The sequence below is a fragment of the Dama dama genome, chromosome 3, assembly GCF_033118175.1.
Source record: "Dama dama isolate Ldn47 chromosome 3, ASM3311817v1, whole genome shotgun sequence".
Lineage (NCBI taxonomy): Eukaryota > Metazoa > Chordata > Mammalia > Artiodactyla > Cervidae > Dama > Dama dama.
The window spans coordinates 47,028,467-47,165,003 of NC_083683.1; the positions used below are offsets into that span (position 1 = coordinate 47,028,467).

A 136,537-nucleotide genomic window follows, 5' to 3' on the forward strand; every position below is an offset into this window, starting at 1 on the left:
GTCCTGATCTTTCCTATGACTGGCCAGTAGGCATTTAGCTCTGCACTGTCCAATATAAAAGCTACAAGTCATATATTGCTATTTAGCTTTTAAAATTTATAAAATTAAAAGTTCCTCAGTTGCACCACTTACTTTTCAAAGTATCCAATAGCTACATGTGACTAAGCAACATGAGTGTATAGGGCATTTCTATCATTGCAGAAAGTTCTATTGGACAGCACTGTAAACCCCTTCCTACAAAACCAGCCCTGCAACTGGTTTGCCTGTGTCTTTCTCCACATATTAAAATAAAAATAAAAAATTTAAAAATATATACACATACACACATCCTAGGACAAACATGGCCATTGGCTTGCATAACGGCAAGGCTCAGCTTCTCACTAGATGTGGTTTGTTGAACAAGTTTATGTATTTTAGTGTCACTCTCTTCATCTGTAATATAGACATAATTCCACATTAATTCATAGCGAGGTGAGGAATAACTAAGAATATATTAGGTATCCAGCGCATTTGTTAATTTGTCTCCTCCTGTCTATCCCGTGGGTAGAGTTAATGCAGAGAAGTCATTCCAATCCTTTCTCATCCAGACTAATTGGTGAGGGGGGGGGGCGGGGGTCCCTGCAAGATGTTTTGGGATCTTGCGTAGAATAACAGTACTCTGGCCAGGTAGCAAGGCTACAAGTTACATGCCCTCTGTTTACTGAAAACGGCGGGGGGGGGGGGGGGTGGCGGGGAGGGTGCTGGGGAGCACAGGCCCTGAGGATTCGGAAAGAAGGGCTGGGGCTGGGAGCACCCGGGAAAGGAGGGGAAACTCTGCATTTCTGTTTTGACAGGGGAGGTGATTGTGGAGGCACTAACAGTCCGCTTTCCTCTCGAGGGGGGTTGAGAGCCAGAAGGAACGACTAGGGACTCGTTCCGCTTTCCTTTAGGCCCCCGAACGTGGCAGGAACCCACCCTTTGCAGCGCCAGGCGCCGTGCCTCACTTTCTCCATTTGCGGACTCCAGTTCCCAGGATGCAGAGCAGCGGCCAATCTCCAGGCTCTTCTTCCATCCCCCTCCCGGGAAAGATTGCTCCTGGCCAAGGCAAGGGGCAGTTAAGAGTTTCAGGGACCGATAACTCCAGCGAAACGGAATTAGAAAGTGCCCAGAGTCCTAGTTTCACTAGCCTGGTGGTAAAGGAGGCAGTTCCAGGGCCGGGGCGAAGAGGAGGGGGGCTTCATTCCCACGTGTCTGCACAGCGGCCGGCCCGGCGCAGTCGGGGTTAACCTTTGGCGGAGGGATCCCGCTGCGTGTGCGTAGAACTGCAGAGTCACAGCCTTTCCTCCGAGAGGACCGGATCCCTCCGCCGCTCCGCTCCAACACAAAATAGGGCCGCGTCTTCTCCTTTCTCCCCTTCTGGAGTGGGGTTCCCCGGGCAAAAGGGCCACCCGGATCTTGCGCCGGAGGCTTCCTGAATCTCCACGACCGCTGCCGAGATCTCGGGCCAGGAAATAGCCCCTTCGCAGGAACCACCCTACCGGCCGAACAGGAGGCGGAGGGGGGGGGGAGGCGGAGCGGCGCCGCGCTGCACTACTTTCCTCTCCGGTTGCAAATGGCTGCCTCGTTCCCCACTTTCCGCTCAGTTTCCTGACCCCCCGGCGCCGGGAGCCGGGGTTGGGCCATGCACCTCTAGGCCCCCCGCGATCACAGCCAGCCGGGGGTCGAGGGGGTGCCGCCGATCAGAGCCGGCCAGGCCGGGGGCGGGGCAGCTCCCGAGGCCAGAGGGGAAGGGAGGCGAACGCAGGGCCTGGAGCGGCCGGAGGGGAGCGGGCAGAGGGCTCGCACCGCCCGCCCCTTCCTCTTCCTCGCCCACCTACCCTCCTCCCTTCCCCGGGGGGAGCAGAAGGTGGGGGGCTCGAAGCCGCCGAGGAAGAGTGCTCGGGGTCGAGGAGCCCTGCGCTGGGTGTGTGTCAGGTTCAGCCCCGCGGCCCCGCCGGCTCCGTGTCGCCGTAGCTCGCGCGGCCCCGGGGCGCCGGCCCGAGGGGGAGAGGGGCTCGGCGCTCCTGCGAGGGTCTCACGTTCCATCCGGGCCCGGAGCGGCGGCGCGGCATTCCTTCCGGGCTGCTGGGGAGGCGCCTCGACGTTCCATCTGGAGAGCCTCGACGTTCCGCCCGAGCCCGGCGCGGGCGGCCGGGGCGCTGGCCCGGCCCTAGGACTGAGAGGCCGCCCGGCGACGCGGATGCGGAGCCTGCTCGCCCAAGATCAAAGCCACCGGTGCTCTCTTTGTGTCCGCTCGGGATTCGCCGCCCTGGGGCTGTCCATGGAAACCTAAACTGCTGGAACCCGAGGCAGAGAACCCTTCTTCGGCTTCTTGCTTTTTTTTGAGGGGGGGGAGGGTGGCCACTCCGACCTGGATTTACCGTTCTTGGCCCCCTTAAGCCCCCCCGTGCGGGGGGCGGCTGTGATCGCTCTGGCGGTTGGAGGTCGGGGAGCGGCCCGGGCTCTGGCCATGTTCTCGGATGAGGATTTCTGGATCGTCCTGTGAAGAGGTGAGTGAAGTCCGCCCGGCCAGGGCCCAGAAAGGGTTGGACTGGGGGCATAGCCAGATGGACTATCTTGGCCCGAGCTGGCCTGTATGTTGGAGAAAGGGGTGCCAGAGCTGAGGAGGGTTCCTTTGGCAGGGTCTGTCAAGGGAACCTGAGCCAGTCGCCAGAGGAGAACCGAGGCCTGGTGTCCTGGGGTGTGCCTCTTTAAAGACTGGGGGGTTCAGGGAACCACGGGAGTTTGGGAACCTGGCCAGAAAGTCTCTCTGCCTGTTTATTTTTGTGTTGGGGGGAGCTCTAAACTAGGACCCAAGCCCTGATGCCAGCACCAATCCCAGTCAGCTGCTTCTCCTTCAGGGTTCCTTGTGGGCCTTGGGAATAGAACAACTTGGGAGCGGGGGTAGGGTGCCACTGCCAGGTCAGACTTAGTGCCAGGTTGGACTTTAAGGTTGTTCTTGCTCATCCGGGCACCCAGAGCAGTCTCTGGGAGACTCCAGGAATCCTGATTCCTGCACTAGGACTTATTTCACAGTGCACGGGGCAGAGTGTGTGGAAACTGACTATTGTGATGAAGGAGGTGGCTGGGGCAAGAAGGAGGCGGGGCTGGGGGCAGCTCTGGCCTTGCTGGTCAACTTTAAACTACCCCTGCCTGGCAAAGTGACCCCAACGAGGCCTAGTGCTGTCTTAGCCTGCTTTGCCTTCCCTCCTCTTGGGATGGGCATAATCTCTAGGGGATTATAGAGGAGGCCGTTGAGATTTGCTCCCTGCGAATGTGGGCTGCAAAAAATGGCTTTTGTCTCCCTCTTTCTCTGGGCCTGGTCGCCCATAAGTCTCTGGCCAGTCCTGCAGGGCCCCTCCCAGACCTCGCCAACCTTTTTCAGTCAGGGAATGTTAACTAGTGCTGTGATCCTGCCCCAACCCTGCAGAATAGGGTGGCCTGTACCTCTTTGGAGGAGAAATGACCTGATAGAAGCATGTCTGAGAAGCCAGTGTTTTCAGCCCTGGCAGGAGGTGTTAGGGAGAAGGGGTGTGTGTGTGATTGCATGCAGGGTGCAGCGTGAGCCTAATGCCTCTGGACCCTGGGCTGGGACAGCCCCTCTCACAGCTGTCATGCTGCCCAGCCAGGATTTGGCTGCTGTATTTTGCTCCCTCACTCTGTCTCCTCCAACATACAGAGGCTCGACCACCTTGAGCCTGGTCTTGGAAAGGATAGAATAGGGATTTGCCCTTGAAAGGTTTTTGGGTGGTAATCCCGAGGCGAGAGGTGGCACAGGGGTGCTGAAATGAGGCTAGCTGTCACCCATGCTGTATGCCCTTGCCTCCTGTGGAGGGCCTCTCTGGCTGCCTGTCCCTAAAGAACTTCCTTAAGAGACACCATTCCTTTTTGGCTGTAGCTGACCCTAGGATGACCCAGGGATAGTTTGGAGGGTCTCTGGAGCCCCTGTTGCCATTTAGGTTCTTCCCTGGAGGGCCAGCCCAAAATGGGGGTGGGGAGAGGTGTGGTTTGATTCTCAGGCTGGGAACCAGGAAGTCCTGAGTCCTACAGAAGAGCTGTTCACTCAAGGGCCTGCTTCAGCCTTTCACCTCTTCAAGCCTCCATTTCCCCTTTGGCTGGCATAATGGAGCTAAAGCTTTTGGTCTGGGATGGAGGCAGGGAGGAGAGTGGGTTGAGATGAATCCCTGCTTTCTTCCTTGCTGTCCTGGGCCTCTTCAGACTGGGATCAAATGGACCCACCACGGTTTCACTCCCTAGATCTGTGTTTCTCTGGGATCCCTAGTTCCCTTGAGGAAGCCTGACCAGGCCTTAGCCCAGTTTAGATCCGGGGAAAAACCCTTGGTGTATATGTATGTTTCTGGCTGTGAACGCTGGGACAAGGGAACCTGTGGTTTTTATTTGTTTAGATCTGTTCAGGGGCCTGACAACTAGCACTCAGCATTGGGGGGCAGGTGCTGGACTGCCGTGTAGGGAAATGGGACTCCTTAGAAGAGCCTCTGGATTCTCTTTGGTACAGCTTGGAGGACACTCAACCCTTGGCTTATCTCTCGTCTTCCATGATCCCATAAATGAGGGTGCAGCTTTGGAGGATGTTGGTACTGTTTCCCAAGGCTAGATGAAGGTGGTTTCTCCACCTCCCCAGGCAGAGCCAGCGTTACCAGCTTGAGAGGGCTGCGCTCGGAGGAGGGCGGAGGAATTTGTCCCTCTGGCCTTGTGTGAGGCAGTCCTCCCACCTCTGCGCTATCACTGTTGCTTTTGATTTCTTGCTGTTTGTGACTCCTTTAGCCTCAACTTTGAGAGCACAACAGTTGGAAGCTCTTGGGGGCATTTAGTGGTAAGGTACCACAAAAGTTGCACATGTTTGAGAAACTTTGAAGCCTTCTGGGTGTGGTCAGGCCTTGAATGGCTGAATAGGAAGAGGAGCCTAGCTGGTGCCCTGACCTCCAACCCCTCCTTCACATAGGTGGCTTTTGGGGGGCCCTTGAAGTGCCGGAGAATCTTTTCTCTGGGCTGGCTAGATGACCACCCTGCTTTCCTTTTAGGTGTGATTATGTGAGTGACAGGTTTGGGAAAAAGATGATCTGGGAATAAAGGTAACTGGTATCAGGTGGTATTTCACATTCCCAATCTAGAATCTAATAGTGTAAAGGGAAAAAAGTAAAAATTTTCCCTTCCTGTGGCATGTCTCATGAGACCCATTGCCAGTCTCTGGAAATGGAGTATTAACTCAGGGAAAGAGCACTGATAGTGTGGTTCTTAGGTAATTGATTTATGGATCCTGGGCACCTTTGAGGGTTCCCCCAGTCTCATCTGCCCCATGCGCTCAACCCCAAGTGGCTGACTGGGATGTTTGGTGAGGGGAGAGAGGCTTGTCTTTGCAAAGGTTAGTGTGGTCCTTCTGGTTAAATAAGAGGAGTGGAAAAGGTGAGAGAGAAATTTCTCAAACTTTCATTTAAAGTTCTGTAACCTGCTCCACCTGCCCTGGGAAAATTATACTTTCTATAGTTTCTCTGCTCAAGCCCCTCCCCTTCCCACTAAGAGCTGTTGGCACCTGTCCCTTTCTTCCTTCTTCTGTAGGACCCCTTTTCTCTTCCTCAGCTCTGTAATTCTTTACTTCTCTCTTTTTTGTACTGTGTTTATTAGTTTCCTCTGAAGTTTAGGAAAATATGCCCAAAGGTGTGGATCTTGACCTTCTTAGATGTAACTTCAGTGTGTTTCATTTGGCTCTGGGATAGGCAGGCATATCTTAGAAGAGGGGACCGTTACCCCCACCCCCATAGTGTGTGTGGAAACCCTGCCTGACGGAAGAGGAAGGAAGCTGCTTTGCTGTGTCCTGCCCCTGTTTAGAACAGCTCCAAGTGGCTGTGTGCTTCCTGAGACTACAACTCCCAGCATGCCTAGCGTCAGGCCTGGCTACACATGCTCAGTAACTCTTAAGGCCCACTTCTGTTAACTTCTAGGGACATCTGAGGAGGAAGGGCAGTTGGCGTTGCTAAGGGCAACGACCTGAGGCCTTCAGGCTGGGTGAGAACTTGAGCTCAGTCATGGCAGGGGCCAGGGGGTGGGCCTAAACTAGATTTAGATGGGCAGTGGGTGGGAAATGGGGAGTTTCTTCTGTTATGATTGGAATATTCTGGTTGAAACCAGTGGAGGTGGCGGAGATCCATCCATAGCTGGTTTTTCGTTCCAGTAACATGGTCTACATCTTGCAAGACCCAAATTTGGTCTCCAGTAGAGGGATTTCAGCTGAACTCAGACTTCTCGGTTTATGACTACTCCTGGGTTGGCGCAGAAAGACCTCTAGGATGGTAGCTGATTTGAGAACTGAGGGAAAAGTCCAAGGGATAGGGTCTGCCAGAAGCCAAGAATTCAGATGTGAGGCAAAGGGTGGTACTAGATGTAGATTGTGGGTGCTTCTGGTTGTCCTGGGAACTCTTAAGCAGGAGGTGGGACATGGATCCCCTGGGAATTCAGAGTGGAAGAAGAGGATATGTGTTTATTGGAGGGGAAATAGACTGTGGGACAAGGGTTGGGGAGAAGGATTTTCCTTGTTATTAGTACAGGAGTTTGTAGGTGTGATTTTGCTCTGATTTCTATAGGTTCTAGATAACATTAGCTGCCTTCTCCTCAGGATTTGGAGGAAAGTGATGAGTGGGAGGACTTCCCAGACAAATAGATATCTCTTGGCCCTGACAGGTCTCCCCGAGAGGGCTCTGCCCAGTCGGAGAGAGGGATGGACAGCCTGAAGCCGCCTGGTGAGGATAAAGATTCGGAACCAGCAGGTGAGTAGGACAAACACTGGGTTTCTGTTCTTCCCAGGAAATCTTAGATTTCTGGTCCTAGCACAGGGACAGAAGCTAAGTCTGTCTGATAGGTAATAATTGAAGGACTTTGTTCTTTGGGACAGAAGTTGAAACGCCATCACTGTTATCCACCAAGGGTTTTGGGTAATCTCATGGGTCTGATGAGTGGACTGGTATTAAACAGAGGATAATGGCTGATACATGTTTCTTCTCTGTTCATTCAGCTGATGGACCTGCAGCCTCTGAGGAGTCAGGTGCCACTGAGCCAGACCTTCCCAAACCACATGTTGGGGAGGTCTCTGTGCCCAGTTCTGGGGGTCCCCAGCTTCAGGAGCCTCCCCAGGACTGCAGGTAACTAGTTTGGGGAAATGAGGATATAAGGAGGTATGAAGACTTGATTTGAGCATCTGGGGCTTTCAAAGTGGAAGATTTAGGAGATGAGTGTTCGGGAAGCATAGGGGTGCCAAGTCGTGGGGTTGTTGAGGGTGCCTGTGGGCAGGACCGGCGCGGTGCTGATGCTCGTGTGTTCACAGCGGGGGTCCGGTGCGGCGTTGTGCTCTCTGTAACTGCGGAGAGCCCAGTCTACATGGGCAGCGGGAGCTACGGCGCTTTGAGTTGCCATTTGACTGGCCCCGGTGTCCCGTGGTGTCCCCTGGGGGGAACCCAGGGCCCAATGAGGGAGCGCTGCCCAGTGAGGACCTATCACAGATTGGTTTCCCTGAGGGCCTGACACCTGCCCACCTGGGAGAACCTGGAGGTAAGGGAAGGGAAATGGGGTAGCTGACTTGGGGAGGAAATGGGGTAGGGGCTAGGTGGTCCTAAACCAAGGGTCACGTTCTCGTTAACTGTTTTCCCTCTTTCCACCTATAAAGGGTCCTGCTGGGCTCACCATTGGTGCGCTGCGTGGTCGGCAGGCGTATGGGGGCAGGAGGGCCCAGAACTATGTGGTGTGGACAAGGCCATCTTCTCAGGGATCTCACAGGTGGGGCGGGGGCCAGGGGATGGCACAGGCGAAGGGCAGGGTGGGCAGGGGGCATCCTGGGGTAGAGCTGGTTCCTGGCCTGTGGCTCTGGAGAGAGCTGGCTGGTGCTGAGGCTGTGTCTCCTCTCTGGCAGCGCTGCTCCCACTGCACCAGACTTGGTGCCTCCATCCCTTGCCGCTCGCCTGGATGTTCACGTCTTTACCACTTCCCCTGTGCAACTGCCAGCGGTTCCTTCTTATCCATGAAAACACTGCAGCTGCTATGCCCAGAGCACAGTGAGGGGGCCGCACATCTGGGTGAGGAGTCCCGCCCCTTGGACAGCGGACACGTGGGGGTCCCCGGCTGCTGGGGTTTTTATGCTCTGCAGAGTGCTCTGAAGCCTGTAATTACGTGCTGTCAGTCTGCCCCGTGAAAATAGGCGTGGACTCTGAGTGCAGTGGCTTTGCCCGTCTCATTTACCATGGTCTCTGCAGCGCCTGGGTTTTCCAGGTGGCACTAGTGGTAAAGAACCTGCCTGCTAGTGCAGGAGAAGTTAGAGACGTGGGTTCAATCCCTAGTTGGGAAGATCCCTTGGAGGAGGGCATGGCAGCCCACTACAGTATCCTTGCCTGGAGAATCCCATGGACAGAGGAACTTTGTGGGCTACAGTCCGTGGGGTCTCAAAGAGTCGGACACCACTGAAACAATGGAGCGTACATGCACAATGCAGTGCCTAGAGCAGTGCCTGACGTATGTTAGGCAGACACTTAGAAACTGTTCATTCTGTGTCTGCGGAATGCCGGTTATGTAGACAGCACTGTGCTGAGTCCTATAAGGAACCTATAGCTGACCTGTGTCATCCTTCCCTTCCTACTGCAGAGGAGGCTCGCTGTGCAGTATGTGAGGGGCCAGGGGAATTGTGTGACCTGTTCTTCTGTACCAGCTGTGGGCATCACTATCACGGGGCCTGTCTGGACACTGCTCTGACTGCCCGCAAGCGTGCTGGCTGGCAGTGCCCTGAATGCAAAGTGTGCCAAGCTTGCAGGTACAAGTGGGAGGGCAGAAGGGAACCTCAGGTGAAGCACGGGTCAGGGTTGAAAAGCAGGGCAGGGAGAACCCTGTTATGTGCCCCCCCGCAGGAAACCTGGGAATGACTCTAAGATGTTGGTCTGTGAGACGTGTGACAAAGGATACCATACCTTCTGCCTGAAACCACCAATGGAGGAACTGCCTGCTCACTCTTGGAAGTGCAAGGTGAGTGTGCCCCAATGCTGCCTTACTCTCCCTAATTCCACCTGCTGCAGTGCCCCAGGTTTCTCTGTTGGGACACGCTCTGTTCTCTCCTCCCATCTCTGCGTCTCTGCTGTCTGACCAGTGGCCATTTTGCTTGTTCCCTTCCGCTAGGCATGCCGGGTGTGCCGGGCCTGTGGGACAGGCTCAGCTGAGCTGAATCCCAACTCTGAGTGGTTTGAGAACTACTCACTCTGTCACCGCTGTCACAAAGTCCCGGGAGGACAGCCTGTCAGTTCTCTTGCTGAGCAGCACGCCCCAGTCTGTAGCAGGTAAGTGGTGTGGATTGGCAGAGGTTGGGAGGGGGCCTGGGAGGTACTGAGATGGGCAGGGGTTGTGTTCAAGCAAACAGCCTTTGAGAGGAGGGCCCTCAGGTGAGCAGTACATTCCAGAGCATCCATGCCTGAGCCCTGTGTGCTCTAGAGGGGTCGGTGGGTGATGCGAGTCTGCTTCCCGTGCCCTCTGCAGATTCTCACCCCCAGAGCCTGGCGCTACCCCCACCGATGAGCCCAATACTCCGCACGTTGCGTGCCAAGGGCAGCCGAAGGGTGGACACGTGACCTCTATGCAACCCAAGGAACCGGGGCCCCTGCAATGTGAAGCCAAACCACTAGGTGAGTAGGGTTTGAGGGTTCCTGAAAGTAATTCCCTTCTATCCTGTGGCAAGGGCCAATCTCTGCTTTGCCCCAACCCTGTACTTGCTGTGGGGGTGCAGCTGAGCTAGGTAGGAGCAGAGTGTGTTATGTCTGCAGGGAGAGAAGGGGCCCAACTTGAGCCCCAGTTGGAGGCCCCCCTAAATGAGGAGATGCCACTGCTGCCCCCACCTGAGGAGTCGCCCCTGTCCCCACCACCTGAGGACTCACCCACGTCCCCGCCGCCTGAGGCATCGCGCCTGTCCCCACCGCCTGAGGACTCACCCCTCTCTCCACCGCCTGAGGAGTCTCCTCTGTCTCCCCCGCCTGAGTCACCACCCTTCTCTTCCCCAGAGGACTCCCCCCCACATCCCCCACTTGATACACCCTTACCCCCACCACCTGAAGCGTCACCCCTGTCCCCACCACTGGAGGAGTCTCCTCTGTCCCCTCCCCCCGAGGAATTGCCTACTTCCCCACCACCGGAAGCATCTCGCCTGTCTCCACCACCGGAAGAATCACCCATGTCTCCGCCACCTGAAGAGTCACCCATGTCTCCGCCACCTGAGGCTTCTTGTCTGTTCCCACCATTTGAGGAGTCGCCCCTGTCCCCTCCACCCGAGGAATCTCCTCTCTCCCCGCCACCTGAGGCATCACGCCTATCCCCACCACCTGAGGACTCACCCATGTCCCCACCACCTGAAGACTTGCCTATGTCCCCGCCGCCTGAGGTGTCACGCCTGTCCCCCCCGCCTGAGGAGTCTCCCCTGTCACCACCACCTGAGGAGTCTCCCACATCCCCTCCACCTGAGGCTTCACGCCTGTCCCCTCCACCTGAGGACTCCCCTACATCCCCGCCACCTGAAGACCCACCTGCTTCCCCGCCTCCGGAGGACTTGCTCGTGTCCCTGCCGCTGGAGGAGTCACCGCTATTGCCACTGCCTGAAGAATTGCGACTCTGCCCCCGGCCCGAGGAGCCACAGCTGTCCCCTCAAGCTGAGAAACCGCGCCTGTCTCCTGCGCCCCAGGAGCCGCGTCTGTCTCCCGCATCCCAGGAGCCGCATCTGTCCCCCGCACCCCAGGAGCTGTGCCTGTCTCCCGCACCTGAGGAGCCACGCCTGTCCCCTGCACCCCAGCAGCCGTGCCTGTCCCCTGCGCCCGAGGAGCCACGCCTGTCCCCCGCACCCCAGCAGCCGCACCTGTCCCCCATGCCCCAACAGCCGCACCTGTCCCCTGCGCCTGAGGAGCCACGCCTGTCCCCCGTGTCCAAGGAGCTGCGTCTGTCCCCTGCACCCCAGGAGCCCCGCCTGTCCCCCGCGCCTCAGGAGCTGCACCTGTCCCCTGTGCCAGAGGAGCCACATCTATCGCTTGCATCCGAGGAACCATGCCTGTCCCCCCGGCCTGAGGAACCGCGCCTGTCCCCTCGACCTGAGGAGCCACGCCTGTCCCCCCAGCCTGAGGAATCACACCTGTCCCCTCGACCTGAAGAGCCCACTGAGGAGCCAGGCCTCTGCCCTGCATCTGAGGAATTGCCCTTATTCCTCCCACCCAGGGAGCCACCCTTATCCCCCATGCTTGGAGAGCCGGCCCTGTCTGAGCCTGGGGAACCACCTCTGTCCCCTCTGCCTGAGGAGCTGCCGTTGTCCCCATCTGGGGAGCCATCTTTGTCACCTCAGCTTATGCCACCAGGTAAGGGGCTGTTAGTACCCTGTTACTCTGGGATGGTCTTAACTCTTGATGGCACATCTAATCTAAGAGCCTCTCTTTTCCTCCAGATCCTCTTCCTCCTCCACTTTCACCCATCATCACAACTGTGGCACCACCAGCCCTGTCTCCGTTGGGAGAGTTAGAGTACCCCTTTGATGCCAAAGGGGACAGTGACCCTGAATCGCCATTGCCTGCCCCCATCCTGGAGACACCTATCAGCCCTCCACCAGAAGCTAACTGCACTGACCCTGAGCCTGTACCCCCTATGATCCTTCCCCCGTCCCCAGGCTCCCCCATGGGACCGGCCTCTCCCATCCTGATGGAGCCTCTTCCCCCTCGTTGTTCCCCACTCCTCCAGCATTCCCTGCCTCCCTCAAGCTCACCTCCTTCCCAGTGCTCTCCTGCCCTGCCACTGTCGGTTCCTTCCCCGCTGAGTCCCATGGACAAGGCAGTGGAGGTCTCAGAAGAGGCTGAGCCACAGAAGATGGAGACTGAGAAAGCCCCAGAACCTGAGTGCCCAGCCTTGGAACCCAGCCCTACTAGTCCTCTTCCGTCTCCTCTGGGGAATCTTTCCTGCCCTGCACCCAGCCCTGCCCCAGCCCTGGATGACTTCTCTGGCCTGGGGGAAGATACAGCCCCTCTGGATGGGACTGACACTCCTGGTTCACAGCCAGAGGCTGGACAGACCCCTGGCAGTTTGGCTAGTGAACTTAAGGGTTCCCCTGTGCTCCTGGACTCTGAGGAGCTGGCCCCTGTGACCCCTATGGAGGTCTATGGCCCAGAATGCAAGCAGGCAGGGCAGGGCTCACCCTGTGAAGAGCAAGAGGAGCCACGTGCACCTGTGGCCCCGACCCCACCTACTCTCATCAAATCCGACATCGTTAATGAGATCTCCAATCTGAGCCAGGGCGATGCCAGTGCCAGTTTCCCTGGCTCAGAGCCCCTGCTGGGCTCTCCAGACCCCGAGGGGGGTGGCTCCCTGTCCATGGAGTTGGGGGTATCTACAGACGTTAGTCCAGCCCGAGATGAGGGCTCCCTGCGGCTCTGTACCGACTCGCTGCCAGAGACTGATGACTCGCTATTGTGTGATGCTGGGACAGCTATTGGAGGAGGCAAAGCCGAGGGGGACAAGGGGAGGCGGCGCAGCTCCCCGGCTCGTTCCCGCATCAAACAGGTGAGGGGCTATCCAGCCGCTGGATGTGTTTGATGTCCCGTCACTGTCAGAGGTACGGTTCTGTGTCACTCACTGATACCTTCCCACCTGACTTATTGAATCCTAGGTTCTCAGAGATCCTTGAGTTCATCTTGTTACTTTATTAAAGAGAACACCAGTAACAGAGGGGAAAGTAACTCGCCCAGTTTCTTGGTTACTCAGTCAATAGAATCAGCATTAGAAACTCAGATCTCTCAAGCCAGTTTTTTTTTTTCTCACTGTACAGTACCATGTTGGCCACTCTTTCTTCTTGGAAGATCAGGAGTGGTTTGGACCAGAGCTACCTACCTGTTGCTACTCTAGAGTTTGGGCTTCCTCCCTGGCCCTGACTGGGAAGCTTGGACTTTGTTACCTGCCTTTGTCTCTGGCCCTTTGTCTCTTCTTTTGCCTCTAAGCCTATGGACCCCACCTCTTAGCCCTCTGCTTCTCCTGTAATCACCCGTTTCCCTCACTCAGGGTCGCAGCAGTAGTTTCCCAGGGAGACGCCGGCCACGTGGAGGAGCACATGGAGGACGTGGGAGAGGACGGGCCCGGCTAAAATCAACTACTTCTTCCATTGAGACTCTGGTAGTAAGGAGAGGCCTCCCATCCCCCAAACATGCTTCAGCTGGCCCCTTCAAGATTAAACACCCTTTAAATCCTGCCAGTCCCCTGCACGCTCTGCCTGCCTGCTAGCCTAGGGCCTGTCCAGCTATGTCTGTGCTCCTTCTGTCCTCTTGGCCCCCAGGCTTCTCTGAAATGTGATGTTGGGCTGAGGCCCAGTTTGGGAGCTGGGGTGTTCTTCTGCTTCTTAGTCCTGGCTCCTGGCCTTCATCTTAGCCAGGGGTTTATGCCGCCTTCCCCCAACACCAAAGAGGAAAGCAGCTTAGTGGGAGCAGATTTAGCTGCCTCACTTTGCACAACTCTCTACCTATAAGGTTGCTGATATCGATAGCTCTCCCAGCAAGGAGGAAGAAGACGATGATGATGATACCATGCAAAATACTGTGGTTCTCTTCTCCAACACAGACAAATTTGTGCTAATGCAGGTACCGTACTTGAGTCAAGTAGTCGCATCTTCAGCAGTAAGACCTGGCAGACTGAACGCCAGGCTGGTATTTGGATGTACGTGTTTCGGTGGGAGGGTAAATGAGGAAAACCAGAGGCCTACTTCTCAGAATACCAGAAAATGAGCTTGACACTGAACTCGGAGTTGGGAATGTAGCAGTGAAAAAGGCAGAGGTGATTTCTGCTCTATTGAAGCTCCTAGTCTAGGGAACATGAGTAATCTTGAAGCTACAGAATTTGTCACATATTGTTACTGTGATCCTGATCAGTCTTCACCCACCTTGTCTTTCACTTCTCATTACCTCTATCCATGGTAGGCTATATCATTTCAGACTACCTGATCAGACGAGCAAGGCAGCCCAGGAAGGAGCAGGGTCCCGTGATGGCTCGCTGTGTTCTAATGCAGGGATAGGCTTTTGGTTCTCTGACTCCCTCCTGTCGGATTAGTGTCACAGTCAGTTATGGGGACTGAGTGGTGCTGAGGATGTGAGGTGGGACACTGGGGTTTCTGTGTGTTTCCCCAGGACATGTGTGTGGTGTGTGGCAGCTTTGGCCGGGGGGCAGAGGGCCACCTCCTTGCCTGTTCCCAGTGCTCCCAGTGCTATCATCCTTACTGTGTCAACAGCAAGGTGAGTTCAGGGCCTCAGCGATCTGGTCTGGGGGATGGGGTCAGTTCTTGCTTATCCTAGGCCTCTTTCCTGGCCACTCTACTTAAAGTGGTCATTGGTCATGGAACTTGTTCATCAGTTTCCAGTGGCTGTCAAATTCATCTTGGGTAAAATGTTTTGGAAACCGTAGTGGTCTTATGGGTTTCTTTGTTATAGATCATGACTTACTAGTATAGTTGAGTACACTGTATAAATTGTGGGAACTTTTCTAGTGGGAAACATGCTCTGGATATAAAATATAAAATCAGAACCAAACACATGTCCACAAAGAGAAAGTAATGTTTTTGACTCAAGCATGATCAGTCATTTTGGGGTTTTCATTAACATTTAGAACTTGTCCACTGCTAACATTCACCGACTTGCAGCAGTAGCAGGTTCTACATGTTCATGAAAAGCTGGGGGAAATACAACCTGGCTAGTGAAAGATCTTAACAAGACAGTGGCTGGGTGAGGCTGTTCTTTGATCAGCGGAGATCCCTGGAAGCCTGTTTAAGAGCCATTATTTTAGGGGTGAGGGTGCTCCGTGTATCCTCCCTGTGCACAAATGAAGGTCTGGCCTGGGTATGGGGGTCCTTCAGTCCCAGCTGTGTAAGTCCCAGCAGCCTTGGAGAGGTCTGCCCTGCCCTCTGCATCACCCCCTGAGGAATTGCCGTCTCCTGCACCAGATCACCAAGGTGATGCTGCTGAAGGGCTGGCGTTGTGTGGAGTGCATCGTGTGCGAGGTGTGTGGCCAGGCCTCAGACCCCTCCCGCCTCCTGCTCTGTGATGACTGTGACATTAGCTACCACACGTACTGCCTGGACCCCCCACTGCTCACCGTGCCCAAGGGTGGCTGGAAGTGCAAGTGGTAAGGAGACCAGCAACTTCAGATGGGCCTGACATGTTAAGAGTGGCTATGATGTTGAATACATGGCCGAGGCTGGGTTTTGGAGGCTGGGCTGGTTTGGGTGCTCTGGGTAGGTTAGGTGTTGAGGGTCTGTCTTTCTGCCCCCACCAGGTGTGTGTCTTGTATGCAGTGTGGGGCCGCCTCCCCTGGCTTCCACTGTGAATGGCAGAATAGTTACACACACTGCGGGCCCTGTGCCAGCCTGGTGACCTGCCCTATCTGTCATGCCCCCTACGTGGAGGAGGACCTGCTGATCCAGTGTCGCCATTGTGAACGGTGAGGGTGCCCGTCTCCCCCAGATAGGCTCCCCCTCCCTGTTTGCAGCCTCGTGTTGTTTCCATTCACCTCCTCCTGTCTTCTTTCTCCCAGGTGGATGCATGCCGGCTGTGAGAGCCTCTTCACAGAGGATGATGTGGAGCAGGCAGCTGATGAGGGCTTCGACTGTGTCTCCTGCCAGCCTTATGTGGTCAAGCCTGCTGGTGAGTCCCGGATGCTAGGGAGCAGGGAGGAGGGGCCAGCGCAGGGGTGCCTTGCTCTGGGCCAGGGCCTCCAGCTGTTTGTCCTTTCCACAGCGCCTGTCGCACCTCCAGAGTTGGTACCTATGAAGGTGAAAGAGCCTGGTGAGTCACAGTAATTCTGAATGCCAGTGCCAGAGGAGACCCTTAGACACTTAGTCAAGCTCCAGTCCCCCAGTTTTATCTCATTTTTCACAGAAAAAATGCTAAGATCCAGGGGTGTTGAGTGGCCTGCCCAAGGTCACCCCATAGGTCAGTGGTGAAGTTGTGGTGACACCCAAGGACTCCAGATTCCAGACAGAATTCCATTCACCAGCCAACATGGCCTTTATACAGCCAGACTCTCATCTTCATAGAGCACAGGACCCTTTCTGAACCCTGCTCTTTTTCCTTAATGAAGGAGCTCTCCCACCTCCGTCCATCATGATGTGGGCACTGCCCCTGGCATCTGGGGCACTATGAGCTGGCATTCAGCACGGAGGGGCTCTCCTTGGTCCACACAGCCAGAGAATATATTTGGTGACCTGAGGGTTAATCAGGAGCAGAGTCCAACTTCAGCAGCAGCTGTCTCTCAGACCCCCTCGGGTCACTGAGAGAGCACTCAGGCCTCAGCTGGTGCCCACCAGTGGTCTCTCCTCTATCGCCCTCAGCCTGGACTTCAGTCTGTATGTCTCACTGCTCTTATCCCAGCTAGGGACTTGGGCCGAAACTCAGAGTCCCAGTTTCCCTGGGGCTCCGTGGGGTCATGTGCTTTTCCCCTTTGTGCAGAGCCCCAGTACTTTCGCTTTGAGGGCGTGTGGCTGACAGAAACGGGCATGGCGGTGCTGCGTAACCTGACCATGTCGCCTCTGCACAAACGGCGTCAGAGGCGTGGACGGCCTGGCCTCCCAGGCGAGGCGGGGCTGGAGGGGGCCGAGCCTTCAGAGGTCCTGGGCCCTGATGACAAGAAGGACGGTGACCTGGACACGGATGAGCTGCTCAAGGCTGAAGGTCAGCCTGGGGGATCTCGGGGAGTGCCAAGAGTTCTGGGAGAATGCTTGTGAGAGTTGAGTGTTGGCTCAGGGCAGCGTTGTCACTCCCAGTCACCCTTGAGCCACTGTGGATCTTGTCGATGGCTCTGTGACAGGGGACTCAGCTCTCTGTTCTTTTTTTTTGTCTCAGTTGTGTCTTCGTTGCTGCACGTGAACTTTCTCTAGTTGATGTGAGTGGGGGCTACTCTAGTTGCAGTAGACAGGCTTCTCATTGTGGTAGCTTCTCTTGTTGCGGAGCATGGGCCCTAGGGTGTGCAGGTTTTAGTAGTTGTGGCTCACAGGCTTAGTTGCCCCTTGGTGTGTGGAATCTTCCTAGACCAGGAATCAAACCCATGTCCCCTGCATTGTCAGGCAGGTTCTTAACCACTGGACCATCTGGGAAGTCCCCACTTCTCTGTTCCTAGCTGACAGGATGACAGGGTTTTAAAAGGGTCCATGCTTCTGACCTGTCTCCATCTCTTCTGTCTCCATACACAGGTAGTGTGGAGCACATGGAATGCGAAATTAAACTGGAGGGTCCTGTCAGCCCTGATGGAGAACCTGGCAAAGAGGAGACTGAGGAAAGCAAAAAACGCAAACGCAAACCCTATCGGCCTGGTGAGGCCCTGGGATGTGGGTGGGGTGGTGAGGGGCAGCTTACCAGGTCCCTAGCAGCTTCTCAGCCTCAGCTCTGCCTCCTTACAGGCATTGGTGGTTTCATGGTGCGACAGCGGAAATCCCACACACGTGTGAAAAAAGGGCCTGCTGCACAGGCGGAGGTGTTGAGTGGGGATGGGCAGCCCGACGAGGGTGAGACGGGTGAGGGCTTCAGTGGGGCCTGGGAGAAGGTGGGGCTCGCAGGACCCATGGGACACTGCCAGGGAGGCCGGGGGCAGGGGTGCTCTCAAAAGACCAAGGAGGTAGTGGGCCCAGTTGGTGTCAGGGGAGAATAGGCAGAAAGTGTCCCCAGGCCAACCTGGGAGCAGCATGCCCGCAGTCCCCAGAGAGGCTGACCCTCCTGTTCGGTCCTCAGTGTTGCCTGCCGACCTGCCTGCTGAGGGCTCTGTGGACCAGAGCCTGGCCGACGGGGATGAGAAGAAGAAGCAGCAGCGGCGAGGGCGCAAGAAGAACAAACTGGAGGACATGTTCCCTGCTTACCTGCAGGTGGGTCTTAGGCTCTGAGGGCCAAGGGCCAGGCTGCTGGCCTGTAGGGCCTGAGGAAGCCTGTTTCTTTCCAACTCCTCCCACAGGAAGCCTTTTTTGGGAAGGAGCTGCTGGACCTGAGCCGGAAGGCCCTGTTTGCAGTTGGCATGGGCCGGCCAGGCTTTGGATTGGGAACCCCCAAAGCCAAGGGGGATGGAGGCTCAGAGAGGAAGGAGCTTCCGACCTCACAGAAAGGTCAGTCATGTGGGGATAAGGTGGTCTGAAGGGGTCCAACTTCACTTTGTGCTTGGAAGCTGGTAAGAGATTTTGGTGGGAAATGGGCTGGTCTCCAGGAGTTGAGGGTTGGCCAAGAGCCCTGACCTTGGCACTGGGGTCCTGTTCTGGGCATCTCTGATTGAAGTGGGACTGTTGCTCATAGGAGATGATGGTCCGGATGTTGCAGATGAAGAATCCCGTGGTCCCGAGGGCAAGGCTGATACACCAGGTGAGGGCTGCTGGGAGAACTGGGTGCTATCTTGGTTTTGCTTCTGTCAACCTATTCTGCCCCTGAGCACCATCAAGGTCGGAGGCTGGAAAGTGTTTCAGACCTTCTGCGGTCCTTGCCAGAGTGGCCAATGTGGTGCTTCCACACTGACCTTAGCTGATGGGCTTTTCCTGGCAATTGCAGGACCTGAGGACGGCGGCATAAAGGCATCCCCCGTGCCCAGTGACCCCGAGAAGCCAGGCACTCCGGGTGAAGGGATGCTTAGCTCTGACTTAGACAGGATTCCCACAGAAGGTGAGGCTGGGACCCACAGTCTTCATGTATAAGGGTCTTCTCCTCTGCCTGAGGGAGACTCATTTATACAGCTCCTCTGGTGGGCAGTCATGGGCACCTTCCCTGGTATCCCCTGAGTCCCCTAGTCTTCCTCAGCAGCATCTTTCTTTGATCACTCACAGAACTGCCTAAGATGGAATCCAAGGACCTGCAGCAGCTTTTCAAGGACGTTCTGGGTTCTGAACGAGAACAGCATCTGGGTTGTGGAACCCCTGGCCTAGACGGCAGCCGGACACCATTGCAGAGACCCTTTCTTCAAGGTGAGCCAGTGGGGGTGGTTTGAAGACTGGGTGGGTAGGTACTGCCAAGCTTGCCTCTAGACTGGGCTGCTTGCTCCCTTTCTCTGATCCTATGCGTCTTGTAGGTGGACTCCCTTTGGGCAATCTCCCCTCCAACAGCCCAATGGACTCTTACCCGGGCCTCTGCCAGTCCCCATTCCTGGATTCTAGGTTGGTATTTGTGCTTAACCTCTGTGGGCAGTCCCTTCCCTCCAGTGGGGCCACGCTGGGGGAGGGAACCTTGGACTCTCGGGTGCTGCTGTGGCAACCCCTCCCTCTGCTGCCTTGCTAGTGACTGTCCTCTCTTGGGGCAGGGCAGTGGCCTGGGGACTCTGGGCAGTTTGTCTGGGATGGGGCTTGGCATCCCTGCCCTCTGTGACTCTCTGCCCCTGCGCCCCAGGGAGCGCGGGGGCTTCTTTAGCCCGGAACCCGGTGAGCCAGACAGCCCCTGGACAGGCTCGGGGGGCACCACGCCCTCCACCCCCACCACCCCCACCACGGAGGGTGAGGGCGACGGGCTCTCCTATAATCAGCGGAGTCTTCAGCGCTGGGAGAAGGACGAGGAGTTGGGCCAGCTGTCCACCATCTCACCTGTGCTGTACGCCAATATTAACTTCCCCAGTCTCAAGCAGGATTACCCAGGTACCTGTGGGACAGGGCAAGGGAGACAGCCTGCAACACGACCAGTGCGGGGGTCACCTGCCAGTTCTCTCACACATCGTCTCTGTCCTCCAGACTGGTCAAGCCGCTGCAAACAAATCATGAAACTCTGGAGAAAAGTTCCAGCTGCTGATAAAGCCCCCTACCTGGTGAGACAGAAGGAGCCTGGGGTGGCGTGGGAACTGAGTCAGGGGTGGCGTGTCTTTGGGAAAGTCACCTTCATTCCTTCTATTCCCCACTTTCATAGCAGCTAGGCCAGTAGGGGTCGGCTTCTGGGTGGGGAGTGTGAGGGACAGGGTGAGGGAGCGGGACTGGGCTTGAGACTGAGTCCCAGCCTCATTCTGTGTCCTCTGTCCCCTCAGCAAAAGGCCAAAGATAACCGGGCAGCTCACCGCATCAACAAGGTGCAGAAGGTGAGCGGCCTCAGGCTGCGCGACGGCCTCCAGGTCTGGGTGTGGGGTAGCCTCCCTGAGAGTGGGATCAGGGGGCCTGCCCACAGCAGCCTGACCGTTCTGTATCTGGTGTCCTCCTGTAGCAGGCTGAGAGCCAGATCAACAAGCAGACCAAGGTGGGCGACATGGCCCGCAAGACTGACCGACCGGCCCTACACCTCCGCATTCCCCCCCAGCCAGGGGCCCTGGGCAGTCCACCTCCCGCTGCTGCCCCCACCGTTTTCATTGGCAGCCCCACTCCCCCCGCCGGCTTGTCTACCTCTGCGGACGGGTTCCTGAAGCCGCCGGCGGGCACAGTGCCCGGCCCCGACTCGCCTGGTGAGCTCTTCCTCAAGCTCCCGCCCCAGGTGCCCGCCCAAGTGCCTTCGCAGGACCCTTTTGGACTGGCCTCTGCCTATGCTCTGGAGCCCCGCTTCCCCACAGCACCCCCCACCTACCCTCCCTATGCTAGTCAGACTGGGGGCCCTGCACCGCCCCCGACGCTGGGCGCCTCGTCTCGTCCTGGCACTGGCCAGCCAGGGGAGTTCCACACTACCCCACCTGGCACCCCCCGACACCAGCCCTCCACGCCTGACCCCTTCCTCAAACCCCGCTGCCCCTCCCTGGACAACCTGGCTGTGCCTGAGAGCCCAGGGGTAGGGGGAGGCAAGGCTGCTGAGCCTCTGCTGTCCCCCCTGCCTTTCGGGGAGTCTCGGAAGGCCCTGGAGGTGAAGAAGGAAGAGCTTGGGGGATCCTCTCCGAGCTATGGGCCTCCAAACCTGGGCTTTGTTGACTCTCCCTCCTCAGGCCCCCACCTGAGTGGCCTGGAGTTAAAGGCACCTGATGTCTTCAAAGCCCCCCTGACCCCTCGGGCATCTCAGGTAGAGCCCCAGAGCCCGGGCTTGGGCCTAAGGCCCCAGGAGCCACCCCCTGCCCAGGCTTTGGCCCCTTCTCCTCCCAGCCACTCGGACATCTTTCGCCCTGGCCCCTACCCTGACCCCTACGCCCAACCCCCACTGACCCCTCGGCCCCAGCCCCCACCACCTGAGAGCTGCTGTGCTCTGCCTCCCCGCTCACTGCCCTCTGACCCTTTCTCCCGAGTGCCCGCCAGTCCCCAGTCCCAGTCCAGCTCCCAGTCCCCACTGACACCCCGTCCTCTGTCTGCTGAGGCTTTCTGCCCATCCCCTGTTACCCCTCGCTTCCAATCCCCTGACCCTTACTCCCGTCCACCCTCGCGTCCCCAGTCCCGGGATCCATTTGCCCCATTGCATAAGCCCCCCCGCCCCCAGCCCTCTGAAGTTGCCTTCAAGGCTGGGCCTCTAGCCCACACTCCGCTGGGGGCTGGGGGTTTCCCAGCAGCCCTGCCCTCAGGGCCAGCAGGTGAGCTCCATGCCAAGGTCCCAAGTGTGCAACCCTCCAATTTTGCCCGGTCCCCTGGGACCAGTGCATTTGTGGGCACCCCTTCTCCCATGCGTTTCACTTTCCCTCAGGCAGTCGGGGAGCCTCCCCTAAAGCCCCCTGTCCCTCAGCCTGGTCTCCCTCCACCCCATGGGATCAACAGCCATTTTGGGCCTGGCCCTACCATGGGCAAGCCTCAAAGCACAAACTACGCAGTAGCCACAGGGAACTTCCACCCATCGGGCAGCCCTCTGGGACCCAGCAGCGGGTCCACAGGAGAGGGCTATGGGCTGTCCCCACTACGCCCCCCGTCAGTCCTACCACCACCTGCACCCGATGGATCCCTCCCCTACCTGTCCCACGGAGCCTCACAGCGGGCAGGCATCACCTCTCCAGTTGAGAAACGAGAAGACCCAGGGGCTGGCACGGGCGGCTCTTTGGCGGCACCTGAGCTTTCAGGTACCCAGGACCCAGGCATGTCTGGCCTCAGTCAGACAGAACTAGAGAAGCAGCGACAGGTGGGTCAACATCTCTGTGGGCCAGCCCTTTGGGCTTTGGTGCTTGTCCAATGGACTTACCCTCTTGTCTGTACTCTGCACAGCGCCAGCGACTGCGGGAGCTATTGATTCGGCAGCAGATGCAGCGCAACACCCTTCGGCAGGAGAAGGAGACTGCGGCAGCTGCCGGAGCGGTGGGACCCCCAGGCAACTGGGGTGCTGAGCCTAGTAGCCCTGCATTTGAGCAGCTGGGTCGAGGCCAGACCCCCTTTGCTGGGACCCAGGTAGGTAGAGTGGCAAGGGGTGGTGGATCCAAGATGCTGAAGGTGGCCCCACTTTCATCTACCCTCATCTCTCCTAGGACAAGGGCAGCCTTGTGGGGCTGCCCCCGAGCAAGCTGGGTGGCCCCATCCTGGGGCCAGGGGCTTTCCCCAGTGAAGACCGACTCTCCCGGCCGCCTCCACCAGCCACCCCTTCCTCTATGGATGTTAATAGCCGGTGAGGCTCCTGGGCTTCCCTTGGGGAAAAATCAGGGGAATATATTGTATCCAGTGTGCGCTGCCCCTGATTTTCCTGTCTCTCTAATCCTCAGCATCACTTTCTTTTCTTCCCCATTCCTTCCCCCCCCTCACTGCATTAACTCTTTCCTTCTTTAGGGAAGCACATGTTCTAGCTCTTTTTTCATTCTGATTTTGTCTTACTACTGCGTATACTTCCAGGCAATTGGTGGGGGGCTCCCAAGCCTTCTATCAGCGAGCACCGTATCCTGGGTCCCTGCCCTTACAGCAGCAGCAGCAGCAGCAACTGTGGCAGCAGCAGCAACAGGCAACAGCAGCAACTTCCATGCGACTTACCATGTCTGCGCGCTTTCCTTCAACTCCTGGGCCTGAACTTGGCCGCCAAACCCTAGGTTCCCCTTTGGCTGGAATTTCCAACCGCCTGCCTGGCCCTGGTGAACCAGTGCCTGGCCCAGCTGGTCCTGCCCAGTTCATTGAGTTGCGGCACAATGTACAAAAAGGACTTGGACCGGGGGGTCCTCCATTTCCCGGTCAGGGCCCTCCACAGAGACCCCGTTTTTACCCTGTAACTGAGGATTCCCACCGACTGGCCCCCGAAGGGCTTCGTGGCCTAGCAGTCTCAGGCCTTCCTCCACAGAAACCTTCAGCCCCACCAGCCCCTGAACTGAACAACAGCCTCCATCCAACGCCCCACACCAAAGGTCCCAACCTGCCCACTGGCTTGGAGCTAGTCAGCCGGCCCCCCTCCAGCACTGAGCTTGGCCGCCCCCCTCCTCTGGCCCTGGAAGCTGGAAAACTACCTTGTGAGGATCCTGAGCTGGATGATGACTTTGATGCCCACAAGGCCTTGGAGGACGATGAGGAGCTTGCTCACCTGGGCCTGGGTGTGGATGTGGCCAAGGGAGATGATGAGCTGGGCACTCTGGAAAACCTAGAGACCAATGATCCCCACCTCGATGACCTGCTCAATGGGGATGAGTTTGACCTGCTGGCCTATACTGATCCTGAGCTGGACACGGGGGACAAGAAGGACATCTTCAACGAGCATCTGAGGCTGGTGGAGTCAGCCAATGAAAAGGCTGAACGAGAGGCTCTGTTGCGAGGGGTGGAGCCAGGACCCTTGGGCCCCGAGGAGCGCCCTCCCCCAGCTGCTGATGCCTCTGAGCCCCGTCTGGCGTCAGGGCTTCCGGAGGTGAAGCCCAAGGTGGAGGAGGTTGGGCGCCACCCTTCCCCTTGCCAGTTTACCATTACCACCCCCAAGGCAGAGCCAGCACCTGTCACTACTTCCCTAGGCCTGGGGGTAAAGCCAGGTCAGAGTGTGACGGGCAGCCGGGACACTCGAATGGGCACAGGACCTTTTTCCAGCAGTGGGCACACAGCTGAGAAGGTCCCTTTTGGGACCACAGGAGGACCACCAGCTCACCTGCTGACGCCCAGCCCACTGAGTGGCCCGGGAGGGCCCTCCCTACTGGAAAAGTTTGAGCTAGAGAGTGGGGCCCTGACTTTGCCTGGTGGACATGCATCTGGGGATGAGCTGGACAAGATGGAGAGCTCACTGGTCGCCAGTGAGTTACCCCTGCTCATTGAGGACCTGTTGGAACATGAGAAGAAAGAGCTGCAAAAGAAGCAGCAGCTTTCAGCCCAGCTGCAGCCTGTGCAGCAGCAGCCGCCCCAGCAGCATTCCCTGCTGTCCACCCCAGGCCCTGCCCAGGCTGTGTCTTTGCCCCATGAGGGCTCTTCTCCCAGTTTGGCTGGCCCTCAACAGCAGCTTGCCCTGGGACTTGGAGGCTCCCGACAGCCAGGCTTGGCCCAGCCGTTGATGCCCACCCAGCCACCAGCTCATGCCCTCCAGCAGCGCCTGGCCCCATCCATGGCCATGGTATCCAACCAAGGGCATATGCTAAGTGGGCAGCATGGGGGACAGGCAGGCTTGGTGCCCCAGCAGAACCCACAGCCAGTGCTGGGACAGAAGCCCATGGGTACCATGCCACCGTCCATGTGCATGAAACCACAGCAGCTGGCAATGCAGCAGCAGTTGGCTAACAGCTTTTTCCCAGATACAGGTAATCTCAGCTGGTGGGGAGGGACTGACTTAGTAACTCAGGAGTGATCACTGTTAGCACCAACTAACTGAATTCTCTCTGAGGCTGCAGACCCAAGATACTCCCTAGTTAAAGGAGATGGGACACAGAGCGTGGTATAGGCGAAACACTGTAGCTTTTTTTTTTTTTTAACACTGTAGCTTTTAAAGGAGAATAGTGCCTGGCATCTAGCAGGTGTTCAGATGTTTGAATGAATGGAATGGACACCTGAAGTCTGATTAGCAGAGGCCTTGTAGTTGTGGTGAGACCCAGAACTTAGGACTTGGAGCAAAGTGGTGCAAGAAGTAGTTGGGCTGGTGAAAGACTTAGTCAGGTGTATTTGGAGACCATGAGTGGACTGCTTAGGCTGGGGTAGACTTTGTGGAAGAAAGCAAGTGGGCACTGCCGTAACTTTGGAAAGGTAAGGTGGGGGCCCAGATTGAAGAAGACCTCAAATTATAATAATATCTATTGAATAATGACTGCTAAACATTGTGCTGAGCACTTTCCATTTATTGTGTAATACAATCATCACAACAAAAACATTAAATAGGTACCATTATTATTTTTTTTAAACTTTTAATTTTGTATTGGGGTGTAGTTGACTAACAATGTGAGAGCGACCGGTGAACAGCTAAGGGACTCAGCCATACATATACATGCATCCATTCTCCCCCAAAGCCCCCTCCCATCCAGGCTGCCACATAACATTGAGCAGAGTTCTGTATGCTGAACAGTAGGTCCTTGTTGGTGATCCATTTTAAATATAGAAGTGTGTACACGTAATAGTTACTATTATCTTAGGTTATGGAAAAGGAAACTGAGGCAGTAAGATTAACTTGCTCAATATCATATAACTAATAGCTGGAATTTGAAGCCTGGCCCTCATATCCTCTTAACTGTTTTACCACCTCAGAATAACCAGGAGAGGGTGTTTGGTTCATCTTCTTAAAAGTAGGGAGTCAGTTAAGCTTTCTGAGTAGTGGAGAAATATGCAGTGTATAAGATTTTAGGATGATTTGGTGTCTGCTTGTTTCTCTTTTTCTACCTAGTGTCCTGGACAGGCAGAAGAGTGGTTTGTAGGTGGTGTGTGTTGTGGCCAAAGCAACTCTGGCATTAGGCTTTGGCACTCTGCCCACATCTTGGGTCCTTGGGCTGCACTTAGTTGCTATAAGAATATGACTTTTGAAGAATGCTTTCTAGGTCATAAAGTAAACTTGTATTCTGGTCACATTTGATCTTCTCAATAGCTCTGTGAGATAAGCAGGATAAGGAATCATGATCTCTGTCAAATAGAAGAGTAAACTGAGGCTCATAGAGGTGAAGTGACTTTAATACATTGGTTCAGTAAATATTTACTGAGTACCTTTTCCTAATACCATGCAAGTAAAAACAGCTATGTGTTCTGTAAATAATAGAATTGAGTCACCTATGCTACCTGGCTCCTAGTCCAGTGGTCTTTCCACCATGCCATGCGATTGTTTTGCTTGGCTTGGTGGAAGTCAAGGTGTTGGAACGCCAGACATTGACCTCGATGCCAGGCTCACTTGGCTCTTCCATCTCTAGACCTGGACAAATTCGCTGCAGAAGATATTATTGATCCTATTGCAAAGGCCAAGATGGTGGCTTTAAAAGGCATCAAGAAGGTGATGGCTCAGGGCAGCATTGGAGTGGCACCTGGTATGAACAGGTAAGATGTATGGGGTGGGAGCATTGCCTTTTTCCTTTTCCAGTCCTTCCCCTGTTCTTCATGATCCTCCTTCCTACTTGTCCCACCTCTTTGCCCTTCAACTTTCCCCATCACTAACTCATCCTCTTTGCTTTGGCGGACTCCAGGCAGCAAGTGTCCCTGCTAGCCCAGAGGCTCTCAGGGGGGCCCGGCAGTGATCTGCAGAACCACGTGGCAGCTGGGAGTGGCCAGGTAAATGGTCGGGTGGGAGCAGGAACTTGGGTCCTATGCCTTCAGGCCACCCTTCCTTAGGGCCTGGTACAGAACAATGACCCTTCAACAGTCTTTCTCATCCCAGGAGCGGGGTGCCGGTGACCCCTCCCAGCCTCGTCCCAATCCACCCACTTTTGCCCAGGGAGTGATCAGTGAGTATGGTGATGGGGAGGAATGTGCAAGGAAGTGGCTTGGGGAAAGAGGGGTTTGGATCCCCTGACACCTGTCTACTTCCTTTCCCAGATGAGGCTGACCAGCGGCAGTATGAAGAGTGGCTATTCCATACCCAGCAGCTCCTACAAATGCAACTGAAGGTGCTAGAGGAGCAGATAGGGGTGCACCGCAAGTCCCGGAAAGCCCTATGTGCCAAGCAGCGCACTGCCAAGAAGGCCGGCCGGGAGTTCCCTGAGGCTGATGCTGAGAAGCTGAAGCTGGTTACGGAACAACAGAGCAAGATCCAGAAACAACTGGACCAGGTAGGGAAGGCAGACTTCAGCCTTGCCACCAGGAACCTGGGAAGAGGGGTGGCACAGGTGGGTAGCCCCCTGGCTGACCTCCCTGACCCTCCCGTGTTAGGTCCGGAAGCAGCAGAAGGAGCACACTAACCTCATGGCAGAATATCGGAATAAGCAGCAGCAGCAGCAACAACAGCAGCAGCAACAGCAGCAGCACTCAGCTGTACTTGCCCTTAGCCCTTCCCAGAGTCCCCGGCTACTCACCAAGCTTCCTGGTCAGCTGCTCCCAGGCCATGGGCTGCAGCCACCTCAAGGACCCCCGGGGGGGCAAGCTGCAGGTCTTCGCCTGACCCCTGGGGGCATGGCCCTACCTGGACAGCCTGGTGGCCCCTTCCTCAACACCACCCTGGCCCAACAGCAGCAACAGCAACATTCTGGTGGAACTGGGGCCCTGGGTGGCCCCTCAGGGGGCTTTTTCCCTGGCAACCTTGCTCTTCGAGGCCTGGGACCTGACTCAAGGCTTTTACAGGAAAGGCAGCTGCAGCTCCAACAGCAGCGCATGCAGCTGGCCCAGAAACTGCAGCAGCAGCAGCAGCAGCATCTCCTAGGACAGGTGGCGATCCAGCAGCAACAGCAACAGGGCCCGGGAGTACAGGCAAACCAGGCTCTGGGTCCCAAGCCCCAGGGCCTTCTGCCTCCCAGCAGCCACCAGGGCCTCTTGGTCCAGCAACTGTCCCCCCAGCCACCCCAGGGGCCCCAGGGCATGCTGGGCCCTGCCCAGGTGGCAGTGTTGCAGCAGCAGCAACCACACCCTGGAGCTTTGGGCCCCCAGGGCCCTCACAGACAGGTGCTCCTGACCCAGCCACGGGTGCTAAGTTCCCCCCAGATGGCACAGCAGGGTCAGGGCCTTATGGGACACCGGCTGGTCACATCCCAGCAGCAGCAGCAGCAGCAGCAGCAACAGCACCAACAGCAAGGATCCATGGCCGGGCTTTCCCATCTTCAGCAGGGTCTGATGCCACACAGTGGGCAGCCCAAACTGGGTGCCCAGCCCATGGCCGCCTTGCAGCAGCAACAGTTGCAGCAGCAGCAGCTACAACAGCAGCAGCAGCAACAACTTCAACAACAGCAACAGCTTCAACAACAACAGCAACAGCTTCAGCAACAGCAGCAGCAACAGCAGCTACAACAACAGCAGCAGCAGCAACAGCAGCTACAACAACAGCAGCAGCAGCAACAGCAGTTACAACAGCAACAGCAGCAACAGCAGTTACAACAGCAGCAGCAGCAACAGCTTCAACAACAGCAGCAACAGCAACAGCTTCAACAACAGCAGCAGCAGCAACAGCTTCAACAGCAACAGCAGCTACAACAGCAGCAGCAGCAACAGCTTCAACAACAGCAGCAACAGCAACAGCTTCAACAACAGCAGCAGCAGCAACAGCTTCAACAGCAACAGCAGCTACAACAGCAGCAGCAGCAACAGCTTCAACAGCAGCAGCAGCAACAGCAACAGCAGCTACAACAGCAGCAACAGCAGTTACAACAGCAGCAGCAGCAACAGCTTCAACAACAGCAGCAGCAACAGCAACTTCAACAACAGCAGCAGATGGGCCTCTTGAGCCAGAGTCGAACTTTACTGTCTCCTCAACAGCAGCAGCAGCAGCAGCAGCAACAGGTGACACTAGGCCCTGGCATGCCAGCCAAGCCTCTGCAACACTTTTCTAGCCCTGGAGCCCTGGGCCCAACCCTCATCTTAACGGGCAAGGAACAAAGCATCGTAGAGACGGCTCTTCCTTCAGAGGCCAGTGAGGGGCCCTCCACACATCAGGGAGGGCCCTTACCAATGGGGACTGGACCAGAGTCCGTGGCCACTGAACCAGGAGAGATGAAGCCCTCACTGTCTGGGGACTCACAACTCCTGCTTGTCCAGCCCCAGGCCCAGCCTCAGCCCAACTCTCTGCAGCTGCAGCCACCTCTGAGGCTCCCAGGACAACAGCAGCCGCCAGTTAACTTGCTCCACCCAGCAGGCGCGGGAAGCCATGGGCAACCAGGCAGTGGATCGTCTGAGGCCTCGTCTGTGCCCCACCTACTGGCCCAATCCTCTGTTTCCTTAGGGGAACAGCCTGGATCCGTGACCCAGAACCTTCTGAGCTCCCAACAGCCCCTTGGACTAGAACGGCCCATGCAAAATAATGTAGGGTCGCAGCCTGCCAAGCCAGGATCTGTCCCGCAGTCTGGGCAGAGTCTGCCAGGGGCTGGGGTCATGCCTACAGTGGGTCAGCTTCGGGCACAACTCCAAGGAGTCCTGGCCAAAAATCCACAGCTGCGGCACTTGAGTCCTCAGCAGCAGCAGCAGCTCCAGGCGCTTCTCATGCAGCGGCAGCTACAGCAGAGTCAGGCAGCACGCCAGGCCCCACCCTACCAGGAGCCTGGGACCCAGCCCTCTCCCCTGCAAGGCCTTCTGGGCCGCCAGCCCCAACTTGGGGGCTTCCCTGGATCCCAGACAGGCCCTCTTCAGGAGCTAGGGGCCGGGCTTCGACCTCAGGGCCCACCCCGACTCCCTGCCCCACAAGGAGCCTTATCCACAGGACCAGTTCTTGGCCCTGTCCATCCCACACCTCCACCATCCAGCCCCCAAGAGCCAAAGAGACCTTCCTCCCAATTACCATCCCCTAGCTCCCAGCTCCCCTCAGAGGCCCAGCTCCCTACCACCCAGCCAGGAACCCCTAAGCCCCAGGGGCCACCCTTGGAGCTTCCTCCTGGGAGGGTCTCACCTGCTGCTGCCCAGCTTGCGGATACCTTCTTTGGCAAGGGACTGGGACCTTGGGACCCCCCAGACCACCTAGCGGAAGCCCAGAAGCTGGAGCAAAGCAGCCTGGTACCTGGGCATCTGGACCAGGTGAATGGGCAGGTGGTACCTGAGCCACCACATCTCAGCATCAAGCAGGAGCCTCGGGAAGAGCCGTGTGCCCTGGGAGCCCAGGCGGTGAAGAGGGAGGCCAACGGGGAGCCTGTAGGGGCACCAGGTACCAGCAACCACCTCCTGCTGGCAGGGCCCCGCTCAGAGGCCGGGCATCTGCTCTTGCAGAAGCTTCTACGAGCAAAGAATGTGCAACTCGGCACTGGGCGGGGGCCCGAGGGGCTGCGAGCTGAGATCAACGGGCACATTGACAGCAAGCTTGCTGGGCTGGAGCAGAAACTGCAGGGTACCCCCAGCACCAAGGAGGTGAGTACTCCAGCTAGAGTGGAGCAGACAGTGTGGGGCCTGGAGCCCGGGGGCAGAGCGAGCAGGTCTGGGTGAAACCAGAGGTGAGGGCTCCGAGGGGCATGGTGACCTTCACTGTGGGTTTGTCCGGCTTAGGATACAGCAGCAAGGAAGCCTTTGACACCGAAGCCCAAGCGGGTACAGAAGGCAAGCGACAGGTTGGTGAGCTCCCGAAAGAAGCTGCGGAAGGAGGACGGGGTCAGGGCCAGCGAGGCCTTGCTGAAACAGCTGAAACAGGTGACCCCCAGGAGCCAGTCCCTGGTCCCATCCCAGGATAGGGGGCAGCCTGGCCCCCAGCGGTGCAGTAGCAGAGAGGTACATGCTGCGGGATTCCAACCTTGTTGTCTTGCCCCTTCTAGGAGCTGTCCCTGCTGCCCCTCACGGAGCCTACCATCACCGCCAATTTTAGCCTCTTTGCTCCCTTTGGCAGCGGCTGCCCGATCAGTGGGCAGTGCCAGCTGAGGGGGGCCTTCGGAAGTGGGGTGCTGCCCACGGGCCCTGACTACTATTCCCAGCTGCTTACCAAGGTCAGAAAAATGGCAGTACCTTTTGGGGATGATGAGGTTCTTGGGGAGGTGGAGTTGGGGGTGGCAGACTTGAGCAAAGGGCTGATAGAGTGTGGGGCCAGGAGATTATGTCAGTTTCCCTATGCCATCTTGCACACAACACCCCACCCCGCCCCCAGAATAACCTGAGTAACCCGCCGACACCACCCTCGTCGCTGCCCCCCACCCCACCCCCATCGGTGCAGCAGAAGATGGTTAATGGCGTCACTCCATCTGAAGAGCTGGGGGAGCACCCCAAGGATGCCGCCTCTGCCCGGGATACTGAAGGGGTGCTGAGGGGTAAGTCAGGAGCAGAGTGGGCTACCTTTCAGCCCCGTCTTGGTGGCTAGGGTCCTGTGGTAGGGTTTGAGGTAGGAGTGGGTTACGTGTTGCTCTGTGTGCATACACAACAGATGGTATTTGAAATAGGAAGGGCCTCTTCGGGACCGATTTGTTGGAGCCAGGAGGGGCTTCTGCAGTCCAGAGCAAAGGCAGCAGGGCAGGGAGAGTATTAATGAAGCTTTTGTTTTTGAGGAATAACCAAGTTTCCTTACCCACAGGGTATGAACTCCAGTCAGATCTGGATTTGAACTCTGGCTCCTGCATTCATTTAGCTGTGCTACTGCAGCCAAGTAACTTGATTGACTTGTGTGAGCCTCAATTTTCTCACTCTAAAATAAAAATAATACTTAATGGAGTTGTTGAAAGACTATAACCAATGAGCGTACACTGCAGAGGACACTCTTTAGAAAGGCTCAATAAATTTATAGCTCGTGTACCCCAGACTGGTAGATGGGTGGATGAGTAGATAGTGGTCCGAGAACTGAGCTAGATCTTGTACCAGTTAGGCCTGAAACATGTGGGATAAAGTACCAGCAGCTCTGACCTGGCCTCAGCCTGACTTTTCTTCTCCTACCTACCCTGCAGATGCTTCAGAAGTGAAAAGTCTAGACCTGCTGGCCGCCTTGCCTACGCCCCCTCACAATCAAACTGAGGATGTCAGGTGCGGAAGGGGCAGAGATGGGGATGAGAAATTGGGGTGGGGGATCATTTCCTCATTTTTCCTTGTTTTTTCTTTTGACCAATGGCAGATTTCAAATAGGGCTGTAACATCCACAAATCTCTAGATTTGGGAGGGGGGCACCTGCTGGGCTGGGGCAGTGAGTGTCTGCTTTTGGCCCACAGGATGGAGAGTGATGAGGACAGCGATTCTCCTGACAGCATCGTGCCAGCTTCATCCCCTGAGAGCATCCTGGGGGAGGAGGCCCCCCGTTTCCCTCAGCTGGGCTCAGGCCGGTGGGAGCAGGATGACGGGGCTCTCTCCCCCGTCATCCCCATCATTCCTCGGGCCAGCATTCCAGGTAGAGGTGACTCTGGGCCTGGACCCGGCCTGGCCTGGTCAGGCTGCATTGTCAGAGGTCAGGGAGTGAGGCAGCTGGAGTTTACACAGGTCCTTCTTTGTCGTTCAGTCTTCCCAGAGAGCAAACCTTATGGGGTCCTGGATATGGAGGCCCCCAGGAAGCTGCCTGCCCCAACTTGGGAAAAGGGCAAAGGAAGTGAGGTGTCAGTCATGCTGACGGTTTCTGCTGCTGCCGCCAAGGTATGTCCTGGGGATGCCTCAAGGGCCGGGAGGAGATGCCGGTTAGAGGGCAGTCCCAGGAGCTTCTCTGAATAAATCATTTAAACCTGTGTATTGAGGACCTCCTGTGAATGAAAGCCTGAGCCGGAGTGTGGGATTGGAGAAAATGTAGCACAAGGGGCTGCCCTGCCCTCAAGGAGCTCACAGTTCAGGGGTAAAGACACAAGTCAACAAATAGAGTGTGTATAATGTGACAAGTGCTACCAAACATGTCCCCAGTCACATTGCATGGAATTCTGTTTTTTTTTGAAAATGTTATCAGGATCTTGTGATCAAAGGAAATTGGAAATCTTAGTTAAAATAGCAAAACAGGTTTTTTATTACAAGACTCTGCAGATCCTTTACTTTGCTGATGTGTACTGGGACTTTCCAAGGGGTGGATGCAGTGTGTCATTTCCTAAGCCCAGTTGCCGCAGGTCTCTTTCTGTGCGTTCCCGTTAATGCCCACAGTGATTTGAGAAAGGCTGCCTTTAAAGGAGGTACATGAGAAGAAGTCAGATGGCACAGGAGTAGGCCTGACGGGCCACATAGGGAGCTGTGTTCTGGGTGTCGTGGTCCCCACCAAGCTGGTGATAGTTCTCACTCTGCCACTCTGCCGACGTGGCTGTCATATTCCCCTTTCCTGCCCTGGCAGAACCTGAATGGCATGATGGTGGCAGTGGCAGAACTGCTGAGCATGAAGATCCCCAATTCCTATGAGGTGCTGTTCCCAGAGAACCCTGCCCGGGCCGGCATCGAGCCTAAGAAGGCGGAGGCTGAGGGCCCTGGTGAGTATGGCAGAAAAACTCCTTGGGGCCCACGGGGAGTGATTGTGGTGGGAGTCTCTGACTCCCTTCCTTCCTGCAGGTGGGAAAGAAAGGAGTCTGGGAGGCAAGAGCCCAGAGTCTGGACCTGATTGGCTGAAGCAGTTTGATGCTGTGTTGCCTGGCTATACACTCAAGAGTCAGTTAGACATCTTGAGTCTCCTCAAACAGGTGGGTCTGTTGGAGGAAGACAGGGTGGGTATCTGGCTAGGACAGAGAAGGCAGAGGGCTTTGGGGTGAGTGGAATCTGGGTGGGAGGAGAGAGGTGACTAGTTAATTGAGGAGCCAGCACTAACGGTACAGGGCTCTCCTATCTTCCCATAGGAGAGCCCTGCCCCAGAGCCCCCCACCCAGCACAGCTACACCTACAACGTCTCCAACCTGGATGTGCGACAGCTCTCGGCCCCACCTCCTGAAGAACCCTCCCCACCCCCTTCCCCTCTGGCACCTTCTCCTGCCAGCCCCCCTGCTGAACCCTTGGTTGAACTTCCAGCTGAACCCTCAGCTGAGCCACCGATCCCCTCACCTCTGCCACTGCCCTCGTCCCCTGAATCTACTCGGCCCAAGCCCCGAGCCCGGCCTCCTGAGGAAGGTGAAGATTCCCGGCCCCCTCGCCTCAAGAAGTGGAAGGGGGTGCGCTGGAAGCGGCTCCGGCTGCTGCTGACTATCCAGAAGGGTGGTGTGCGGCAGGAGGATGAGCGGGAAGTGGCTGAGTTCATGGAACAGCTTGGCACAGCCTTGCGACCTGACAAGGTGCCTCGAGACATGCGGCGCTGCTGCTTCTGTCATGAGGAGGGAGATGGGGCCACGGATGGGCCTGCCCGCCTGCTGAACCTGGACTTGGACTTGTGGGTGCACCTCAACTGTGCCCTGTGGTCCACAGAGGTATATGAGACCCAGGGCGGGGCGCTGATGAACGTGGAGGTTGCCCTGCACCGAGGCCTGCTCACCAAGTGCTCCCTGTGCCAGCGCACTGGTGCCACCAGCAGCTGCAATCGAATGCGTTGCCCCAACGTCTACCATTTTGCCTGCGCCATCCGCGCCAAGTGCATGTTCTTCAAGGACAAGACCATGCTGTGTCCGATGCATAAGATCAAGGGGCCCTGTGAGCAGGAGCTGAGCTCTTTTGCTGTCTTCCGGAGGGTCTACATCGAGCGGGATGAGGTGAAGCAGATTGCCAGCATCATCCAGCGGGGAGAGCGGCTGCACATGTTCCGGGTGGGGGGCCTTGTGTTCCACGCCATTGGACAGCTGCTGCCGCACCAGATGGCCGACTTCCACAGTGCCACTGCCCTCTATCCAGTGGGCTACGAGGCCACGCGCATCTACTGGAGCCTCCGCACTAACAACCGGCGCTGCTGCTACCGCTGCTCCATCGGCGAGAACAACGGGCGGCCGGAGTTCGTGATCAAAGTCATGGAGCAGGGCCTGGAGGACATGGTCTTCACGGATGCCTCTCCCCAGGGTGAGCATGGGACCCTCGCAGCCTAGTACAGCACTGGGTGAGCTTCTCCCAGAGTCACTTTTCCGATGTTGAGACGAGACCTTCAGGCTCCTTATTGAGTGATCTTGTTCCCCCACTTCTGGCAGGTAGAGGTCTCTTGAAGTTCTCCAGAGAAAGTGTTTTGACCTTTCTCAGCCACCTTGAATTCTCTGTGTAATTGAAGATACTTTGCTTCTCTGACTACACATATTCCAGCTCCTTTTCTTAACCTCAGTGGATCTAAAGGATACGGGTCTGAGACCTTGTCGCTCAGTTTACCCAGTCTCATCCTAGGCTTGAGTTCCTTACGGTTGCTTTCCCCTGGATAAAATCTTTTGATCTTGGTTTCGGTGTTAATGGTAAAGGTAACAGAATTAACATTGTAGTGAGCAAGTATTATGTGCTACAAACTGAGCTGAGCGGTTTATGTAGGTTATTTTGTTCATGCAACCCTTCAAGGTAAGTACTGTTATTATGCCAAGTTTATACATGAACTGAGTAGTGGAGAGATTTAAGTAGTGGGTTAGCCAAAAAAATTCGTTCAGGTTTTAGAAAAAACCCGAACCAACTTTTTGACCAACCCAATATTTGCCTTAAGGGCCCCATAGCCAGTATTAGAACCTGAACCCAAGTCTTCTCACTCCAGAACATGCCTGGCACTTGAGTTGCTCTGGCTCTCGTGTAAGGTCCGTGGACTGTTGGGTGTCCTGGGCCCTGGGCTCATGTTTCTGTGTCACAGGGCTCTATGATGCCCCTCCAGGGTGGGAAACCTGGCTTGTTGAGGGAGACTGAGACTGGGAGGCCAAGAGGTTCCTGAAGAACCACATACCCTCTTGATAGCAAGATGGGCAGGCTACAGAAAACCACCCTAGCATCGGGTGGAGGTTGGGGCTGAGGTCAGTAAGCAGAAGTTGCCTCTGAGGGCTGCCATCTTTCCTTGTCTCTTAGCCGTTTGGAATCGCATCATCGAGCCTGTGGCAGCCATGAGGAAAGAGGCCGACATGCTGCGGCTCTTCCCCGAGTACCTGAAAGGCGAGGAGCTCTTCGGGCTGACGGTGCACGCTGTGCTGCGCATAGCTGAATCAGTAAGGCGGGGCTGGGGGCTGGGGGCCGGGGGCCAGGAGCCAGGAGGGCCCTGGGAATATTGGTCTTGCCCCAGAAGTGCTCAGGCTGAAGTGGGTGTGACATGTGCCCACAGCTGCCTGGAGTGGAAAGCTGTCAAAATTATTTATTCCGCTATGGACGCCACCCCCTGATGGAGCTACCGCTCATGATCAACCCCACTGGCTGTGCTCGGTCAGAGCCTAAAATCCTCACACACTACAAACGGTGAGCTTGTGGGGCTGAACCAAGGGTTGTGGGTATGCGGTTGGTAGGGCCCTCTGGCTAATTATGAGTGTTTGGGGTTACAGATCAGAGTTCCCTTGGAGAGACTGGGGGTTCACTCTAGCCTCCTGACTAGAGAGTATACAGGTATCACTAGGGTATCCTTTTCCTCCCCCAGCCTCTCAGGTGCTTGGGGTTGACCTGCAGTCTAGGGACACTTCTCTTGGGTGTCCTGGGAATGGCCCTCGGGGAGGTTCTGGGTAGATGGTGGTGAGTTCTTATGTATAAAGGACCCAGATGCCACCATCCTGTCCTGTGTTGCTTCCAGGGGGCCTGTGATTCTCCCCAACCTTAGACAGATGCCCCATGAGTGCTAGATTCACCTTCCCGTCCCCAGGCTGAGTTGATGTCAAAAATAAATAATTAGGAATATAATAGAAAAAGTAATAAAACCTTACATTTGTATAGCACTTTATACTTTTTTTTTCAAAGCGTTTTCACATCCATTATCTCATTTGATCCTCACAACAACCTTATGAGGTAGGTAGGGCAGGTGGTATTATCCCCATTTACAGCTGAGAAAACTGAGACCCAGAAAGGTTAAGTGACTAGACAAAGGTCACAGCTGGGACCAGAGCCTTACCTCTTGACTTGTGGTTCACTGTTCTTGCTGTGTACCACAGTAGCCTGACCTTGGTCCCTGGGTAGAGGGAGGCAGAATCCACAAGAGGAGGGTTTTCTTGAAGGTCTTCGGTTGCTCTTTGGGCTGTCGTAGAGCGTCAAACTCTACCCTCGCCAGCCCTGGTCCTTGATGCTCTACACCAGTGGTTTTCAAACTGTGTTTCAGAAAGCCCTGGAACACATAAGCTGAGTGGGCAGAACTTGGCCCTCTTCATGCATAACTCCCCCCTTCTCCATATTGGATTCAACCAGAAGAGTTGCGTTTCCATCTAGTTTATGTATTGGTATTCCTGTAATGTTTTGTTAAAGTAAAAAACAAGATTTCTGCTGTATGAAAAAGAGTCAGTTTGAAAACCACTGCTCTGGGATGGGCAAGAACTTGGCTGATGCCCTAGGGTGGTGAAAAGGCATCCTGCTAGGCAGCAGCCATTCCCCTGCACTGAGCCATCTGCACAGAGCCCACTGTTATGGCGGAGAAAGGGAACAGTCTAAAGAAAGGAAAAGATACCACCATTTGGCTGTGAATTCAGGGCCAGTTTTAATTCAAATCCAGCCCAATGTGGTAGACATGGCCCCCGTTTGCAGAACTTCCATCATGAGCAGGAGATAGGACTCAGAGATTTCAACAAATCCGTGAGCTTAAATTCCAGGCCTGGGCTGCTTGGGGAAGACCTCCCAGAGGTCGTGAGCATGGCCTTGAGTCTGGTTTGGCAGGAGGGTGGTAGAAGGCGGGGAGATGGGAGAGCAGGCTCAGTGTAGGGGAATCAGTGCCCCTTCCCTCCCTTCACACCCCACCCCACCATCCTGGGCTCTCTCCGCCACACAGGGTGTTGGAAGGGTCCCTATAGCTAGTTGCTGCCTTGCCACAGCCAAGACTAAGATGCCTCTACTCCACTCGCAAGGCAGCACGTGCCCTCACTGGAGTGTTACACATCCCAGGGAGGAAGCGGGTGGTGTGTGCCTGGTCTGGGGTAGAGCTGTCTTGTCATGGACTGTGGACTGTATCACCTCCCAGGCCCCACACTCTGAACAGCACCAGCATGTCCAAGGCATATCAGAGCACCTTCACAGGCGAGACCAACACCCCGTACAGCAAGCAGTTTGTGCACTCCAAGTCATCTCAGTACCGGCGGCTCCGCACTGAGTGGAAGAACAATGTCTATCTGGCTCGCTCCCGTATCCAGGGCCTGGGTCTCTATGCAGCCAAGGACCTAGAAAAGCACACAATGGTCATTGAGTACATTGGCACCATCATTCGCAATGAGGTGGCCAACCGGCGGGAGAAAATCTATGAGGAGCAGGTATGGGCTGGCAGAGGGGCCATCATGGTACACTTAGCCAAGGGGCAGGGGCAGGATTGGGGCCAGAGGAGCAGGTGGAAAGCTGCTGTGGGAAGAGGAGGGGAGAGGCAGGAGAAAGGAAGAGTAAGAAATGAAGATGAGCTCACTGCCCAAGCCCACCACCTGACCCCACCACCACCACTGCTGCCCTTCTCTGATATTCTTGCCCCTTCTGCAACCTCTGCCTTTCTAGAATCGAGGCATCTACATGTTTCGAATAAACAACGAACATGTCATTGATGCTACGTTGACCGGAGGGCCCGCCAGGTGAGAGGGATGAGCAAGAAGGGATTTAGGAGTTCCCTCAGGGTGGCACTCTGGGGGTGGGCCAACAAGGAACCAGCATCATCCAACCCAGTAGCTTGATATTTCTGCCTTTGTCCCACTGCCTAGGTACATTAACCATTCTTGTGCCCCTAACTGTGTGGCGGAAGTTGTGACATTTGACAAGGAGGACAAAATCATCATCATCTCCAGCCGGCGAATCCCCAAAGGAGAGGAGGTAAGAGGAAGCATCTCTCAGTGAGTGACAGAGCAGCTCTCTCTCCTTCAATCCCAAGGCTAGCGCCCTCTCCCACTTCCTCTGGTGGACTGGCCTTGATTGTGCCCTCTTCTCTTTCCAGCTGACATATGACTATCAGTTTGATTTTGAGGACGATCAGCACAAGATCCCCTGCCACTGTGGAGCCTGGAATTGTCGGAAGTGGATGAACTAAGAAGCTTTGAGGCTACCAGGCAGGGGAGCCCCCCCACCCCCAGCCTCTTCCCTGAAAGGGATGAGGGGGAGGAGAGGTAGCAGCCAGAGCCAGGACCCAGGGCTGGGGCTGCCGGCTGACCGGAGCCCCTGGAGCAGGAGGCTGGGGCAGAGGGCCCTAGGCCAAGCCCACCCTGGGCACCAGGGACGACCCTCTTCCCCGCCACCGGCCCCCAGGCTGGCATCTCTGCCCCCAGCTCCAGGAGGGGCCAGACAGAAGCAGCCATTGGGCATCTCAGGTTTGAGGGGGATACGGGCCGGGAACTACCCAGAGCATCTGGGAGGCAGCAGGGAGGGGGGAGGAGGATGTGTGGCCGGGCCTCACAGCCCTGCTGCTCCCACCGACCTCTCTGGCCCAACTCAAGGCTGCAAAGAGACTTGACTAAGCTTGACAATCCCAAAGGCCGGGTCCCACACCTGGCCCTGCCTGCCGGGTCCTGCCCCCACCCTCACCCCCATCCCCTTCCCTCTCGATCTGTCTCTGTCTCCCTCTTCTCCTCTGTGTTTCTGTCTCTCTATGGGTTGTGTTTCCTTGTTTTCCACTCTGACAAATGCAACATGAATGGGAAAGAGGCGCCCAGCTGCCCAGGAGGGCAAGCCAGGCAAGCCGGGCAAGGAGACCCCGCACCCACACCTACCTCATTTAAGTGTTGGATTTTTTGCTGTTTTGAAATGTGAGACCCTCTCCAAGCCCCCTACTGCCCCAACCCTCTCCCCCACCTCACTGCCCTCTTCTGAGTGGGTGGAAGGGGGGTAGGAGGAAGAAGAAAAAACAACAACAAAAAATCCATCTTTGTTTTTAATTACGGGCATGGGATGGTGGTTGAGGCTAATGATGATGAAGATTGGGGATGACTGGCCCCTAGATGCTCTAGGACTTCCTTCTCCATCTGGACATGGGGGCAGGAGGGGTGTGCTCAACTTAGGACCAGAGTATCTCCCTCCTGTTTTCCCAACCCCATCATGAGCCCATTTGCCCTCCAGCCCCTGGATGGGGTGGGTGGGTGGTAGGGTGAGGGCTATCCCTGAGTGGCATGCCCATACCCAGTGAGGCAGGGTGTGGCCCGGAGCTCCCACTTTCCCTCAGTCACCAAACTGCTGCTGGTCTGGTGAGAAGGGGTGGTGATGTGGGGGTGGGGGAGCTTAGTGTCAGCGCGGGGAGGGTGGGGGGTATTTATCTATTTATACATGGGATTGTACATAGTCTTGTGGGGCATGGGGGAGCCGGCTGGAGGTGAGAACCCTCCCCTCTCCCCCCACCCCCGGGGAGAGCAAATGTAAAACTACTAATTTTTGTGCTTTATATATTCTATATAAATATATCTATTTTCTTTTTACAAAACCAGTTTATAAATGGTAGGGGGGTGTGGGGCGGATACATGGAGCTCCCCTTGTGGGGGAGCCCCCTCCATTACCCAACCTACCGCCCTTTTCCTCACCCCCTCCTCCCCACCCCCTGGCCGTGACTGCTGTAAGGTGGGGGTATAGAGGCTGGGCAATTCCCACCCCCTTTTGTATAGTTGGACTATGTTATAACGCACAAAAGTGAGCTGGCCCCAGGGGGAGCCAGAGGGTAATGGGTTCCCCTGCCTCCCTTTCCTTCCCCTTTCTGCCCAAGCTTGTGCTGCAGTTGAACCTCTTCCTGGGGGTAGGGGTAGGTCAGGGGGTGGGTGAGGCCCCAGACCCCTCTCTGGTAGGGAGCCATGGGGATGAAGGTGAAGCTTATATGCAGTTCTCTCCTAGGGGCTGTGGGCAAAGGGCATTTTGTAATTAATATTTTCAAGAATCAAATGTCTGGAGTGTGGGGGTGGGCTTGGTGGTGGTGTATGGGTGGGCCTGCTGGAGGGGGAGCACGGTCGCTGTTGTGATTTTAGGTTTGTTTTTGTTTGTTTTTGAATTTGGGGGGTTGCGGATTGATGGGGGTAGGGAAATTTTTTTTTTAAGCTGCTTCCTCAACTGTTTCAAGCTGCAAATGTTTAAGAGAATAACATCCCCCACCCCCACAGAAACCACTGTAATGAAATCACAGTGGGGAGACTGGGCTTCTGCCCCCAAAGCCATTGGATGTTCCTTTTCCAAGAGCAAAAGGTCTAGGTTACAGGGAAGGGGAGATTGGCTCCTGCGAGTCAGGCTCTGATTGGGGCTTGGGCCCTGGGATTGGGAAAAGGGGATGGGGCAGACTTTGTAAGCATATGCTAGGTATCTGATAGTCCTGTAGAATTTAGTGACGAAACCTTATACAGTTTTTAATTTTTATATAAACTAACTCAGACCCAAGCTACAAGGTTGGAATTTTGGTTGTTGGTTTTTTTTTTTTTTTTTTTTAAGTACCCCGCCTGTATAATTGCATCAGAATTCCCTCCCTTCCCCTAGCCCCCCCCCCCCCCCCCATGTTTGTACTTTGGGTTGGTTTACACTTGCACATACTCAATTTTCAGTTTTTTCCCATTTATGGTCTTCTCCCCTCACCTCCAGGACCCTCCCCCTTTTTAAAAAATAAATCTCTGACAAGTGTGAATCCCGTGAAGACTTTATTTTGTGTTGTGTGTATCCTGTACAGCAAGGTTGGTCCTTCGTAACAACGGATGAAATGATTCCCTTTTTTAAAGCGCCCTCTCTCCCTCCACCCCCAGCGCCCCTGTCCTTGGCATGTTTTGTATCAGCGATCATTCTGAACTGTACATAATTTATGTTGCAAGAGGCAAAGGGCAAGTTTTGGATTTTGCTTCTTCCAAGTTTGTTTTTAAACGACAAATAAAAAAAAAAGAACATTTTAAATACAAGCGACTCCGTCCCGTCACCCTCGCCGTCGGTGGGATCAGTGAGGTCTGAGAGGACCCGGGGAGGGCGGTTTCTGAGGCCAGGACACACCGGAAGGGTGAGCTCCCCGCTTTCCACCCTTGGCTTGCGTAGGTTCTGACGTAGGCGGAAGTGCGTTGCGGTACCGGATGTGAGGCGGGGCCTTCTCCGCCCCCTTGCCCCGGGCCAGCTTCCTAAAGCGAAAGAACCCAGCCGGCGTCTCTCGCGATGGAGGCGGTGAGGAGCGCGGGAAGGTGGCGGGGGGCAGGGGTGCGCTGTGGAGCCCGAGACCCCAGTCAGGGGACTGGGGGACCGGGACCGGCGCTGGTGCCCAGTCAACGAGAAGCAGGGTGTCTGTCCTATACCGTGACCCTGCCCCTCCGCTCTTTCGCTGAGCGCATCTCAACGACTGGGCCGCGCCGGTGCCTGCCTTCGGTCCACGGTGCTTTAAGCCCGAGCGGGCAATGACTCCTGGCACTACCTGATCACTACCTGGCGATCTCAGACCTCCTCATTTAGCACCTCAAGCCCTGAGGTGAAGGGTCGTGAGCCAGCTTCCCTAGGTGAAGCGGGGGTTCCGAGGGACCCCGCTTGCAGGTAGCACCTGGTCCCCCGTTGTCCGAGTGTGAGCCATAGAGTCTTTGACAGGAGGGACGTCTGAAAGACTTTTATACTGCTTTGAGGTGTTCAGCGAGATAACTTAGCCTTAACAAGACTGAAAAGTGGGGTTTCCCTGAAGGAGGGAATCTTCCAGTGTTAGAGGCCACTGTGTCCCTGATCTAGTTTAGGTCATGCCCTGCTCTGCGATTCTAAGCAGGTGTGTTGGCCTAGCTCCTTCTTGGGTAGCAGGCATTGACGGATTGTGGCAGGTCCCTGTCATCCTCCCAGAGTTGCTGCAGGTCCCCTACTCTGTACCTCTCCTCACTCTCAGGAGCCTTGGTCTGGCACTCTGGAACCCTTCCCGTTCTCTTCCTTCCTTCCATGTATTCTTCGTCAAACAGAGTAAGTCTTCCTCTCCTGGTTTTTATCATCTCCTATTGTAGTTGTATGACGACTGCAGGTTCACCTTTCCCTCGATCAGTTACATGCCCAGAGTAATTCCCTTATTGTACTCTTTCTCTGCCTGCAGAGAGGTCATGTCCCTCAGGTTATAAAGAAGAAATCAAACCAAAGTAAAATGATTTGCAACTGGTCACCCAGGCAAGGGAGTAAGTTCTTACAGATTAGGAGAATTTTGAGCAAAAATAAAAGGTCTTATTCCATTAAATTCAAAATGACATTATTTTTTACTTATAAATTATTATGGCTTACAAAGCATTTTTATATGGATTTTCTAATTTAGCCGTCATATTTTATGTACTGGATTAGAAGTTTCTTGGAATAGAAATTGTTCTAAAAAGGAAAAAAATAAAAGGGAGTACACTGGCAGTCCAGTGGTTAGGACTCGGCCTTTTCACTGCTAGAGCCTGGGTTAGGTTGCTAGTGGGGGGATTAAGATACCACAGGCCACGTGGTGCAGCTGATAAATAAACAAAATGAAGAAAAAAGAAAAACCCCGCTTTGAAAATGCTTAGCCTAACTGCAGTGGAGGCAAGGGCAAGTCAGTGACAGCTGTTATTTAAGGTAGACTGTAGTGAATGCTATCATTAAGATGCAAAAACAGGACTGTGGCAGCATAGGGGAGGGAGACATTACTGTCAGCCCAGGAGAGGGCATTGCAGGTTGAGAGAATAGTGTGAGCAAGGGCATAGAAACTGGGGTGTGTAGTGATTAATTGGGGGTCAGCCAGTGGCTGATGTTGCTGGAGCTTTGGATTTTGGTCACAGTTGGAGAAAAGACTGGGAAAGTAGTTTGAGGTCAGGTTGAAGATACTGCATACCACATTAAGTTTGAACTTTGTTTTGTAATAAGGGGACCCATGGAAGATTTGGGGCTTCCCAGGTGGTGCTAGTGGTAAAAAATTTGCCTGCCTATGCAGGAGACACAAGAGACACAGGTTCAATCCTTGGTCAGAAAGATCCCCTGGAATAGTAATGACAACCACCCCAGTATTCTTGCCTGGAAAATTCCATGGACAGAGGAGCCTAGCGGGCTACAGTCCATGGGGTTGCAAAGATTCAGACATGACAGTGCGCGCGCGCGCACGCGCGCGCGCACACACACACACACACACAGAAGATTTATGAGCAAGGTAGTAAGTGTACTTTAAGAATATTCCTAATGACTTTCTGTAAATGGAGAAGCTACTTCAGAAAGTAGTGAGTTCTTGGTTCCTGGAGTTGAAAGTCCCTTCCAAACCTGAGATGCCTGGGGAGAGAACTTAGTAACAGCATGAAAGACAAATTGAAGAGGAAATAGATTTCCTCTTCTCTTAAACTGTCAGGGATAACAGCTTAGAGAATGTTGCAGAAATGTGATGTAAGAGGCTATGTTAAAACTGTGAAAGTGGAAAGGAGTGAGATGGATTTGAGGCATTTATTTCTAACATAGCAACTTAGTTGATAGATATTAAGGTCAAGTTTAGGTCACGCCCTGCTCTATCATTCTAAGCAGGCATGTTGGGATAGCTCATTTTTGGAGAAATCAAGACCACAGTTCAGGCACCTGGGAAGAGAGCAATGTAAAAGCAGAGGTGGGAACCACAGTTAAGAATAGGATTGGAGGGACAGATGCGGTTCTCTTGTATTGAAGCATTTGAGGAGTCTCTGTGACATCTATGGTGGTCCAGCAAACAACTGGAAAGGTGGATCAGGAGTTTGGAAGAAACTGTGTCTCTGTGAATAATATTTTGTACTTATATAGTACAGCAGTCTCAAGTCCCCTGTGTTATTAAATGTAGAGAGAGTAGACATAGTTGCCCCACTCCTGTATGGAGAAACAGGCAGAAAGAAAGTCATATTCAATTGTGTCTGACTCTTATGTAGGTATCTATGTCTCTGTTTAGCTGTACGTCTCTTTTCTCTCTCTCTCTAATGTAGTCTTAGATCTCTCTGCCCATATCAGTGTGAATCATTACCAGTTTGAGTGTTAAAAAGCAAAACACTTGAGAATTATATGCAAACCCACATGCTAGGTGATGTGAGAGAGGTACAAAGAAGTGTAAGATAGTTTCACGCTTCCAGGAATTTACAGGCTGCTCAAATAGATAATGAACAAAATAACTGTAGCACAGTGAAGTAAGTAAGTATCATATGGTGGGTACAATAATTTCTACAGTAGTCACTGTTTCTGTTTCTTTGTATAGGTCTTTGTGAGACTGCTTTACTGCTAAACAGTCCTCTCTCCCACTTATAAATGATGAGGCTGTTGTTCCGATAGCTATGCCAAAATGCCAGGCCATGATGAAAGTCTTATGCAGCCCAGAGAGAAGAGAGGGAGATTAACCCCCTGCCCCCACCCTGACCTATTAGAAGAGGGAAATTTAGAGCTCTCCAATCAACTTGACCCTGTTTACCAGCCAACCTCCCAGGTTCAAGCCAAGGCCTTTAAATTCATGTTACTACTGCAGCTGTGGAGGTGAAGTGTGACTTTAAGTTACTTTGGGGATATTACCCAAAAAGAGCAAATAGAGTCAAAACTATTGATTCCAGCAGACAAAAATGATCATGATCTCTCCTGGGTTCCTAGATAAGAATGAAATTTCCAAATGTTCCCACTTGAGGGAGCACCGAGATGCTCTGAAGGTTTCTCTGTATTCAGAGCACTTTCTAATCTCAGACTGTCATGAACAAGGAAACTTGGAAAACCAGCCCCCTCTGGGCTATAGCAGCCTTTGACTCACAAGGGTGCTGAGAGGACTCAGTTCCCTAGTTTCAGAACATTTATCCTTCCCATCTACCCCTCAGTCATTCAAATTTTGATCCTTGCTGACAGTCAGCTGCTGGGATCCTCCCCAGATGCGGCCCTCTCTCATGGTAAGGTGTATGTCAGTGACTCAGGTGCCTACACCTACGCTTAATGACTATTTGAGGGAAAGCAGTGTTGTCGCTCCAGTTTCCATATTTTTATAAATAGGTCTGTGAAAGTCTTGTGGGGCCAACTTTAAGCTCATATTTTCTAGTGTTAGCTTTTAAGTCCTAATGTTTCATTAGGCAATGTAGTATAAAAGCCATGAGCTTTGGAACCACACAGACCTGTATTCAGATCCCCATTTCACCCCTTGCCAGCCATGGGCAGGTTGCTTAATATTTCTTGAACCTCAGTTTCCTAATCTGTGAAAATAAGGCTGATAATAGTATTCACCTCAGGGTTATTATAAAGATTAAATGAGACAATATTTCTGAAGGACCTTGTAGTGCTTTAAAGGAAGTCATTAGTTCACCAGCCCCTCCCCTAATGCTGCCAGGCTCAAATAGATGGAGCCTAAGATAGGCTGAATCTTTGTTTCTCTTGTCTTTCCAGGTCCCTTTTTCAGAGAGCTACCCGGCTGTGGAAAATGAGCATCTTCAAGGTAAGTTTACTGAGGAAAGGAAACTGATATGAAAACAACAGCCTGATCCTAATTCGTATTCAGCAGTGCTTTTGAATTTTTCCCAGAGTCTTCCCTGGGAAAATCAAGGCTGGGCCAGATAATGTGCCAAACCACATAAATCAGGAACAAGTGATTTTGCGAGATCACCTAAGAATAAATCTTGGGCAGGGTGAGGATGATTAATATCTTCAGTCATCAAACCACTTGAGAGAAACTTTTGAGGTACAGGGAGAACTTCCGTAGGCAATTCTGGGCTGGCTAACCATGTTTTAGAAGTCCCTGGTATGATCTGAGTAGCCCAAACAATGCCACTAGGATTTTATCATCCAGCAATCTCACTAAAGCCACTGAGTATACACAAGAAATTATAGAAAGGACTTGAAAACCCTTAGAACTAATCCAGAAATAAGAGGCACTAAACCCTAAAATTCAGGGCACAGGAGAAGGGAATTCCAGCATCTGCCCAAATACCTGCTTAGAGCAGGGTGTTCCAACCCTGGTCATCTGGAAAGAAGCAAAATTATAGGCATCTCTGGTAAAGGGTTTTGCCCAGGAAAACTTTTAGTCTTTCTCAGACATGTTTATGGCATTAGGAATATGTACTTTCTCAGAGGATTAAAATATGGGATGAGATTCTGGGATATATTATTAAAGGTCTGTGAGTTCTCCACAAGAATTTTTAAATGATCTATTTTTATGTTGTTAGTATCCAAAAAAGTTAATATAGTCATACTTTGAATTACCTGGATGATTCTTTATAATTGATGACTGCACCATGATGTCAGTGCTTATTTTGAGTTTCTGAGTGCATTTGCGTTAGCACCAACTGAGGCAGGGGTGAGAAACTCAAATTGTCTACATGGATCAAGTAGTGACATGGGTTGCATATGATTACAATAACCTGTGGTTCTCGTTGCATCTAAAAGGAAGCAGCTACTAGCCTAGTCTGGTTAATTGCTGCTATTCAGGAATTCAAGACCTAGTTTTGTCAGATCTTCTGATTATGAAAAGAAACTGGGAATTTGGATTCTTATAAATCTCCAGAATTTTTAAATTGGGCAACTAAATTATTTAAATTAATTATTAGGTGAAAACCAAACCAAATATGTTTGCAGGCCTGTAGCCTGTAATGTTACTTAACTATCATTGTAGCATGTCTTGAACTGGTGTCAAAAGACATGTTCTTAGGAGTCTGAGTTTTCAAATTTGAAGAACAATGGTGGCCTTCCAGTTAGAGATGGTGGGTTTAACACATGTATCTACTTATGTTCCTTTACAAAAAGCCACTAAAGCCACCATGAAGGAATTATTCTTGAAGGTACAAAAACCACCAGAATAGGGAGAACAAGCGAGGAGACAAGAGCAATGAATTTTTGGAAGCTGGAAAGCAGACAGAAGAGTGGTAAATGACTTAGCATACCTGAGAAAACTCAACTGTAACTAGCAGAGGGGAAAGCCCAGAAGCCCCGAAGGTCTAAGAAGGAGTCACATCCCAAGACTTCCTACTCCACTAAGTGCAGCTGGAAAACTGCCCATCCTAACTTTGGCAGAGACGGGAGGTACAGAAAGGGGCTGAGGTACTGTGCTGAAAGCATGAGTGTGAAGTGAACTATACTAGATGCTGAGACCCTAGTCCTTTCCCCCACTCAGTTTTCAGAATGCTGATAGAAAAGACTTCGTCCTCAAGCACAGAGTCAAATGAATAATCCTTTTCTTCAGAATCCCGCTGAAGGAAAAACCTAAAAATATAAGTACTGACTGTTCCCCATCTAAATGGTTCACAGTTAACAAGGCTCATCTACACACATAGAGCTTCTAATCAGCTTTAAAGACTCCATTCTTAAAATATGGTTTGAATCCTCCTTTAAACCAAGGATTACCAGACATCTAAAGAAAGCCTCTAATGTGAAAAGAGTAATCCAAACTGTCCCCCCAAATGAAGAAGAAAAAAGGAAAAGACAAACAGGAAAAAAAGCAACTTTAAAAACGAACATTAATACTTACTCAAATAAAGAACATATTTCCACCATGAAGCAAGTATAAGATGTAATTTTTTAAAGAAAAGGAATGTTCAGAAAAGAAAAAAGGAGCTCTTTAGAAATTAAAAATATAACAGCAAAAATGTTAAACTAAGTAGGAGGTTTGGAAAATCAAGTTGAAGAAATCTCTCATAAAGTAAGAATTAAAAATCAAAGTGAACTCACAGACACAGAAAATAAACTTTATACTAAAGGAGAAAGAAGGGGGATAAATTAGGAGTATAGGATTAGCAGATACAAACTACTACATATATAGAAGAAACAAGGTCCTAGTATATTAGCACAAGGAACTGTATTTGGTATCTTTTAATAAACTATAATGAAAAAGGAAAAAAATGAAAAAAGAGGAAATAGAAAAAAGAAACAGTGGTTAGTGCCTCCTTATCCTTGGGGGATACATTACAAGACTCCCAGTGGATGCCTGAAACCACAGATAGTATTAAACTGTATATATAATGTTTTTTCCTATATATCCTTACTTACATATATATATACCTATGAGTGTATGCATGCTAAGTTGCCTCAGTCGTGTCTGACTCTGTGCGACCATATGGACTATGTAGCCTGCCATAATTCTCTGTCCAAGGGATTCTCCAGGCAAGAATACTGAAGTGGATTCCCATGCCCTCCTCTGGGGGCTCTTCCCTACGCAAGGATTGAACCCACATCTTTTGTGTCTCCTTCATTGACAGGCGAGTTCTTTACCACTAGCACCACCTGGGAAGCCCTGTGCATATCTATGATAAAGTTTAATTTACAAATTAGGCACAGTAAGAGATTAACAACAACAATAATAAAATAGAACAATGATAACAGTATACTAAGAGTTATGTGAATGTGGTTGGTCAGTCTAACAAGAATAAGGTGTATGTGTGCTCATTCGTGTCTGACTCTTTGTGACCCCATGGACTGTATATATAGCCTGCCAGGCTCCTCTGTCCATGGCATTTTCCAGGCAAGAATACTAGAGTGGGTTGCCATTTCCTACTCTCAGGGATCTTCCCAACCCAGGGATCGAACCTGCGTCTGTCTGTCTACCTCTAAATGTCTTATTGTACAAACATAATACCTTTCACATCTTGACTAAGCACTTTTCACACACTGACCCTATAACTTTTGCAATTGAGTTGCAATAGCAAAACTAGCATGATTTCCTGTTTCTTCTCAGTTTCACAGATAGAAGGTTCATTTTTATCATAGATCTTAGCAACCTCAGCGTATGATTGTTTTTCTTTCCCTTATTAACTTGAGAACTTTCACCTTTTCACTTATAGGAAGCATTCTAGGTTTTCGGACTCCCCCCCCCCCCCCCCCCCCCCGTGACTCAGTGGTGAAGAATCTGCCTGCTGTGCAGGAAATGGGTTCAAGCCCTGGGTTGGACACGCAAAGAGTTGGACACGACTGAGCGACTAGTCAAACACACACACAGCACTACAGCTTCAATTTTAAATAAGAGTTTGTTATTGTTGTTTAGTTGCTAAAGTAGTGCCAGACTTTGCGACCCCATGGACTGTAGCCTGCCAGGCTCCTCTGTCCATGAGATTTCCCAGGCAAGAATACTAGAATGGGAAAAAAAAAAAGAATACTAGAATGGGTTACCATTTCCTTCTCCAAGAAACTCGGAGTCTTAACCACTAGGCCCTCAGAAACATCCTCCAAAGTAAGGGTTACTTGCCCACAAGCACAGCAATGACATCCATGACAGTCTGATCACTGAGAGGGCTACTAATGAGTAGTGGATGAGATATGCTGGACAAAGGGATGATTGCCTCCCAGGGCTGGAACTGAGCTGAATAGCAAGAGATTTCATCATGCTGCTCAGGATGCCACACAATTGAAAACTTATGAATTGCTTGTTTCTGGAATTTTCTATTTAATATTCAGACAAGGTTTGATTATGGGTAACTGAAACGGTGGAAAGTGAAACCTTGGATTAGGTGAGTGGGGCAGGGGGATCTACTGTGTTTTAAAAACAACAAAAACAAACCTTAAGGGTCAGTTTTGGAAGTCCAAATAATAGGAGTTACAGAAAGAGAAAAATGACAACACAGAGGGAAGGAAACAATCAAGGAAGTATTTTAAGAACATTTCCTAGAACTGAAGAACATTAGTTTTCACATTGAAAGAACTCGTTGAATATTCAGCACAACGGGTGAAATTCTCCCACCCAAAGCACAATCATCATAAAATTTCAGAACACCGAACAAAGAGAAGATCCTGAGTTTCCAGAGAGAAAATAACAAGACATATACAAAGAATCAGAAGGGCCTGGGACCCCAAACTCTCAACAACACCAGAAGCTTGGAAGGCAGTGAGGCAGTGCCCTCAATATTCTGCAGGAAAATAAAGTTCAACCTAGAATTTTGTAGCCAGACAAATTATAAGTCAAAGATGAGGGTAACATAGAGACATTTGTAGGGTGTAAGTTCTCAAAAAATTTACCTCCCATGCACCCTTTCTCAGGAAGCTACTGGAAAATGTGCTTCACCAAAACAAGGGAATAATCAAAAAAGAGGAAATCACGGATAGAGGACACAAGAGTGCTAATACAGGAGAGACGTGAAAGGGGTCCCAGGATGGCAATGAAGGAAGATCTCAAGATGACAGAAGTGCACGGCAGGCCAACCAGCCCAGATTTGAGCAGGTCAGAAGGCTCCAGAGAGACTTCTTTGGGTAGTTAAATTGATAGACTATCCCATGCTTCTGAACTTCTTGAAAGGAGACTTAAACAATTGGTAAAGAGTTTGGGGATTGAATTAGTTATAAGTACTAAACATAGAGAACTAAGCAAACAAAAAGACAATTATTAACTCCAAGGAAAACAAAGTTGTGAAGGAAAAAAAAAAAATCAGACTTTACTACTTGATGTAACTCAGAATAATGAATATTCAGTCTAATTATTTAAATACTGATGCAGTTTAACTTCTGGGAGAATGGAGAGTTGGGAGGTACAGGTTTATAATGGGGTCCTGGTAGGAAATAGAATTGAAAATTTTCATCTTCCTCGTATGATAATAGAGAATGCCTGTCATCTTCCTTGCATGATAATAATTAATGCCTAAAAGTGAAAAAAAAAAAAGGTAGCAATATAAGCATATTATTTGTAGACATAGAAATAAGTACCAAAATAATCAGCTAAAAGAGGTTTCATCTCTGGGGAGGGGTGGAGGGAGGTGGGTGCTAGGAACTGCAGTTTTTCTTAACAAAATTATAGAACTATTTGACTCTCTAAACTGTGTACCTATATAACTTTGATAAAAAAATTAAAAATAAAAAACAACTGATTAGGATTTAAGAGCATGAACTTTGGAATCATGTAGATCTATGTTTGAGCCTTTCTTGTTACTAATGATATGACGTTGAGCAGTTTTTGTTTTATGGCTTTCTGTCTGTTTTCTCAGCTGAAAAGTGACAATATTTATTTGCCTTACAGATTAAATGACATAATATTTTTAGATATACAAGCATACTATGTAGCACATTTGGGCTGTTATTTGGGGGGTTGCTGCTCCAGTACAGCAAGCAGTTAAAATCAGAGGAATGGAAAGGTAAACACAGCCATTTGTCTAGAGTAGGTGGGATGATTTCTGATTCACAGGGTCATCCCAAGATGGACTCTCAGGTTGTTTGGGGCCAGGTCAGTTGAGCACTGGGCTCTAACTTATTGCTGTTCTAAAATGGCCAACCTTGGACTGTGACTTCCTCATTTGTGAGTCTTAACAAGAATTTTAAGAAGTTTACTTCTTGGATTTTAAGAAGCTTAATTACATTTTAATTGAGAAAGAGAACAAGTGAAAATGTGCATATAAATATATGAGAAGGAAAATGAGTTCAAGGTGAGGAAAAAAAAAACTTTGAGACTAGAACAGGTTAATGAAAGTTTTATAGACGTTCTGTTTTAGTCAGCCATCTTATGCTTAAGGAGCCAACAGATACAGTCCTACCTGGGGGTGAAGTTGGATGAAATGGTTTCTAAGGAGTTTATCCAGGTTTTGTGGGAACAATAGGAACAAAATGGAATATCTGTTCCTGTTGTCCTTTATAAGGGGCCTTATAAAATCATGCCGTAAATATCTGAGCAACTATAAAACTTCTGTTTTCTGCCTCTTTTGATTGTGAGTTGTTGCATGGGAGGAAGCTACTAACTATCCCACCCTATGCAGAGACTCCAGAATCCAACAATAGTGTGTATACTTCCTTCATGAAGTCTCATCGCTGCTATGACCTGATTCCCACAAGCTCAAAACTGGTTGTATTTGATACTTCCCTTCAGGTGGGTGAAATCCTCTTTTCCTTTCCCCCTTCCTCTGAGCCTCTGGTTCAATACCTCTCATCCTACCTCATCCCAAGGGTGATACGCTTGTCCTTCTATGTGATTAGGCTCCCATTTTCCCCAGCATACCCAACCCCTGTTCTTTTCCAGCCCTGCCTCCTGTGAATTTTCCTTTGTGGTTATTACTCTTTCACTACAGGTGAAGAAAGCTTTCTTTGCTTTGGTGACTAATGGTGTCCGGGCTGCCCCTTTGTGGGATAGTAAGAAGCAGAGTTTTGTGGGTAAGCAGTTTTTGGAACACTGTTTTATTGGCATCTTGTACTGGGCAGGGAGAGAAGCTTTTGAGCAGTGCTGAGGGCTGTTATCTTGGCCTCTAGGCATGCTGACCATCACTGATTTCATCAATATCCTGCACCGCTACTATAAATCAGCCTTGGTAAGGCTCCTGAGCCCATGACCAAAACCACTTTCCCTGCCCAGAGTCCCTCACTCTCATTTCCTTTCTTGCAAGCAAACTACAAGGGGTTAATAAAGCAGAGAGATCAGGTCTCAAGTTCTGTTGCCTCTGCTTTCAGGTGCAGATCTATGAGCTGGAAGAACACAAGATAGAAACTTGGAGAGGTATGTAGAGAACTGAGGGTTGTAAAAGGATAAAGGGATGGAGAATTTCCTGGGAAACAGTTTTTCATGGTAATATTTTGTGAACCTCCATTTTCCCTTCAGAGGTGTACCTACAGGACTCCTTTAAACCACTTGTCTGCATTTCTCCTAATGCCAGGTGAGTTCCACCTACTCATTTGTCTGGAAGGGGAAAGAGCCTTGCCATCAGCATAGCTAAGGCCCTAGATACCCAAAGAGCCAGGAACAGAGGAGAAAAAAGACACTCCTCCCAAACACACACACATGCACACACACGCACGCACATTCTTTAGGTCTGGTCTGAACCCACTGCTCCTCTTCCTCCACCACTTGTTTTCCCTGTTTGTAAACACACTCTAAAGAGCTACTTCAGCACCCTCAGGCCCACCACTGTGGAACTTATCATTAACCCCTGCCTTCCCACAGCTTGTTTGATGCTGTCTCTTCATTAATTCGAAACAAGATCCACAGGCTGCCAGTTATTGACCCGGAATCAGGCAACACCTTGTACATCCTCACCCACAAGCGCATCCTCAAGTTCCTCAAGTTATTTGTAAGTTCTCCTCAGCCCAGTTTTTACTTCTTATATACTGGTTGGAGGAGTATCCAAGGGTAGTTTGAGGGGCCTTGAAAAAAAATCAAGGTGATGGTTATTTCCTCAGATCACCGAGTTCCCCAAGCCAGAGTTCATGTCTAAGTCTCTGGAAGAGCTACAGATTGGCACCTATGCCAACATTGCTATGGTCCGCACCACCACCCCTGTGTACGTGGCTCTGGGCATCTTTGTACAGCACCGAGTCTCAGCCCTGCCAGTGGTGGATGAGAAAGGTGAGGGATCGGGCACAGGGAGAGGAGGGCTCCAGGGAAGCTGTGGGGAAATCTGCTGTCCCCTCAGCTCAGCCTGGAAGGTGGTTCTGTAGGCAGGGGGAGCCTTGGATGCCAGATCCTCCTTGCTGAGCTGCCTCTGTCCCCCTAGGGCGTGTGGTGGACATCTACTCCAAGTTTGATGTTATCGTGAGTGATTGTTGGGGGTGGGGTGGGGGGGAGGTTGGGAGGTAGGGAAAGGGGTCGGTATTGAATGTGGAGAGGGAGAAAAAGAGTCTCTTCTGGGACCTAAGGGTTTTAGAAGCTTCCAAGCTTTCAAATTCTGTTTGAAAAGGAATTGAATGAGCTGGGCGTGGCTTGTGGGCATGGCTGACACCTACTTTAAATCACTCTGTGAGGTGGGGTGGGCTCAGGGTTTGGGGGCTGGCTCCCTTGCTTCCCTGCATGAATCTTCCTCTCTCTCCCCAGAACCTGGCAGCAGAAAAGACCTACAACAACCTAGATGTGTCGGTGACCAAAGCCCTGCAACATCGATCACATTACTTTGAGGGTGTTCTCAAGTGCTACCTGCATGAGACTCTGGAAACCATCATCAACAGGCTGGTAGAAGCAGAGGTAGGAGGGCCAGCAACCCAAAAGGAGCTGGGGGGAGCAGCTCTGGTTTGGCATGGAGGGTGGGGACTGAAGGGCTCACCTTAACTGAGGCTGGCACTAAACATCCCTTTCTCCCTCATGGCTCTATGCAGGTTCACCGACTTGTAGTGGTGGATGAGAATGATGTGGTCAAGGGGATTGTATCCCTGTCTGACATCTTGCAGGCGCTGGTGCTCACAGGCGGAGAGAAGCCCTGAGCCGGGGGAAGGGGTCGTGCAGCACCAGGGCATATGCCCTACTCACTGCCTGCCCAAAGCTCTGGGAACCACAGATGAGACCCTTAGAGAAGTGTGACTCTGTTCCCTGCCCAGGAGCCCCCTACCCTTCTACATGGGAGGAGGGATCGTGTAGGGGAGGAAGGAAAATGGATTTTTAGCTCTCCTTATCCTCACCCTTGAGGAAAACTTTCAGCCTAGCCCATCCTAGCCCCTTTCCTTTTAGACATAGCCCCCTTTCTGGGTGACCTATGGACTCTGTGCTCCTCAGGCAAATCCTGATCTCTAAGAGATCCTCAGACCTCACCCAGCCTTTGCCTCTGTCCCTGACTCCACCCTAAGATAATAGGCACAACAGAACTCTGCATAAAGATGTTTTTATTCATCATGTTTCATGCTGTATGGAGGAGGCTGAGTCCATGTAGTGGCATTTCTTCCTCTATTGGGAGTGGGGAGGATCATGGGGAGGAGGGCCCTTGGCTTCCTGTGCTGTATGCATATGAAAGGAGATGAGAGTTGCAGGGAGGGGGAGGGCAGAGTGGTTAGCTGAGGTTATTGCTTTTCCTGGCAAACCTAATTAAAATGACAGGAGCCTCTTCATGGTATTTCAGTGTTTGATTTTTGTAGTTGATAGACACTACTGCTCCAGCATTTCTACTTCATATGGCTTCTTCAACTCATCATTAAGAACAACAATAATAGCACACACACACACATATATTAAACTGTGTGCCAGCCACCATTCTCAGTGCTTTACATATATTACTTCAATTAATCCTCAGAACAATAGCAGATACTATTTCAGTTTTACGTATTTTTTTAACTGAGGTACAAAAAGGCCAAGTAACTAGCCTAGGGCCACGCAGTTAATAAAAAGTAGAGCTAGGATTTGAACTGAAACAGTCTTGCTTTAGAGCTTATGCACTTTACCACTACACTAGATTCTTTCTAATTCTCTGTTCAAAACTGTTTCCCACCCTATTCCCTGCAGTCTCCTTATCACCTCGCTTTCTCCTCTGCCTGGACCATAGCTTGCACCCAAGGAAAATTCCATAACAGTGCTAGCTCTCGGTCTCCAGAGAGTAGAAAGACCGAGGGTTTCCTCTGGGTAGGCAGAGAGGAGACCTGCCACTATCATCCACTTTTCTTAGTGAAGGTTGGACTCTGGATTTTGCTGAGCTGTCTTTGAACTCATAAATCCCTTTCTTCCAAGGTGGATAAGAGCTGGAGAGGAGGGGTGGGGAGCAGCAGGATTATGGTCACCCTGTCAGACCCTCTCCCTGTGCTGAAACCACGTGGACCAAAGCAGTAGTCTGAGCACCAGGCACCATAAGGGCTGCTAGATGGTTGGGTATGAACCACATTCTGGGGACTGTCTGACCACTGCCTTAGAGATATGGTACCATTTCCTACCCCAGATTTGAAGGAGTTTCAGAGTACTTCCTTGCCCCTACCCAGACCGTGCCTGATAACTCATGACCCCCGGCTATTCTGTACTGGTTCCTCCAAACCAGGCTTCTCCATGGAACACAGGGAAAAGCACCGGGCACTCGTCCAAGCTCTGCTGTCAGTGCTATGCTGTGGGGCCTTGGAGAAGCCCCTGCTTCTGCATTCACCCCTTCAAAGCTCTCACAGCACATTCCCACTCTTGAGGGAGGAAGGCTTATAAGTTATTAGAATTAGGGTATGTTTGTGTGTGTGTGGGTGTGTGCATGATGGAAAGGCCAGATGTCGCCTTCTGTCACATTCCATCGTGTCTAGGGAGGAGGCAAGGACTTTTAAAGCCTTGGCTCTCTGGTGGGACCTGGGTGGAAGGAAGCATCTTCAAGCAAGAGCCACCCCACCGGTGTAGCTGGTAGGTGTAAAGTGGGCTGAGTGGATGGGACAGAGGATGTTTGGGTTCTCTCTAAAGGTCCATGTTAGGGAGCAGGAGGCCTGGGTTTTGTTTCCGTGGTTCCCAGTAAGTCAATGCCCGTCCTAAAACAATCCTCCTGGCTCATCACCTTAAAAGGAAGGGTCTGTGCCCAAGGGCTGTTAGTGGAAAACAAATTGGGATCTGCTTCTCCTGTCCCCCTAAAAAACCCAACCAGTCAGTCTCAGGGTCTGAGGATGGAGCAGAAGGAAAGACAAGGGATAAAATTTGGGAGCCTCATAGCCTTCTCTTTTTACCTATTCCTCAGGAGAGGTGCATTCTCTGTTCTTCAGCACTGTTGCCATACACACTCTTTTCTCCCACCTCCCCGCACCCCTCCTCTCCACTGGAGCTGCTGCCATGGTTGCCAGGCATGGTTGCTAAGTCTCTGCATGGAAGGGTTGGCGTGGGCTGTACTGCCACTAACATCACCATGGTGAATCAGGGGACACCTGGCATAGGCCTGGGGGGAGGGATCATGCGAGCAACCACTCCATCCAGGACGGAGTGAGCCTGAAAGGGGATCACCTTGAGCACCGCTCCAGGTGGGGGTCGAACGAGCTAGGCACTGTGGTAGCGGTGACAGAGAGTGCTACACTGGGAAATGGGGGCCAGTTGTATCATTTCAGTTGCTAGGGGATTAGGTTAGCCAAGGAAGCACACCATTCCTCCTCTATACCCTCTGAAAGGGTGCAAGTGCGTAAGCACTCTTTCCTCCACAAGGCTGAGCAGAGTTCAGGCTGAGAACAGTAGGACCCTCAAATCCTGGCTTCTGGATTGGGGGTTGGGAGAGCCTGCTTCAGAGAGAGGGCTCCATGGGTGCCCAAGGACAAACATCTAAGGATGAAAGTGTAGGCAGCTTCGATGGCCAAGACAGACTCCTGTCCTGCTGTGCCAGCAGCCCTGGGCACACCACTGAGAGGGTAAGGAGTTAAGGTTGTGGGGGTGACCCTTCTTGAGCTTGGAGGCAGCTCTCCCCCAGAGTCGCACAAAGGCTGCGGGCAAGCCACCACCTCCTCCCTCCACTGCATGGAAGCTGGTTACTCATCTCCTCTCTGCACCCGAACGCCACTGCCGCTAAAAATAAACCCCCCAGCCGTGGGCCAGCCCTTCCTGCACCCCAACCCCCTGGAAACCAGCAGAGAGTGGCAGGCAGAGACCTTGAGTTCCATTCCCATCACCTCCCTGATGAAGAAATCAAAGTCTGGGGCAGGATGTCAGGGACAGAACGCTGCTGGTCAGGCACCCCGAGAAGCAGGAGAATGAAGGGTTAAAACGGCGGGAAGGTTGAAGAAACGGGGGCGGGGTGGGGGTACTGTCAGCTTGGCAAGAATAAGAAATCCCCTGCCCACTCGTGCGGGTCCCATCAGGCTTGGGGGACAAGAGCAGTGGGAAGGGGCGCCCAATCCCGGGCCCCAGGGGGCGGTCGTGCACGTGGGGGAGGTAGCGCGGAGCCGTCCGCGCCGTGTCACATGCGCGCGCACACACACACAGACAGGCACACACGTGTGCCTGGGTATATATAGTCCCCAGTCGCTGGGCCCGCCGCTCTGCAGTGGGCGCCGGCTCCCCGGGCTGGGAGGGGGCTTTCGGGGCGGGTGGGAGGGTGGGGGGCCGGGGTGGGGTGGGGCAGGATGCTGGATGGCCAGCTCTTCTCCGAGGGGCCCGATAGCCCCCGGGAGCTCCAGGATGAGGAGTCTGGCAGCTGCCTCTGGGTGCAGAAATCCAAGCTGCTGGTGATCGAGGTGAAGACTATTTCCTGTCATTATAGTCGCCGCGCCCCTCTTCGACAGCTCATGGATTTCCAGGCCAGCCACTGGGTCCGCGGGCCCCAGAGCCGCACGTGAGTGAAGGAGGGGTAAGGGGAAGAGAGAGGTGGGGCAGGGATTGGGGTCCGGACCTTCCCGTGGGCACCAGCCAGCGCTGCTGTTCCCCCTTCTCTTTCCCACGCCTCCCCCAACCCCATCCCGAAGGCTGGGGCCTGACTCATCCCGTTTGTTTGGGGGCACAGGAGTGGGCGTGAGAAAGGGCAGGTGAGATGGGGCAGACGCTGTTAAAGTGTGCATGGAGAGATGGTGAGGAGTCCCGCTTCGACTTCAACCCTAACATATACGCACGTGCACACGCGCACACACTCACACACATCCCTCCACCTGGCGGCCCCAAGTGGCCTCCAGCGCTCCCAGCTCCCCGGACCTCGGCTCCCTTCCCCCACAAACTGCTCACCTGGGTTCCTGCTCATTGTCCCAGGTGTGGGCCGCGCCCGGGATCCCCTGAGCCGCTGCCCCGCCGGCCCTGGGCCTCCAGGGTGCTGCAGGAGGCGACCAACTGGCGGGCGGGGCCCCCGGCCGAGGCCCGAGCCCGGGAGCAAGAGAAAAGGAAAGCGGCATCGCAGGAGCGGGAGGCCAAGGAGACCGAGCGAAAAAGGCGCAAGGCTGGTGGGGCCCGAAGGAGTCCCCCTGGTCGGCCCCGCCCGGAGCCTCGGAATGCACTTCGGGTGGCCCACTCTGCAGGGCTCCCAGCTTCCTCAAGGCCGGAGCGCCTGGGGTCGGTGGGGCGACCGCCCCGTCCATCCGCGCAGCCGCAGAGCAACCCTGGGGCGGCGTGGGCGGGGCCCTGGGGCGGTCGGCGGCCAGGGCCCCCCAGCTACGAGGCTCACCTGCTGCTGAGAGGCGCTGCCGGGATGGCCCCGCGACGCCGCTGGGACCGGCCGCCACCCTACGTGGCTCCACCTTCTTACGAGGGCCCCCACAGGACCCTGGGGACTAAGCGAGGCCCAGAGCCCTCGCAGGCGCGCGCCTCTTCAACCTCTGCGCCGACTAGGACAGAGGGAGGGTGCGCAAAGAAGAGGCTAGATCCTCGGATCTACCGGGACGTCCTAGGGGCCTGGGGTCTCCGTCAGGGGCGGGGTCTCTTGGGGGGATCCCCAGGCTGTGGAACAGACAGGCCAAGGCTGGAGTCCGGTAAGGGGGCCGCGGAGAAAAGCCTGAGGCTGGCTGCTGCTGGCCTGAAGAGTGGTAGCGACGGCCATCCCCAAGCTAAAGCCGCTGGGAGCCCAGGCACAGTTCCTGCGGGGTCTGCCACTGCCACCCCTAGCCCCCCGCGTCCCACTCCCAGGTCCAGACCCCATCCCAAGGGCTCCGGGGAAGGGAGGGAAGGTAGAGACCAGACCTGGCTCCCCAAACGCTGGGTTCCCTCCATTAAAAAGCAGCCTCCCCGACACAGCCAGACCCTCCCCAGACCCTGGGCTCCAGGTGGCACGGGATGGAGAGAATCCCTGGGTCATAGAGGGGAGACGGGACCCGAGACCTTGGAGGGTTGGAAGGCGACCCGACGCCCCCACACCTTGCCCCGAAGTTCCCGTGGCCCCGCTCGTGGGGAAGGCGTCTTTGTCATTGACGCCACTTGCGTGGTGATACGCTCCCAGTACGTCCCGACCCCTCGAACCCAGCAGGTGCAGCTTTTGCCCGCCGGGGTGCCGCGCCTTGTGGGGAATGCCCCCAGCCAACGGAAACCCAATCAAGAGGAGGGCGAGGGGGCCGCGGTCCTTCCCTCCCCTTGCCGAAAGCTGCTGTTGAGCAGTCGCCCTTCTCTCCAACCCAGTGAGGGACGCGGGCTCGAAGCTGAGGGCGGGAAGTCCGCGGACTCCTCACTGGAGGAGCGCGCCTCCCGCATCTTGGGGCTCCCGGTTGGCGAAGTAAACCTACAGGATCCCCCCACGCAGCCAGGTAGCCCAGAGCACTCAGGCTTAGGCCCAGCGGCTTCGGGGGGAGCGCGCGGTGCCGAGGGATCGGAGAAAGTGGCGTCCGGCCCGCGGCGCGCAGGCCGGGGCTGGGCGCGAGCCCCTGGACCCTATGCCGGGGCGCTGCGGGAAGCCGTGTCCCGCATCCGCCGCCACACCGCCCCGGACTCCGACTCAGACGAAGCTGCGGAGCTCAGCGTCCATAGCAGCTCTTCTGATGCGAGCGACACAGAAGCCTCGGGCGCCTCCTGGCGGGAAGAGCGGACCGGGCCCCCGGAAGGCTGGAAGACAGCCGAACTGAGCGGCAATGCCCAAGAGATTGTAGGTGCCATCAGCAAAACCGAGGAGGTCCTCTTCGGGGCGAGGGACATTAAGGGGACTCCACAGGGAAATAGGGAGCAACAGTGAGAGGCCCTTTATTATATGTGTCCCCTTTTCTCTTCACAGACTTCTTGTACCCCTTACCTATACCCACCCTTTCCCGAACTCAACATAGAAGGCACACAGATGAGCGGGAGCACATGTCAAGTCATGATTTTTTTCCCAGGAGAGGTGAGGGTGTGCAGTAGACTTGAATGCCTTCTCCACCCAGTGCCTGTGGGTAAGGTCTTCAGCAGGGCCCAGGGCACTAGCACGGAGCTGAGCAGAGAGGCCTAGGTGGGATGAGGCCGGAGGGCAGGGATGGGATAGTCAGGGCAACGGCAGGACAGGGCCTCTGGGCAGGAGGAAGAAGGTGATGGAGAGGCCTCAGACTGAGGTGATCAGGTGACAGAGAGGCCCTTGGCAGAAGCCACCAGCAAAGCAGAAGAGGACTCACTTTGGTTTCACAGATCTCAGGTTCCAACCCCAACTCTGAGACTGATTTGCTGGGTGACCTTAAGCAAGTCATTTCCCCTCTCCAGTTCCTATAATATGTAAAATGAGGGCGTTCTAAGGTCCATTCCTGATGTTTTGGAGTCCTAGGAGAGGCTCTTATCTCAATCCTCCCTTCCACAAGACAGGAATAAGTGAACAGAGTCTGAGGGTCCCTGGGTGGCTTCATGGACACCTGCATTCACTCTCAACTCAAGAGACTGTGTGGGGTTTGCAGAAGAGCCAAGCAAGTGGGCAAGGGCTCCTATTCCAGTCTCTCAGGTTTAGGTGTGGGATCCCCGAGGCAGGGCAGGATGGTGGCCTTGTCACTGTCCCTAGTTTGTGGTGGTCTGAGCTGGGGAGGGAAGGCACCCAGTGAAGCTGCTTGGGACCTTTAGGCCTTCCCCTGTTCCTCCGCCCCAGTGTTCCTTGGTAATGCTCTAAATAGTTACCACGATTTCCCACCCAGGTGAAAGAGAATCCTGAGAATGTCTTACGTGTTTCTGCCTCTTCCAGAAACCAACAAGGGAAGAGGCCGGTCCCCAAAAGCCTGTAGGTGTGGGGTGTGATACTCGCTGTAGCCACTACGGGGCGCGCGCAGGTCGCGGATTTCCCTCGTAGCTAGTCCCCGAGTCTTGCCAACCCCCGGCACTGCCAGTTAATCAATTGCTCCCTAGCTCCTGCGCGCGGGTCCCCTGCCTTGCCGTCTCCAGCCATGCGAGATCGCGAGTAGGCCTCTGGCCTTGCAGACCTCGGGAGCGCGCGGAGCCCCTCTCTGTACTCGTCCACAGCGAACAGCTTGGGATTCAGACACTGAAGTATTTTTTCTCTTCGATCTCGGACACCGCCTCTGTCTCTATTTACTAGCCATGTAAACTCGGCCAAATCACTTCACCTCCCTGAGCCTCAGTCTCCTCATCCGTCAAATGGGGGTTTATAAACACCTACCTCGCAGGGTTGTTGTGAGGACTTAATGCGATAATGTATGTAAAGCGCCTTGCACGGTACCTGGGACACAGCAGGCGCTCAATAAATCTAAGCTTCCCTTTGTCCAGCCTTGGCATCTTTTTCCTCTCACCGTCGCATTCCCCAGAGCATCCCTCCCCCCAGGGCTCCTGCGCTCCTTCCTGCTCGGTGGGCCGTGGAGGAGACCCCTTTCTCTGATGGAAACTCTGGCCCACCCCTGTCTCCCCCAGTGCGGACTCTCCCTTCCTTGCCCCCTACCCCACCCCCGCTGGCTCTTCCCATTGCTTCGATACACTCCCCCCACCCCCCCATTCCGGGCAAGGGCTGAGTCAGCCTGGGTAAATTTAGCCGCCGACTAGGCAGGCGCGGGGGCTTCGCTCAGACTCAGTCGCAGAGTCCTGGCCCGGCCCTCGGCCCCGCCTCTGCCCCCCACCCCCACCGAGTCCTGCCAACAGCAACTCCGGCTCAGCGTTCCGATCCCCAGGCCCGCTCTCAAACCACTTAGAGTTTTGGTCTCCAATTATCTCAGTGTCACTCCCCACCCGCACCCGGAGAGGCTGGGCAGGACTGGGAGGGGGGCAGGGTAGGGAGGCCTCTGGATTGGACCCTAAAGTGGGCGTCTGACCTTGGTTCAGTGGAACGGGTTGCGGGGGGCGGGGCGGCTTCTGGGGCTTTGAACCGAAATGGATAACATTGGTCAGAGTCACCCAGGAAGGTCCGTCCATCTCAGAACCTGCCTGGAAACCATACTGTCAGGTTTCAAGTGAGCTCTTGCTGGAGGAAGTAAAGTTAAGTGGGGGTTCACCTTGGGCAGAGATCAAAGTTTCTGAGTTCTGTCTTCCTTCCACCTACAGTTCTAACTTCTGCTGATTCTAACTCCTAAGCATTTACTGAGCACCTGAGAAGAACTGGACACTAAGCTGAACTCCGAGAAAGAGATGAGTAAGACCTGCCTGATGGGGTGAAGAGAAAACACATAAATAATGATAGATTGAGCAGTGGGTGTTAAGTATTATAAAGAATCAAACAAGGCAGATTGTACAGATTCAATGAGATCACGAAAGGCTCTATGGAGGAGGTGGGAATCTGAGATAGCATTTGGGGAAAGGGTTTCCAAGCAGAGGGGACAGCAAAAATAGAGGTGTGAATGTAAGGGAAATGGTTTGTTTGTTTAGGAAATTGTCAAATGTTCTGGTTTGACTGGAGTTGAGGATACATTCAGAGGAGATGTGGAAGATAAAGGCAGGAGTGAAAACAGAGGCCAAGCTAGGGTGAGCCTGGTCCAGCTCAGGGTTGTGTGACTTTGACCTCTGGGCCTAAGAACAGGATGGACTTCAGGCTAGGAGGAAGACTGAAGAAGACCAGGGCAGTAGTGAGAGCATCTGCCTGGATTTTGCTGTAGCCCAGGGGTTCCCAGGGTCTGGGACCAGCAGGAGAGGTGAGGTGCATGGGAAAGCAGAGGGGCTAGCCCTTGGGAGAGGGGTTCCACAATCCTGCCTAGGCTTCTTAGAGGCTGAACACACAAGAGGCTAGTTTTAAGAACTTTGACACAGACTTCTGTCATTCTTAGAGAACTATGGTAGTGTATCTAGAACATGGACTCTGGGATCTGGCAGCCTGGGTTTAAATCTTGCATCTACCTCATATTGGATCTTCCCTTGTAGTTCAGTCAGTAAAGAATCCACCTGCAATGCAGGAGACCCAGGTTCAATTCCTGGGTCAGGAAGATTCCCCTCGAGAAAGAAATGGCAACCCCCTCCAGTATACTTGCCTGGGCATGGACAGAGAAGCCTGGTGGGTCGCAAGAGTTGGACATGACTGAGCGACTAAACCACCACCACCACCACCTCATACTGGCTGTGTGACTTTGGGCAAGTTACTCAACCTCTCTGTGCCTTAGCAGCCTCAGTTATAAAATGAAGCTATTAATAGTGCTTTTTTCATAAGCTTGTTGGGAGGATTAATGATTCAGTATGGAAAGCACTTAGAACATCTCCTGGTACACAGTAAGTGATATATGTGTTGAACTCTGACGATTATTTCTCTTTAGGGCTATTTCTGTAGTGTTGGGAGTGTTAGGTTGGGAGATGGGAAGAGAGAAGTAGAGGTAGAGGCTTAGGAGGAAGAGGAGGCAGAGGCTGAGAGGCGAGGGGACTCCTGGGGTGGAGACAGACAGCCCCTTGAATGGGTGAATGGTGTACTGAGAGCACATGGGTGGTTGGGATGTCAAGTGCAACACCCCCTCCCCCAGGACTTCCTCCATCTTTGCCTAAGGGTGAAATCAGCACCAGCAGCTAAAGATCTGGGAAAAAGGGTGAGACAGCAGAAGAGGAGGAGCTAGTACAGGCCCCGGGGGCCAGCCCTTGGTGAACCATATCTCAGACTGGCCCTGCAGGGCCCTGTGGGTGGGAGGCTGGAGGCTCCCTGCTGCGAAAATGACTTCTAAATCTGGCTGCGTCTGCCTGCCAGCCAGCCTCAAGACAGAGACCACAACTACACCGCCCCCCACCCCATGTTGGGACAGCCTTATGGAGGGCAGTGCTGGAGAGTGTGCTCAGGTGGGGGCAGCCCTCAGGTTACCACAGGATGCTCCTACCCTTCCAACAGCCAGGTTCTTCCCAGGGAAGCCCCTTTCTGAAGGGAGCTAAGGGCCCCCTCCCCCTTCAGACTCCCAGGAGAGCCCTGGGACTTCCCGAGATAGATCACAAATGGGTAACTGAAACAAAGAACCGGGCCACAACTCTGGGACTTGTCATCAGGAGTGTGTGTGTGTGTGTGTGTGTGTGTGTGAGTGTGTTTGTGTGAGGAGGAGAGGACAAGGAGAGATGGCTGAATATGAATATGTAGATATTATGCATTCACTCAGTTATTCATTTGTTCACTCACCCGTTGAACATGGATGTCAGGCCCTAGGGACACACAAAAGACTCACACCTGTTACCTGTCTTCAGGGAGTTCACACATCTAGGCTGTATGAGAAACAGGGGAAAGGATTTGGAAGAGGAGACCCACAGAGTCATCACAGTGCAGGCAGTACAATATAATATATGTTGATAAAGGCATTCCCACAGGGTCTAGGGGAGCATAAAGGAAGAAATGGCTCCCAAGCTGTGACTTTTGAGCAGTCAGAATATACCCAAGCCTTTCTTTGAGAGACCAGTCACTGAGGGTCCACGTGTTAGTGAACGAAGGCTCAGCCTGGATCCATTATCTCCTCTGCATGTCCTGGTGTGGGGGCTCCCTCCCTTGAAGCCCCTGGTACTACTTAGCCTCTTTTAAAAGTTTTATTTAACATTGACTAACATTGACCATTTTAAAAGTCTTCATTGGTGCGTCATTGGTGCTTCTGTTTTATGTTTTGGTTTTTTGGCTGCAAGTCATGTGGGATCTTAGTTTCCTGACCAGGGATCGAACCAAACACCTCCTGTATTGAAAGGGAAAGTCTTAACCACTGGACTGCCAGGCAAGTTCCTTACAAAAGCTTTTGTGAATCTTTTTAGAGAAGAATTACTTCATCCATCCATCTATCCATGCATGCATCTATCTATCCATGCATGCATCCATCCATCCTTTTGTTTATTCATCTGTGCATCCATACATCCCACCCATCTATTTGTCCATCCATTCACCAACTCATCTGTCATCCTTCCATCATTTATCCATCTATCCATTCTTTCCTTCCTTCATCCATCCATCCATCCATCTTAATGAGGGCATGTGATGTGCCTCACTTAGTGTTGCAAGAGATGCCAAGATGAACAAAACATAGAGTCCATGCCCTCAGAAAGCTAGAAGCCAATAAGAATATGAATAATATACACAGATGTTCCACTCACGGAGCAGCCAGTATGTGCTGTTAGTGAAAGCCCTGCCAAGAAGGTGCGTCAGGAGGCAAGGCCACATTGCCAAGGGAAATAAGAAGAGCCTCATGAGGAAGGCAGCTTTGAGATGAATTTCAGCCAGGGGAGATGGGGAAAAGGTTCATTCCAGGGTATGGGTGAAGGTAGAGAAGTGGGAGAGCACACAGCTTTCACAGGGAGCACAGGCACTGGGGAAGGCAGGGTTGCAAAGGGATGGGATCCTGGAATAATGTATGGGAACCACATCATGAGGTATCCCAGGAAAGCAAGGATAAAACATTTGAGGACTTCCCTAGTGGTCCAGTGGCTAAAACTCCATGGTCCCAATGCAGGGAGCCTGAGTTGATCCCTGGTGGGGGAGCTAGATCCTACATGCTGCAACTAAGAGCTTGTATGCTGAAACTAAAAGATCTTGCATGCCGCAACTAAGACCCAGCTCAGCCAAATAAATAAATATTAAACAAACAAACATTTGAGCTTTAGTGAGAGGAACTGAGGGGGAGATGAAGGGCAGAGAGGTTTTGTGTAATTCTCTACTGGACCATGGGCTACTCAGGGGTAGTGCCTTTGATTTAGTTCTGTGTCACCTATAAGCTTGGCCTGGAGCAGGCTCTCAGCAGATGCTGGCAGAAGGAAGGAACGAATGATAAAACTGTGCCACAGGAACATTGGCACAGCAATTCAGGGCCCATATATAACGGGAGGGGTTGCTGCTGCCTGATGTGACCATCCTTCCTCTATGCCCCCACCTGCCAGGGATGACCCTGCTTCCTTTGCTGGGGTCCCTCCAGTAGCTCTCCCAAGAGACACCACAAGGTGGCGATGTTCCGAATGTAGCACTGAGTTCTGCCAAGATCCTTGACACCGGTAGCTGGTGACTTGCCCTTCAAGAACTGTCCCCAGATGGTCAGAACTTCCTTTTAGCAAGTCTCGAGGCAGAATGAAGAGTTTGCGTACGGCCGTGGCAGAGGAGTCGACAGATCTTAACCCCAATGAACATACAGGTCTCACCTATACACTCATTTGATGGGATCTACTATGTGCCACACAGTGTAGGCTTCTTAGAAAAACAACCGTGATCAAGACACAGCCCCTACCCTCTAGGAGCTTACCGTCTAGTCCTGTCCAAAACTGCCTCTGCTATCTTTCTCTCTCTCTTTCTTTTACACCCCCCCACCACACACACACAAACACACACACCTGTTCCCCAGGGCCAATCCCCTTGACCTGGGAAGCCATCTCCATGTGAAATCTGTTCTTTGGCCCTGCTCCCCTCTTCCCTTCCAAGTTTCTCCCTAAGGCTATTGCATGGCCACATTAGCATGAGCCCTCGGTGCTCCCTCCTGTGATGGTTCCTCTTGCTCATCCCCTGAGCCCTTGCCTATTCTTATTCCCCATCTCCCACACCCACGCTACTCTGCCAGTCCTGAAGCTTTAGGGACCTCCCTAAATTATACCTGGTATGGGATAGGGCCTCCTAATACCCTAGAACTCTGGAGACTACAGGAACATGAAGGTGGATTCACAGAAGGACCCTGGGAGACTCTGGCACCACCAACACAGAGATGAGGGTCCAGAAAACCAAAGACCCCAGAGGTATGCCCCTCTGTGGCTCTAGGGCTCTGCCAGCCAAACCTGTCCCCAGACAGGCTGCCTTCTTTTCTCACCTGCTTTAGAGGGACCTGGCATCTCCCTAGTTGCAACTCCATACCGGTTGGGAGGTGAAGCATTATGGGACGTTGTCCACTTTCCCATCATGCTCCAGGGCTCCAGTTAGCCCTTGGCGGGTTTGGGAGAGGAGAGGAGGGAGGGTTGATGCTGAGAGTGGGAGCCAGGCCCATCGAGGTCCCGGGAGTGAATGCCGCATTGTTGGCCAGGCCAGAGTCACAGATAATTACCTCAATTAGTGACAATGGGAGAGTAATAAATACAGGCTTAGTGTCTCCTACCCCACCAGGGCTCCGAAGATTAATCCAGGCTGACGGGCGGGCCCTGAAAGGCGTGATGGACAATTCATTAAACTCCCCAAATGCCGCACAACCTGGGCGTGAAGGCTGAGTTAGCCCCCTGGGGGCTGCGCCTTTGTCCCGATTGTGTGTCTCCGCCACCGCAGAGCCGGGCAGCCCCCAGAGAGCGGGGAGGTGAGCGGGGCTCTCCCAGTCGGGCCAGGCGGCGGGGGGATTAGGCCTCGGTCCGGCCCTGGTTGCCCTGGCACACCAGCCCGGCCGGGCTGGAATGTCCGTGGAGGGGAGCGGGCCGAGCGGAGGGGCGGGGCCGACAAGGTGGGGTAAGGGGGGCACATAAAACCGGGGGCAGGAGGAGTTAATTAGACGCCAGCCGAGGAGGGCGAGGGGCCACAATAGGGCTGAGGGGCCGCCAGGGACGGCCCCTTCACTTCCGAGGATTAATAGGGAGGAGAGAGAAGGGAGGGGTTCGGCTCTGGGGGAGGAGAGCTGGAGCTTCCCAGGGTGGCACTGCCCGCTCTTGCCTGGCTTGGTACTTACTTGGCAAATGGTTGGGAGGCAGGGGGCCCTGGCAGCCGGGGCAGGTACCCCCCTAGCGTCCCACAGAGTGGCTCCTTCTTCCTTGGGTGGTACTTCCATTGGTAGGATGGTTGGGCAGGGAGGAGAGAAGGGACCCTCTCGTTTATCAGGGAGGTAGTAAAAGCAGGAATGTTTAGGGACCCTGTTCTCAACGCCCCGCCTCCCCAAACCTACTCTGAGGTGGAACCGGGAGCCTGAAGCTTTACCCTTCCAGATGAGGCTGGTAAAACCAAGTCCGAGGAGGAGCTGGAGCTGGTGTGCGTGCATGGGCTTAGGGGCTGCTGTGTGCCTGCACACACGCATGCATACGCTTATTTGTGCAGATATGCTTGCGCACAGGGCCTGGCATTCAGCAGGCCCTCTGTTAATATGTGTTGAGTGAATGAGTGAACTTTGGTGTTGGGTGTGAGGAGAAGCGGCCCTGGGCTCCACCGTGACACGGAGTGAATGGACTCGGGCCCTTTCATTCTGAGCTCCCAGTTACGGCCCAGGGAGGATGAGGGCCCCACCTCTGACCAGATGAGCAAACGTCCAGGAAAAATGAAGTGGCAGTGGCTCTTTCCCTTTGAAAAGGGAGGAAAAATGCAGTAGCCTCTTGGAAGCCCCACTTCCTCCTGGGCCCCAGGGAACAGGGCAGCCCTAGCTCCTCCCTAGGAGCCACCCCACCCTGTACCCTCCCAGGGGATGACAAGGGAGCGAGTTGGCGGCAGTTCCCCGGGCATATTTATAACCTGCTGCTCGCTCACCAGCGTCTGCTTTTAGCCCAGACGGGGGGAGGGGGCAGGGGGGTGGTCTGTCTCATGCTGGGCGCCCTGGCTGGGTGTGGAAAGAGTGAGTAAGGGTGAGTGGTGGGCAGCTCTGCATGGATATTCCTGCTCACACCACAGCCAAACAGCTTATTTTCTCCTCATTTTGTTATTTTTCTCCCTCTGGCCTGGAGAGGAGGACTGAGCCAGCCTGAGGTGGGGGGCGGGGGGTGCTAGACCCTGGGGTATTTGCAGCCCCACTGACAGGGTTTTTCCAGGGTGCGTGTGGCAGGGTGTGTGTGGTGCTGGCTTGCTGACCCCCCGGGGACTGTGCAGCCTCAGTCCTCTCAGCTTTTCCGCTCCCCCCAGGATATTTCAGGACCAGTGCCTCCCTCACTCACTGAGCCAACCCTGTGTCTGGGGTCCCTGCCAGTCTCAGATCCCACCTGAAGATCAGAGGTGGGCGGGTGGATAGCCTAGGTGCAGAGGGCCGAGCTGGGGACTGTTCCTGATAGCACTAGCCTATGGTGACCCCCCCCCCCCCCCCCCGCTCCCGGGCCTGCTCTGGGCACTGCTGCTTTCCTCTCCAGGATTTACCTGCTCCATGTGAGGATGGCACATGTGATCCTAATAAATAATTAGCTCCTAGGTAGTGCTTTGCAGATCTAGCCCTTTTGCTTTTTAAAAAAAAAAACTTTTTTTCTTTTGCTTGCTTTTTTTGTTTTATTATCGCATGTCCCTTTGAGGACCCAGCCCCATTCTGTACTTCCCTACCCACCCCCCTTGAAGTCCCTGCGGCTGGAAGCAAAGGACTTCCATGCTGAGGACATGAGTATGGGAGTCTGTCTTTAAACTTCACGCTTGTGCAGAAGGCTTTACACTTCATTGAGCCTTCACAGCACTGCTCCCATTATCCTGACAATATCTTGATGTGCCTGATTCCCTGGCCAGACTGTAAACTTCTCCTAGCAGGCTCTATGGCTCATACATCACCGTATCGCCAGCATTTGGCATATGCCTGGCACAGAAGTGGTGTCAGCAAGTGTTCAAATGACCCTGTGTTTCACATCCATGTACATGATCTTGTCTGAACCTCATCACCTTCCTGAAGAAAACTAAGTACCAGTAATCATCCCTGTTGAATAGACAAAGCAACTGAAGCTGAGAAAGCTACGGAGTTTTTGAAAGTCTAGTTAGGACCAGAACAGGATTCACTTCTTCCCTGCCCTTCTTCGGCTTCTCCCCGAATCTGGGGAGATTGTCTGGCAGGGGCCCATACCTCCTTTCCTGCCTCTGGGGGGATCTAATAGTTCTGTGGATTATAGACTGGACATTCTTGCCGGGGGTTCTTAACTGGACACCCAGCCCCATCAGGTACCTTCTACCCAGGATCAGTAAGATTTCTATTCCTCCTCCTCAACTGCCCATCAAAGCTGAACTGGTGCTAGCTTGGTGGATGGAGAGAAAGGAAAAGGGATGTATCGCTGCAAGATTGAGCAGTTCCTGGCTCCACTTCCTTACCCCCACACATATCCCAAAGGCCAACATGGGTCAGAGTTCACACATCCAGGGAGAGGTGGGAGGCAGCAACAACAGCAAAAGAGTCCTGGGGAGAGGGGGAAATTCTCCAGTAGGCTAGGATCAGTCGTTGCCCTTAGGGGGTGGGGTGCTTCATAGCTACCCCGTCCTTCAAGCCCTCCCCTGGGGCGGGGGGAAGTGTTAGGATTAGAGACTGGCATTAGAGCTTAGCAAGCAGTTAGGGTTTGCCTGAAGTTAGGTTAAGGCTAAGGTTAGACCTAATCCTAGGGAGAGGGAGTGGATTAGAGTTAGAGATAGGTTTTCGGGCTGTAGGAGAGATTAGTTCTCCCCTCCGATCTGGTGAAATGCACACAGAGGTATCCTGTTGGTGGTGTTAGTAACAGAATCCTCATTTGGGCTTTCTATGGGAATGGCTAACCTCATGGTTTGGTTATGGACCACAGTTGAGTTTCCTTTCAGTTACACTGGTTAAAGTCTAGCCTCTATTTGGATTCTAACCCTGCTGTTCCTTTCTTCTCCCCCATTATCCTCTCTCAGCTTTTCACCTGTTCTTTGTAGCCCACGGTTTGGAAGTTGATGTCCTAATATGGCATTTCCCTGTCCTGGGAAGGAGAGTGGCTTCCCTGTTGCCCAACACCCTGACCACAGCTGGCCCAGAGAGGCTTTGGGGGCCAAAACCTCTACACCCATGAGCCACAGCACCCTTTCAGTTTGGGTTTCTCTTTCTTCTTTGGTTTCTTTTGAGAACACCATCATAGCTATCACTCAGTTGTAGTGATTTTCACAACAGCTCTTCTACATAGGAGAGGCAGGTTCTCCAAGTTTGTTTTTTAATCCCCACTCAGCAAGGCAAGAAACTGAAGAAGTTATGGATTTTCGCAGTATCATACAGCCAGTTGGTGTTCAAATAGGAAGAAGGACCCTGTAGCGTCTTTTGGCTCCTGACTGGGTTCATCTGAACTGGATCCCCAGTGGCCTCATCAGGGTCATCCAAGGGACAGAATGTCAGAGTCCTCTTCCAGGGTCAGGAAACCAGTCCCTCAACAATGTATCCTATTTGTTTAAAGGAGGTAAGCAATAGTGTGTTCTGGATTCAAGGAAAAGCCACCAAGTCATTGATAAAAATAGAGATTTTATTCTGCAGAGGAAGATACTACACTGGTGGGGGCGAGGAGCCACTAATAGCTACAGTGGAAGGAAATACTGATTCCGGAATGCAAAGGCATCTTGGAGAAACTAGGGAGAGGGAAAGAGGGGTCAGAAAAGGCTGGAGAGCAAAAGGAGAGAAGAATGGAGAAGGATTAGGTTGGGGTGGGAAGTGGTCTCTGCAAACCAGGCTGGAACCCAGCACAATAAATAGTTTTTATTTACAACAACCAAACTCGTGGCTTTGTACCCACGTTTCAGTGCAAATTATTTACACACTGATGAGGAGGCAGGACAGGAAGGGGGTAGGAGGTGGCTGAGGGAGGCATGGTTCGCAGCTGTTCAATGGCTCCATATCAGAGGCTGGGAGAATGGAGATATTTCTCCCGGGTCCCCCAACCTCATTTTCCACATCACCACAGCTGCCCTCTCACCCCGGAACCTCCCACTTCAGCTGTAGGTGGGGAGGAGAAAGGCCCTGATGCCCAGGTGTGTGTTCAGGGTGTGCACCCTTGACAGGAGAAGGGGAAGGGCATGTGGGGACCTGGAGAAAACGGAGGTGAAAGGAGAAGGAGGAAAGGCAGGCAGGTCGCTGCGCGCGGTGGAGGAGGCAGAGCTTCGCGTCGGGAGCTGACCCTGATGGGGGAGGGGACCAATCCTCCTCTCACCTCCCGGCCAAGCAGGGGGCAGTGCAACAAGGGGGTCTCCCGCGGAGAGGGAGGGAGGTAGGTCCGGGGGCGGGTCAATCAGGATGGCAAGAGGGTTCATGCCGCCCCAGGCAAGTGGTCTCAGGAGTCCCCAGGTCTGAGGAGGTGGGAGAAACGATGGGATAGGTAGGTAGGAATCCCGGAGTGTGGCTGGAGGGACGGGGTGGTCGCAGATCCGGGTCTGAGGTGCCAGCGAATCTGTTTGGGGGTGGGCTTGAGGAGCGTGCTCCCAGGGGCCGAGTCCGCGCAGCGCCTCACAGGCACTCGTGCAGTACGCGCGTGTGCGTGCAGTTGCGGCAGCTGACGTGGCAGCACCAGTGGAAGGTGCAATTGCAGCGCTCGGTGACGCGCTGCGTGCGCGTGCGGTGGCCCCGGCCACAGCAGAGCAGCTCGCAGCCATCCAGCGCGGGCGACGAGCTATTGCAGGCGCGCCCCGCCGTGCCCGCGGTACCCAGGCGTCCGCTGTACGTGCAGAAGTTGGGCGATTTCTCGAAGTAGACGAGGTCGTGGGGCGAGGGAGGCTTGTGAGCCGGGTCCTCCGGCTCCAGGCGCAGCAGTTCCGCCCGCGATGCACGGTTGTTGCCGCGGTTGCCGTAGAGGACGCGCGAGGCGCCGTCGAAGCGGTCCCGCAGCACGTCGCCCACTGCGCGCAGCGTGGGCAGCCGCATCCAGCACGTGCGCACCGTGCATGAGCCCGACATCCCGTGGCACTTGCACTCCTGGCGCATCTCGGAGAACACGGTCTGGGGGGGCGGGGGTGGGGGGTAAGGAGAAGAAAGGACGGCCCGGGACGCCGTCAGAGCCAGAGCCACCTTCCCGGATACCGCCCCCTCCTGGTCGCCGCCGGGATCTCAGCAAAGGCCCAGGCCTAGCCGAGCCCAGAGGAAGGCAGCCACGAAATGTCACGCAGAGATTTGGACGCCAAACCCATCTCTGCTCCACCCGGAGAATCTGTCTTTGCCTCGCAGCCTTATTTTTTGAACCTGAACAGTGGCGGGCGTAGGCAACACAGTCCATGGGTTACATGACTTCTAACCTCTCTGTTGTCAGACTATCCCTTCCATTCTGTGAATCCCTCCAAGCCCCCGCGCCCTCCGGACGCCCTCGCCTGGTTCCTTACCCTAACCTCTGGCCTTAACACCGACCGTTACTTCCCAAGTTCGAGCTTAGCCTAAGGCAGGGACTCCGAGATCCCTGCCATTCCGTTTCGGGTGCGGACACCCTCAAGCAGGCTTACCGTGCGCCCCGCCTCATTGTTGTGAAGGTTCATGAGGAAGCGAAGGTCCCGCCCCTTCTCTCCGGAGTCCACAAACTCCCGGCCGAAGAGGCGGCCGAAGTCGATGTTGTCGCTGCAGCCCCCCCAGTGCCAATCGGGGCCCCCAGGACCGCGCCGCCGATAGTCGCACGTGCAGGATTCGATGGAGCCCTCTGAGCAGGAACGCGCCACCGAGTGTGTGACCCCGGCCGAGGTGATGGCGAAGATAAATGCTGTTTCCCGACAGCCTATTGGGGATGGGAGAGGGGATCAGCGAGGGGGCACGCGGGGTGCAGTCCTGCACCTTCAGGGGAGGCCTTGGGACCTTTGAGTCCCACGCCCTTAGAGTCCTGGAAGCCCGGCGACCGGCTGTGTTGGGAAGTTGGTCTCCCCCCGAAAGCACGTGTGTGGACACGCTACCTCGTCCACACCTGTAATCTCGCTTTACTGAGACTCCGGGCGCATTTTGACTTCTCGGTGCAAGTGGGGCAGCCCCGGAGGAAAAAGAGAATAGAGGGGAGCGGAAGAATTCTGCACCGCCAAGAACTCTCCAGCGATGCAAGCCTTGCTGGGCTAGAGGCAAGAGAGCAGCTTCTCAGGCTTCTTTGGGAGGGACTGCGGGAAAGCGGTGGCCAGCGAGCGTCCACCACTCAGCACTCCCTTTCGCTGGAGCAGTGGCTCAGAAAAGCTAAGCTTCCTGTCCGAGGCGCACGGGTTGAAACCTCCTGGTGGAACGAGTCTGGCCCAGAGCTAGTGCTGGCATGAAGCTCTTGGCAGGCTGATTCTGTGACCCTGCAGATGCCCCGGACATCTTCCCTGCACTTGCCCGCCCGTGCCCTGAGGTGACCCCGTGCGCCCCTGCTCCCCGGAAGCGTCACCTTCCGGGGTACCCACCTCGGTTGACGATCTTGCCGAAGAGGTGGGGCCCCGAAGCCGTGGGACAGTTCCAGCGGCGGTTCCGGAACTGCCACTTGCACTCTCGCACAGCGCTCTGCAGCCCCCCGCTCACACTGTGCAGGATCCCCGGGTTCTGGCGGATCAGCCGCCGCTGTTTGCGGCTCAGCAGCTGCAGACTGGGCTCGAGTACCAGCTGCAGACTCTTGGAGTCGGTCAGCAGGTTCGTAGAGGAGGCTACGTTCACGATGCCCCTGGTGAGATGCATGGGAGGAGTTCAAGCTCTGGAAGGGGACCTGCACCCTGACCCTACCCAGAAAGGTCATGCTCGCCCTGTCCTCTTCCTGGAGCTATTTGCCCACAAAAGCGGGGAGAGATCAATAATAAGGTAACGATTCCGCGCTTCGGCACTCACTAGTTTGAAAGGACTTGGCTTTCAGACTTTTGTGTTCCCAGGAATCAGGGCTGCTAGGGGGCCCTGCGCCCGCCCGGAGCTGGACAGCGGAGTCATGGAGAGCCCAGGGACTAGATATTCACCTTGGCTCTCAGAGCCTGTTTCCGGACAGTCTGGCTCGCAAATCCTGGCCTGCCGTCCATGCCCACCCAAGGCGTGAAATGCTTGGGAGTTCCACCCGCTTCTTGGCTTCTTTCGGAGTGCACGCCTGCCCTTTCTCTCCAGAGGCTGGGAAGCCCTGTAGTGTGACTACCACCGTGAAGCTCGTTTGGGGGTTCTTGGAAGAGGGCAGTGCTAGATGGAAGAGGGCTCCCCGCCTGGAGTATCGTGGGCCGCCGGGCGGACCATTCACCCCACTTCAGCAGAGCTGGAATTTCTGGACCAGTTCCGCTCCAGAGCGCCCCTCGGTGTCTCAAAGGGAAGTCAGAGCGCTGGAGGAAGTCTGTCTGCGGACGGATCCCAGAGCGTGGGAGCTGGATGGGGCTGGCCCCTGGCTCTGTGCCCCAAGACAAGTGGCGACCCCGCACCAGCTCACTTACCACCATCGGCCACTGCTGTTGGCGGCCAGGGCTGCAGGCAGAGCGGCCAGCGCCAGCAACAACGCAGCAGAAACCCAGCCAGGCAGCAGCGCCCAGTGCCCCATGGCCTGCCCGGCCTTGCCCGCTCTATGCTGCAGTTGGGGCGGCTTTGGCGGCTGCCCGCGGCGGTGGGACGGGACGCGGCGGTGGCGGCAAGTGGCGAGAGTTCGCAGTCTGGCTCTAACAGCCCTGGGGGCGGGCGACGGGCTGCATGGCTCGCGGTCCCAGCTGGTGGGCTGAGGCAGCCACGGCGGGCGGCACCGCCTCTTATAGTTGCGGCGCTGGCTGAAGTGACGATAGGAGGCTGCCCCGCCGGGCCGCACTGTGGCACCAGGGCGCACCGGTCAGGGGCGCAGACAATGGGCAGCGAGCGGGGCCGTGGCTCCCGCCCGTCTGAGGCGAGAGCTGACGGGCTGGCCGTCGGGGCTCACCCCCGCCCCCTGCCCGGTGGCTCCCGCCTCCGGACCTGCACTGGCCGCCGACCCCTCCCCTTGGGACGCCCTCCCACGCGCGCCCGCCTCAGTCCTCTCCGCGTCCGGAGCCCGTCGGGGACCAGCGGCCGCCAGGGGGCGCAGCGACCAGTGTGCTGCGGGGACAAACTGCTAGGAGCTCAGCCACTTCGCGGCCCGCTGTGGGGCTGTCCCTTCGACGTCACCCCGGTCCCCCATCCTGAGTGGAAGAAGGAAAGCTGTGGTTCTGGGCAGCGACTCTGGGGAGACACCTCCCCGCCCATGAACCCCCGACGGCTGAACAGGGAAGGAGAAGGGGGAGACGGGTGGGGTTGGGGCTGTGGTCAGGGAAATCCCTGGCGGTGGGGGGTGGGTGCGGGGATGAGCTGAGCGCACAGGCCCGACCATGGAGAGAAACCTGAGGCAGCAGAGGTTTGTACTTGTGGGAGGAAAGAAGTGCACAAGTGCCTGCCAGTGTGTGCATGAAGTGGGAAAGTTGTAAATGAGACTGCGTGTGAGAATGTGCGTACACACATGAGTGCGTGTCCTCACGGACAGAAACTCCCATGTTCTGAGGAGGGATTTTAGGAGCCTTTCTCAAGAATCTTGGAATTTAGCTCAGGTCAGAAGGCATCATCGAGTCATCTTGTCACAGCCACCACCTGGGACAGTGCATCATCTCCTATGTGTCGGGAAGGGGGTGGCCAGGAGAGACCCAGAAGGTTGACCGGGGAGCAGTGTCTGGAACTGTGTGTGGAGGTGGGTGGATGAGTAGGAGATGAAATATGCATCAGTGTGTCACTCTGACCCCGTGTTCCTTGGGTCATCCTAGAGTGTGTCACCCCCTGGCATGTGTCAACCTGTGCCTGTCACTGGGGGAGGCGGACAAAACCTGTAACCAAGGTGGTATCATAACGTATGAGGCCTGGAGCAGCGGTGACTCTGAGACTAGGCTCAGAAAAGAAAGGCAGTAGACTCGATGTCAGGTGTGTGTGTGTGTGTGTGTGTGTGGAGGGGCTGGGAGCAGAAGGGCTGCTGACTAAACTGAACCCAGAGCTGAGAACCTGTGCATCCACGTTTCTGCTCCTTTCTGGAATTTTCCACCAACTTTCTGTCTTCTCCACCTAGAACTCTGGCTCTCTTCACTCTCACCACGCTGGGATACCTGACCCTGACCCTAACACGCCTCCCTACATCCTCTCAGCTTCAGGGCCCCTCTGCCTCCAAAGGAATGAGTGCCTGCTGTTCCCCGTGTGGGATATAGAGGGCACTGCCAGCCTGGTTATCAGGCCCCGCCAACACACGCAGGTTGCCCCTGGAAGAGGAGGATCTCCTCCTTTACATCTCTCCTCTCTCTCTCCATTTTACAAAGGAAAAACTAGATTAGGCAGTTTTCCACGGGCCCCGCAGCTAATAAAGGGATGAACGGTAGAGCCAGGTTGAAACCCAGACTGTTCGACTCAAACCCCATGCTTTTACCACCTTAATGGCTGCTTATGATTGTGCAGGCTGGGGGCCCTTCCCCAAACTGGGAGATAAATAAAAATGGTCTTTAGAATCTTTCTGCCTCCATTTTGATCTTTTTTTTTCATCTTCCCTGACTTTAGGATGTTTTTTTTTGACTGAGTAATGTACCAGGCCTGGTCCGAAAGAGTTTCAAGTCCCAGAAATGATCAAGCCTCCCCTCCAGTGCAGGCAAATCACTCTAAAGAATAAATGCCTGATAAGTTTAATGAATCTTCCTGGGGCTCTTGCATTTTAAAAGGATGCATATTAGCCCAAATGAAACCTGATGGAGGTTATTTTTGAGGGGAATATCTTTCCCAGGCCCTTTGCCCCTCCAAGGATTTGACACTGAGGGACAAGGTGTACTGGCTTAGCATCTTCCACAGATCTAAAAGCCAGTAGCCCCTGCGGAGGCCACCCAGCACAGATGGCTCAAGTAAGTAGACAGTGTACCTTGGGCAGCTTGCCCTTTGTCCCTGAGGAGTTTCTTCCCACTGGGGCCTGGGTCACATCTTTTGGTTTAGTGGGTTGATAAAACCCCATGGAGGAGGGAGCTGGGCTGGAAGACAGGGCAGTCCTGTCTGTGGCCACTGGTGATAAGCACAAGTGGGAAGGGAGGAAAAAAGGATTCCATATCCTTTGTTCCACTATTCCACCCACCAGGGATAGTGGGGAAGAGTGGGAGGGCTCAAGGTCTGGTCAAATTTTGTAGGACCTGGCCCAAATTTATTTAGATCAAATCATCCCTCTATCAGTTGTCTTCTCTTCCTTTCCTGTGTCATCAGTTTACCTCTCTACTGGATCATACCTATCAGCCTACAAATATGCTGTAATGTCTCCCATCTAAAAAACACCAAAACTTGATTTGACTTCACATTATCACCTAAGTGTGCCCCATTTCTGTGTTGTCTTTTACTGCAGAACTCAAAGTGTTGCTTTAATCACCTGTGCCAGTTTCTTTTCTTTATTCTCTCTTTCCACCGCCTTAATCACACCTTTGAACCCACTGCATTTCGTCCTCAAAATCATCCATGACCTCCATTTCGCTCTACTGTCAAATCTCAGTTCTCATCCTAACAAACTTTTTAGGAATAGCAGACAAAGTTGAACACTTCTTCCTTGAAATAGTCTCACTTGATTTCTGGAACACCATTCCTACCTCCCTGACTGCTCACCTTCTCAGTCTCTTTATCTGGTTCCACCTTTGTACCCAGTTTCTACATGACTCACTGGACTGCACCCCATTTCAATCTGCAACTTCTTCTCAGTCTACACTCACTCCTTTGGGGAACTATACAGTCTCATACTCCCTACTTTTATCTCTGGCCCTGAACTCTGAACTTGCACATCTAACACTTGAATAAACATCTCAAAATGTACAATATCCCAAACTAAACTCCCAGTTATTCACTTGCACCTGCTCTTTATTCAGTCATCCCCATCCCAGTGAATGGCAACTCCATCCTTTCAGTTGCACAAGACGAGAATCCTAGAGCCATCCTTGACTTGTCTGTTTTCTTATAGTCTATGTCAAATCAGTCAAAAAAAACAAAAAAACAAAACAAAACTCCTGCCCTTCTGTCTTCAAAACTCCCTTCAGCCACACTGGCTTCCTTGTTAATTCCTTGAACATACCAAGAATGTATCTGTTTCAAGATCTTTGCACTTGCTTTTCTGTCTTCTGGAATGCCCTTCCCCGATATCTCCAAGTGTTTGTTCCTCCACATCCCTTTCACTCCTCCCCCTTTATAAAATGGAATTCCACCACCTATCTCCTTTACCCTGCTTTATTTATTTTTTGCATCACTTTTGACCATGGACACCTTTAAAGGTTTAAAGTGGAAAGTCAGTAGTAAACCACCCTCTTAAAACAGGATTTGGAGAGAGAGATATCAGAGGGGAGAGGGGCTTTACCTAGATGGGGGTCTGAGGAGGAAGCAGGGGACCAGGGCTGAGAGCTGTGGGCAGAGGAGCCTACCTTCTTTTGAAGCACCAGCAGGTGTCACTCCCTCTTTGGGCTGGGAAGGCATCAGCCTCTGGTGGAGAAGGGGGCAAAGTTCTGTCGTGGGTAATTTTACTGATACGTTGGGGGCAACTGCTGAACGTTGGGGGTTTCTCTGGAGTCCAGTGGAGTCAGCTGCGCACGCTCTGGTGCCGCCGGGTGGTGGCCTGTGGTGCTGCAGCAGAAAGCGTGAGAGGCGGAGGGTGGGCAGCACGGCTGAGCTCACCGCCGCCGCGGGCGCATCCATCCCTCCAGGGCCTATAATTTGGGTTCCCTGGGCCTGGCCGCCCCTATCAGCGGCTCAGCAATAGATGAGTCACCCGGGACCCCGGGCCAAGGCAAACACGGGGGGAGGAGGAGGAGGAGGCTTTCGAGGCTGCACTCAGCTTTAGCCACCGCCTCAGTTGCTGGATCCCCCAATCTCCAGGGACCCCCACTCTTTTCTTTGACCCCCGCCCTATAGAGCCCCAGTGTTCTCAGATTGCTCTTGATACTGTCCACCTCTATGATGGGAAGTCAGCCCCCTATTCTTCCCCGCAGGGGAAGGGGGACCAGCTTGCTCCCACTCCCTCCCTGAAGTAATGACAGCCCCTCACTTTCCCCCTGCTGTCATGGCCCCAACCCTTGTCAAGGTCTCTCTGGTTCCCGCCCCTCTCCTTTCCTGGAGCTGGCCGCGTGCTTGGGGTATTAGGCAATGGGTGTGTACCCACAGCCCTCTCCAGGCCCCGCCTGCCCCACCACCCTCCAGCCGCCTGCGGGTCAGTGCTCAGGCCAGCCGGTCGGGCCGAGGGCACGGGGGCCAGCTCAGGCCACCCAGTCTGCCTGCCTGTGGCCTCCTGTCCCAGAGCTGGGCTTCTGCTGGGAAAGGAAACAGGAGTATGGGTCTTTGGATTTGGGACAGGCCAGCCTGGGGAGCCCGGGGGTCATTAAGATGTTGGAATCTGTGGTAGTAGCTGTGACCCTGGCCCTTCCTTGGCACCTGACTATACCACAGCCCGACAAGGGTAAAATCAGAAGGAGCAGTCTGAAACCTGAGGGAGACCTGGAGTCATGTGGAAAAATGCAAGTGTCCAAGAGGTTCCCATGGGGGAAGAGCATGGGAAACCTTGTCCCCCTCCTCCAGGGAACTAGGTAAAGTTCAGGCTGACATGCAGGAAGGACAAGGACAGGATCCAAAAGCTACTAAGATAGGGTGCAGATTCTAGTGGTCTCAAAAGCCACACACGGTTTGGTTCTTGGCCCCTAAACAGGAAGGAGGGATAAGAGCCCCTTCTCTTGTAGGGCTGCTTCTCCTCTACTCCCCTCTCCACCCAGAGGTGGGAAAGCAGAAAAAAGCAGCCCTCTTTGATCGCAGCTGTCCAGGGTCAGGAACTAGGGTACTTTCACCTCCTCAGCCTGCCTGAGGCCTGGCACATAAAGGTGATTAATAAATATCCCAGCAGATGAAAGTCATTAATCTCTCTCAGATGGCTTTGCCCCTCAGACAGCAGTGCCCCCTGCAGCCCAGGGCAAGACCTGCAGCCACAAAGACTAGAGGCTGGCTGCCCAGGAAAGCTGCATGGCCACTACCAAGGAAGAGATGACTGTGGCTGTGGGTTTCAACCCTGTGGCTCTGCTTCCCCGGGGGGCCTGTCTCTGAGTCAACGTGCCAGCCTCGGGCTCGCGGGGCCAGCCGTGCCTTGGGCTGCGGTCTGGCAGGGGCGGGGGGCGGCTGGGAAGCCTGGGGCCCCTCTCTGGCAAAAATAGCCCACAGTGGTTAGAGCTGGGAGGGTGAGTCAGGCAGGAGCGCAGTGGCGCCTAACCCCTTCGCTGCCACTGGAGCTCCCTAGGGTGGTTTGCCTCCGTCTGTGCAACCCACGATCAGACTCTTTGCCTGGTCATCCTCAGGCTGGGCTCAGTTTGGGATCCCTCCTCTTTCCACGTGAAGCAAGTCTGCGAGTCTGGAGCAGGAATATGGGCCACCACGGAGTGCAGACTTGAGATCTTAGGAAGGGCAGGGGAACTCTGCTGGCAAGGATGCCTGTGAGCCCAAGGAAGCACAGGGGCAGGCTGAAGATCTCCGGAGCTCCCGGAGACTCTGCCAGAGCCAAACTCTGAGGCCAGAGCTGACCCCTCCCAAGGGGCAGGCGTAGGGCTCCGAGGTGGGCGGAAGCCAAGCCACCCAGAAGGGAGTTACTCCCGCCAGCTCAGATTGCCCTGCAGTGCGTTCTCCCCAGGCTCTCGCGCAGAAACCAAGACCGTCCAGCCAGGCAAGTTCGATCTGAGTTCCGTCTTCATCTGGTCAAAGGCACCTTCCAGTCACTCAGCTATCGGTGGGGGAAACTGAGGCATAGAGACATGACCACTGGGGACCAGGGGCTTGGTTCTCTAGTCTGGGTCACCACACCCTCCTTGCAGCCTTGGCGGTCCCAGAGCAGGTGAGTGGAACTCTGGCCACCTCCCCCTTCGGTGGGGCCAAGCCTGAAACCCAGGCGTCGGGGGAGAGGGTGTGTGAGTACGCTGGGAGGAGGGGGAGCGGCTGGGCTCCCCGGGTCAAGGCGGGGGGTGTGAGGAGTGGGGTGGGGATGCCCCGGGCTCGGGGAGGGGCCGCAGCTCTGTCAGCCGCGGCAGAGCCGCCGGTGAGCTCGGCGCGAGGAGAGCCAGAGCCCCCAGTTCTGTGCTCGCCCGCTCGCTAGCTTTCTCGATCACTCCCTCCCTTCCTCCCTCCCTTCCTCCCGGCGGCCGCGGCGGCGCTGGGGAAGCGGCGGAGAGGAGTGGCCCTGCCCTGGAAGAATGCGGCTCTGCCGAGGGGCCAGAACCCGACGCACTCTCCCCACAGTTTGAACAGCCCGAGCCCAGGCGACCCGACCGCGCCGGTGGCAGACTCGGCCCCAGAGCAGCTGGAGGTAATGGGAATTGGGAAAGCAGGGAGGGCAGGGACTCGCACTGGGGGACGCGACAAGCACTCTGTTAGTCAGACAGACACGCATCCGCCCACGGGGGCACAGAGACGCAGAGAAAGCCCGGGATATTGCCCGAGATAAAGACCTAGCAAATAAAGGAGCGGCCCCAGATTTGGAGGGCAGTGAGTGGAGAGCAGAGGGGTGGGGTCTGAGACCGAGGACCTGGTGGGGACCAGATGAGCAGTGCCAGGAGGAGAGGAACATGTAGTTAGGAAAGGTAGCGGTCGAAGAAAAGGACTCAACCTGCACCACGGTCCATTTCAAGAGGGAAGCAAGGTCCCCTCCCAGACTTGTGGCACCTGGAGCCTCCCCTGGCTCCCTACTGGGGCTGCAGAGGGCACAGTGGGATGGGGAGCCCATTCCTCCACCCTTTTCAGGGAAGCTGCTAGATGGCACTTGGAGACTACACTCCCCCACCCCCACCCTGCTGGCTGAGTGGCGGGGAACCCCCTCTCAATCCTGGCCCGCAGGCCTCCTGAGCAAGAGCTGGTGAAGCTGTGTTGGGCCTGGGAAGCCAGTCTTGGGGCCCTTGAAAAGGGAGCGGTGGACAGGATAGTGGAGAGCTGTTTGTGAGACTATACAGCTGTTTGCACGTGAGTGTGTCTGTGTGCCTGTGTGCCGGGCACTGTGTCTGGCTGGGTGAGCTCCAGGACGCTGGCTTAAGTCCCAGTTTCTAGGCCCACACTCTTCTTCCAGGGCCCAGGTACTCTGGGAATCAAGGGCGTGATCTTACTGTTTTGTTTGAGCGGGATGAGAAGGGTCAGCGGGGTGGCCATGGTGAGTTAGGAGCCAGAGTTGGGCATCCTTCGGTTGCCCAGGTGAGCCACCCTATTCTAGAGCCCTCCCTAAGTGTCCCTGTCCTGCAGGCCCTGCTCGATCTGCGCATCGGGGCCTTAGGGCCCGGGATTCGACATGCGGGAGGAGCCCCGGCCTCGGCCTCCGCCCTCGGGCCTCGCCGGTCTCCTGTTCCTGGCGTTGTGCAGTCGGTGAGCGGTGCCCCTGTCGCCCAGCCTGCGAGAGAAAGCCCTGGGCTACAGGAGGGTCGGGAGGCGTCGGAGGGAGCGCGAAGGCCTGGACTGCAGACCCTGAAACGCCTTCTCGGTTCCCAGGGTCCTCGGCAATGAGATTCTGGGCTTGAAGCTGCCGGGCGGCGGCGAGCCGCCGCTGACCGCCAACACCGTCTGCTTGACGCTGTCGGGCCTGAGCAAGCGGCAGCTGGGCCTGTGCCTGCGCAGCCCCGACGTGACGGCGTCGGCGCTCCAGGGCCTGCACATCGCGGTCCACGAGTGTCAGCACCAGCTGCGCGACCAGCGCTGGAACTGCTCGGCGCTCGAGGGCGGCGGCCGCCTGCCGCACCACAGCGCCATCCTCAAGCGCGGTGAGCCTGACCGGGCGAGTCTGCGCCGCCGCCGGGGCTGGGGGGCGGGGGGCTACGCCGACGCGAGCGGAGGCGGGAAGGGACTGGTTCACCACTCCGGGAGGGGCCTCTCCGGGAATTCCCCCCCGGAGCTGCGCGGAGTAGGGTCTGGCCACCCGTCTGGGGCCCCGTGCTTCAGACTTCCACCTGCGCGCTGCCGGCAAGGCAGCTGGGTCCCTGCTCCCTTACCCCAGGGCCCCCCTTTCCTGCCTCCGCCCAGCTGATCTCGGCTGCACCTGTGAGCAAGAGATAACCCCCCAGCCCCAGAAGCTTTAAATGCACCCCTCCTCCCCGTCCCCCAATTTCCTGCCCCTCCTCTCTGCATGGGACAAGCCCAGGCTGGTGTCCCCATAGCCTCAGCGGGGGTGGGGTGACGCCCCCAACCGTTTAAGGGTTAAACCTACTCCCCTAATTACTGGGGTTCCCAGGAGCAGAAGCTGGGAACAAAGACCCCGATGGCTTTGAAGCCAGGGAGCATCCCCCTCCTCGGTGCTGTGGGGGCCCCAGGTGGCTCTCACCTGAGCAGGTGAGGAAGTGCTGGAGGTGTGGAGAACAGGTCACTGCGGGGCCCAGCCTGGGGGCCCTGGTCTGGAAGGGCATCACTGTCTCTTGCTAGGCCATGCCCCAGTTTACTCCCTAAAGGAGTAAACATCCATCTCTGGCTCAGCCCAAGGGTGGGGGCAATACTTTGGGGACTATGGGGTTAATAGGCAGCTGCCATCTGTGGGGGAATTCCCAAGACTTGTGCAAACAGCTTCACCCCTGGAGGCTTGAGGTTGGGGGATCAGGAGGCTGGGCCAGGAGCCCTGCATCCTGGGACGGGAGAGGCCTGGCCCCTAAGGAGGTGCTCCCATCCACTCAGGGCTCCAGAGAGGGAGGCTGCTTTTCTACAGGGCCTGGTGTAGGGGAAGGCTTTGATGGCCCAATGAGAAGCATGTCTATCTAAGCCTGGGGAAGGCTTGTCATCCTGAGCCTCTGTGACCCCCAAAACATAACAAAGAAGTCAACATTTTAAGAGGGCCTTAGGGAGAATCACCCCCACCTCTCTCCCTCTCCCAGCAATTTATAGAGTAATAGCAGGTTAGGATAAATATAAGGGGCAATCTTAACGGGCAAACATAAAACTAGAAACTGGAAAGAGGAAGGACAGCTCCACAGCTCCAACACTTTGGGGATTTTGGGCTGGTGGAGGGTAAGTTGGTTAAAAGACTGATTTAAATAACCTTGACTAAAACAACAACAACAAAAACAACACAAAACCAAAGGCCTCTGCTTCCATCCCACCTGCAGGGCTGGGGAATTTCTAAGGCTTTCAGATACAGAACTAAGTGAACATATCTTCAAAGACCTCAAGGATTCTCTCTTAGTCATCTCTAATCTCCTGGGGTCTTTCCCAGTAGCCGAGCTCTTTCATCCACACCTGAAAATCCCAGACTTAAACAGAGCAAGAATGGGCCTCAGGGATCATCTCAATTCATCTTCTCCCTTTATAGATGAGGAAACTGAGACTCTGTGCTTTTAGGTTCCCTTCCTTCTCCTATGACTTGCTCCCAAACTACTCAACTGGTAAATGGCAGGATCTGGACTCAGTTAGGAAATTCTGGAATTGCAGTTTGGCTGTTTCCTTGGGCCTCCTTACTCTCAGCGGCCTGTCAGACTTACCCCTATCCACACCCTTTTCATCCCTAGGTTTCCGAGAGAGCGCTTTTTCCTTCTCCATGCTGGCTGCTGGGGTCATGCACGCAGTAGCCACCGCCTGCAGCCTGGGCAAGCTGGTGAGCTGCGGCTGTGGCTGGAAGGGCAGTGGTGAGCAGGATCGACTGAGGGCGAAACTGCTGCAGCTGCAGGCACTATCACGGGGCAAGAGCTTTCCCCACTCCCTGCCCGGCTCGGGCCCTGGCTCTGGTCCCAGCCCTGGCCCCCAGGACACGTGGGAATGGGGCGGCTGTAACCATGACATGGACTTCGGGGAGAAGTTCTCTCGGGATTTTTTGGATTCCAGGGAAGCTCCCCGGGACATCCAGGCACGAATGCGGATCCACAACAACAGGGTGGGGCGTCAGGTATGTGTGTGCAAGTTGTCCTGGGTCTTCCTGCCTTTTAAGGCCTGGCTAGATTTGAGAGGGCACAGCAGCATAAGAAGATGAGATGTAGGGGGTGATTGTTACCTGTGGGGTGGCCTGGAGCCAAGCAAGTCACTCAATCTCTGTTTTGCACCTGTGAAAAAGTCTAGTGATACTACCTTACAATGTCATTAAGAGTGAGCTAGCAAATAGTTTCTAGTCCTTGGCGCTCATTATATATATATACATATATATATATATGTATATGTATATATATATATATATATATATACACACATGTATATATATAATTAGTATAGCTGCCTTCCCTAGAATTTAGGGGTTCTCTGGGCTAGACTCCCTGGTTTACCAGGTTCACTCTGGAAAGAGCACTGGATTGGGAGTCAGGACAACTGGAGCTGAGTCCTGTTGCTGGCTAGCTACTAGCCAAATCTCCATAACCAGCTGTTTGTTGAAGATGGGCAATTTGCTCTCTGCTCTGGCTTCAGTTCTCCAACATAAAACGAGGGAGTTGGGCTATTAGCCAGTCTCATGGTGCCCTTTCTCTTCTGATATTTTATTGCCATTCTTCCCTCTGTTTCTGTATGCTCTCTATTCCCTCCCCTCTCCTGTGCCTCTGTGCTCTGTCCATTTGCTGCCCTCCCCTCATTTCTTCCTCGCTGATGCTCTAGGTGGTAACTGAAAACCTGAAGCGGAAATGCAAGTGCCATGGCACTTCGGGCAGCTGCCAGTTCAAGACATGCTGGAGGGCAGCCCCAGAGTTCCGGGCAGTGGGGGCAGCCTTGAGGGAGCGGCTGGGCCGGGCCATCTTCATTGATACTCACAACCGCAACTCCGGAGCCTTCCAGCCCCGCCTTCGGCCCCGTCGCCTCTCAGGAGAGCTGGTCTACTTCGAGAAGTCTCCTGACTTCTGCGAGAGAGACCCCACTGTGGGCTCCCCAGGCACGCGGGGCCGGGCCTGCAACAAGACCAGCCGCCTGCTGGACGGCTGTGGCAGCCTGTGCTGTGGCCGCGGGCACAACGTGCTCCGGCAGACCCGAGTCGAGCGCTGTCATTGCCGCTTCCACTGGTGCTGCTACGTGCTATGTGACGAGTGCAAGGTCACAGAGTGGGTCAATGTGTGTAAGTGAGGGTCAGCCTCACTGCGGGGCTGGGGCAGGGGAGGGGCACCTTTGCATCCTTTTGCTCTGATTTCTGTCCAGGGTCAATCTTGGCCCCTGGCAGCTCAGAGTGTCTACCTGGAAACAGCTTTGGGTCAGGTGGTGTCTGTGATGTGTGGCTTTCTCCCCCACAGTAGGAGGGCCTTGTGGGGGAGCTGTGACCCTCTTCTGCTCCTTGAACATCTGAATGGAATAAGATGAACTGTGTTGCTCTCCCAGCCACCCAACCTGGGGTCCCTTTAACTCTCATATTCATATTCCTTTTGGCTGGGGAGTCCCTATAATTTGCCCACTCTTTTCTTCTGAGGGATAGCCCCAGCATTGTGTGGAGCCATACAACCTGTATCCAGAAAGAGACCTCTCACTCCTATTTGCTGTTTCTAAACTCCTCTACTGCAGCCTGCACCCCATCTTAGGGAGTCATAGGAGCCAGTGGTAGAGAGGTTTTTCTTAGGGAAGGGACAGGGTGCAGGGCACTCAAAAACCGTGAAAGTTGTCTGTCAAGGCCCTTAGGGAAGCTATCTGCCCCTATTCAGATGTTGAAGGGAAACCTCCAAAGGAGGAATTTTACCCAAGACTCTCTGAGCCTCTTTTTCTTTCTTCAGCAGGAGGGGTGGGAATGGATAATTTATTGTACTGAGACTTGTTCTTGGTTCTTGTTTGTAATAAAAATAAATTAAGTTCCTGGACTGGTGAATACAGATGGTTATATTTCTAGCCACACTTGGGATCACAGGCCTGGCTTCTTTTCCAGGTGAATTCTCTTACCCTCCCATACTCAGTGACTTTATGTATATCATGCCTGGTTCCACAAAGGATTTGAAATGGTCTTCAGGTAACTCAGTTGACAATTTTTAGTGTGGAAAAAACTGGGCGGGGCAGGGGGACTTCTAGGTGTGAGGAACTCAAGATGTAAACATAGGCCCTATTCAGGTTCTCTGTGCCTCACCTCCTAGATTTTGCCTTGGCCACTGCCCTATAACAGGGCTTGGATTTTTTTTTCTTTCTCAACTCATGGGCATGCCTATGTCCAATAAAACTTTATTCATGAAAATGGACTGCGGGGCCAGATTTGGTTCTTTGGCTGTGGTTTGTTTTGACACCTACCCTACACAGTGAGGTCACCTCTGTTCTGGGATTTTCAGGTCCTGAAGATGTCTCACCATTGAACCTGGACTCAAAAATGGCAGGTGCTTTTCTCTGTGGTTCCAAATTGGAGAACTTGATGATAGATACAAGACTAACGGGAAACATATATAAAGGACAACTGCGCTCAAAATTGGAGTTTTTTGCTCTGGAAACCAGCAAAATCAGCATGCTATCCCACTGAATTATTTGCATATGTAGTTTGTCTTTCCTTATTCAGAGCTCTTCTGCATTTAATCTCAGCAAAACAGCTCCTTTATCTTTTAAGAGATAACCATAACTAGAGAAAACAGAACTTCTTTTATTTCAATTCCACTTTCTTTCTATTCCTAGTCAAGTATTATTGAAAATAAACAATCATCTTTCAATTTAGAAAAGCTATAGCACAAATTTAGAACTTTACAAATAACTGATTATTTATGGGGTTGCAAGATGCTGACTCTGTCAGGTCATCTCCTTGGCCAGAAGATGTCGAAATAGTTCTTTTCACACTGCCCCCAATTACCCTCAAAATCAGGTAGCATCAAGGTAGGAAGGACAGCAAGGGGTGTTGGTTTAGGGTAGTACTTTATGGCAAAACTTTATGTCCTAAATTTCCACTTGCGCTCTGAGAATTCTTGGTTTGGAAATTTGATGGAGGTAGGCCTTTAGGCATTGACTGAGCTTCATGTATGCATGGGCCAGCAGGAGAGAGATGGATGCAGCTACAACAGACATAGGATATGAGGGAAAATAATGATAAGGAACATCCAGAGTGGGAATTTCTCACACTCAGGAAGAGGGAAGAGACTGGCCAATGAAATCACAGCAGGAATATTTCAGTTTTCCTCCAGTTCCTTCCTCTGTGCTCTCTTTGGCTCCTTTTCTCTTTCTTTCTTCTTTCGTCAGAGACACTCTGTGGCAAACTGAAGCCCCAAACCACAACCTTGAGAAATTCCAAATGGATTTTGTCAGCGAGGCCAACACCCCCCTCCCCACCCCTGCTCCCGGCACACACACTGGGCTCAGGCCCAGGCCTGGGGTCAGTGACGGAGACAGAGCGGGTGGCTGAAATTTCAGCTTTGGTTAGCGCCAATGGCAGCCAGAGGGATGGGGAAAAACTGATCAACTGTAGTCAGCCCTCTCGGCCTCCTTCAGCTCTGGATACAGCTCTTCTCCTCTTAGAGCATTAGCCTGTCAAGTGGCTGGGGAGCTGGGGAGTGGCAGTGGCTGGCTTATTACTAGCTGAGCAGCAACCCTCCTGTCTGTGCTCCTGTTTGCTCTATGGTGAGCACCCAGTAATGCTGCAATAGCACTTCCCTCTCCAGACTCCAGAGGGTGAAGGATAGCAGGGCTGGAAGATTCTCTAGTTCCATTCATCAGTTCTGACTCAAATACCTTGGGACTTGCTGCTAACCATACAACACTATTACCGTTTCCTTCCTTCTGTCATACCTGGGACTCAACCTTGAGAGGATCTGAAAACTTGGGCAGGAACACTGACAGGTGTCACCTCCTGTCAGAGTCTCACAAGGCGTCTTGGTATGGTTGAGGCACTAACAAGGTCAGTTGCAAAGCATAATTTTGGTGATGAGTGTGAGGGCATAATCTGTGGTGTGTGCCTTGAAAAATCTAGGCAAAGAAATGGAAAGAAAAATCACGTGGAGGTATCATGGGGCCCACTCTAGGAGTCATTAAAACACTGGAGGAGTCTTCTGCCATTTAAAATACAGAGCTTAGGAGAGCCAAAGTCCTTTGATGGCAACAGCCCAGGAAGAATAGGATACAATTCTTTTTGTTATAAACATACTCCTTATTAGTCATCTCATCCTTCATCATCTTTTTAAAAAAAATCTTATTGGAGTATAGTTGGTTTACAATGTTGTGTTAGTTTCAAGTGTTCAGCAAAATCATTTAGTTATACATATGTATATTATTCATATATATGTATATTCATTCATTTTCAGATTCTTTTCTCATATAGGTTATCACAGAATATTTGAGTCCCCTGTGCTGTACAGTAGGTCCTTGTTGGTGATCTATTTTATATATAGCAGTGTGTATATTTTATTTTATTTATTTATTTTTAGTGTGTGTATTTTAATCTCAAGCTCCTGATTTATCCCTCCCCTCCCTGCCCCCGCCCCCCCCCTCCCCCCCCAGTTCTCATATGGTAACCACAAGTCTGTTTTTGGCATCCTTCACCAACTTTTTTTAAAATAATATTTTACTTTTATTGGTGTATAGTTGATTTTAGGGGCATCCCTGGTGGCTCAGATGGTAAAGAATCTGCCTACAATTCTGGAGACCCAGATTCCATCCCTAGGTTGGGCAGCCCCTCAGGGAACAGCAACTCACTCCAGTATTCTTGCCTGGAGAATCCCATGGGCGGAGGAGTCTGGCAGGCTGCATTCCATAGGGTTGCAAAGAGTTGGACATGACTGAAGCGACTTAGCACACATAGTTGATTTACTAAACTAAGGTTGTGTTAAGTTTCAGGTATACAGTGAAGTGATTCAGTTATCCATACACATATATTTGTTCTTTTTTAGATTCTTTTCTCATATAGGTTATCATTCATCCTTCATGATCTTAAATTAAGTTCCTGTTGACTTCACATTCTAGGGTTGTGTTATTCTCCAGGTTAAAACAAGAGCGAAAACAGACTGGGATAAGAGGAAGGGGTTGGTGAACGTGTATACCAGGGATTGATGAGGACAAGGAGTAGACAGAGTTATCTACCAGTCTAGTTCTTCTTGGAAGGAGACAAGAAATAAGGCCCCAAAAAATCGAATTAAAAAAATCGACAATTTTGGCTCAAGCTTTAGGGAAAAGACATGTGTTTCCTTATACAGATGGCCCAAACTTACAATGGTTCCACTTAATGCTTTTTTTTTTTTAACTTTATGATGGTGCAAAAGTGATATGCCTTGAGTAGAAACTGTGATTTGAATTTGACCTTTCCCTGGGCCATGTGGTATGATTTTCTCCTGTGATCCCCAGTAGTGGCAGTGAGTTGCAGCTCCCAGCCATACCATCACAAGGGTAAACAACTGATACACTTACAACCATTCTGTTTCCCACTTTCAGTATAGTATTCAATAGATTACATAAGATATTCAACACAATTATAAAATAGGCTTTTTGTCAGATTATTTTGCCCAACTGTAGGCTAATGTAAATATTCTGAACATGTTTAAGGCAGGCTAAGTTAAGCTATGATGTTCAGTAAATGCACTTTCGACTTTAGATATTTTCAACTTACAATGGGTTTATTGGGATGTAACCCCAATGTAAGCCAAGGAAAATCTGTACTGCTGTAAATGAGGAGAAAGGGCATTTCAAGAACCTTCTGTGCTTAGCATTACTAGTGCCCTTCTTGTATCACAGCTGTGACTGTTCCAAGGTAACTCTGCATGTCTAGACCAGGTGCAAAAATGAGTGTGATGAAAGTGGGAGTGGGCAGGAATAGAGAAACACAGGTGAAAAATCCCTCACTTTCCTTGTAATACTAAAATTCATACTCATCTAGGCATACTTCGTCAAACCACACCTCTGAATACTAGGCCTCAACTGTTTGTCTTTCAAGTTCCAACTTCCTAACTGGCCCAGTGTCCAGTTGTTTCCTTCAGTCTCTTAAATTCATCACTCTCCCTCTTCCCTATGGAAAAGATCTCTTGATTCAGACCCCCTCCAGCAACCTAGTCTTAGCAGTGAGTAGCAACACTGGTGCAGTGAGGTCTCTCGGAGGCCTCCACCTATCCCTGGTTAAGAAATGAAAATGAGAGCTGAAGGAGTAAGGTCCAAAGCAAGAGATGTTCACTCATTCTCCGGCTTCCTGACTTTGCCCAAGGAGCCCCAGTCTCCACTGCGCCCACTACGCCGCCCCAGTCCTTAAATAACAGGCATAGCCCTGTGACTTCTCACCTGTCCCCACTGTCTCAGCCCAATTCCCTAGCTTCCGCCACCACCGCCCACAGATTCCAGCCCCCACATCGGACCCCGCCCGGACTTCGTCTCCAATACTGGCTGCTTCTGCTGCAGCCGCTGCCATGGTGATGAACCTCGCGAGATCTGCCGCTTGCCGGTGCTCAGCTCTCGCGCGATCGGGGAGGTGGGAAGTATCCCTGTCTGGGGGTGGGGGTGCGCCGCACAGCTCCTGTCGCCGTCGCGGCTTCCGGTGCTAGGTGGAGGGCAGGAAGGAGGGAGCCGGGAGCGAGGCCAGGGGAGCAGCCGCGCTGAAATCGGCTGAGGGAGCCGGAGAGAGTGGAACGAGAGCCGAGCGGAGCCTGTGGGGGCGGAGGCGGCGGCCGCAGCGGCGGAGCTGGGAGCAGGAACAGGTGAGGGACTTGGAGGAGGGAAGGCGGGTCCGGGTAGAGGAGAGGCTCGGGGTGGGGGCTGCGAAGATAGAGCCCCCTCGCCCCGCTCTTCGCTCGCTCGCCCGCCCGGCACTGCCTGGCATGGAGCGGTGTGGTCCTTCCCTCCCGAGAGCTCGGAGAGGGGGCGCCGGGCCAGCCACAAGCCTGCCCCCGCATTTGAAGGACGCTGAGCTGGTGTGGGGGTGGGGGGCGCACACGGTTTTGTCCTCCGCCTCGCACAAGGGGGCGACCTGGGCTGCAGTGAGGATCCCCTCGCCTGCAGGAGGTGGGCTTTTGAAGGGTCTTGTTTGAGGGGGAGGAAAGCGGTCCTGGGTGAGGTGACGTGGGGGCGGCGATGACTGTTTTGTATTCTTTTCTTATTAAAGGGCTAGGGAATAGCGCTTTTTCTTACCCGCTTTCCGCGTTCACCTTGGTTATAGACCAGAGAGAAGCCTTGCTATGGTGACACCCCTCCCCCTATCGTGGGGCAGGGGTCTGTAGGGGGGTTAGGGATTAACCTGGAACACAGGCTAGTGGGACAACCCAGGGGCACTATTCTGGTGGAGGTTGAGCTTTCGGGTCCTGGGAACCGCATGTTGGGAAGAGGGCAGCAGGTGGGGAGCCAGAAGAGAGGAGGCAGCAGAAGGGGGAGGGGGATCTGGTCTTCCTTGGAGAAGAGAGGTGGTGCTTTCCTCCCCCAGGCGTAGCGGGGGCGGTCTCACAGGAGGAGGGAGCTTCTGGTCGCTGGCTCTGAGTTTCGCTCTTCCAATCCGCTTTCTTTCTTTAGGAAGTACCAGGATTCCCGGAACCGAAAATGGAGCCGTTGCTTACACCAGTGTTTGAGGGAAGAAGGTGGGGGTGAGGGGTAGGATGGAATTCCCTGTTAAAACCGGGCCACTTGATTAGCCAAGTTGTAGCTCCTCTTTGGGGAGAGTTCCCTTCTTTCTGGGTTGTATTACCGCTGGTCTCCCTCTGGCTAGGCCGGGAGGAGTGTGGTATGTGGTCAGGAGTGAGAAGAAATAGTGAGGTCATGGGGGAGGGAGAAGTGTAACTTAAAACGTGTCTCTGTCGCTGTTGGATTGGGTCACTCCTGGTCTATGGCATGAAAATTTTATTTGGTAGGAGATCTGCTGCAGGAGTCTGATTGCTTAGGTCAGTGCAGCTAGGGTCTGCATACTTCCTTCCCCATCCCTATTCAGGTGGTGACAGTATTTGCTACCATTTTGTCTTGAGCTTGTTGTTGGGGTAAGTGTCTCCACTTGTTATGACTGGAATGGGTCAGTGAATTGGTCATTGTGCATTAGACTTGGGTTTGAATACCATGTCTATAAAAGCTCGTTCTAAGAAAGAAACTGATCCACCTTTTTACAGAATGGATCTTTGACGGTGGATTCAGCTTGGAAGGGTCCTCTTGTATCACATATTAACATTCCTCCTGCCTCCCAGCATAGAGTTATTGCCTTGGGTAGTCAAAAAAAATTTTCTTCTGTTGTAGTCAAAATTTGTATGCGTATATCTTGCTTTTCCAAAGAGACAAAACTTTGAGTGCAGGAATTGGATCTCATCTTGTGTCCCCCACACTGTCTGGGCACACAGTAAGCTCTCATGAATACTGAATGTGAATGAATAGAACTTAGGTTTTCTTTTTTTTCTTTTTTTAAAAAAAATATTTATTGATTTATTTGGCTGCACTGGGTCTCAGTTGTGGCCCTTGGGACTCTTTAGTTGCGGAATGCAGGATGGGCATGGTAACTCTTAGTTGTAGGATCTAGTTCCCTGACTAGGGATCAAACCTGGAAAGTCCTGAACTCAGGATTTCTGACCACAGTTTAAGGAAAGAGGAAGAGATGGCTTGGCTGTCATAGAGAGCCTCCTGAAGTTAGCTGAGTGAGGGTGTAAAGGTCTTTACCCTTTGTAATTAAGAAGTCTTGGTCTCTCCATGTTTCCTACGAGGCACAAAACAGTCATGGATATTGAAAGTTAAGACCCCCAAAAGAAAAGTATTAGAACACAGAGTCATTATTTAGCAGAAATCCTAGATCTCCTGCTTCCCTGTTTTGGGCAAAGGAGTCTCTCCTTTAGACCTAGGTCCTACAGAGTTGTCTGCAGATTGAGTTCCTGATAATTACAGAGAAGGGAGCCAGTGTATGTATCTGGTACCTGGCATAGAATTGGTGGCAATGAATGGTAGCTGCTCTTACTAAACTGAATGCAAGTGTAAAGGAGGACAGACAGCAGGCTAGAAGGAGTGGAAGTGAAGTCTTAAGTGCACAAAGAGTCATAAAGTGTGTTGTCTCTGCTACTTTCTTCCACTGGAGTCATAATAGAGGAAATGGACTCAGAGGACAGTGGGCGGGATTTATTGGTTAGAAGGAAGTTCTCTAAAACCAAGTTTGTTAAAACTGAGTCAATGACTGAGGGAAATTGTGGAATCTACTCACCCATATACCTTTAGAAATGGATTTCAAGAGGCCTGAGACTCAAAACATATCACTGTATTTCACCCTCCTTACCATTTTTTGTGTGTGGCTACTGTGGAACTTCCCTGACTTGGGATCGAACCTGTGTCCCATGCAGTAGAAGTGCAGAGTCTTAACCACTGGATCACCAGGGAAGTCCTTCACATTTTTAAAATTGCAGTATAGTTGATTTACAATATTGTGTTCATTTCAGGTGTACAGCATAGTTTTCTTCACCATTTTTGTTACATAGTATGATAATTAAGAGTGTGGACCTTGGAATCGGACACAATTGGGTTCAAATTATGCCTCTGCTAGATACTAGTTGTATGATTTTGGTGAAATTATTTGTCTCTCTTAGCTTCATTTTCCTCATCTGTAAAGAGTATGATAATGACAGTGTCTGCTCATAGTGTTGGCATGGGAATTAAATGAGATAGCATATACAGAGTCCTTAGGGTTATACAAAGCACACATAGTAAGCCTCAAGTAAATGTTAGCTGCTATTAATAATCATCATCATAACAGTAATAATAACATGAGCCCTCAGGGCTGCCTTAAAAAAGAAGAGGTTTATAAAAGAACAACTTGCTGCCTGAAGCGCCTGTGTAGAGGGGTGATTGTTACCATGACTTTCTGTGCTGGTCGTAGGCTTATGAGCAATGAAATCTTTTTTCAGCATCAGCCTCACAGAGGCAGCTCCTGTTGCCTGAGTGGGAGGTGAAGCTGGAGCAAGGCAGGGGCCCTGAACCATCAACTGGGATGTAGAGTGAGGATGTGGGGGCTCAGGAATAGTGTTCATGATACAAAAGTCAGCGTGACTCTGAGGGAATGGCTGACTCTTCCATGAAAGAGCACCCTCATTGGCCTATGTCAGGTGTTTAGATTCCTGGGTCCCATTATTTTAGATCTTGGTATTTCAGCATCCTCCATTTCCTGGGCCACTCTTTTCACTTAGTCATATCTCCTTTAAATGTCTGCCTCTGTTTCAGAATGTACTGTATTAAGGTCCAGAGTTGCAATGTCTATAAATCTGTCTGCTATGCCTTTTCCAACATCTGTTGCAAATATAGGTTGAGTACTAATAAAGCTTTTGGATAATGAAAGGACATGGGGAGCATTTGGAAAGAGTTCTACAAATGTTTGAGGGCTTTGTCTTATAGTCTGGGAAAGAACTGACTGAGGTAGGGATTCTACAAAGGTGTTAGAGATTTGTCATGGACATCTGTAAAGGACCTGCTGCATCAGATGGACCAGAAAAAGAAATGGCTCAAGATATCAGGGATCCACAGTTATCACCATATTCCTGAAGAAAGTTGAAATGACTGGGCGTGGCAGATTTTAGTTCCTCGACAACCAGGGATTGAGCCCAGGCCCTTGGCATTGAAATTGCGGTGTCCTAACCACTGGACTGCCAGGGAATTCCCATAGCTTGTCCTTTAGGAGCTTAAACACAAGCATGTCAAGCATGAATGTTTAAATTTCAACATGATTTAGGATGCAGAAGAACATAAGCTTTCTGTTGGAGTGGTTTAATTCTTCATCCTCCCCTTTTTGAAAAAAAGGAATCTAACCCTACCTTATATAAAATGTTATTTGAAGTCTAATAGATAAAATGGATAAAAGCAGTGCGGCTGTGGTAGTGGTGGAGAGTGGCAGACCATAATCAGAACCTCTCCCTTTCCCTTTCTCCTAGGCAGGCTCTGAATCCCATCCAAGGAACCTTAGGGCTCTGAGAACATGGAAGCCACTTTTCTAGTTTGTCAGTTACAGGAAAAGGATTGGAGATCACATGTAGAATACTGTCTTCCTCAACCTCACAAGCGTTTGCCACCATCAGTAGAACTGAGTTCAGCAACAAGTATATCAGTCACTAGGTACAGATCAGTCATGGAGCTGGATGCTGGGAGAGCATGAAACATGAATAAGGCACAGTCCCAGCTGTCAAGGGACTGAGAGTCTAGTGTTGTTTTCCCACCGTGGTGTCCTGAGAAAATGGTAATAGTGAAACACGCATAGCTGCTTGCAACCCGAGATGACTGGCCCATGGGCTCTAGCCACTCTAAGCCCTAGCTATCCAGTATTGATGGGATCAGCATCTTCAGCTGACCTGTATTACATTAAAGGCACATTATTTGGGAAGTTCCAGCTCTGGAAAGCAAAACACACCAAGGTAAATAAAACATTCTGTGGTAAGTCCTAGAGAAGTGTGTTTGAGGTGCTGATGGATCACAGAAGGCTCTTATCCCCCAAGGTAGGACATTCCTTGTCTTCTGTATCCTTAGGCTGCTCTGTTAGGGGTGGCCTTGTCCAAATCATGGCCTCCTGTTTCATCTTTTCACTGGCAGCTCCATCTTAACCTGCACAGTGGGACCAGATTGGGGCAAAGGTTTACTAGGGCTTTAGGCTGATTACTCATGGGATTTCAGTGATTTTGTAATTAGGAAGGTACGGTGTACTGGATATCCAAGGCTAGAGATGTGGGCATTGGAGCAGCCATCAAATATCAGGATATGGTACAGTTTTAAGCTGGTCAAATTCTAAGAATAGGGTACACTGAAAGCTTTGATTAGAGGGCAGTGCCACGGAATGTTCCAGGGGAATAAATGAGTCTAGTTTTTATTTGGTCACTGTCTTATCTAGCTAGGTCATGCATTCTGAAACAGACTTGAGGTTCTGTTCTGACTCACTTGCTGAGGTTTGTCTTTGGGAAAAGCCATACCCTTCCCTGATATTTGGGTCTATCAGGGCAATTTAGACTCCTTCGCTTGACTTTGTGGCTTCCTTCAAGTTATCCTGAACTGGAGTCTTCCTCTCGGACTAGAAGGGAAACTGGTGTTTAACGATTCTGACTCAAACCTAAATGCTGTTAGTTAAGTAGAGACTAATTTTAGTCATATGTTCTAATTTATAACAAGGCCATTCATTGATTGCCTAGTAGCTAAGTTCAGTAGGTATCTTTCAGGCCTTATCTTAATTTGACTTTTTCATAGCCTTTGACCCTTCTTTTTTTTTTTTCTTTCCTCATTGGTATCTATGATGCCTTATTCTTTTGATTTCCTTTTTACCCTTTTGGTTGCTTCCTACTCTCTCTGCTGGCCTTTTTTGGCTTTAAATGTTGATGTGCCCCAGGTTTTTAATCTTTGGGCTTTTTCTCCTGTTTGAGCATGCACACTCTCTCTAGATATATAGATTAGGATGTATTAGTTGCAAAAGATAGAAAACACACCTGTGAAGGACTTCCCTGGTGATCCACTGGTTAAGAATCCGCCTTCCAATGCAAAGAACTTGGGTTCTATCCCTGGTCCCAGGATGATCCCACATGCCTCAGGGCAACTAAGCCTGTGTGCTGCAACTAGTGAGCCCACCCTCTAGAGCCTGAGCATGGCAGCTAGCGAAAGCTTATGTGCAACGAAGACTCAGTGCAGCCAACATAAGAAAGAAAAGAGAAAACACACCGTGGCTCAAATAATCAGAGGATTTATTAAACATCTAGCAGAAAATCTAGGTGAAATAAGCCAGACACAAAAGAACAAATATTGTTTGATTCCACATTAACGTGGTACCTAGAATAGTCAGATTCAGAAACAGCATAGTGGTTGTTTCCAGGGGTAGGGGAGGGGCATTATTGTTTAACAAGTAAGAGTTTCAGTTTGGGAAGATGAAAAAGTTCTGGAGATGCATGGTAGTGATGGTTGCACAACAGTGTAACTGTATTTAATGCCACTGAACTGTACACTTAAAAATGGTTAAAATGGTAAATTTTATTCATATTTTACCACAAGGCTTCCCAGGTGACACAGTGGGTAAAGAATACACCTGCAGTCCAGGAGACTCAGGTTCGATTCCTGGGTCAGGAGGATACCCTGAAGGAGGGCATGGCAACCCACTCCAGTATTCTTGCCTGGAGAATCTCATGGACAGAGGAGCCTGGTGGGCTATGGGCTGTGGGGTTGCAGAATCAGACACAGCTGAAGCAACTGAGCACACACACACATAGTCTACCACATGCAGAAGTAGTTCAGGGGTAGAACGTTTCTTCTTACAATTGTTTTTGATCTACCAACTAAACACTGGTAGGATCCAAGTTTTTCTGCTCTGATATCCTAGTGTTCCTGTGTCTGTCCCATCATATACTCAAGATTACGCCAGCATCTTGCCCTTCTACATTAACATCCAAAGGCTAGAGAAGAGAACATTGATATATGTTCTTTTTTAAGATTGAGGAAATCTTTCCCAGATATTCCCAGTAGACTTTTCTTACATCTTATTGCCCAGAATTAGTGCTTGACCATTTGTGACTCAAATCATGGTGAGAGAAATGAAATGCCCACAGCCTTTGCTGATCAGCTTTTATACCCTAGGGTTGGGGAGGGGTAGCTCGTAACCACTGCCTGCCAACGTCTGAACAAATTAAGGGTTCTGTTAGAAGAAAGAAGGGAAGATGGCTGTTGGCAGGCAACCAATAACTGCTGCCACTCTGAATCTTCCTGGTTCCTCTTGGGGCTTCATTTACTATCTATGTAGGTGATTCTGAATACCCTGACCAGACTTTTCTCCCGATTTTCAGACCTTAGCACTTCAACATTAATCTAAAAACAAACATCTTTGCTGCCAGATCTGTTTCTGTAGTGTTTCCAGTCTAAAGAAGTGCCACTGACTCACACAGGCCAGAAACCTGGGAGTCATCTTTGACTCTCCTCTCCCCACTATAATCAGCTATCAAACCCTATGGAGTCTACTATTTTGGTGTTTCAAATCTGTCGTGTCCTCTCTATTGCCACCTCTGTTTCAGAACTTTTGATTTCTTTCTTTTTTTCTCTTTTTAAATTTTATTTATTTAAAATTTTAAATTTATTTTTTCATTGAAGGATAATTGCTGTACACAATTTTTTTGTTTTGTTTTCTGTCAAACATCAACATGAATCAGCCATAGGTATACATATGTCCTCTTCGTCTTGACCCTCCTTCTTCTCTCCCTCCCCATCCCACCCCTCTAAGAACTTTGGACTTCTTATCTGTATTACTGGACCTCGCAAGTGGTCTCTTTCCCTCCGTCTTTCCCCCCTTTAACTTATTCCCTAAACTGCTGTCAGAACAACCTTTCTAAAGCACATATCTGATCATGTTACTCAGTGTTACCTTTAGGGCCCTTCATGATCCAGCTCCTGCTTCCCTCCAGCCTCATCCCTTCTTTTTACTCACAATGCTGCATCCACGTAGATGACCTCCTGGTTGCACCTGGCTTTGGCTAATCACTGTTCTAACTCATCTTTATGCCTGTGCATACACTCTTCCCTCTTCCACCTTCCCTATTCTTTAGTGTCTGACTGAGTCATATTCTTCCTTTAAGAGTCAGCTCAGGTGTGACCAGAGAGTCATGTCTTGGAATTGGCCTTCATCCTCCAGTCTTGACTAACTGCTCTAGCTTTCTGTCCCCATAATACCATGTGCTTATCCCACTCTTAGCCTCACACTATAATCCTCTGTTTCCTAGTCTTTCTCTCCCATTGAGTTTCATGAAGGCAGAAACTGTCTTCCTCTGTATTCCTAGTTCATTATACTTAATAAACATTTAACGAATGAATGGAAACTGACATCAGAAGCTGTTTCTTGGCTTTGGGAAATCTTTGAGTTTAATAGAAGCCATTGGGATACTAATCTACGAGTTCTTGTGTGCTGATTACAGTGCTCTTGAGACAAAAATTTGGAAAGTTTACATAGGTCACAAGCCAGCTGCATTAAGGAAACCAAATACAGGCAGACCCTACTTTGGTTTCCCTAAATTTTTTGGTCTATTCCATTGGCTGTGCTAAAAATAGCATCTTTATTAGTGATGTCTCAATTTGAAAATCGTCTGGGAATATAGCTGCTTTTTGTGCACTCTGCCTGGCAGCAGAGGGTTTGGTAGACTCTGGTCTTCTTTTCCCTGAGCCCAGCAGCCTGAAAAGGAGGTGCTGGATCAGGAGTCCCCTCAGGGGTGTCTCAGGACACATGCCTGTGACGAAGAATGGGGAGTGTGTGTGGCAGGCTGAGCTGTGACTCTTAGAATCGAGGCAGACAGGCCTCGAGTCAAAAGGACTGAACAGTCAGTGACAGCACAAGCCTGCCTCTCCTGGGGGAGGGGGTGCGGTGGGAGTGGGAGGGAGGGATTGGGGGCCATAAGTGATCATCAGTGAGGCTTACATCAGTCAGTGTGCCTGATTGAACTGCACCGTCCAACACAGATTGTACTAAAACACATTTTTAGAGTTCCTCTTGCTACTTTTACCACTGATAACAAAGTTTGTAACTGTACAATAGAATGTTGAGACATCCTTTTTGTTAATAGAGATATTAACATCCTTTTTGTTAATAGAGATATTGCTGTATTCCATTTTTTATCTTGAGCCACTCACCTTCAGTCTTACCTGCTTCCTGTTTCTCCCAGCCCATGGAACCCTGGTATTTTGCCCTATTGACACAGGAGTGCCATCTGTGGCAAAAGAGAATGACTATAGGCTATACAGTATGTAGACAATCCGAGGTTGGTTGGTTTGCCATTCTGCTTCCCAGAGCTGCTTCTAGCGATGCAGTGTGGTGAAAGTGAGAGCTGACTATATAGCCGTAGGTGTATGTTCATGGCACAGAGCTGAAAGTTGCCACCATCCTGGTGGTCGGGGCAGCATGCCATCTGGAAACAGACAGGAACAAGGAAAGCCAAGATAAGAAAGCCAACATTTGCTTTGGACTGTTCATCTGAGTCAAGCTCCTGATTATATTAAAGAAGAGTCATAATGTTCATTAATTTCAAGGCCCTGGGGCGCCATGGCGGACACATGATAACTACTTGAATATTTCATTAGTTATCTGCCAGCCCCATTGAGTTTTAAATGCCAAGAGAAAATTTTACCACTTTTAGTCTTCTTGTCCTTTCATGGCTTTCCCAAACCAGTCTTAAGGTCAGTGTATGTGGAAAATGGCCAGGAATTGACAGGAAAGCTGAGCAGCCATCTGTGCACCACATGGAGATACCAAGTACTGCTAGGACAGAAGAAATGATATAAGCCTTAGATGAGGCTTAAATCAGCCAATGTGCTTGCTTGAACTCCTACAGCGGGGCTTGGCACTGGGAGCAAGGAAAGATCCAAAATAAATAGAAGGCATAGTCTTTGCACATGGTGAGCACATGGTTAAATTGGGGAGACAGTAAATGCACAGATTTAGAAGGAAAAACTCCACAACGTAGTGCCACTTGAATGGTTCAGATAATTCAGGGGCCTTTATGTAGCTTGCCAGGAAATAGAAATCAGTGTAACACTGGGATCCGCTTTTGAACCAAGACTTCAGTGTGATAGCTTAGCAAAGAAGCAAACCAAAGGACAGTGTGTGCATATTCTGGGGCAAGGGCTTGCTTTCAGCCACTGGTCTACTCACAGTTGGTAATCATTTAATCAGCAATACTTCTAGTCAGAAGGATGGCAAGATAAACGTGTGGTATAAATTCAGTTCAGAATCTGGGCCAAAGCCTATTACCTAAGCTTTAAAGCAAAGTGTCATCTGGAGCTAAAAGAAAGAACACGTGAGCAGGAAACAAGATAAAAACTAGGAGGCCTTGGGGAAGGTGTAAATTTCTGGAAGTGAAGGCATCAGAACCAGAAATCTGACTACCACGGATTACCAGAGTTGGTAGGATCTGATCTTACTAGCTGGGTAGGTTTCCCCTCCTGCCTCAGGAATCCTCAGGAATCTGTCTGCCTGGGTGGTTGAGGCAGGAGGGGCCGGGTGGATGGCTAGTGGGTGACTTGGCTGAAGTTGCGCCCTAAAGTTGAGCCAGGCCCTCCCCCTGGGGTGTGAGCCCTCTGGGTCAGGGGCTGGGCTCATCTGTGGAACCTACCCAGAGTACCACGCCTGGCTTATTAGTGAATGTCTGCGGAGGCCTTTGAAGATGAAACACTCCATAAGCACTCATTGTTTCTGTTTTTTGGACAAACTAGTACTTTGGTCTCCAGGGGCCGTTGATCTGCCTCCTTTTTACTAGTCTGGAATTCACTGCAAACTGAGGAGAGTAGGAAACAAATAAACAAAATAGTTTTTGAAAAAAACAACTAAACTCCCACCAAACCCTTGTGCTTTATCTCGAAAATAGGATTCCTCCCTATCCACCTTTCACATTCTTGGGTTTGGGTGCACTCTGTCTTGACCTGTTCCTTTGCCTGCCGGGTTTGTGGTGTGCATATGTGTACCTCTGGTTCCCAGACTGTGGAGAACGCCAGCAGCTGGCATATGGTGATTGCTGAATAAGCTGCTGACGCATTGGCTCCCGCAGGCACAGAGAACTGGCTGGCATGGGTGATTCTGAACCCCTGTTTCATTGTTGTTTCAAAGATTCATTTCTGTGGCTGTCCGGAGCCATCCAGATGGGAGAGAAGAGAAGAAATGAATGACTCTATGATTCTGTCAGTCTGGGGCAGTGGGCAAAGTGGGCAGATAGGCATTTTGTACTTTTGTAATGTTCTAACTGCTCCCTTCATTTCTGCCAATGATGTATCAGGCGGAAGCGGTCTAACCTGAATGAGGTGCTAGCAAGGTCAGTAGAGACCTTGTGAGCTAATTCAGTTACCCAGTTGCCGTGTGCCAGGCACTAGTCAAGGCACCAGGAACACAGCAGGAAACAAAATAGATAAGGAGCTGACATTATAGTAGGAGGAGAAAAACAGTCCAGAAGGAAACAAATACGGAACGTGTCAGATGGTGATAAATTCTGTGAGGAAAAAGTGGAATAATGGGTTAGAGGTGTGTGTGTGTGTGTGTGTGTGTGTGTGTGTGAAATATAGGTGGTTGTGGAAGGCCTCTTTGATAAAGGGACGGTCGAACAGACGCCTGAAGGAAGCGAGGGAGGGCTCCATGAAGGCTGTCTGGGAGATGAGCCTCCCAGGCAGAGTGAAGACAGGGACAAATGCTTTGAGAGAGGAGAGCGTTGGGGACCTGAAGTGGAGTACGCACAGGGGAGAGTAGTAGGAAAGCTGGTGAGAGAAGCGGGGTGCAGACTGCGCCAGGCTTTGTAAGCCATGTATGGCTTTGGGTTTTACAGAAAAGGAGATACGGAGCCCAGAGAGGGTTTTGAACAGAGGAGCAACATGACCTGGTTTTGGTTTTAAAATCAGTCTGGCTGCTCTGTGGAGAATAGGCTGAAGAGGGTTGGAGCCGAAGCAGAGAATGAGCTGACTGCCTCATTGCAGGTGACCATGTGGAGCAGCTGTCCTGGGAGGGACCACGGGAACCCAGGACCTGCCTGGCTGAGGAATGAGGGGGAGCCTCTCCACACCCCGCCTCCCAGCTCTCAGCTCACTGTTGTATGCACAGAGTATGGCTTTAGCAGCTGGTAGTTCACAGAGTGGAAAGGATCAGCTTTTCTTAGGAGTGCTGTTTCTTAATTCTTTCTGGCTAATTTTGGTGTGTAGAAGGAAAGTGTAGAAACACAGGAAGGGAAGAAGCAGAATCTCTTGATTAGGGCTGAGAGCATAAACCTTGGGAACCTGACAAGCCTGAACCTTGTCAGGAGTCACAAAGAGCCACTCCTTATTCCACTCCCTCCTCTCCCACCCTTTCCAGAAGTCTCAGGGCAAGGTTGGGGCAAGGAGGGGCATTAATGATCTCTCTATGCTTTGGGATATACTATAGAATGTCAGGACTGAAGGGACTTTAGAAATCATCTAGTTCAGCCTCCTCATTTACAGGTGCAGATAAGAACAGGTGAAATAACCCATCCAGAGTCCCCTGGGTAGATTACTGGCAGAAGCAGGGGTCCTGAGTGTTCAGTGCTTTGTCTCTCCTCCCAGAGGCTCAGGATCTAAGTGGGCCTTGATCTTCATGGTACGCTCAGGCCCTCAGTTTGTCAGAAAAGAACTCCAGCCATGTCTTTGGCCAGTCCCATTAGCATGAAATCCTGACAAGCAGATGGTGGTAGTGAGTTTGCATTTCTTTGCCTAGGATCAAGTCCTCCATACCAGGGTCCAGGGCCTGAACCAGACTGCCACTGCCCCCACTGCACCCTACTGTCCTCAGAAAGCAACTGCTGTGATCATGGGTAACATCTTTGGAAACCTTCTCAAGAGCCTGATTGGGAAGAAGGAGATGCGCATTCTGATGGTGGGCCTGGATGCCGCAGGAAAGACCACCATTCTGTACAAGCTGAAACTGGGCGAGATCGTCACCACCATCCCCACCATTGGTAAGGGCAAAGCTCAGATGGAGGCTCTCATGCCCACCACTGAGCCAGATAGGGGGCCTGTTCCTGCATCTCTCACCTGGCCACCAGGCAAGTCCTTACGGTCTGTGGGGTTCAGGGAGGAGTGGTTATTTACCTTCCTAGCAGGTGCTGGGCCTGCCGTTTGCAGACTTACCCTGGCCCTCTCTGATGCGGGAACTTCCGCAGCCTGGCACCCAACAGTGGCCCTCAGGCACTGAGCTGGTTTGTTCTCTGTTGTTTGAAAAGCAGGTGAAGAGCTTTGATGTTCCTGCCAGAGGCCTGGAATTGCTTCAGTTTAGATCCTCGGTGGCCCTGATCCCAGTTAAGACCTGCCTCTGGGAGGGAGAGCATTTGCCTTGTGGAAGCAGCTCTAGATCACCATCATCAGCTGGTTCTGCTTTTGGGGCTCCGGGACTGTCACTCCCTTCTTGTTGTCCATTCTGCCTCACAGGCCCCACTTCTCAGCTGAGGCTGAGGCAGGAGTGGGGCTGAGTCATTTCTTTTGCAGGAGAGAGAGTCAAAGACTGAGAGTGAGTGGAGAAGGTTGTCTCACCGAGGCAGTTGGGAACCTCCTGACTGGCCCTCTTCGTCCTCTTCTGCTGCCTCTCTTAGGTTTTCTTTTTGGCCTTAGTGCTGCTAAGTCAGGGAACACCAGGTCTGTCTGAGGAAGCCTTACTTTCTTTTCTTGGCTAGGCCTGGGGGAAACAGAAATAACCCAATGGGGCATCGTTTGCAGGCCTGGTATTTCTGGCCAAGTGACCACTGTCTGTTTTTTCCCCAAAGGGTTCAATGTGGAGACAGTGGAGTACAAGAACATCAGCTTCACAGTTTGGGATGTGGGTGGCCAGGACAAGATTCGGCCTCTCTGGAGACACTACTTCCAGAACACCCAAGGTAGGGCGTGTGAATTGCCCCCGGACGGGCAGGGGTTGGTTGGGTGTGAGCAGAGGGTGGCTATTGTTCTCGGTTATCAGGCACCAGCTCTTGCCCTGCCGCAGTTCCTAGGGGTGGGAGGCGGGAGAAGAGGGAGCAGATACTTGAAGGGTATAAGGAGGGTGTGTTCTCTTTTCGGTGGGGGAGGGGAGTTGATCTGTCGTCTCTGTGCAGCCCATGCTCTGCCTCCCCAGGGTTGATATTTGTGGTCGACAGCAATGATCGAGAGCGAGTAAATGAGGCCCGGGAGGAGCTGATGAGGATGCTGGCAGAGGATGAGCTCCGGGATGCTGTGCTCCTTGTCTTTGCAAACAAACAGGTGTGACATCTCCCTGCCTCTGCGTTTAAGAGAGGGCAGCCTGGCCATGGAAGTCACGGGATCTTGGAGCCCATTGTGTGGTAAACCCTATGACTAGGCTCTCAATTTGGAAAGTAAGAAACATGATTAGCTGGCTTCTTTACGCTCCTCTTCTTGTTCCTGCCCCCATCCCGGCTTTACTGAGCAGTGTTTCTGTCCAGAGGGACAGGTGTGGTAGATCCTTTACCTCCAGCCCCTTTGTAACCTCACCTGTTGTCTGCTTTAGTGGAGCAGCCCTCTTTCTTACGGTCAGACAGACCTGGCTGTCGGCCCATCTGAATCACTTCTCCACTTCCCTACCAACCCTATACTTGGTTTCCAACTCCTCAGTGGAGTGACCTTTAGTGCCTTGGATCTGGAGTTCTAGGATGATTAAATCCAAAGTGGCTCTTTAGGATCTTGCTCTGGGTTCCTCCACTGAAGAAGGAGGAGAGGGTGCTGGTATACCTGCCTTTGCTAGGTGGGTGCTCTAGAAGCTTCTGCAAGATCTGAGGCTCCTTTTTGTGTCTCCCTTGTGCTCCAGGATTTGCCTAATGCCATGAATGCTGCTGAGATCACAGACAAGTTGGGTCTGCATTCCCTGCGCCACCGCAACTGGTACATTCAGGCCACCTGTGCCACCAGCGGGGACGGGCTGTACGAAGGCCTGGACTGGCTGGCCAATCAGCTCAAAAACAAGAAGTGAGAGCCAGACAGCCCTATCCGACCACCCCATCCACCCCTACCGTCCCCCTGACCCAGCCCTCCCCTTTTCCTTCCTGTTGCCAGTGCGGCCAGAGCCCTGGGTATCATGTCCGCATGCCCAGCAACAGCCTTGCTTCCCCTGTCCTCCCCTCCCCCCTCCATGACCAGTCCCCAGTTGCTGTCCTGATGATGAATCATTCCAATTTACCGGATTTAAAACAAAAAACAAGGTTGTTATGGTTTCATGGGGTGGGCCCCCCTCAAGCCCTGGGGCTTGGGAGGTGGGATGGGGTGTTCCCTCCGGTTTGCTTCGTTTGGCCCTAGTTGCTGTGCTCTTGGCATCTGAGCCCCTTCCCTCTCCCCACAGGTCCCTCTCCCCTTCCCCATCTTCCGTTCCTTTGCCGCTCTCCCCCTGTTCTACATGGAAATTGCACGGGCCTCTCTGTGTGTGCGTGCATGTGTGCGCGTGTATATACCTGTATAGAGAGATATATATGGGGGCCAAGGAGCGGGTAGAGGAGGTGGGTGCAGCTCAGGGCTGGGAGCCAGGACACTGCCCACTCTCGTCTATCAGCTGCTCCTCCCATGCTGGTGAGATAAAGGGAAGGAGGTGGAGGGGAGGCTGCCCCAGTCCCGTGCAGGTGCCTCTCCACTGCAGGTAGGTTTTCCTGGATGACAGGGCAGATGATGGCTTCTCTGCCACCATCTTTCTCTATCCCTCTCTCCACCCCACTCAGGTCAGGGGGGTGGCATTTGTCTCTAGATGACTGTTCCCAAGGAGATGCCATTCTGCCCTGCCTTTTTGTGGAAGGAGAGAGGAACCCACTCACTCTTTATCAGCTCAGAGTGTTCAGCTGATCCTCCCCCTCATCCTTAGATCTGTTCCTCGGAGCTGGAGCAGGGAGGTAGGGATAGCAAGTCCATGGGTTGTATTTGGGACCCAGGGCACTGGGGAGAGGGGCTCAGGTTTTCCGTCTTCATCCTCTTGTTATTAGGAGAAGGTGAAACACAGATCAGTTTCCCTATTCCTGCCTTCCTGCCCCTTCCGTCTTCTGATCTTGGGCCTGGGTGGTTCACCTGTCCTTTGTCAGAAATTTCCTCACCCTGGTAGTTCTGCTGGCCTCACCAGAGCCGGCTGGCTGGTTTACTGAGGAGCAAGGGAGTGGGGGTGGCACAACAGACCTCAGCATCAAGCCACCTCTTCTCCATTTTTATCTAGTCCAGGGTGTGCTGAAAGATGAAAATTTTCTGTTTCCAGACCCTTAGACCATCCTGCTGTCCCTCCCCACTCCATCCCAACAGCCTTTCCCTGCCCTCTCCACCCGCTTCCCATAAATGGATCTGGGCATTGGAATGGAGGAAATCGGGCTCCGAAATGATTGTTGGTGCTGATGGGATGCAGCGGTCTTCCGAGTCCTCCCTCCATTATTATGTAGTTGTTCAGAAGCTGCTGCTACTGTGTCTCTGTCTATAGGAGGCACTTGTCCCTGAGATCCTGGCCTGGGTTCCTGACTTCCGCGGTTTCTGTGAAGCCGTGGCTTTTCTGTGGGCTCCTGTGTGTGCTGGCTGCGCCCTGAGCTCCAAGACGGCCGCCCATAGCCTTTTTGCTAATGTCAGGGCCCAGGGCCTCCATAGCATGGCTGAGGGACCCCTTCCCAGAGGGGTTGTCCCAAGCCCCACCCCATGGGGCCAGGCTTCCTGCCACCTTTGTCTACAACAGGCGGATCAGTACCCCCTACCCACGTCAGATTGAACTGTGAAAGAGAGGTTCCAGGGGTGTCTCCCTCAGTGCCAGCTCCTCAGTGATGTGTTAATTATCCAGGATGCAGTGGGTGTATGCAGGTCTCGCGCTCTAGGCCTTGGTGTGTATGTGTGCGTCTGTGTGGTTGGTGGCAGGGTAGGGGGCGGAGTTGCTGGAGCTTCTGATTCACTTTAACATGAATTCACTCCTCTGACCCCACAGAAGCTTCCCTCATACTTCTGCTTTGCCTTTGTCTGTGTTTTGTCAGATTTTTTTTTGTTCCTGCTCTTGTCGCCTCTGCCTCCCTGAACTCTTCCTTTGCCTTCTCACCTGCTTCACTGCTGATGCCTGTTTGTCTCCCTTTTCCTGGGAAAATTTCCTTAGAATTGCTCACTCTGTATCGTTGTGGTTGGTGAGGACTTTGCCTCCTCTCCCGTCTCACTCCCTCTCTGACCCTGCCTACTTAGATGTCAGTCCCAAATGGGTTTTTCTCATTTTAGACCTACCCCCCACCTTGGTTTGGGGGCCTTCAGGGACTGGTGGGGCTGAGGGTGTTAGGAAACAGTCTTGGAGGTTGCCTGGGTGCTGCTCAAGGATCTGTCCAGCAGGGGGCAGTAAATGATCTTGTTAGTATCCCAGGCTGCTAGGCCCCCTCGGCAGGGGCGGTCCTTTCTACATTCCCATTCACCCAAAAGCGCTTTTGGAATTGGGTGTTTCATTCCGCTTCTACCCACTCCCTCCCCTACTTTCCTCTGGTAGGTTTAATTTTTTGCTTTCCTTTGTTCCAGCCTTTCTTCTCCCTGGGAATTTCCCCTGTCCCCCCTTAAAAGTTTGTTTGTGGTGTTATAGTGGTAACTGCAGTTCTGAACTGGTTTTTCTCTTCTTTTTTTCTCCTCTGGAATGTAGACTGTATATGTTAAATAACTCACCTTCTCTCTCCTTGCTCAAAATGTGGGATACGCGATGACTGTGACCCTGGTTGGAAATTAAACTTGTTTTATGCAGCTTTGGAGCAGACCTTCATCCTTGATGTGCAGCAGCCGCGGCACATCAGTTTATTGGTGTGGCACAGAAACCGTGGCACAGAGTGTATTGGTGAGGGTAATTCTGCTTCTGGTCCCACTCTCCAGACTGCTGTTTGTTTCAGCAGAGGGATAAAGGGTTCTCTGGATTGGGGAGAGTGAAGTGATGGAGGTTCATCTCCACACTGCTTACTGTTTCCCATCATACCCCAAAGGGGAGCTGAAATGAATTGCGGCCCAGAGTTTGAGGGCTTCATGACTTTGCCCCTCAAGTTGTAAAGGGTTTAACCCTGAACTTAGCCATGTTGATCATCTTCTAGTAGATGTTAGGGACTCCCAACAGAGGGCCCTAATGCCTCACACAGCCCCCACTCTCAGATCTGCCCAGCCCTGTGCCTCAGGTGCTTCTAGTTGGAACAGGGTCCCCTCATCCATAGGTTGGCGTCTGCTCACCCATCTGGTTTAGGACTTTGGCACTGAGTCTGGTGAAGGGTAAAGGTCTGAGTGGTATAATGAACTTGATCCTTCTTACAGCTCATGGCCCTGCATCGCCTCTGCTTTAGTGTCCGGTTCCCCATCGTCAGGAGGCCAGACCTCATCCAGAGATAATGTTTTGAGGAAAAAGACAAACCTTGTCCTTCCACCCAATTCCCACCACTACTCTTTTCCTCTCCTGCTGTTACTCAGGCAAAGAAAGGGATGGTGCTACCCTTTCTTGGTGAGGTCTGGGTGAGTCAGGCAGGCCTTCCCCGCTCTCACCACTTTGCTAAGCTTTAAGGACAGAGGCCTTCCCAACTTGATGCTATGGAAAAGGCACAGGATTTAGGCATGTAATAAGTTTGAGAGCCCCAAATACCAGTGCGAAATTATCCTTTGTATTCAGCTAACTCCCTGCTGCCTCCCCTGGCAATTTTCCTTTTCAGCCCCTCTCTTGCTATTAAAATAAGCCATCGTGGTTAAGGACCAGTGCATCTGCCCTTATGAAACCCTTAAACTACTTAAATCAGACATTGCTTTATTAACCCCATAAGCTTTGAACACTACCCACATAACCTCAAAACCAGGTAATGCTTTCCTCCTCCTAGGCTCCTCAGAAGTCCTGCTTGGTGACTGCGGTTGCTAATAAGTTAGGAGCACTTGCCCAAGTCCATTATTTGTATACTAACAAATAGATAACTTCTAGAGCTACAGCCCTGCATAAGATAACGATAATGGAGAAGACTTTAGCTGGACGGCAGGCCAGTGGGGTTCTTTTGACCTCTGACAACTTGGGGAGAGGATGGTCTAGTCCCTCTGTCCCTTAGTAGTCCACGATACCAGGAAAGGGGGGGAAGCTCTCTTGTGACAGTTGCTTGAAACTTCTAGCTTTTGGGGGGATGGAGGAGGACATGGGGAGATGAAAGGGAGACTTAACCTGGAAGGTGAATGTTTAGCATCCAGCTGTTAAGCTCTTATCTTCCCAGAACATGAATAGCTCCTCATTCATGGCTTGGCCTAGGATATACTTCAGGATAATCTGGGCAAGGGAGCTTCTGAAGTGAGCTTAGAGAAAGCTAGTGGAAAGCTTTGGATTGGGCCAGGTGGGATATAGTCAGTGACAGGCAGGATCAGTGTGAGTGGGTATGACTTTCTCAGACTGGAGGTATAAGGTCTGAAAGCTCTGGGAAGTCACCACATTGTCTCCAGTACTTAGATTGGTCAGAGCAGACAACTGACAGGTATTTATTCTGTACCTTCTTGTTTCCAGATCTGTGCTAAGAGTGGAGTTAAACCATGGTACTGAGGGAGAGACCAGGAAGTCTGTTCCTAGGCTGCTCTGGAATGCTTTGGGATAACCACAGAGTACCATACGGGGTAGTGAGTGTTGGGGAGTCACTGTATAGAAGGGATACCCCCTTGCCGCTGCTTGGAGCGGGAAGCGGTGTCTCTGTGCAGGCAGTCATAATATTAAGAACAGTCTGTTTTCCAGCTCTGAAGGGTGTGGAGGTAGAAGGGTCAAAGTCCAATTCTCTACTTTTTTTTTTTTTTTTTTAACCTGGTAACTGGAGGTTTAGAGAATCAAGCTGGTCACTGGGGAGTCATGGGATCCAAGTGCCTTTTTTCCTCTGCAGGCTTTTCATTTCAAATGAGGTTTCCTGGCCTTGATTACTGGGAAGGGTAAGGATGACCCTGAGTTCCTGAGCAAGGGAAGAAAGGGTTAGGTGTGAGGAAATTTGAGCCTTGACTGATAGAGGGCGCAGTGCTGCCAAAAGGCCACAGTGGAGACCTGGAAGTGAGGGACTTGGGCCAGAACTATTCACCATCAAGGCTTGAAGGTAAGTGTCTCCTTGTTTGTGTCACTGTGGCCATGAGCCACAGAAGAGAGTATCTGGGCTCTAGTTTAGCAGCAGATCTGACTTCTGAGCTGAATGTGGTAGAGAGGGCAACATACAATCCAGAACTCTGCTATCTCTGCCCAGAGCTGACAGCTCGGCCCATACCTGCTTCCTGCCTGACCCTTCCTTCAAAGCAGGTGCATTGAGAGCTGCCTCTGAGGAGGTCTGAACGGTTAGGCTAGGCCAGGCAGGAGGTTTGAGAATGAATGGTCCACCACGGTCCACCCAACACTCCCTCCCACATGTTGTCAAGAACTCTCTCAGAACAGAATTGAGTACGAGGCCTTCTGAGGGTTGGAGGGCTTAGCTTGGGGTTTTGAACTACAGGGATTTGGATGCTAGCTTTTTTCCAAGTTCTGAATATAGGACTCCTACCTTTAGGTAATAGATAGGAGATGGAGAATCTGTTTTTGCCTATGCCAAATCTTGTATTGACAGCACGATACATCCGTGGCTAGAACAGCCAAAGGGGATAGTGGGGCGAGACAGTAACGTATCATTCCTGGTTATGAGCGCATAACCAGATGCAAAAGAAAACATCTAGTCAGCCTGGGTATGCATGCTCCTGAAAATATGGCATTCAATTTTGAACCCAGATTTTATATGCTAAGTTTTTATTTATTAGCAATATGTTAAACAAAAAGCAGTGCCTTGCTTGCTATCTGGCACATAATAGGCACTCAGCTTTGACAAAGGAATCAACGTCATTGTCTTTGACCAAGCTGGGCATGGTGGGTGCCCTGTGAAGCTTGGAAGCCAGGAGTATGTGGTAGTTTCTCCTACTTACTGACACAGACACCTCTGAAGATAGAAGCCTCTCCAGGGGTGGCCCCCTGATTAATTTGTGCCTTGAGTCAGGGTTGAGCCAGTCTCCCCTACCTTTCCCAAGGCCATGTCACCTTTCTCTGCCTGTCCAGGTGGCTCACTGGTAAAGAATCCACCTGCCAATGCAGGAGACGTAGGAGACCCAGGCTTGATTCCTGGGTCAGGAAGATCCCTTGGAATAGTAAATGGAAACCCTCTCCAGTATTCATGCCTGGAAAATTCCATGGACAGAGGAGCCTGGTGGGCTGCAGTCCATGGGGTCACAAAGACACGACTCAGACACAACTGAGCGACTGAGCCTGCACATGCAGGCTCCTAACTTGGCCTAAGGAGAAAACTACCTCCCTGGTCCCTCCTGGGTCCAAGAGGGCTTGTGCTGCCCTCTGTGGGTGATACTGTTGACTTAGTTTTACTCTTTTCTACTATTACCCTCTCACCCGTTCCCATTCAGATTACCAAAGCCTCAGAGCTGGACAAGACAGTAGCTTTCCACCTCCAATACCGCATCAGTGCGGTATTCAACGTCACCCCTTTGCCCAGAAACTTTGAGTGGATTCTCACTACCATTCAAGTCTCTCCACACCAACTCTTACTTGTCTCTCCAGTTACCTCTGTCTACTCTCCTGGCTAAATCCTTTACTTTAGCCAAACTGGTCTGTTCATTTTCCCCAAATATCTGACCTTCTTGCCTTTATACCCTTTATCACTTGTTTAAAAATACCGCTTTCAAAAAAAAAAAAAAAACACTTCTAGGATCTGCAGAGTTACCCAAGCTTCCCTGGTGGCTCAGACGGTAAAAATTCTGCCTGCAATGTGGAAAACCTGGGTTTGATCCCTGGGTTGGGAAGTTCCCCTGAAGAAGGAAATGGCAACCCCCTCCAGTTTTCTTGCCTGCAGAAGCCCCATGGACAGTGGAGCTGGTGGGCCACAGTCCATGGGGTCACAAAGAGTCAGACACGACTGAGTGACTAAGCACAAAGTTACCCATGACCTCTCTAATCACAGGAAATGTTTCTCAGGAATTCCCTGGTGGTCCAGTGGTTAGGACTCAGCGCTGTCACTGCCAGGTCCCCGGGTTCGATCCCTGGTAGGGGAACTAAAATCCCATAAGTCATGCAGTGCGGACAAAACAATAACACAAGGATGCTTCTCAGTTTGGCTCCTTTAGCTCTGTTAGCCCAACTCCTTCAACACTTCCCACACATCATCTTGGATGGCTGGATATCATGATCATTCATTCAAGATTTTACAATTTATTTTTGTAACCCAAATAATTCCTATTGCAAAAGATCCAAATAATACATTAAATGTTTAGAACAACATGTAATACTTATTCCCCTCTGCTCATTCTGTTCCCAAAGGTAACCACCCTCAGTTGTTTGGTGTGCATCCTCTAGTTCCTTTTCTAAATATATGTATCTATCCGTATTTGGGAAGGGGTTAAAATACAAAGGGGCTCATATCACATGTATTAGTCTAGTTTTTTTTTTTTTTTTAACTTAAAGGTATATATGCTTGTCTTGGAGGTTTTTTGTATTAGTATAGTTAGGTTTTCCCTCTAATGGTATCTCAGTTTTGCATAGTATATTTACTCAAAGCATATTTGTCTAGAATCTTGTATGGAGGGTATTGTGCAGGTGGCACCTAAGGGACTCCAGATATGATCACAGCCTTGTCCTTGCCATCGGTGAGTTCACTCTTGAGAGGGGGAGGGAGGAGCAGGAATACACAAATAACTACAACACAAGGGAGAATACAATAAAGTCCCCAAGCATTTGCCTGAAGTTCAGAAATAAGTCACCTCCAGCTAGGGGAACAGAACTTCACAGAGGAGGTGATCTTTGAGTTTGGCTTGGAGGGAGCTTGACAGGTGAGGGAAGAGCATGAGCTGTGCACAGAGATGAAGAGAACGCAGGTTCATCCGATGCCAAGAGCATCATGAGGCCAAGAGGATTTGATTCAATTTATATGTAAACATTTATTGAACATCTAATGTGTCAGGCACCATACTAGGCAATGAGAATGTAAAAATGGGAAAGGTGAAGTTCCTGTTTTTAAGGCTTTTATTTTAATGGAATCAAAGCAAAATTTGGAAAGGCAGATTAAGACCAGATAATGAAAGCTTTCAATTGGTATGTCAGGTTGTCTGAATTTAATTCACTGGGCAATGTGGAGCCATGCAGGCTTTTTCGTGGGCAGGTAGGTGACATGACTGAAGCTGAACAGACAGCAGCAGTGTACAGAATGGGCTAGAGCAGAAAGAAGCTGAGGGCTTATTACCCTTTGTTGTTTTAACAAGATAGAAGTTAATTTCTACCTCAGTTAAAAGGTACCTGGTGTAGGCTTGGAATGGTGGCGCTATAGTTATCACTGTCCTAGCATGTAGCTTATATTCTCATGCTCACCTTATGATCTCATATGGCTGCTAGAGTGTAGTTCATCTCATCTACATTCCAGGCAACAGGAAGAAGGAAGGGAAGGAGACTGGAGGGGAGAAGGTGGAGCACTATGACACATTTCTTAGCTAAATTAGCTCCTTTTAAGCAGCCTCCCTGAAAGTCCAGGACAATATTATGTCTTATTGACCATATCAGACTTGAAGGGAGACTTGGAAATAATAGTTTGGGTTTTTTGTTTTTTTTTTTTAATATAGTATTTTTGTGTTTGATTTTGTTTCCTTTTTAAAAAAATTTGAGGTATAATTTGCATACAGTGCACACATACAGTTTGACAAGCATACACCCATGTAACCCACATCCCTATCAAGATATAGAGTGTTCCATCACCTCTAGAAGGGGGCTTTAAAGAAAAAAAAGATAAGCCAAAAGAGGGACTTCCCTGGTGGTCCAGTGGTTAAGAATCTGCCTGCCAAGCTTTGCGCAGTGGCAGTATCGTAGCCAATGAGGTTTATCCGAGGCGCGATTATTGCTAATTGAAAAAAAAAAAAAGAATCTGCCTGCCAATTCGGGGGACATGGGTTAGATCCTTGGTCCAGGAAGATCCACATGCTTCGGGGCAACTAAGCCCATGCACCACAACTAGTCAGCCTGTGTTGTAGGGCCTGCAAGCTGCAGCTCCCGAAGCCCCGGCAGCCTAGAGCCTATGCCCCAAAATAAGAGAAACTATCGCAATGAGAAGGCTGCTCTCCACAACTAGAGAGTAGCCACTGCTCACTGCAACCAGAGAGAAAGCCCCAGCACAGCAACAAAGACCTAGCGCAGCCTAAACAACCCCAAAGAAAGAAAGAATGAAGGGTTAATTAGGGTGGTAGCTGTGGGAATGGAAAGAGCTGGAGAGGCTGTGGAGGGAGAATCCAGAGGAGATTGGTTGGATGTGGGGTGGGTGAAAGAAGAATCAAAGAGAAGGCTGATAGCAGAACAAATGGAAACAGGATGCTGGGTGTAAAATCCAGATTGTTACAGGTGGGATGGAGGAGAAAGAGGAATGAGTAGGGTAGTGTGTGTGTTGATTTGAGGTACTGATCAGACATCCAGGTGGAGGCATGCAGTACACAGTTGTGTCTAAAGCTTGGGAGGGCAGTCAGAGCTCAGGCATCATGGACCGGAGAGATGCTAAGGAGGACAAGGCCTAAGAGGTGACCCCAAAAAATGATGACTGTCAGCTCACTGATGGGCAGAATCCAGATAGCCAAGGCCTAAGTGGGCAGTGAGGGCTTGAATCATGCAGAAGGGGATTGGTAGGGTCACCTGAGACAATAGAAAACTTCTAAAAACTGAAGTCCTTGCACAAACAAAAGGAGTGTATGTAGCTGCCCTTTTGACAGGTTTGTTGAAATAAATGGTACTCTCACAGGAAACGACCAGGGATCCACCTCCTCCTTACAGTAAACAGCTCTGTGCTCTTTTCAACTACCATCCCTAAGGGTGGGTTGATGGGACAGCACCCTCCCTGCCTCCTTTTGGGTATATGACCTCCAGGAATGCAAGCTGAATGGCTGGATGTGGGAGGGGGCTGCCATCTTTGACAACTGCTGGGCTGGGGTGGGCCAGCCAGATCCTGCCAGGATAGGTGTGAGGAGACAAGAGGAAAGAGCATGGAGCAACCGGACTAGACTCAGGTAGTCCTAGGATTGAATCCTGTCTCTGTTACCACCTAGCTAGTTAAGCTAGTTTAACCTAGCTAGTTAAGCTAAACTAGCTAGTTTAACTTAAGTAAGTTAAAGTTACTTAACCCGAACACCCAGTTCCTCATCTGTAAGATAGAAACAGTTATGTCTACCTTTCAAGGTGGTTTTGAGGATTACAGACCAGTGTCTGGAACACAATAGGTAATCGTAAATAGATGCTAGATGTGACTCAGCCGCTCACTGTGGGACTCAACGAACGGCTAACCGACAGGTCGGAGTCTCACCCTCGGGATCTCAGAGGGCCGGGAGAGCGCCCGTGGCCTCCTCCCTCCAGGAGGTGGGGACTAGGTGGAGGAAGGGCTGCGGGAGGAGGAGCTGGCGCGTCGCGACCCGCCCCGTCCCATCCAGTCTGGCCTGGGCGCCGAAGGAACTGCGGTCCTAGCCCCTGTCATCCAGCGGCTTGTCCTGCGTGCCCCGAGCCCTGCCCGCACCCAGTTATGACTCTGCGCCCCTCACTTCTCCCGCTCCGAGTGCTGCTGCTGCTGCTGCTCAGGGGGGCGGTGTGCCGGGCGGAGGCTGGGTCCGAAACCGAAAGTCCCGTCCGGACCCTCCAAGTGGAGACCCTGGTGAGGAGGAGAGAATCCCGGGCGGGCGCTGTGGATGGAGGTCGGGCCCGGTTGCGGGGAAGGTCGGGGTCTAAAGGATCCTGGGAGCGGGGAGGAGGGAGTGCGGGCACCGAACTGGGGGGCGCTGGGTCGAGGGGCAGGAACCTCCCTGACTTGTGCGATCATAGGTGGAGCCCCCCGAGCCGTGTGCTGAGCCTGCTGCCTTTGGAGACACGCTTCACATACACTACTCGGTGAGGGGCCTGGGGGGCCGCGGCGGGGCCCCGGGGGCGGCGCCCAGCTGAAACACGTCAGCTTTGGCTTGGACACGTGGCAAGCGGTCCGGGAGTAACTCCGGCTCTGGGGTCCTCCGGCACGTGGCGGGGGGGAGGGGCGCGCCTCTTCCCTACCTTTTTCCCCTTCCCCGCTCTTCCGCAGTGAAGTGAAGGGTGGAGGGATCTCCGAGAAGTGCCAGCCCTGTTGGGGCTTCCTGTTCCTTTTTGCCCGAAAGGGAACGTTAGACTGCAACTGCGAGGGGGTTGCGGCCCGAGGCCAGGTGTGTGCGCACCCTGCTGGGAGGGAGAGGTATAGGTGAGCGCTCTAGATGCTCTCCCTCCCACCCCCAGGGCAGCCTGGTAGATGGACGCATCTTTGACACGTCTCTGAGCAGAGACCCTCTGGTTATAGAACTTGGCCAAAAGCAGGTGATACCAGGTATGTGAGCTGAACCTCCCATTCCATTTCTTCCCAACCTAAGCCCTTTCTTAGTCTTTTAAACCCCTCAGCTACCTTGGAAATGCGCCCCCCTCCCCACCCCCACCCCGGGTTCTACCACTCACCTCCTGAGGTTCAAATCACACGCCTAGTACTCCTCTTGCCGCATACCACATTGGAAGCCAGAGATTCCACAAGTGGGGAGCTCAGTTGAGGTTCATGGGGAGCCTTTGATCTTCCTCTCCCAGGATTTGGGGAATGTAGATAGCTTCCTATTCATTTGTGTCTTCTTCCTCAAGGTCTGGAGCAGAGCCTTCTAGACATGTGTGTGGGGTGAGTATCTGAGCAGGGGTGGTTTTGGGTGTACCCCTTCTGCATGGGTGGAGGCTGTCTCTGCTCCTAGAGGAGGCAGGATAATGGGCTCTGGCTTGGTACTGGGTAGGTCCTGCTCTCTGGGCCTGGGGGCTCTGGATGAAGCCTCAGGCTTTTTCTGGCTGGGGGTTCTTTTGGTGGAGTTGAGACACCTGGGGGGATGGACACCTTGACCAGCAACCTGTTTGGTGCTCAGGTGGGAAAGTTCATGTTTTGAGTGTGAATATCCAGAGGGTTTTGTTGGTGGGACTTCAGATGGACTGAGGTGGTTGGCCCACCAGGTTCTACCCCAGGCTATGATTCACATTCCTTTCCTCAGAGAGAAGCGAAGGGTAATCATTCCTTCTCACCTGGCCTATGGAAAACGGGGATTTCCACCATCTATCCCAGGTAATCTGACGAGGCGTCTCTCTGGCTATCAAGATACCCAGTCCCTGGGACTTCCCTGGCGATCCAAAGGTTAAGACTCTTGTGCTTCCAACGCAGAGAGCGCAGGTGTGAGCCCTGGTTGGGGAACTAAGATCCCATATGCCAGAGAGCGCAGCCAAAAAACAAACAAAAAAAAACAGTCCCTAAGAGCTACAAGGAGCTATGCACTTTGAAGTCTGAGAAGGTCTAAACCCAGTTTGCTAAATGGTATAGGATTGGCTTATGCCTCCTTCTGCAGGGCCACCCTTTTCCTCCTCCGATCACCAGCAGGGACTAGAGACATATAACCTGTTAAAGCCCCCTGGCTTGTCTTCTGGCAGCTGGCAACTTTCTAGGGAGGTGACCCTTGCTTGAGCCACATGAGTCTGCTGCCTGTGCCACCTCTCTGAGAACTCTGGCCTTCTTTCCTGTGCTTTTCCTATAAATCCAGACTGTCATTTGTGCAGCTGACATGGCTTCTCACCACATCTCCACAGTTCCTTTCAGCCTCTACCAGAGATGAGATACTGAAAATGGTCACAGTCAAGTAATTCAAAACAAAATAAAAACAATATTTAAAAGCCAAGCCTGGGGGCCTCCCTGGGGTTCTAGGTAACACTTCCCCTTCCAATGTTGGGGGTGTGAGTTCCATGCCTCTGGGCCAAAAAACCAAAACAAAACAGAAGCAATATTGTTACAAATTCAATAAAGACTTTAAAAATGATCCACATCAAAAAAAAAAAAAAAAAAAACCTTAACGTCAAGCCCTCACAGGTCACTGCTAATACCTATTTTTTAAGGCCTGAGCCTAGACAGATTTTCCAAGATGCAGATATCTTGCTTTTGGTTATAAGAAATGTTCCATTAGCTAAAATGAATTGTACTGGGATAAAAATTCTTATCCTAAGTTCTATCTTAGAGGTAGACCCAGAGAGAGGGTCAGGGGACTAAAGCGAAATTCTTTTACCCAAAGCTCCTTTGCCTCCTCATCTCCAGTACTGCTTGTTTACATTTCTCCCCCATCTCACTCCTGTTCATTTCTCCATTCCGAACGTCTTAAACCACATCCTGCCTCTCTAGCCATGTTGAAACACCTGTTGTTGTTGTTTTTTTTAAAGAATCACAGTGAGTGTGCTTATTGGTTGGTGACATTTTAAAAAGTCTAGTTTAAGTCCAATTAATTTCAGCCTTGCAAAGATTCTATCCATGTGGCTGTTTAGAGATACAGTTAGTACAGAGGTTCTCTAACTTATAAATGGAGAACAGCCTGTACTTTTCACAAAGGTTCTCCTGTTGCGTCAAAGACCTGTCAGTGAAGACAAGCCACACTTGTATATTTGGGATAAACATGACTATCACTTAAGAGCCTCATAACCCTCCTCTGCCTCTCGAATTAAGAGAACTCAGCCCCACATTTAAATCTTGCCAACTTCACAGATGTTGCTGCGGTGTGGTCTGCCCTCCCTATTTGCATTCAGATTCTGAGCCCTGGATACAGTGCACAGGGATTCTAACCCTCACCTCCTCTCTGCCTCCAGCGGATGCAGAGCTGCATTTTGACGTGGAACTGATTGCACTGATCCGAGCCAACTACTGGCAGAAGCTGGTGAAGGGCATTTTGCCTCTGGTAGGCATGGCCATGGTGCCAGCCCTCCTGGGCCTTATTGGCTATCATCTATACAGAAAGGCCAGCAGTCCTAAAATCTCCAAAAAGAAGCTCAAGGAAGAGAAACGAAACAAGAGCAAAAAGAAATAATAAACAATTTTTAAAAAACTTTGCATTCTTCACTTGATACATTCTGTGGCTGCCTTTGTAAGTGGGAATGAGATAAAGGGCTAAGGAAAAAGGCATTTTTAGTTGGGTTCTGCTTGGCAAGGGGTGGTTGGAGGCTTTGGATCAGTTCTCCTGGCCTCCTCTTCCTGTCCTAACTTACACCAAGGACCATAGGATCTCTGGGTCCTGGAAGCATGGTTTTTGGCTCCCAGGATGTCCTGACACCGAGGAGCAATACCTCACTGAGAAGTAAGCGTCGGGGTGGTCGCCTGGCTGCCCTCTACTCCCGGTGCTGTGTGTATGCCAAGCCGCTTCAGTCGTGTCCAACTCTTTGTGACCCCATGGACTGTAGGCCCCCAGGCTCCTCTGTCCATGGGGATTCTCCAGGCAAGAATACTGGAGTGGGTTGCTGTACCCTCCTCCAGGCGATCTTCCCAACCTAGGGATTGAAACCCGCATCTCTTTCATCTCTTGTATTGGCAGGTGGGTTTTTTTTCTTACCACTAGTACCACCTGGGAAACCCTCTCTACTCCCTAGGGCTGCTGTATTCCTAGTATCCTCCAAGTAGACTGTTTTATCCAACATGGAAAAGATACAGAGAACTTATAAACTCCATGGTAATTTTTAATAGCAAAGTCCTTGGGTTCCTCAAAACATTCTCTGGGAATTGAAAAGAGGTTTTCCCCTTGTATCACAGGGTGTGGGAGACCACATGGGCTGCTTCAATGATGGTGTAAGTGGCTGGAGGTTTTTTGTCACCTGGCTGGGCTGTGGGCGCAGGCAAGAGCTGGGGTAAGTTGCTGCGGTGATTGACAATGAAGAGTGGGTTGAGCTGGCTCAGCACTTCATCACTCACGGAGATGCCATCCAAGTACTGCCTAAGCATCTCCCGCAGCTTCTCATTGATTTCCAACAACTGAACACGTCTGTGCCGAAGGCTCAGTTGCTCCAGTTTCACTTTGTTGTACCTTTTCCAGAAATTCTCCATCCCTTTGTAGTCCATTATCACCTGGGAGTGAGTTACAGGGAGAAGGTGTGTGATAGGATCTGTTAGCAAGTGTAGCCCAGGACTCTGTCACCCCAGCCTCAGGTGCTGGCCTTGAGCCCATGGAACCTTACCTTTCCAAGTTCTTCCTTAAACTCTGGGTCCATTGTCTCTATCTCTTCCTGCTCTGCGGGAGTCAATGCCGATGAATAAAAAGGCAGCACCTTTTCTTCTTCTGTTTCAAATTTCCTACATATTTCAGCAAGTTTAAGAATCTTTTCACCCTGTTGGAAGCAAGCAGAAACCTTCTATTAGGAAAGGGATTGGGAAGGGGAAATAGTGGAGTTGGTTCCCCTGCTTCAATCCAGGGAAGCTACTTAGCCAAATGGGATACAAAAGTAATACATCCAACACAAAGGGCTTACAAGCACTATTCTAAAAATTTTATATTCTTCTAAAACCCATTCACTGTTAACTCATTAAATTGAAGAGGTGAGAGGTGAGGGACTTCCTGGTGGTCCAGTGGTTAAGGATCTGCCTTCCAATGCAGGAGACATGGGTTCCATCACTGGTTGGGGAACTAAGATCCCACATACCATGGAACAACTAAGCCCGAGTGCCTCAACTAGAGAGCGCGTGTGCTGCAACTACTGAGCTTGTACGCCACAAGTAGAGAGAAACCCGCATGCCACAACTAAGACCCGACGCAGCCCAGAAATAAAAGAAATAAATATTAAATAAATAAAATAATATGTGAGAGGCAAGGGAACATGAAATAAAATAGGTGTTCCAAGTGTGCACTCAGGTAGGAAGCTGGGGGAAGCCCTCTATGTTTTGCCAGCCCCTTTCACTCTGCAGGGAGCCAGGTTCCCTGGTTCTGTTCTGGCTACCCTCTTCCCTTTGTTACCTTGTCGACAATCTCCCTCAGGGCCTTGAGGGTAGCATTGCTTTCCAGGGTGAGTTTGACTAAGTTCTCCTGCGCTATTCCCCGGGCTTGAGTCCTCTGGGCCTTAAGTTTCCGCAGTTGTACCAGGACCAACTCCTTGTCTTCACGAATGTCCTGATTCTGTTCTTCACTCTCTCGGCTGTGCACCAGGATCTTGCCTTTTAAAATGATGATGGCATCCTAGAGGAACAGGGCAGATTAGAGGAAACACTTGACTACGTGAGGGTCTTCAGTGAGCAGATAGAAGGACTGTCTGGGGACTGAAATCAGAGCATACCATCTCTCCCCCAACAGTGATGAAGCCCAGGGGAAACGGGAAGAACAACAGAGGATAATGGAGCAGTTAAAGCAGCGAGTCGCTCAGGTTAGCTGCACTAACCTGTAGTTTCTGTATTTTTTTCATCTGTACTTCAATCTCTTTGGAGCTTTTCTCGTCCTTCACCTTGAGAGTCTCGAAGGCAATCTTTCGATCCTCTGTGGCATCAGTGTAATTCTTGAGTGCATCCTGGAACCTTCTCCACAGATCTTCTACTATGTTCTCCAGTTGCAGTCTTAGAAAGTGCTTCTCTTCTAAATTCTGGGAAGTGATCCCAAAATAGCCAGTGCTTGAACTTAACCTATTAGTGCCCTTTCACTGGCACCAACACCTCCCCCTCTTGAACTGTTTGTAGCACAGCATGGTGCAGAGGTTGCCAGTGAAAATGCCTACAAAGACCAGGCAGATGATATAAATAAGTGCTGTGGGCTACGTGGGGCTGGTGGTGAACCCCAGAGGAAATGCCCCATGGTGGTGGGGGTGAGGGCACAGCTGCTCAGCTCCATAGGAATGTCCCCATTTGAAAACGTGCCCCAGTGTTACCAGATCTTTAAATTGTTTAGGGGAAGTTGCAATTTTGGATTTTTTTTTTTTTTTGGTGAAATCTCCCAATTTTTAAATGTAGAAAGCTTATCAAAATTTGTATGAAACATTATAGGACAAAATGAAAACAAAGCACTCTACCCTCCCAACCCAGGTCTGCAGACTGGCTAAGTTGGCAGCCTCCAAGGTGGCGGAAGCCCTTGTGGCCAAGTGGCAGGAGAACTGGACTCCCCCCTGGCTTGATCACAGATCAGCAGCCTGACTTTGGCAGGTCATTAAGGTGCTCTTTGGACCTTAATTTCTTCTTCTACAGATCACAGGGGTGAAGCGAGAGGACCTCCTTGGTGTGTGTTAGCTCTAAAATGCATTTTCTTGGTATTTCAGGATGATCTTTCCTCCTCACCAATTTTCACGAAATTATAAAAAGCTGCAGGGGTATACCTACAGTGGCAACAGGCGTTTTATTGACTGTGTTGGTTAAAGGGATCTCTTCTAGCTCTACTACCTTCAGAACTTTTTTCTCTCTTCTTCCCACCTAATGCCCATCTGCTCTCCCTCCGTACCTTGTTTTTCAGATCGTCCCACATGCTCTGGAACTCCAGCTTGCTTTCATATTCAGAATCTATGTAATTCTGCTCCATGGCCATGAAAACATCTTGTAGGTAGTGAATCTCTTTTTCATGTTGATCAATAATTGTTTTCCTGTAGAAGATAAGATACTGTTCCCGCTCTGAGGCATAAAGCATATAGACCAATAATGACAATGCAAAGCAGTATGTAATAAAACTATATGAATGGTACAAACTCTTAGGTACTGAAGAATAGAAGGAGGGCAGGTTCTGTCCTTTGCAGGACCAGAAAAAATGAATAATGTTAGTTTGATTTTTCAATAGGTAATATATTCATACAATAAAAAAAAAAATAAAAAAGTACAAAAGGTTGCAGTGAAAAGTCTCTTTCCCATCTGTATTGCTGATCCTGTTCTGGATGCCAATTTTCTTCTGTTCACACTGTCCGCACTGTTCGCTGAACCCAGGATAGGTAAGCCGAGAGCTCAGAGGTTGGAAGAAGACGCCAGACACTGTAGGAATTGTAGCCAGGTTTATTCTCTCCTGGCTGGCATGGCAGCCATAACACAGCCTCTCTCCCGGCTGACGCTGCAGCCGTAGCAGTAGACATAACACAACACAACATAACTGCACACAACCCTTCTGGGCTTTTCCAGGTGATGCTCATGTAGGCATACCGCACAAAGGAGTCCGGAACCCAGCGAGTACCTCCTGACGCGCATGCGCAATGCTACAAGTGACCTCAGCAATTACATAATCATTGTTTACAGAACATGGGGCAGAGGGCACGAGAGGGTAGGGCGAGAGGGCCTGAGTGGTGCCATCTCATTAATTTCCCCACACTATCACTGTCCTCCAGGTAGGCAGATGGATAGGATTTTGATCGCTGAAAGTGGGTGCTGCTTACAAGTAGCATCTTGACATAGGCTCTGGATACACCCCTGGGCCCAACTCCACCACGCCCCCCTCCCGCCCCCGCGACCATAGCTCCTCTTAGGCCCCCACACCTTTCAGTCTCAAACTCCTTGGTTAGGGCCTCCAGCTCCATGTTGTAATTTTCCTCTAGGAGGTTGAGCCGGCATCTCTGCAGGGCCAAGAGCTGGTCGATGCTATGCAAGTGGCTGCGCAGGGCGTGGGCATACTGCTCCTCAGCTTCCGACAGGTCCTTTGCTAAAGACTGGGTGGGAAACACAGAGTTACCACTTTGGCTGAATGGCAGCCATGTGAGAAAATAAAAATGTATTCAACTAGCTAGTTCCTATTTTCCCCAGGTCCTAATGCCAATTCTTTGGCTCTGGGAGCTCCAGTTGTCCCGCTTTGGAATGTGAGAAGCCAGTGCCGGTGGAGGAGCCCCGTGAAAGCGTTCATTCCAGCCAGCAGCCCCGCGGAGCTCCCAGTGGGCAGTCACCTTACACATGCAGCTCAGTCAAGCCCCCAGGTGACTGCCGTCCCAAGTGACATCTCACTGAAAACCGTGTCAGAGGTGCCAGGCAAGAACCTCCCTGCTAAGCTAAGTCAACCTACAGAACCCTGAGAGAGAGAGAAATAAATTGCTGTTGTAAGTCGCTAATTTAAGGTTTGTGATGTAGCCATAGATAATGAGAAGACATCCACTGGCAAAAAAAAAAAGCGACAGTTTGAACATCAATAAGGATAAGAATGGCAATGGATTAAAAAATATAAAATATATTTGATTATGAGTTTATCAGGATACTTAAAAAAAAATCAGTTACCATTAGAGGATGCCAGACAATGAATTTTTTTAAAAAACTGGTTTATAAAAGGGAAGAGAAAGAATCAGGCATTTTTTATATAAATTATACCTCTGGGATAACTGAATGGTAAATGATAGTAAGTATTTCTTTATAGAAGTATTTGAACTAATAAATGAAAAAAAAATGATACTATTAGAAAATCAGCATTAAAAAAAAGAAAATCAGCATTTTGCAACCCCCAATTAATTAACAATTAATTAGTTAATTAATTAATCAACAGCTGCTATAAAAGAATACAGCACCTGCAAGCTTCTAGTTGGAATTACCAAGACACAGGAAATACTGAGGACCAAGTAACATGTTAAACTACAGTACAGAATACTACGCAGTTGTAAAACAAAGTGAGAAGCATGGGCTAATGTAAATAGTCCCCAGGATATATCATTAAATGAAAAAGGCAAAAAAAAAAAAAAAAACAAAAACAAAAAAAAAAGAAAAAGGCAAGAGGCAGAACACTATGTAATACTGCCATTTGTGTAAAAAAAAAAGCTTTATTCATGCAACTAAAATTATCAGGAGGGGCACTGGGTGGTTGAAAGGCACGAGCGGAAGGGAACTTTTCTGTACATAACTTTTTTATCTCTTGAAGTTTGAATAATGTGAGTGAACTACTTATTCAAAAAAGCAAAACAAATTAAAATTAAAATGAATAAAGCAAAAAAGCCTTTGCCAAATGTCCAGATGATCCACTCACTGTAAACTACCACATTGCTAACTTTTACTTATATGTTTAGTATGGGGCTTCCCTGGTAGCTCAGACAATAAAGAATCTGCCGGTGATGTAGGAGACCCAGGTTTGATCCCTGGGTCGGGAAGATCCCCTGGAGTAGAGAATGGCAACCCATTCCACTATTCTTGCCTAGAGAATTCTATAGACAGAGGAGCCTGGTGGGTTATAGCCCCGCCAGGGAGTTGCAAAGAATTACGTGGGGTTGCAAAGAGTTAGACACGACTGAGCAACTTTAGTATGGGAAAGATCTTATGAAATCGGTGCTGATAATGGAAGACTGTTCACTCACTCAGCTAAGGTATACTAAATCTGCTCTGTACCAGCACTGTGCCGGATGCTGAGGATTTCAGAGATGAAAAGACATTTTCACTGTCTCCAAAGGAGTCTGAAGTCTTTCAGTAGGAAAAGTTATATAAATTGAAAATTACAAATAAATTCTGAGAAAAAAAAAAACAGGTACAGATTAAATTCCCATTTTATAAAATTTGAAAAAATGTTATAGCACAACATGGAAAATGCTATGAAGTTAATGATTCCCCAGTGACAAGGGGATATAAAAGACAGAGTGAACTGGGGAAGGCTTCATAGCAGAGATGTCATTTGTGTCACTCTTGGAGGAGGAGTAAGAATTTGCCAGGAAAAATGAGGAGATAAGGAAAAGAGAATTCCAGATAGAGGGAACAGCATGTGCAAAGGCACAGGAAAGAAGGCTGGCTATGTGAAAGGTACAGGTAGAGGCCAGATCATGAAAGGCTTTGCTGTTCCTTCTGTGGAGGAGGGGAGCCACTAAGGAGATTTACACAGTGGAGTAACAGGAACAGATTTTTGTTTTAGAAAGATAATCCTGGTCATTGTGTAGACAACCAAGCCCTGGAAGATAAGAAGCTATTGCAGTAGAGATAATACCTGGGTCTCAACTACAGCAGGATAGCGGGGTGGGGTGGCGGGGGAATAGCAGGGTGTGACTTATTTAAGCAGAAGATTTACATAAGACTTAGTACCAGAAGTCAGGGATGGAGGCCAAAGCTAGAATGAGTCCCAGATTCCCGGGTTGGGTGATGGTGAGTGGCACCAGCCACCCAAACAGAGAGTATGAGGAAGACCAGATTGTGGAGTATGGGAAAGGGGACTGAAGAGAGGAGGAACTCATGAGTTCAGTTGTGAGAACAGTGAAAAAAACAGGAACAGATATTGAGGGATCCTAAATATAGGGACTTGAAACTCAAGAGAAAAAAATCCCTTAGGGAAAAAGATGGTATGTACTCAACTCAAGAACCTCCCAAGGGCATAAAGTTAGCTGATTGAATTGGTTAGAGATCCAGAACCGTTCTTACCGATGGAGATCTTCACAACCTCATCCATGGCCAATGAAGTTGAATCCAAGAGGCCACATGGAATTTGGCTGCATAAAGCACTGGAGTGGGAATCAAGAAATCCGTGCTGTAGTCACAGCTCTCTCACTGACTAGCTGTGTGACCTTGGGAAAACTTCTTCTTCTCTCTGGAACTAAGCCTTCTCACATTGAAATGAATGTTTAGGACTAAGTTCAAGTCATTGGGTGATGTCTACTGTGCCTTTCAACTCTAATACTGTATAGTACTGGTTTGAGCCAGTAGATGATCAAGGAGAATGGCTCCTCTAACAGACAGGGAGGGATGACAGCTCAGTACTCTATTTTTCACTTCAGTGAAATGAATGATAGCCTAGCTGCATCACAGCATGTGTCTTGGGAGCACTTTAACATGAATTAATTCACTGGGCCCATTCTATTAAGAGATCAAAGGCAGTCATAATCAAGTGTTTCTTTGGAAAGAGAGCTTGCCTTGATGACACTGTCCTTGCAGTCCACCACTCGTTCAAATGTTTGGCTGAGGATCTCAATGTCCTTATGAAGCTCTCTGGTCTTGACTTCCCGAAGGACCGTTCTCCACTGTGTATTAATCTTATTAAGGTTCAGAGCACTATTGTGCTCCTCCTTGGCCAGCTTGTCCTGTGGGAAGGAAAGGAATAAACATACCCCTGCCACACACACAAACCAGAGGTCAAAGGATGAGATGGTTAGATAGCATCACTGATTCAATGGACAAATGAATTTGAGCAAACTCTGGGAGATAATAGAGGACAGAGGAGCCTGGAGTGCTACAGTCCATGGGGTTGCAAAGAGTCAGATATGACTTAGAGACTGAACAACAAGCCCAGAGGTCCGGGCTAAAAGCCCTGATACAGTACAACAAACAAGATCAAACTTAGTTTGTCAACTGTCATCTTACCCTTTGTCTTTTCTGAGGGACCTGATGGCTAACATTCAGGAGTTTTTATTCTTGTTTTGGGAGGGTCTTAAGTTAAGACAGGATCTGCCCAGTGGCATTTTAGGGAGGGCTATGGTGAGTTTCCTTCTGGATGGAGGCATCAGAGCAGGACATTGTTTGTAATGGCTCATCTCAAGGGAGAATATCAGACTTTCAGATAGCTCAGACAGATGATAGCACCTACTATCCCAGTACTGGGGCTCAGTAGTGATTGTCAAGCTCTATACCATCTCCCTGCCTCCGTGCTCCACAAAGAACTGCTCCTTCTCCCATACAATATTGCCTGAAATCTAAGTCTATCTGGGTCTTAAGATTTCCAGGGGGAGGGGAGGCTACCATGAAAATGAGGCTGCCACAAAGACAGGGTCAAGGTGACAGGACCAGGGCACGGGGTGGGTGGGGTTGGGCAGAAAGTAATGCAAAAACCCATCACCTTCAAGAACTGGTTCAGGAGCCTCTCTTTCCTCTTGGACATCTCCTCCTCTGCCAGCAACTTCTGCTGAAACAGAAGCAGCTGCTCCTCATCCGACAGCGGCACCTTGGCTTTTTTCCCTTTCTTAGACATAGCTGAATCTGGGCGAGGGTCCTCCGCCTGCCACGGCCAGCATTAAAAGGGCAGGAGGTAAACGTCCCCAGAAAAGGGTCTTCTGGAACTGCCCCTGCAAGGCAGTGGGACCTCAGATCTCAGACCTCAGGCTAGAGAAAACCTGGGAGAACGGTGTGGCAGGGTTCCCAAACCAAAGGACGCGTCTCCGTCTCCTAGCAACGGAGATCTCGCTAAGATGGCGCAGTAACAGCTAAGAGAAGGCGCCCTGTCTTGGAGCGCCCTCTGCTCGCTGGAGGACCTCAGTCAGTTTCTGAGAGAAGGTCGTTTCCTCCTCAATGAATATTCTAAAAATCTTCTGGGGGGAATTATTTTTCACGTAGTGGCCATATCTTAAAATACAAGTAATAACTAACTTTTGAGAGATATGGAGAAACAGGAATCTTCACAAACTGTTGGTGGCAAAGGTAAAATGGCAGAGCAATTTTGGCAGTTTCTTAAAATGTTAAACATAAATTTACCTTGTGATTCAGTCATTTCACGCTTAGATATCAATCTAAGAGAAGTGAGAGTGTATCCACATAAAGATTCTCACAGGAACGTTCTTAGCGGCATTAGTCATAGTAGTCCAATTGAAAACAACCTAAATTCCGAAAACAAGTGAATGATGGGCAAAATATGCTCTCTCCATACAGTGAAATACTATTCAACAATAAAAAAGGAACAGACTATGCATGCATGCTACACTGTGGATAAGCCAGAAAAACATGCTCAAAGAAGCCAGATAAAAGAGGCCACATAAATTTCCATTTATGTAAACTATCCAGAAAAGGAAAAGCTATTAAGATGGGAGGTAGACTACAAATTACTAGGGGCAGGGGGTGAGGGAGATGAGAGATCATATTGGGTTGATCAAAATGTTCTAAAACTGATTTATGCTGGAGAATTTAATGAATCTGGGATAAAAGCATCATTGGGTTATATCCTTGAAAAGGGTGAATTATGATATGCAAAATGTGCCTCAATAAAGTTGTTTTAAATAGGAGATGTAATGCCTGAATTGGAGTTTTTCAGAGAAACAGAGCCAATATTTTAAGTATATAATAGATAATATTTAAAATATAAATATTTAAGATATAGAATATATATCTTCATCCATTTGATGTTTCAATCTGAGTCTAGAGGCCAGAAAGACCAATGTCCCAACCAAGCCGTCAGGCAGAAGAGTTCCGTCTTACTCAGCCCTTTTTTTCTACTCAGGCCTTCAACTAATTGGATAAGACTCCCCACATAAGGGAGAACAACCTGCTTTACTCAGTCTACTGATTCAAATGTTAATCTCATGAAGAAATACCTTCACAGACTTACTCAGAATAATGTTTGACCAAGTGTCTGGACACTCTGGCTCAGTTAAGTTGGCACATAAATTTTATAATCACAGGTCCACCTCTTGTTAATACCCATGTTCTAAACCATACCTAATCTCCAAATAAAGACAATGACAAGGTCATAATACTTAAATATTATAATATAAAGCCAATACATCTTATGTTACATGATAGGGAATAAGAAAGGGGAAAAATGATTTTATTTTTATACACACACAAACATATTCATAACAAAATGAGGAAATATAATAATTATAGTTCTGCAATTACAGAAATTACATTTCTATAACTGGTCATGTTGTTGTACTGGGAATTTATAACTACCTTCTCCCACTACTCATTTTGTATTCTTTCTGCCTTCAGCAAGCACCTCAGCTAGTCATGGCTCTTTACTTGGTGGGTTGACCCAAACTCATTCCTGAAGGGTCTGGGCTGTTAGTAGTCCTGCCTGGATTGCCACTGTTGCTGGTACTGAAACCAAGTCTTCAAAAGGCCTTTCCACCATTTTATCAAACCAGTAGCTTCAGGATAACAGACAACATGGTAAAACCAGTGAATTCCACGAGCATGGGCCCATTGACACACTTCATTTGCTGATAAGTAGCTTCCATGATTAAAAACAATGTTGTGTGGAATACCATGATGGTGGATTAGGCATTCTGTAAACCCACAGAATGGTAATTTGGGCAGAAGACTTGCATGCAGAGAAGGCAAATGTATGTCCAGAGTAAATATTTATTCTATTAAGAATAAAACACTGCCCCTTCCATGATGGAAGTGGTCAAATGTAATCAACAGTTCACGCGGGAATGGTACCATGCAAGGGGCCCAGTGTTCGTCTCTGCTGTTGCCAGTTTGGGCACTCTGTGATTGCCTTAGCCAGGTTGGCCTTGGTAAGTGAAGGGCCATGTAGCTGAGTCCATGCATAACCTCTGTCCTGGCTACAATGGCTGCTTTGTTCATGGGCCTGTTGTGCATTGACATGGGTGGCTGGGAAAAAAGACTGACTGGTATTCACATAATAGGTCATCCTATCCACTTGAGTATTAAAATCTTCCTCTACTGAGGTCACTCTTTGTGAACTTTTCCTTGGAACACAAATACCTTCATATTTTTTGCCCATCTGGAGAGTTCTATCCTATAGATCTTCCCCAAGTTTCTGTGTTACAAATTTTCCAATCATGTTCCATCCAAGTCCCTGACGATTCAGCCAAGCCATTGGCCACAGCCTAGGAGTTGATATACAGTCACATGTCTGATCATTTTTCCTTTCAAACAAAGTGAACAGCCAACGGCACTGTGCAACGTTCTGCCCACAGGGAGCATTCCCCTTTACAATGCCCTTCAGGATGTCCCCCAAATGGGCTACAGTATTGCAGCTGTTCACTTGTGGGTGGTGCCTGCGTATTGCACAGAATTATCTGTAAACCGGACCTGAGTCTTCTCTTCTTCCATCAACTGACCATAGGGAACTCCTTCTAAGGCTATGGGTGGAGGCTAGAAGAGACAAATTTGTGGAGGCTGTAAGAATTTGGACCATTTCTTCATGTAACTTACTTGTACCTTCAGGGTCTATTCAGGCCTGATCTGTTTTACACCACTTAATTTGGAAGGAAGGTTATGACCAACCTAGACAGCATATTAAAAAGCAGAGACGTTACTTTGCCAACAAAGGTCCGTCTAGTCAAGGCTATAGTTTTTTCCAGTTGTCATGTATGGATGTGAGAGTTGGACTATAAAGAAAGCTGAGCACAGAAGAATTAATTCTTTTGAACTGTGGTGTTGGAGAAGACTCTTGAGAGTCCCTTGGACTGCAAGGAGATCCAACCAGTCCATCCTAAAGGAGATCAGTCCTGAGTGTTCATTGGAAGGACTGATGTTGAAGCTGAAACTCCAATATTTTGGACACCTGATGCAAAGAGGTGACTAATTTGAAAAGACCCTGATGCTGGGAAAGATTGAGGGCAGGAAGAGAAGGGGATGACAGAGAATGAGATGGCTGGATGGCATCACTGACTTAATGGACATGAGTTTGGGTAAACTCCAGGAGTTGGTGATGGACAGGGAGGCCTGGCGTGCTGTGGTTCATGGGGTCGTGAAGAGTGGGACACGACTGAGCGACTGAACCGAACTGAATTTGATGATGGAGTGCAGCTTTGCACACCCAACTTTATGGCTTGGTGGGTCAGTTCATGATGGGCAGCTCAGGTCACATAGCGATTTGGAGGCCCATGGTTAAGCATTCAGTCACTACTAAGACCCAGTAGCAGCCAAGAGCTGTTTCTCAAAAGAGGAGTAGGGGCTTCTCTGGTGGCTCAGTGGTAAAGAATCCACCTGCCAACGCAGGAGACAGGGGTTTGATCCCTGGTCTGGGAAGATCCTACATGCTGAGGAGCAACTAAGCTCGTGCACCACAACTATTGAGCTTGTGCTCTAGAGCCCAGGAACTTCAACTACTGAGTCCACATGCTGCAGTTACTGAAGCCCATGCACCCTAGAGCTTGTGATCCACCACAAGAGAAGCCACCGTGATAAGAAGCCTGTACAATGCAACAAAGAGTAGCCCCCTCTCACCACAACTGGAGAAAAGCCCATGCAGTAAGAAGACCCAGCGTAGCCGTAAACAAACATTTTTTTTTTTAAATAAGAAAGAGGAGTAGTTATCTGTGGAGGATGGCAGGACTTTGCTCCAATATTCTAAGGGCCTATGTGGCAATTCACCTCTTGGGGCTGCCAAATACTCCAAACAGCATCCCAGTCTGGTGGTTCAGTGGTTGAGAATCTGCCTTCCAATTCAGGGCACACGTTCAGTCCCTGGTTGGGGAACTGAAATTCTGATCACCTCTGGGCAACTAAGCCAGTGCCCGGAAACTAGAGAAGCCTGATCGTAGCAGCCTCTACTGCAACGCAGACCCAGTGCAGCCAAAAAAAAAAAAAAGAAGAAGTTGAAAAAAACAATACAACGTCTGGGGAATTCACTGGTGTTCCAATGCTTAGGATTCTGCACTTTCATTGCTGAGGGCACAGGTTTGATCCCCTGGTTGGGGAACTAAGATCTCACAAGTTGTGTGGTGCATCAGACAAAACAAAACGAATATCTGCAATAGTTACTACTTCTTGCTCACTAAGTCCAATCTGCATAATGTCATCAATGTAATGGATAAGTACAATATCTTCTGGTTTTGAAAGGTGTCAACCAGAACATCATGCACTGATGACCAGTGTCAGGGGAGGACTCCAACTACATGGAGGAAGTGCTAAGATCATCACAGTGCTGACCACCAGGAATAGAAGTCTAAGCATTTCTGCCCACTGCATCTTGGTATCAGAGTTGCCAAGGAAAACAATGTAGTCAAGCACTGGGTGGAACAGTGCTTCACTCACATAGAGAAGAGACAGAGCAAGATCACTTCAATAATGGGGACTTCCCTGGTGGTCCAATGGTTAAGAATCTGCCTGCCAATGCAGAGGACATGGGTTCAATCTCTGGTCCAGGAAGATTCCACATGTCACGAGCAACTAAGCCCCTATGCCACAACTACTGAGCCCATCCTCCAGAGCCCACATGCCACAACTACTGAAGCCTGCATGCTCTAGGACCTGTGTTCCACAACAAGAGAAGACACTGCAATGAGAAGCCTGAACACCATAACAAAGAGTAGCCCCTGCTCACCGCAACTAGAGGAAGTCCATGCACATCAATGAAGACCCAGCACAGCCAAAAATAAACAAAAATAAATAAGATAAATAGAATTTAAAAATAGTGAGTGTTTGTCTCCAGTGGCCAGTGGGTCCCCTCCTGGAAGCCGATGGTGGGCAATTAGCCTACATGCACCCACTCTGGTGTCAAGTGAAAAGACCCCTGCCCCTCCCCATAAAATCTGAAATAGCTGGGGGCAAGCCTGAGGACTAGTGGTGCATTTGCCTAAGCAGAACACAGGAGTACATTGAGCAGGATACAGAGAGAGATTCCCACTGAATGAAGTAATAAGCTCATTCAGGCTGTGTGGGCTCTTTACCTCCTGCCAGGCTGGATGAATCACAAGCTGGAATCAAGATTGCCAGGAGAAATATCAATAACCTCAGATATGCAGATGATGCCAAACATGGCGGAAAGTGAACAGGAACTAAAGAGCCTCTTGATGAAGGTGAAAAAGGAGAGTGGAAAGCTGGCTTAAAACTCAACATTCAAAAAACTAAGATCAAGGCATCTGGTTGCATCACTGCATGGCAAATAGAAGGGGGAAAAGTGAAAACAGTGACAGACTTTATTTTCTTGTGCTCCAAAATCACTGAGGATGGTGACTGCAGGCATGAAATTAAAAGATGCTTGCTCCTTAGAAGAAAAGCTATGACAAACCTAGACATCATATTAAAAAGCAGAGACACCACTTTGCTAACAAAAGTCCATCTAGTCAAAGCTATGGTTTTTCCAGTAGTCATGTATGGATGTGAGAGTTGGACCATAAAGAAGACCGAGCGCAGAAGAATTGATGCTTCTGAACTGTGGTGTTGGGGAAGACTCTTGAGAGTCCCTTGGACTACAAGGAGATCAAACCAATCCATCCTAAAGGAAATCAGTCCTGAATATTCATTGGAAGGACTGATGCACTCAACCTTCTTTATAGTCCAACTCTCACATCCATACATGACTACTAGAAAAACCATAGCTTTGACTAGATGGACCTTTGTCAGCAAAGTAATGAATTATCCTCCAATTAAAAATAAAACTTAAAGTAAAAAAATGAATTGGGAAGAACAGTTTTTCTTTCTATTATTTGGAAGGATTTGTGTCCATTTGGCTTTATCACTTCCTTAAATGTTTGGCAGAATTTATTAGTGCCACATCTGAGCCTAGTAT

General features: G+C 51.4%; 8 protein-coding genes and 1 pseudogene across 19 annotated transcripts; 7 read left to right on the top strand and 2 right to left on the bottom strand.

Annotated features, from left to right (window-relative positions):
- Positions 1-2,372: 2,372 nt before the first annotated feature.
- KMT2D (lysine methyltransferase 2D) lies at positions 2,373-41,357 on the top strand. Of its 9 annotated transcripts, XM_061128809.1 has the most exons (57): positions 2,374-2,528; positions 6,715-6,800; positions 7,046-7,172; positions 7,355-7,578; positions 7,694-7,803; positions 7,937-8,099; positions 8,662-8,827; positions 8,922-9,036; positions 9,187-9,344; positions 9,541-9,686; positions 9,825-11,393; positions 11,480-12,585; positions 13,081-13,194; positions 13,542-13,652; positions 14,196-14,300; positions 15,005-15,186; positions 15,337-15,501; positions 15,595-15,704; positions 15,798-15,845; positions 16,509-16,730; positions 17,249-17,368; positions 17,456-17,569; positions 17,784-17,914; positions 18,001-18,148; positions 18,333-18,398; positions 18,582-18,692; positions 18,854-18,991; positions 19,096-19,180; positions 19,410-19,651; positions 19,745-19,818; positions 20,032-20,082; positions 20,205-20,439; positions 20,908-22,016; positions 22,100-22,279; positions 22,357-22,493; positions 22,715-24,576; positions 26,161-26,284; positions 26,431-26,515; positions 26,622-26,688; positions 26,780-27,012; positions 27,113-30,220; positions 30,356-30,496; positions 30,619-30,786; positions 30,945-31,104; positions 31,732-31,807; positions 31,990-32,165; positions 32,274-32,404; positions 33,078-33,210; positions 33,290-33,417; positions 33,571-34,711; positions 35,678-35,814; positions 35,928-36,058; positions 36,548-36,595; positions 37,752-38,037; positions 38,270-38,343; positions 38,470-38,578; positions 38,700-41,357. In XM_061128809.1, the coding sequence occupies exons 2-57, from the start codon at positions 6,752-6,754 to the stop codon at positions 38,790-38,792; spliced, it is 16,542 nt and encodes a 5,513-aa protein (XP_060984792.1). In that variant the 5' UTR covers positions 2,374-2,528; positions 6,715-6,751; the 3' UTR covers positions 38,793-41,357. The 9 variants fall into 9 exon arrangements, with proteins under 9 accessions (XP_060984742.1, XP_060984774.1, XP_060984757.1 ...); XM_061128759.1 differs by having other exon boundaries at positions 2,373-2,528; positions 20,205-22,016; XM_061128791.1 differs by having other exon boundaries at positions 2,373-2,528; positions 19,431-19,651; positions 20,205-22,016.
- A 406-nt stretch (positions 41,358-41,763) lies between these two features.
- Positions 41,764-55,341, top strand: PRKAG1 (protein kinase AMP-activated non-catalytic subunit gamma 1). The gene is made up of 12 exons (XM_061128834.1): positions 41,764-41,866; positions 46,031-46,079; positions 52,303-52,412; positions 52,612-52,693; positions 52,790-52,848; positions 52,988-53,033; positions 53,136-53,190; positions 53,478-53,604; positions 53,714-53,879; positions 54,028-54,065; positions 54,345-54,491; positions 54,623-55,341. The coding sequence occupies exons 1-12, from the start codon at positions 41,858-41,860 to the stop codon at positions 54,725-54,727; spliced, it is 993 nt and encodes a 330-aa protein (XP_060984817.1). The 5' UTR covers positions 41,764-41,857; the 3' UTR covers positions 54,728-55,341.
- A 2,950-nt stretch (positions 55,342-58,291) lies between these two features.
- DDN (dendrin) lies at positions 58,292-60,962 on the top strand. Its single transcript, XM_061122742.1, has 2 exons — positions 58,292-58,500; positions 58,908-60,962. The coding sequence occupies exons 1-2, from the start codon at positions 58,292-58,294 to the stop codon at positions 60,805-60,807; spliced, it is 2,109 nt and encodes a 702-aa protein (XP_060978725.1). The 3' UTR covers positions 60,808-60,962.
- Positions 60,963-73,012: 12,050 nt separating this feature from the next.
- On the bottom strand, positions 73,013-76,060 carry WNT1 (Wnt family member 1). The gene is made up of 4 exons (XM_061122747.1): positions 75,901-76,060; positions 74,908-75,161; positions 73,996-74,261; positions 73,013-73,501 (listed from the first exon to the last, which is right to left on the bottom strand). Exons 1-4 carry the CDS (start codon positions 76,002-76,004, stop codon positions 73,013-73,015), a joined length of 1,113 nt encoding a protein of 370 aa, XP_060978730.1. The 5' UTR covers positions 76,005-76,060.
- A 6,146-nt stretch (positions 76,061-82,206) lies between these two features.
- WNT10B (Wnt family member 10B) lies at positions 82,207-87,469 on the top strand. Its single transcript, XM_061122753.1, has 6 exons — positions 82,207-82,313; positions 82,668-82,781; positions 83,705-83,824; positions 83,948-84,216; positions 85,945-86,318; positions 87,011-87,469. The coding sequence occupies exons 3-6, from the start codon at positions 83,751-83,753 to the stop codon at positions 87,467-87,469; spliced, it is 1,176 nt and encodes a 391-aa protein (XP_060978736.1). The 5' UTR covers positions 82,207-82,313; positions 82,668-82,781; positions 83,705-83,750.
- Positions 87,470-92,761: 5,292 nt separating this feature from the next.
- On the top strand, positions 92,762-110,392 carry ARF3 (ADP ribosylation factor 3). Of its 2 annotated transcripts, XM_061128892.1 has the most exons (6): positions 92,762-92,964; positions 93,770-93,834; positions 105,414-105,654; positions 106,456-106,566; positions 106,800-106,924; positions 107,487-110,392. In XM_061128892.1, the coding sequence occupies exons 3-6, from the start codon at positions 105,507-105,509 to the stop codon at positions 107,646-107,648; spliced, it is 546 nt and encodes a 181-aa protein (XP_060984875.1). In that variant the 5' UTR covers positions 92,762-92,964; positions 93,770-93,834; positions 105,414-105,506; the 3' UTR covers positions 107,649-110,392. The 2 variants fall into 2 exon arrangements, with proteins under 2 accessions (XP_060984875.1, XP_060984864.1); XM_061128881.1 differs by lacking the exon at positions 93,770-93,834 and having other exon boundaries at positions 92,763-92,964.
- Positions 110,393-116,481: 6,089 nt separating this feature from the next.
- On the top strand, positions 116,482-116,563 carry LOC133049442 (U4 spliceosomal RNA; annotated as a pseudogene).
- A 1,297-nt stretch (positions 116,564-117,860) lies between these two features.
- On the top strand, positions 117,861-121,580 carry FKBP11 (FKBP prolyl isomerase 11). Of its 3 annotated transcripts, XM_061128846.1 has the most exons (6): positions 118,066-118,323; positions 118,491-118,556; positions 118,929-119,016; positions 119,316-119,349; positions 119,708-119,778; positions 121,335-121,573. In XM_061128846.1, the coding sequence occupies exons 1-6, from the start codon at positions 118,195-118,197 to the stop codon at positions 121,550-121,552; spliced, it is 606 nt and encodes a 201-aa protein (XP_060984829.1). In that variant the 5' UTR covers positions 118,066-118,194; the 3' UTR covers positions 121,553-121,573. The 3 variants fall into 3 exon arrangements, with proteins under 3 accessions (XP_060984850.1, XP_060984840.1, XP_060984829.1); XM_061128867.1 differs by lacking the exon at positions 118,929-119,016 and having other exon boundaries at positions 117,861-118,323; positions 121,335-121,580; XM_061128857.1 differs by lacking the exons at positions 118,929-119,016; positions 119,708-119,778; positions 121,335-121,573 and having other exon boundaries at positions 117,903-118,323.
- Positions 121,581-122,180: 600 nt separating this feature from the next.
- Positions 122,181-130,320, bottom strand: CCDC65 (coiled-coil domain containing 65). Its single transcript, XM_061122758.1, has 8 exons — positions 130,178-130,320; positions 129,258-129,425; positions 125,938-126,107; positions 124,925-125,063; positions 123,882-124,079; positions 123,464-123,682; positions 122,691-122,840; positions 122,181-122,580 (listed from the first exon to the last, which is right to left on the bottom strand). The coding sequence occupies exons 1-8, from the start codon at positions 130,307-130,309 to the stop codon at positions 122,263-122,265; spliced, it is 1,494 nt and encodes a 497-aa protein (XP_060978741.1). The 5' UTR covers positions 130,310-130,320; the 3' UTR covers positions 122,181-122,262.
- Positions 130,321-136,537: the final 6,217 nt, after the last annotated feature.

Excerpts from the sequence above, each read along its gene's own strand:
- KMT2D (XM_061128759.1), top strand. The coding sequence starts at position 6,752 with ATGGACAGCCTGAAGCCGCCTGGTGAGGATAAAGATTCGGAACCAGCA. Across the intron at positions 19,819-20,031 it reads CTGATAAAGCCCCCTACCTG|CAAAAGGCCAAAGATAACCG; the intron begins GTGAGACAGAAG and ends CTGTCCCCTCAG. Across the intron at positions 26,516-26,621 it reads TGGCAGCTGGGAGTGGCCAG|GAGCGGGGTGCCGGTGACCC; the intron begins GTAAATGGTCGG and ends TTCTCATCCCAG.
- PRKAG1 (XM_061128834.1), top strand. Across the intron at positions 52,413-52,611 it reads TATTTGATACTTCCCTTCAG|GTGAAGAAAGCTTTCTTTGC; the intron begins GTGGGTGAAATC and ends CTTTCACTACAG. Across the intron at positions 54,066-54,344 it reads ACTCCAAGTTTGATGTTATC|AACCTGGCAGCAGAAAAGAC; the intron begins GTGAGTGATTGT and ends CTCTCTCCCCAG.
- DDN (XM_061122742.1), top strand. The coding sequence starts at position 58,292 with ATGCTGGATGGCCAGCTCTTCTCCGAGGGGCCCGATAGCCCCCGGGAG. Across the intron at positions 58,501-58,907 it reads CGCGGGCCCCAGAGCCGCAC|GTGTGGGCCGCGCCCGGGAT; the intron begins GTGAGTGAAGGA and ends TCATTGTCCCAG.
- WNT1 (XM_061122747.1), bottom strand. The coding sequence starts at position 76,004 with ATGGGGCACTGGGCGCTGCTGCCTGGCTGGGTTTCTGCTGCGTTGTTG. Across the intron at positions 74,262-74,907 it reads CGGCAAGATCGTCAACCGAG|GCTGTCGGGAAACAGCATTT; the intron begins GTGGGTACCCCG and ends CATCCCCAATAG. Across the intron at positions 73,502-73,995 it reads ACAATGAGGCGGGGCGCACG|ACCGTGTTCTCCGAGATGCG; the intron begins GTAAGCCTGCTT and ends CCGCCCCCCCAG.
- WNT10B (XM_061122753.1), top strand. The coding sequence starts at position 83,751 with ATGCGGGAGGAGCCCCGGCCTCGGCCTCCGCCCTCGGGCCTCGCCGGT. Across the intron at positions 83,825-83,947 it reads TTCCTGGCGTTGTGCAGTCG|GGTCCTCGGCAATGAGATTC; the intron begins GTGAGCGGTGCC and ends CTCGGTTCCCAG. Across the intron at positions 86,319-87,010 it reads ACAACAGGGTGGGGCGTCAG|GTGGTAACTGAAAACCTGAA; the intron begins GTATGTGTGTGC and ends CTGATGCTCTAG.
- ARF3 (XM_061128892.1), top strand. The coding sequence starts at position 105,507 with ATGGGTAACATCTTTGGAAACCTTCTCAAGAGCCTGATTGGGAAGAAG. Across the intron at positions 105,655-106,455 it reads CACCACCATCCCCACCATTG|GGTTCAATGTGGAGACAGTG; the intron begins GTAAGGGCAAAG and ends TTTTCCCCAAAG. Across the intron at positions 106,925-107,486 it reads TTGTCTTTGCAAACAAACAG|GATTTGCCTAATGCCATGAA; the intron begins GTGTGACATCTC and ends CTTGTGCTCCAG.
- FKBP11 (XM_061128846.1), top strand. The coding sequence starts at position 118,195 with ATGACTCTGCGCCCCTCACTTCTCCCGCTCCGAGTGCTGCTGCTGCTG. Across the intron at positions 118,557-118,928 it reads CGCTTCACATACACTACTCG|GGCAGCCTGGTAGATGGACG; the intron begins GTGAGGGGCCTG and ends TCCCACCCCCAG. Across the intron at positions 119,350-119,707 it reads CTTCTAGACATGTGTGTGGG|AGAGAAGCGAAGGGTAATCA; the intron begins GTGAGTATCTGA and ends TCCTTTCCTCAG.
- CCDC65 (XM_061122758.1), bottom strand. The coding sequence starts at position 130,309 with ATGTCTAAGAAAGGGAAAAAAGCCAAGGTGCCGCTGTCGGATGAGGAG. Across the intron at positions 125,064-125,937 it reads AAGGAGTTTGAGACTGAAAG|GAAAACAATTATTGATCAAC; the intron begins GTGTGGGGGCCT and ends TATCTTCTACAG. Across the intron at positions 122,581-122,690 it reads TTAAGGAAGAACTTGGAAAG|GTGATAATGGACTACAAAGG; the intron begins GTAAGGTTCCAT and ends ACTCACTCCCAG.